The sequence below is a fragment of the Rana temporaria genome, chromosome 1, assembly GCF_905171775.1.
Source record: "Rana temporaria chromosome 1, aRanTem1.1, whole genome shotgun sequence".
Lineage (NCBI taxonomy): Eukaryota > Metazoa > Chordata > Amphibia > Anura > Ranidae > Rana > Rana temporaria.
The window spans coordinates 427,462,878-427,593,045 of record NC_053489.1 but is presented as its reverse complement, the minus strand read 5'-3'; the positions used below and the strand labels follow the sequence as shown (position 1 = coordinate 427,593,045).

The following is a 130,168-nucleotide window of genomic DNA, read 5'->3' as shown; positions in this document are numbered from 1 at the left end:
TGAGAGCCGTCTTAACGTACACTACTGAAGTCGCTCCGACTTCAGAAAAGGTTCCTGTACATTCCATTGAAGTGAATGAGAGCCGTCTTAATGTAGACTACTGAAGTCGCTCCGACTTCAGAAAAGGTTCCTGTACATTCCATTGAAGTGAATGAGAGCCGTCTTAATGTACACTACTGAAGCCGCTCCGACTTCAGAAAAGGTTCCTGTACATTCCATTGAAGTGAATGAGAGCCGTCTTAATGTACACTACTGAAGTCGCTCCGACTCCAGAAAAGGTTCCTGTACTACTTCAAGGCGACTTCTAGGCAACTTGTACCCATTGATTTCAATGGAAGTTGCCTCCAAAGTCGGATCACTGTCTTAACTGAAGCAACTTTACAGGAAGAGAAAATACTTTTGTCAGGCAAACCCCTCCCTCCCACAGAGCCGATTATTGTTTGATTGGCCACTGGCAAAGTCGCCTGTCCTAGAGGCAACTTGAAGTCGCCTTGTAAGTCGCGCTGAAGTTATCTCGCAAAGTCGTGCTGGAAGTCATGTTGCCCCTGTGTGAACCGGCACTTACTGTACTGTAATCAACAATACTATCCTATTCAAATATTACATAGAGTAAATAACGCAGATTGAAAACAAAATAACAGAAAATCAAACTACCAACATGCAAATATTACACCATTTTCGCTAACATAACTCAAAAATCATTACACATAGTTAACCTAATATCAACATAATAATAAAACGACATAAAAAATCTGGATCATAAACAAGATTAAATCCTCAAATCCAGCCCTGTGTCGCTCTGTGGTGCATCGTGATTGTAAGAATCAATCACTGAAGTTACTGCTCAGACAGACCTGCATATTGGTGAGTGGGTGGGAGGTGTTGTCCAGGACTGAACAGACCTTGGACAACATTCTCCTCTCCAACACTGTTGTTAAGACTCCAACTCCAATCCAACAACATCACTGGCCGCATACAAGAGAGCCACCACAGACTCATAAAACATCTTCAGCATTGTTCGGCAAATGTTAAAAGATAAGTTAAATGTCAAAAAATAGAGGTGGCTCTCGCCCTTCCTATAGAACACTTCAGTGTTATTGCTACAGTCCAGCTTATTACTATGTGCAACTTTAGATACTTGTAATTCTCTACTACATCCACTCAGACGAAGTCAGGGGTCATTGGTGCCTTCCTCCTCTAATCCACAACCAGCTCCTTTCTCCTTGTCACATTTAAATACTGATGATTAACTTCATACCATGTGACAAAGTTCTCCACCACAGTCCTATACTTAGTCTCTTCCCCATCCCTGACACATCCCACTACCGAAATGTCATCAGAAAACTTCTAAAGATGGCAAGACAGTGTCTGGTAGCTGAAATCAGTGGTTTAGACAGTAGAGGATAGAGAACTGTCCCCTGTGGAACACCAATATTGGGTACCACCCTATCAGACACACAGTCTTGCAAATGCACATACTGTGGCCGTCCAGTCAGGGAGTCTACAATTACACAAGGAAAACATCAACCTGTATCGCTGCTAGCTTCTTGCCCAGGAAAACCGGCCTGATTGTATTAAAGCAGAAATGTAACACTCCCATTGGTTGTGCTCTCAACCAAAATGTCAAACCATCCAATGGCTGGTGTCATAACTAATCACATGTGCAGCATCATGGCAGTTGTAGATTAAACAGAGACAAAGATGGCAGCTTCCTTGGCTGAAAACGATAGGCGGGTTTACTTCCACTTCAAAAGCACTAGAGAAGTAAAAAAAAAACATGAAAACATGACACGCTGGTTTATCCAGATGTGCATACACGCGATTTAGCATGAAGATGACAGCACCCTCAACTCCCAGTCTCAGCTGGTAGGCAACCTGCAATGGTTGATTAACTTCATTTAAATACTGATGATTAGCTTCACACCATGTGACAATGTTCTCCACCACAGTCCTATACTTAGTCTCTTCCCCATCCCTGATACATCCCACTACTGCAAAGTCATCAGAAAACTCCTAAAGATGGCAAGACTATGTCTGGTAGCTGAAGTCAGTGGTCTTAATGTTTACTTACCATGGGCTGTAACTGACCTTTCTCCAAGGTCTTCATGATGTGGGAGGTCAAAGCCTTCCTGGTGTGGAGAAAGCCTCTTGAGGGGGAGGGGGCGAGCAGGCAAGTCAGGACACTCTCTACTTTGCAGATAGAGAAAGGAGCTGTGTGTTAGTGGGCATCCTGACACTCCTGCTCGCCCCCTCCCCCCTCAAGAGGCTTTCTCCACACCAGGAAGAAAGCCTTGCATTACGGTGGTGAGTTACATTTAAAAGCAAAATTTAAGGATGAGGTAAGTGAAGGAGGACTGCACTAAGATAAAGGAAGCTATTTAGGGGAAAAAATGTTCCTTTACAACCCCTTTAACTTTGCAAGGCCCTGTTTACTTAAATACAGCGTATGATCCAGTTTTTTATTCCTGATCTCCCTATCTCAACTCTATATGCTGCTGTTACCAACAGGAGTTGATTCTTAGACCACAGATTGAATGATGCTATCCCCCAGCGTATCCATATAACCCCACCCACTCTTTCAAGGCTTTGGTTAACAAGCAGTAAGGAGGTTACAGAGGAAAGTGGGAGGGACCTGTGTCCTGTACTGTACTCAAAGACATATCAAAGTCAAATTTCCTATTATCTGAATCAAACAGGACAGGCAAGACACAGGAATTCATTCTAGGACCACAAGGTGTCTCCCAATAAGTTGAGGGGTGGGGGGAAAAAATAGCAGCAATAGACCCACAGGAAAAAATATAAAATAAAGGTCAATGGAGCTAAACAGCAGTGGTTGAAATATCCACCTGGCAAAATACGGTTTTGAAAACTTGAACAGAAAATCAGGTGGTGGAACTGATGTCAGGAATAATGTCAGAATTAGACCCAGATGCCCTAAATCGTACAAAGTCAATGGAGGAGCCTGGGAACAAGTTTTTATATCAGCTGAAAGGGAAAAGTGTGAATACCAACCTTGGGTCAAATAGTTCAAAGTTTTAGGAGTCTTATAGTAAATGTCTCCAAGGCACCGTGGCATATGAATGTTCAGGGTTTGATTAAGGGTCTAAGAAAATAGCACCACCAAATATGGTAATTTTTTCAGCAATGAAAGGACTATATCGATGTGTAAATAAATAGAGAATATAACCCATCACTTTGCATTTGCAAAAGACCACCTGGAAAAATAGGATTTTTTGTACTCACCATAAAATCCTTTTCTCTAATGCCGCGTACACACGATCATTTTTCGGCATGAAAAAAACGTTGTTTTTAAAAAATGTCATTTAAAATGATCGTGTGTGCTTCACATAATTTTTCGGGTTCTGAAAAACGACAAAAAAAATTCAAACATGCTGCATTTTTTAACGACGTTTTAAACAATGTCGTTTTTCGGGTTGTAAAAAATGATCGTGTGTGGGCTAAAACAACGTTAAAAACCCGCGCATGCTCAGAAGCAAGTTATGAGACGGGATCGCTCGTTCTGGTAAAACTACCATTCGTAATGGAGTAAGCACATTCATCACGCTGTAACAGACAGAAAAGCGTGAATCGTCTTTTACTAACAGGAATTCAGATAAAGCAGCCCAAAGGGTGGCGTTATCCACATGGAACTTCCCCTTTATAGTGCCGTCGTACGTGTTGTACGTCACCGCGCTTTGCTAGAGCATTTTTTAAAAACGACCGTGTGTGGGCAACGTCGTTTTAATGATGAAGTTGGAAAAACGTTGTTTTTTCTACATGCCGAAAAACGTTGTTTTTTTTTCATGCCAAAAGATTATCGTGTGTACGCGGCATGAGTCCATGGATGGACACAGCTCCTTAAATCTTGACAAGTGGGTTATGGAGAGGACTAGGCAGAAACATGTTAGATAATTAAATACATGTTACATTAACAGAGTTGAACAGCCCCGCCCAGGGGGCGGTCCCTCCAGACATAACCCTCCTCACTGCAGCATGAAGCCTCAGTTCGTAACAAGCCGTACAAACCTAAAAAGGAGGGGTGGGTGCTGTGTCTCCGTCCATGGACTCAGAGAAAGGGATTTTATGGTGAGTACAAAAAATCCTATTTTCTCCTATCGTCCATGGACGGACACAGCTCCTTAAATCTTCACAAGTGGGACGCAGTGTCAAAAACCAGGGGTGGGAAATATATCAGTAAAACCAATTTTAACTTCACCCCAAAACAAGCAGAGCTCCTCAACGGAGGAGGTGCAACTTTAAACAGCCGCCGGCAAAAACTAGCGGCTGAAAAAAGCATCAGAAGATGCACTCACAGCAACCATGAAAATTCTGGAAAAAGCGTGAACGGACGAGCAAGTCGCTGCCTCGCACACCTGTGAGATCTGTGAGACCGACGCATTATGTCGGAAAAACCCCAGGAAGCACCAATTGCCCTGGTCGAAAGTGCCGTGACCGGAAAGGGGGGCCCGCCCCTTAAGAGCATAGGCATGTATGACGGCCTGCCTGATCCACCGAGAAATGGTGGTCGACGAGACCGCCAGACCCTTTTGTGGACCAGACACCGACACAAAAGAGAGTCAGAACTCCGAAACGGAGCCGTAGCAGGCTGGTACACCTGCAAAACGCGTACCACGCCTAAGTATTAAAGGCAACCTCCGTAGGATGCGCCGGCCGAAGATAGAAGAACAATGTCCTTATTACGGCGAAAGGCCGAAACCACCTTCGGAAGAAGGGGAGGTCGCGGGCGCACCATCACCTAATCCTTATGGAGGATCAAGCATGGCGGCTTGCAAGACAAGACCGCCAACTCAGAAACCCCTCTAACAGAGGTAAAGGCCACTAAAAGGACCACCTTCTGAGATAAGAGAAAATCTCTCTGATGTTTCCAAAAGGAGGGTTCCTGAAGAACCGAGAGCACCAAAACTCAAAACTCATGGGGGAAGAGATAGGCCAAGAGGAGAAAGTATATGACAAATCCCCTGCACGCAAAAAGGGACCCACCAGGGAACGGGCCGCAAAAAGGCCACTGAAAGAACACAGCCAAGGTTGAAATCTGCCCCCAGACGGTGCTTTAAGCAATTTTTAGATCCACTCCAAGCTGTAAAAACAGCAGGACCCTGGACACCGAGTACGTCCCTCCATCCCTTCGCACCAAGAGATGTAGGCCAGCCAGGTGCGACGGTAGATCCTCCGGAAGAAGACTAACGTGCCGTCAGCATTGTTGAGATGACCGAGTCAGACAGACCCCGGTCACATAAAGTCTGGCTTCCAATAGTCATGTTGAGCAAGTCAGTGACTGTACAACAGGAGAAAATATGGAACCTCAAAACAGAGGGACCTCCCACTCTGGCAACTGCCAGGGTACCTCCGCTACCAGGCATCCGATATCGGCGTACCAAGGACGCCAAGGTCAATCTGGAGCGATTAGAATCATCGGGATCTCCTCAACCTCCACTCTGTAGAACAGCCAAGGAAGCAACTACAATGGAGGAATGGCAAAAAGTCGCTTATACAGACCCCACAGGGCCACCAGCGTGACTTACGCGTCTGTACCAGATCACTAGATCTGGCCACTTACTTCGACACCCTTGCGGTGGAGACGAGCGGCCAGGAGATCCATGCCCTATGAGGCTCACCTCCTGCAAGGGAGCTGAAAAACCCCAAGCACAAAGACCAGTCGCAATGGTCCAGCATCCGGCGACTCCAGTTGTCCACCTGCCAGTATACCTGATTGTAGACCGAAGCCACGGCCGTGGCGTTGTCCGGCTGAAACCAGATCGACCACGAGAAGCATAGCCTGATCGCCTAAAATAGTAGGACAATGAACGGTATTCCCAGGCGGTCTCCCACCCAGGCACTAGCCAGGCCCGACCCTGGGTAGCTACCGAGATCAGACGAGAGCGGGCACATTCAGAGAGGTGTGGCCGTAGGTCCACGCAAGTCCAGCGACCCCCCAAGTTTGTGAACCCCCCCAGGTTCACAACCCATGAGCTGGCATCCTTCGTAAACACCGACCACTGGAAGGAAGAAACAACTTCCTGGATCGAAGAGTCGGGGATCTCTGTCACCAACTCAGAGAGATTCTGACTAGGTGGTGCACCGGTATCTGATGATTTCAGAGACGAGATTTTTACCACCTGGACAGTATTTCCCCTGGAAAACCCGAGTGTGGAACTGGGCATACAGTACCGCCTTGAAGGAGGCTACCCACAGGCCCCGGACCAGCAGGCGCCCGGAGAGAAGTCCGATTGCGTGATGCCAATACCTTCACCGCAGACTAAAGGGTCTGCAATTTCTCCAGGGGAAGAAGGACCTTCGCCACCGAGGAGTCCGGATCAACCCTAGATACTCCAATGCTGAGTCGGAACCTAGCATGCCCAGGATTTTAACCCTGGGTCGCACACATGGAGGGCAGGCTTGCTGCCACTGAGCTACACCTTCTGGCCTAAACAATTAACACCCACACAAATTTGGAGGGTCTGAACACATCTACTAGGTCTAAGACAGAAGCTGCTCTCAGAAGAAAGTCGTCCAAGTAGCCAATTAGGCAAAGCCTCGCTGTCCTAACAAAGTTAGGATAAGTGCGAGCTCCTAGCTGAAAACCCATGGTGCTGACACCAGATCAAAAGGGAGGGCCACAGGCTGACAGAGACCCTCTCTCATCACGAAGCACAGAAAAAAACACTGTGACATGCGCAAAACGGGACATGCATGTATACCGTCCCTGATGTCTGAGGACGCCAGGACGTCCCCCGGATGGAGCGCAGTTACCACCGAACGAATGGATTCCGAGCGGAACTACCCGACGTTCACAAAGGTATTTAGGGCCTGAGGCCCATAGAAAACCCCAAACCTCTTGTCCTGCAGGAAAGGTAAAATTACCCCGCAGCTTAGCAAGTCCCACACTGCCCAAGGCAGACCGACGGGCCGGGAGAGGAAGACATGGGGAAAAAACTTTGTTTTGTGGATAGGAAGAAACCCTATCTAGTACTCTGAAGAGACCACCTCGCAGACCCACTGGTCGGAAAGAAGTGAGGTTTCACCGAATTGTGAACCTGCAAGCCAGGGAGGGAAGGCTACATACATTGGCAGGATTTGGGTGCTGGCGTGATCGACTTACGCACCCAGGGACGGGTTAGTCCCCCAGCTGGGCCTTTGACGGACTGGGAGGGTTGCCCCTAAATAATACACACACATAGGCCCGGATTCTTAAAGCACTTACGCCGACGTATCTACTGATGCGCCGCGTAAGCGCACGGATGAGCCGTCGTATCCCTGCACCTGATTCTTAATACAAGATACGCCTGAAATTTGGCTTCATCCGACCGACGTAAGTTTCCTAGGCCGTCGGAGCCTGGGCGCATATTTACGCTGGCCGCAAGGGGCGTTTCCATTGATTTACGCGTCGAATATGCAAATGACCGAGATACGCCGATTCACGAACGTACTTGCGCCTGTCGCAGTAGTATACGCCGTTTACGTAAGGCGTACGTCCGGCGTAAAGTTATTCCACCTATAGGAGCCGCATCCCATGCAAAGGTATGGACGACAGAACAGCCGTCGAATTTTACATTGTTTAAGTAAGTCGTACGTGAATGGGGCTGGGCGTAGGTTACGTTTACGTCGTAGGCATTGAGCTGTCATATCTTAGGGAGTATGTTCGACGTGATTCTGAGCATGCGCGCGCATGCGCCGTTCGTTCGGACCATCATTTGCATGGGGTCACGGTTCATTTAAATGAATCACTCCCACCATCCACTTACTTTGAATTAGGCGGGCTTATGCCAAAAGATTTACACTACGCTGGCGCAACGTAGGGAGCGAGTGCTTTGTGAATACTCAGCTTGCCTCTCTGGGATACGTCGGCGTAGCGCATATGATACGTCGGCGTAGCGCATATGAGATGCGCTACGCCGGAACAAAGATGCTCCGATCTACCTGAATCCGGGCCATAGTGTGTATGTATATTATGTAGGTGTATGCACACAGGCCTTTGGAGGAACCCACGCAGACACAGGGAGCGACAATGCAAGCTCCAGGCAGATTGGCGTCAGTGTCCGGATTCAAACCAATGACTCTCTTTCTGCCAAGTAATGGAGTTAACCACTACACCACCGTGTGCATAAAACCATTCTGAAACAAAAGCCCTGGATAACAATGGCGCAGCATTCAATGAAGCATCACAGACCTATATGAGGCCCTGGACCAGCTGGTCCGCTAGCCTAATAACTTTCGGGAGAGAGTCGGTGCTCCTCCACTGTCTGGTGCAAAATGCTCACTCCGTGAGTTGAATACAGCACTAGGGGTCAGGACTACTCCAAGATGGCCGTCGAGCGTTCAGAACACGGCCACAAGAAAATGGCCGACCGCAATGTAAGCTGTGCCATAGCGTGGCTATGACAAAATGGCAGCCAATGGGGGTTTTCAATGTAATTGAAAAACCTCCCAAAAAATGGCGCCAGCGCCGACTGAGACCCCCAGAGTAGTGGCCACAATAGGCCGCAAGTCAGACCCTAGCATGGTAAACAAGGAACGGGTCAGTACTTCGGTCATACAAGCGGGGGTTCCTGCAATAGGGACAGTGGTCAACTATACATGACACCCGGAGGTTCCACTACAGGAGAAGAAGCCCACCTTTTGAAAAGGCTCTCCTCAAAGGGGCACTGAACCGCCCGGTGGTGAGGGACTACAAAAGCCCTCAGCAGCTGTTCTTATTCAGCCTCTTAGAAATTATCAAAGAAGGGCACCGCAGGAACAAACCTACGCAGAGTGGAGCTTAAGAGAGTCCCTTGCAGCAGTGAGAAGCGCATAAATGCCTTATGCCATAAATGCCTTATCCTGCTTTTTTTTTTTACTACCCAGGTACCTGGTCCATGGCTCCATAACAAAGCATTCCCCAGGGGATAACGGGGGAAGAGGGCACTCTTTTACCGCCCGTCCACAGTCCACCACCTCCCTGGCACAAACATGTCCAGGACTAACAATAAAACCTCTGTGGTTGAAAATCTATAAATAGGGGGGGCGTGGTCGACCGAAGCTGAAGATAGCAGCCTAGCTTCACAGCTCGTCAGCCCAGAGAGAACATCACTGCTACAACGGCCCTCATAGCAACTACATCCACCGCCATCCTTGCTCCTGAGCTACCCAGGAACTCAGAGACTATGTCGAGGAAGAGGCTGACTGAATACAAGCCTCAGAAACTGACGGAGTTCTCCTTCAAACCGCTGCAGGACTCTAACGATGATATCCCGGATGCTATTTCGGACGGATCAGGCAGCCAGACCCCCCCCTATGCCCTCCGGTCACCCCCTGGACAGAGACCCCCTCACCAGCTAAAATGCGGCTGGACGCGCCGCCGATTCGGCCGGACACGCCACTAATTGAGGCCCCGGCTTTTCTGTCCAACCAGGCCTTGCACTCCTCAATGGCCTCTTTCCCCACCTCAGGTCAGCCTGTGCTGGACTCCACACTAAAGGATATGCTCCTGTCCTTGAAATCCTCCCTGATGACTGACCTCTCCTCTCTTTTCACCAAGATTACCTCAGACATCCACACTCTGGGGGACAGAGTCTCCCACATAGAAGGCAGTATGACAGAATGTACCTCGACTGTGAATGGCATTATTGACATGTATGATGCTGTCAGGAAGGAACAATCATGGATGCGCGCCAAACTCGCGGATTTAGAAGGCAGATCTCACAGGAACAACGTTAAACTTAGAGGGATTCCTCAATCCATAATTCCTGCAGATCTCCCTAAGTACGCCAAAGAGCTCATTCACCTCATACTCCCAGAGGCACCTCCCCGCGACATAATAATTGATCGGATCCATAGGATCGCAAAACCATCCTATCTTGCTGCCACGGTACCCAGAGATGTGTTGATGCGAGTACACTTCTTCCACATCAAGGAAAGGCTCATGTATGGAGTTAAAGCTAAAACACCTTTACCAGCTCTGTATACGGGACTCCAACTGTTTCCAGACCTCTCAAAATACACCCTCCAAATGCGGAGGCAATAGAGCCCAGTCACCAAGGGTCTCCAAAACCACAACATTCAATACAAGTGGAGATATCCAGCTTCGCTGCTCATCACCAACAACGGAAAGTCTCACGTGGTCAATGACCTTAACAAGGGTATCCACCTCCTACGCACCTGGGGTATACTGTCTGAACCCCCCAATCCACTCCCGCCTCGCGATGATCGCAACTCATTTCGCCAGAATCTGAACCTGCACCCAGACAACGTGGACATGTCATGAACCTCTGCGCGACAACGGGCCACCTACTTCGACCCTTCTCCCACGGGTCCTGACTGAAAGTTTCCTCAGTTATTTCAGCTCCTGTTGTGTTGGACTGTTCTGCCCCCTAACAGAGGTCGCGGTTGAATTCAACTCCACCTCCTTTGTTGTGCTACCTTCAGACGTTGGCATCACACAGATTCTATCACTCAGTTATCTACTCAAGATTTTCTCCTCCCCAAGTGATATTTTTAATTTATTTTTTATTGTATTTTTTGTTATGGTGTGATTTTATTGCTCCGCAAATTTTCTCACATACTGTCACGATATCGATTTATATCCTGCTGTAACATATTGTTCTATCCGCAGCTCTAGCTTCAATTCTATAACTGAGTCCTGGTTCTTCTCTGGTCCCCCCTATCCGTCCTTCCACCTCGTGTCACCAACCGCAGGTTCACCTAACTGTAAGTGTTTGCCTCTTGTACATCTGCACTGATCACTCAAGATGCCACTCAACCTCCTTTCGCTAAATGTCACTCGGCCAAACGGTACTCACTTTGGAAATCCATTAAGGCTCTTCACGGTGATATTGTCTTTACTCAGGAGACGCACCTCCTTCAATCTGACACGCATCTCTGCAAAAACTCTCCTTTTCCCCATATCTACCATGCCCCCCACTCCGCTAAATCCAGAGGAGTCATGATAACGATCCACAACTCCATTGACTTCCAGCCCCTTGATGTGATCTCAGATCCTGAAGGCCGCTATATCTTTTTAATTTGTACCATCGACAAAACGACGTTCACCCTTGTCAACATATATGCCCCCAATACCCACCAGAGTAAGTTTTTTCACAAGGTCTTAAGGTCACTCAAGCCTCTACAAAAAGGTCATAGGTGGAGACTCCCCGCTGAAAAAAATGATTTTGTCGCACAACTTGTTTGACATCTGGAGATGCCACCGACTTCACCTTTTTTCCCCCTAGACACAACTCGTCATGGTCAGACCATGCCCCAATCTCGATCACCATCGAAAACTCCAATCGCCCCCATAACACTTTTATGTGGAGAGCGAATAATTATATATTACACCATGACGATTATGCAATAGAGATTGCTCACCACATCAAAGATTTCTTTGCACTCAACATAGGGTCAGTGTCTGACCCAGGGGTATTGTGGAGAGCCCACAAGGCTTATATGAGGGGTGTGCTAATGAAAATAGGCTCTATTCATAAAAAGAAGAGGACGCAGCGCATTGATGAATTAACATCTCACATAACATCCTTAGAATCACAAAATAAGACTAGCCCCCACCCCTCACTGCTAGACCAACTCATGTCCCTTAGGCGAGAGCTCCGAACACTACTCCTTCATTCCTACGAATATCTTCAAAGGAAAGTGAAGGCTACTGCATACTCCATGTCCAATAAGGCTGGAAAGAGACTTGTACAACGTATAAAGAGTAGACGTACCAAAACTAATATCTCACAACTTTTTCACCCGCATACCAATAAGTCCCTGACGAATCCCCAAGACATAGCTAACGCATTTAGTGACTACTATAAAGATCTGTACAACTTGAATCAAGATCCCCATACCCCACAACCTACGCAAGAAGACATTAACCGTTTTCTCCAAAACATCCGACTGCCCACACTGTGCAGTGAACATATCTCGTCCCTCAACGCTCCGTTGACAGCCCAGGAAATTATGCTGACCATTAGATCACTCCCTTCTGGCAAAGCCCCTGGACCAGATGGTCTTTTGGGAGAATACTACAAATACTTTTCTGCCCACTTGATTCCACACATAACGAGATGTTCAGCAGTGCTGCCTCCTCTTCCCAATTTGCACCTGAAGCTTTAAACGCCCTTGTAGTGACGATACCGAAACCAGGGAAGGAGCCGACCATGCCTCAAAACTTCCGCCCAATTTCGCTACTGAATCTAGATTTGAAAATATACGCCAAAACCATACAGTAGCAAACAGACAAAAAGAGGTCATGCCCACCCTCATTCATAGAGACCAAAAAGGTTTCACCATAGACAGACAAGCATCGGATGCCACTAGAAGATTATTAAATCTGATTCACCATGCAGAAACGACTGGAATGCCTTCTCTGCTCCTTTCTTTGGATGCAGAGAAGGCGTTCGACAGAGTACACTGGTCTTATCTCAGATCGGTGCTCCAACGATTCAGCTTCCATGGATTCAATCTTAACGCCATTATGGCACTGTATTCCACCCCTTCAGCCCAAGTGTTCACAGCAGATATGATCTCCCGATCATTCCCCATCACCAATGGTACACGACAAGGTTGCCCCCTATCCCCTCTTATCTTCAACCTAATCATGGAACCCCTCGCAACACATATCAGAACCAATCCCTCCATCTCCGGTATGCAAATTGGCCTCACCTCCCATAAAATCAGTCTCTTTGCGGAAGATGTAATCCTAATTCTTACGGACCCGGCTTCTTCCCTGGTAGAAGTGCAGAAACTACTCACCTGGTTTAGCACTGTATCTTATTATAAAGTGAATACGACCAAATCGTTTATACTCGACATTAACCTGGACGCTACTACTAAGAACCTGTTGCAAATGCAACACCAGTTCACTTGGGCAGACAATGACATATCTTACCTGGGCATTAAGCTGACCCGCACGACTAAACATCTCTTTTCTGCCAACTTTCAGCCCCTCCTTAACAAAATTAGTTCGGACTCTCAACACATCACACAACACAAACTATCCTGGTCGGGTAGGCTAGCAGCCTTTAAAATGCTTTGCCTACCACAAATACTGTATTATTTCAGAACGCTACCTATAATAGTTCCCACGTCCTTTTTCAGATCCCTATAAACACTTCTCAACCAACATCTCTGGAAAGGTAAACGACCTCGGTGTGCCCACTCAAAACGTATCAAGCACAAACTAGCTGGAGGCGTAGGGTCCATAGACTTCGAGGACTATTACCTCGCAGCTATTCTTACCCAACTCCCCGAATGGTTCCGTGAGCGCCCTGTTACCCCATGGGGACAAATAGAACACCTCTCCCTCGCACGCCCCTCACTTAGGCACTGGATTATGAGTATTCCATTAGGAGCGACGATTCCGTCCGCTCTCTCACCTTCCATGAAAGCCACCGCCAGAGCATGGGACAAACTGATCACACATACTACCGGTAGCACCTCTCCCCCGCTAGACCAAATACCCCTAGAATCTCTACACTATATCTCGCCGGACTTGCCCTTGACCAACTGGATCCTCAAGGGAATCCGATTCTTACACCAAATAGTTTGCAGTGATGCGCCAAACCCTTTTCCCAGCTTCAGAAGGAGTTCGATCTCCCTTCCACAGAATTCTTTACCTATGTAAGACTCTGCCACTGCATGAAGACAATGGGCCAGATTCATGTAGATCGGCGCATCTTTATGCCAGGGTAGCGCATCTCTGATGCGCTACGCCAACGTAACTTCGAGAGGCAAGCACCGTATTCTCAGAGTAAATGCTCCCAACGTTGCGCCGGCGTAACTTAAATTCGTAGGCGTAAGCCAGCATACTTCAAAGTGGGAAGGAAGTGGGCGTGATCCATTTAAATGAAGCGTGACCCCATGCAAATGAAGGGCCAAACGAATGACGCATGTGACGTGATCGCATGTCCCGCGTCCCTCTGCGCATGCTCACAACTACGCCCGGCGTATCCCCTGAGATAAGCCGTCCCACCGTTTACGCCCAGGGCATAAATGCGCCCAGACATGCGCCCGTCGAGTGCAAAAGTACACCAGCAGCTTTGGTTGGTTTGGTGTTGTTACTTTTGCTTCCATATTTCAGAGCCATGTCTGCACCAGTGCCTAGGCCTAAGGACAGGAGGAAGTTAAACTTCACACGAGAGGAGAAGGCTCTTATTATTGATGCCATGTCAAGGCACAACAAGTACCTCCATGGTTCTGAGAGTGGCACGACCAGCAAGGTCCGTAAGGATGAGATACTGGCTTAGATTGCAACACAATTCAATGCCCTTGGCCATGAGGATCGGTCCCCAAAGGACATAGGCAAAAAAATAAACGACCTGCGGCGTCTCGTGAAAGAGAAGGTGGCCAAGATGAGGAGGCACAGCAGGGGCACCGGAGGTGGCCCAGCCCTGAATATCATGCTGACTACTGATGAGCAGGTCATTGCCAGGTGCCTGCATAGGGAGCAGGTGGAGGGCCTGGAGGGCTTCGATTCAGTTGATCAGCCCTTGAGGACAGGTAAGTGTGTTTTATCTCCTATCTGGTGTGTATCATGTGTGGGGGTGGAAGGGAACATGTGACAAGTGTGTGGGTCCACCAACATGTGAATGTTTTGTGTCATCCACAGATGTGCTGGAGGGAGCTGGGCCATCCTCGGCTGCTGGGCGACCCACGCCATCCCCTGAGGACAGTGTCCACACCTCTCCTTTAGAGGAAGTAGAGGAGCACGGGGACCTGGAGAAAGGAATATACCTTGGGGACGAGACCACCATCCCAGGACCCTCCCATACCTCCACCTCCATACGGGATAGCCCCCCAAGGGCCTCCTCCATCAGGGGAAGCCCCTCCTCCTCCTCCATCAGGGAAGTACCCTCAAGGGCATCCCCATACAGACGGCCCCAAGCCTCTCTTGCACCCAGGAAGGCTACGAGGAAGACGAGGGGTGATCCAGAGGCCTTAGAATTGACTTTGTCGAGGGACCAGGCCAGGCAGACCCGCCATGTTGGTTCTGTAGCATGTGAAATGCGCCGTGTGGCAGACAGCCTGGCCTCCTTGGGCCAGACCCAGGCTGCCTGCACACTGGCAGTCAAGCTGGCCCTCACCCAGCAGGCTGCTCAGACTACCGCCATCACGGAAAGCATGCAGGAGGTCAGTGCAAACAGCACAGCAATAGTGACCTGCCTGGCGGAGCTGGAGGACACAACTTCAGGCCTTGTGGCAGAGGTCAGGAGCCTGGCAGTGGCCATACAGCTGCCATTGAGGCGGTGGGGAATCAGACTAATGCGGTCCTCACACGCATAGCCCTGGCTTTGGAGGGCAGCCAGCCAGCCAGGGAGTGACCGGGGGATGATCCTCCTCCCGTTGACCCACCCCCCGCGGCTCCACCCAGGCAACAGAGGATCAGGAGCCTTGGCACTAGGCGTAGCCCACGTCAGGGCAAATGAGTGCCAGTTATATTATTTGATTATTATACTCAGGTTATGAGTGTTATTTGATTATTATACTCAGGTTATGAGTGTTATTATTTTGTAGTGTATGCACACGATCAGTAGTGCTGCTACAGTGTGACTGGTGTGTGAATGTGGGGGGGTGACACTCCTGCCAATAAGGGGTGTCACCCTCAGTCGTTGGGGAGAATTTATCCCCACGACCGTGTGAATGTGGTATGAATGGTCAGCAACATAATTGGAGCTTTGCCGTGGCGTTGCTGCTCCCAAGTCCTGCATTGTGGACTTGGGCTAATCCAATGTGATGAGGATGTGGGGTGTGTGTGCTAGGGACCACAGTGGTGTGCATGCGTGCATTCTCCTTGTGCCATGATGAATGTGTGTGTTTAACGTGCAAAGATGCCTACTGTGAGGCATCTCCTGACTGCTGTTCCCTCAGCAGACGGGGTACCCTCGGTTAGGGGGGGACTGTGTGGCTCGGGGGTCAGGTCATCACGCATGTCAATCTCCAGGCCCTTTCTCATGACGTAGTTGTGCAGAATGCAACATGCACCGATGCTCTGGCACACAAAGTTTGGGGAATACAACAGGGTCCCCCCGGACTTATCCAGGCATCGGAAACGGGACTTCAGGAGGCCAAAGGTGCGTTCCACCACTGCACGGGTACGTGCGTGTGCTTCATTGTATCTCTCTCTCCTGTGGTTTGGGGATTCCGGAATGGAGTCATGAGATGGGGCCCAAGTGCATATGCAGAGTCACCTGGAAGGGAAAAGACAGGAGGATGTTAGTCGTGCATGTGCCCCTCGTGATGTCTGCATCATGGGATCGGACAGTCATGCCTGACACCCATGTCACTCACCAACCAGCCAGCTGTTCCCGTACACGTTCTGTTCAAATTCTGTTGGGATGGTGCTTTGACGGTATATGTAGCTGTCGTGGCTGGCCCCTGGGTGTTTGGCATGGACGTGCCATAAGAGGCTATGGGCTATCACCTGTACGTTGATGGAATGCCAGTGCGTCCGATTGCGGTATATGTGCTCTGTGGCACGGGGGGGCTGGGGTGCCACACGTGTGCAATCAATGGCCCCCACGGTGCGAGATGAATGGGAGCGACAGATGCGCCCAGCCTAAATATGCGCCCAAGTTACGTCGGTCGGATGAAGCCTATTTTCTGGCGGGTACGGCGCAAAGATATGTGGGTACGGATAAGTGGGAGGCCCGCGCCTTCGGGCGGGGCACCGCCGGTGAAATACCACTAAGATATGTGGGTACGGCGCAAAGATATGCCGGCGCACATTTACGTCGGCGTAAGTCTTTGAGAATCTGACCCAATACCTCTGCCTGTATACACTATCCCTCCAAAGACTTGGAAGTTTTTCACAGACCCAGACGCCCGTACTAGGGGCATCTCCCACTTCTATAATCTACTACATATGAAAACCCAATTTTCCAAACGATTTAGCTCGTTACAATGGAAAAATGCACTTCAGTCTGTTTATTTCTCCACGAAGTGCTCTGCACTTTGGGAGCTTACCCAAAAAATCTCCTTATGGTGATATCTGACGCCGGATAGATTGGAATCCTATGTCCCCCCAAACCTCCAATCTATGTTGGAGATGCAAATCTCTTAAAGGAGACATGATCCACACATTCTGGGCTTGCCCCTCTATCCAAACATATTGGGAAAACGCATTTGATCTCACATCCACCGTTACCAAACACTCAGTGCCCCCCCACTCAAGAACTTGCATTACTCAACCTGACTATTGAGGACGTACCTTCTCCCCTTAGATATATTACTACACACATATTACTGTCCGCTAGACTCTGTTTAACGAGACTTTGGAGATCAGAGAAGACCCCGACCATTGACCAAATCATTGACCTTGTGGACCTACACTTCAGCTACGAAACTATAACAGCGACCAGCGCTGGCCAAATCACGAAATGCTGATTAGCTTGGAGTCCCTGGGTACACTGCTCTAGAGCTGCGATGACTGTGAGACGTATTGTACACTAGACGACAACACTCAGACCCTTCTTGACTGAACAATGTGACCACCGTCTAACCGAAGTGTGTGAGAACCTTTAAATCTCCGTTGCACACCTTAAGGGGTTTATCCCCTTCATGTACCCATGTTGACGGTCCCTTCCTGGGCCACAAATAGAGCCCACTTGGGGTGGCCAGGAAGGAGTGGAGACCACAGTGCTTATATGTTCAAGATATAGGGCCATATTCTCATAGAAGTTACGATGGAGTATCTCAGGATACTCCATCGTATCTCCCTTTTTTGGCCCGTGTATCTATGCGACTGATTCTTAGAATCATTTTCGCATTGATACACTTAAGATCCGCCATCTGTAAGTCACTTACACTGGCGGATCTTAAATGTAATGACGCCGGCCGCCGCTAGATGGCATTTACGTGAAGGACTCATTTGCGTATGCAAATGATCCTTCTACGCCGATTCCCGAACGAGTTTGCGTCGCTAACGTCGTTTGCGTAAGCGGAAACTTACTCCTGCTATATGAGGAGTAAGTTTCCGCAAGTCCCACGTAGGCCATGTTACGGATGGCGTCGGGTCCGCGTCGTGTTTTTTCGTCGGGTACGTCGTTTCCGTAAGTCGTTCTTGAATACGACTTTACGTCAATGACGCACACGTCGGCGTCATTGACGTTTTCCGCCGAGAACTGGAGCATGCGCACTGGGCTTTTTGAAGCCCGGCGCATGCGCAGTTCATTAGAATCGGGGGCGCGCTTAATTTGAATACAAGCCGCCCCCTTGGAGATCCGCCAGGCTACGCCGGGGCATTTACACTCTGCCGTCCCAACTTACGGAGCAAGTGTTTGGGGAATACAACACTTGCTCCTGTAAGTTGGGACAGCGGAGTGTAAGTGCCTTAAGCGCAGCCCGCGGATTTTTAGAGAGAATATGGGCCATAGTGATTATCTTTAATTCGTTAATGTAGTTATGTTTCCCTCACTATGGGGTGTTAATCCATGACGTCGTTGCGCGACGTACAATGTTCATATTGAAAGGAAAATCTATAAATAAACAATAAAAAAAAACCTCTGTGGGAATCCCAGGTTCTAACACCTGCTGCCACCACCGGCATGTTGGGGAAGGACCCAGATACTGACTCCAAATATTAATAATATTTACATAGTGTGTATGTATAATATGCACACCTGTCCTTACAAATAAACAAAAGCTCCTAGAGCCCTAGTCAGGGCCTCTCACCCACTTTCTGCGCTGATCAGGGGTACCCAGGAGACTCACCTCAGTGTGTGAGAGGAAAAGAACCGTGAGGTAACTGTGCGGCATCTGCAGGGACCTGTGTGCCAAATGGAGGCAAAATGCAACGTTTAAACAGGAAAAGATCCTAGTCTAAACTGTTACATGATGCTAAGCTTTACAAAGTGTATGCCCCTAGCTAGCACTAGGTTTTTTTTTATTTTTCACATCTGCGTAGATTCCTATTACTTCTTTATTTTATACAGGTTTATAAGGCAGTTGCCTTCAAACTGAACTGATCCCACAGACCACTTCTGTATTTGGTGGTTGCTGACTATTCCATTTGCCCCATAGGAGAATTTCTTAGTGTGTGAAGGGTCTGTTGAACTATGGTTTTGGGTCTGAGCACTCTGAGTTCCCCAATGGATTTTCAGGATGGGATTATGTGTTTTGGTTTTTCTTTTATTATTTTTCTCTGTATTCTGCAGTGGTCCACCTTGGATGCCTCAATTAGCCTTTGCACTGCATGATAGCTGGGTGACCAATGCTTCAGTCATTGTAGTTTACGTACTGAATGATGCTTGCCTCGCTCCGGGTCAGACAGGTGACTATTCCCCTAGTGGTTATACTCGAATATCTCTGACATGGCCCCCATAAGATTCATCTCCTGGAATGTTCGGGGACTCAATGACAGGGTCAAGCAATCCCTAGTTATGATCTACCTTTAAAAAATACAATCCTCAGGTTTGTATATACCACCACCTGCTACAGTATACATCTTAAAGTATCTGACTCCTCTCCTGTCTGTGTACCCTACTCATAATTTCATTATTGCTGGGGATTTTAATATTGTTCCAAACCCATCCCTAGATAAGCTGTCTCCGGGTGCTAATACAGACTCTCCCCTGTACAGTTGGGCGTCTCTCTACTGTCTGACAGATGTTAGGCGGTGGAGATACCCAGCAGATCGGGCCTATACCTGTCACTTCACTTCCTATCGCACAATGTCCAGGATAGATTTGTTCCATGTTAGTGGTGGGCCAATTCCCATTTGCGTGTGGTCACTATACTTCCAAGGGGCATATCGGATCATACGCTTGTGCTCTGCTGCCTGTAAAATCAGACGCCCCCAATGGAGAGACTGTGGCGGCTATCTTGCTGCTGGATCACTGAAACGATAAAAATTGAGATCTCCAAGTGTATTTCTGAATTTTGGTTTACAAATGCTGGAAATTTCCCCCTAAACAATATGTGGGATGCCTTTAAAGTGTGTATCAAGGGAAGCTACCAGTCCTCTATCTCCCAAACCTGCCACAATGCTACAATTATCACGAGGAGGCCGAGGCCAAGGCGCAAACTCTATAATCGCAATATGTCTTAGCTAAAAACCTGATTACCTATTTGGATATGCAAGCTGCCTACCGGGAAGTAATGCTTCTATGGGTGGCAAAGGCAAAAGAGCAGCATCTGGCGCAAACACAGCACATCTTTAAACAGGGGGGAAAAAAACTGACAGCTTCTGGTTTGGCTATCTAGGGAGCAACAGCCAATAGCCACCGTTGCTTGTATACAGGATGCCAATGTTCTACCTGTGAAGAGCAGCACAGTGGTGTAGTGGTTAGCACTTTCACCTAGCAGAAAAAGGGTTGCTGGTTTGAATCCAGACCAAAACACCATCTGCCTGAAGTTTGCATGTTCTCCCTGTGCCTGTGTGGGTTTCCTCCGGGTACTCTGGTTTCCTCTCACACTCCAAAGACATGCTGGTAGGTTAATTGGATCCTATCTAAATGTGGCTTTGGTATATGTATGATTGTGTGTTAGGAACCATAGGTTGTAAGCTCCTTGATGGCAGGGACTAATGTTAATGTACAATGTATATGTAAAGCACTGCGTAAATTGACGGCGCTATATAAGTACCTGAAATAATAATAGATCCGTTGGCTATTAATGCCTGCTTTGCCTCATGCTCTGGTGCCCTATACTCCTCCAAGGTGGATTACTTGGGTGATGACTTGGATTCCTTTCCCACTCTTACTGATGATGCCTGTAACCGTCTAGATAGCTCAATTGCTTTTGAGGAGGTACAGCAGGCTCTCTGTGAATTACAGGCGGGGAATACTCCAGGAGTGGATGGCCTGCCCTCTGAATTTTATAAAAAATATGGGGAACAGTTATTACCTAGATTACACAAGATGATAGTTAAGACTCTAAAAAAAGAAATTCTTCTGGCCTCTACGGCAGAAGCAATCATAATTGTAGTCCCTAAACAGGGTAAGGACCCAGAACTTTGTGCCTCCTACTGCCCCATATCTCTGTTCATTGCTGATGCCAAGATTCTTACCAAAGTTCATGGAACTGTTCCCAGCCTTGTCCTTAGTTTTCTCACTCACCTTTGGATGTTTCCATTTCCCCAGCTGCATTAACTATATTATGAAATAAATAGAAAATATAGCAGGGAAAATGCATGAAAGGCAAAAGCTTTGATGTTTAATTCCTGCCAGACACAAAAAGCAACAAGGTGAAAATCTCTGCCACCTACTTAAAAGTGAAATGTCTGTTTTGGGTGGGCCTGATCTTTTATTTAACATTTGCTATATCTGAAAAGAAAGATTCGAATGTTAATGCGCATGCCCACAACATATGGAGATCAAACATGGCCTCATACCTGATGGGTTGGGCTTGGATGAGAGACGTGCTGGAGCTAAAGCCGTTTTTTGGGAAGAAAATGTTGCAGTTACTAGGGCAACTGGAAGGCACTGTCTTGGAGTTTTCACGGGTTTAAGGCTGTTATCGTACTCATATATGTAGATCTGCAGAAAAAATGCAAACCGATTTCATGAAACCTTGGACTCTTTAATATTGTGATAAAAAAAACGGCTTATTTCCACCTCTATCTTTAAACAACAGTGAATGATCTGTCCATCTTTATCAGAATTAAGTTCATGCAACCTTCCTTAAAGTCATAGTAAACGCAATTTTATTTTAAATAACAAATATGTTATACTTACCTGCTCTGTGCAGTGGTTTTGCACAGAGCAGCCCCAATCCTTCTCTTCTTGCGTAGCCCACGGGCACTCCTGTCCCCTCCCTCCCGCCCCTAGAAAAAACAGCTTGCACCCAGAGATGTATCTTGGCCTAGGCCGACACTTTGCGGGGGGCGGCCGCGTTTCACGCCCCCCCCCCCCCCCCGCACGAAAAAAACCCCAAATGTCTTTCCGAATACAGAGGCAGCCACCCGCAGAGATTGCTGCGGAGCTGCCACCTCCCACGGGTGGCTGCCGTTCTGTATGTGTCAATGTCATTGCCGCATACTGTGGGGAGCACTGCCAGTGCCGCCCCCCCATAGATCTGGTGCACGGCGTGCACGTTGTGTGGTTGGTGGATGCTCCCGCCTCCCAGCCTCCGCGCGGCATCCTAGCATCTGGTTGGGACGGGAGGAGGAGGAGCACGAGAGAGAGAGAGAGGGGAGAAGAATGTGGACGATGTGACCAAGCAGCACTCAAAGCTTCACCAACAGGTACAAATCGACGAGTGCTCAGAGAGCTGTGACTGTCTGATGTCTAACCCCCCCCCCCCCCGCTTATTATCAGCATGATGTCTGTCTGCTGCCTAACCGCCCCCCCCCCCCTTATTAATTTATTTTTACATGTGAACAGCTTGTATAACCCATCAACCCATTATTAGCACCGAAACGCAAAGCCTGCATCCGAAAAAGAAAGTCTGGCTGGTTCAACAACCAGCTGTCGCTTCTGAAGCAAGAGCGCAGAAGGGCGGAAGCCGCCTGGAAAAGAAGCCCTGCAGAAGATAACCTCATCATCTACATGGCAATAACAACACGATATCATAAAGAAATCTTCAAAGCCAAGAAACATCATTTTTCAATGGCGATTAACAGCGCCCTAAACCGCCCCCGCGAACTATTCAAGATGGTCACCCAGACCATGAATCCAGGATGTCTTGAAGTCCCCAACTCAGACACCCAAGAGTTCTGTAATGAACTATCGGATTTCTTCATCAACAAAATTGAAAGAATCCGGGAAAGCATCTTGCAAAACAATACCCCCCTCAACCCCACCGTCAATCAACCACAAAACACCCACAGAAACGCTCTACAATCAACAAAGTTCACTCTGGAACCGATCTCCATCGATACCACAAAAAATATCATTGGTGCTTTGCGGAACAGCACATCGCCCAATGATATCATCCCCACCAAACTGCTGAAGGAATGTGCCGACATCCTGGCACCACCCATCACACAGCTTATAAACCAGTCATTTAAGGAAGGCAAAGTGCCATCCCTGTTGAAAGAGGGCACAATCCAGCCCATCTTGAAAAAACCTAACCTGGATCCCAAGGACCCAACTCACCGCCATCCCATAACAGGCCTAAATGTTCTCTCCAAGATAATGGAGAAAGTAGTGGTACAACAGCTGCAACAGCATCTAGATACCCACAATCTACTGGATCCATTACAATCAGGCTTCCGTCCCGGACACGGGACAGAAACGGCCTTACTCAAAATATGGGACGATGACCTCGAGGCCGCAGACGAAGGAGAATCTTTTCTCCTGGTTCTGCTGGACCTAAGCGCAGCCTTTGACACGGTAGACCACAAACTGTTACTGATGCGACTAGCCAAGGTAGCAGAAGTCGCAGAAGGTGATTTACCATGGTTTTCTTCCTTTCTTGAAAACCGATCACAAACAGTTAAATTGGGTTCTTTCACGTCGGAAAAGCGCACGGTGTCATGTGGAGTCCCCCAAGGATCCCCCCGGTCACCGGTGCTTTTCAACATCTATCTTCGCCCTCTCTTTGATATTATCAGTAGCCAAGAACTACTCTATCACTCTTATGCAGAGGATACGCAACTGTATTTTCGCATCTGCAACAAAAAGGATCATCATCCAAATCTAGAGACATGCCTCTCTTTGATAGAAAACTGGATGACTAAGGCCCCATACTCACGAGCAAACATGTCTGCTGAAACTGGCCCGCAGGCCAGTTTCAGCAGACATGTTTGGTCGTGTGTGGGCGCGAGCGGGCCGAATTCCAGCAAACATTTGCCCGCCGGGCCTTTTCCCAGCGGACAAATATTCCTGGACTTGTTTTAAAACAGTCCGCTGGAATCCTGCCCGCTCGGACATGTACGGTCGTCAGTACAGACCTACCGTACATGTCCAGGCGCCCGCCGTCCCTCGCATGCGTCGAATGACTTCGACGCATGCGTGGAAGCATTTTAAAGGCGGGCCGCCCACGTCGCCGCGTCATTGTCGCGGCGACACCGCGTCATCGACGCGGCGACACCGCGGACACGCCCCGCGTATTGTTTACGCGCGGACTTCTGTACGATGGTGTGTACAACCATCGTACAGAAGCCCTCTGGCAGACATGTATGGTGAAAACGGTCCGACGGACCGCTTTCACCATACATGTTTGGTCGTGAGTACCCGGCCTAAGAGTTATCTTAAACTCAACAGTTCAAAAACAGAACTCCTTATGTTTTCACGCCAGCCGAAAGAGTCAACTGGCAACAACCTGGACACCGCCAAATCATCACCCCTAGCTCCAAAGTCAAAAGTCTCGGGGTCATCTTCGACACCTACATGACAATGGACGCACAAATAGGGTCAGTAGTCAGCGGAGCGCACCATCTGTTGCGCCTACTACGCAGACTTATTCCATTTATCCCCAAAGAAGACGTAGCAGTCGTGGTGGGAACAATCGTGAATTCCAGACTGGACTATGCTAACGCCCTGTACCTCGGACTCCCAAAGTACCAAATCTCCCGTCTGCAAGTCGTTCAGAATACGGCCGCCAGACTGGTGACTGGGAAAAAAAAATGGGAATCAATCTCACCTTCGTTGAGAACCCTTCACTGGCTGCCAGTAAAAGACAGAATTGCATTTAAAGCACTCTGCCTAACACATAAGTGCATCCATGGGAAGGCTCCGCAATATCTTTGCGACAAGATAGAACCTCACAATTCGAATCGCGTTCTGCGATCTACCGACCAAAATCTGGTCAGGGTACCAAAAACCAAATACAAGTCCAAAGGAGAAAGAAGGTTTGCTTTTCAGGGTCCTAGACTATGGAACGCTTTACCAACCAGCATTCGGTTGGAGGAAAACCACCTGACTTTCAGAAGACAGATCAAAACTCTGCTCTTTTGATGTCATGAGACACGAACAACTAGCGCCCAGAAGCGATTCAGTTCGCATGCGCCGCGCTTTATAAATTTTTCATTCATTCAACCCCCCCTTATTAACTTTTTTTACATACAGCATGAGGTCTGTCTGCTGCCTAACCTTTTTACATGTGAATACATACAGGCTAGTGTGTGGCAGCTCTGTTTTGCTGGGACTTGTAGTGCACTGTGTGGGGGCTGAAATATGGCAGCTCCGTTTTGCTGGGACTTGTAGTGCACTGTGTGGGGGCTGAAATATGGCAGCTCCGTTTTGCTGGGACTTGTAGTGCACTGTGTGGGGGCTGAAATATGGCAGCTCCGTTTTGCTGGGACTTGTAGTGCACTGTGTGGGGGCTGAAATATGGCAGCTCCGTTTTGCTGGGACTTGTAGTGCACTGTGTGGGGGCTGAAATATGGCAGCTCCGTTTTGCTGGGACCTGTAGTGCACTGTGTGGGGGCTGAAATATGGCAGCTCCGTTTTGCTGGGACTTGTAGTGCACTGTGTGGGGGCTGAAATATGGCAGCTCCGTTTTTCTGGGACTTGTAGTGCACTGTGTGGGGGCTGAAATATGGCAGCTCTGATTTGCTGGGACTTGTAGTGCACTGTGTGGGGGTTGAAATATGGCAGCTCTGTTTTGCTGGGACTTGTAGTGCACTGTGTGGGGGCTGAAATATGGCAGCTCCGTTTTGCTGGGACTTGTAGTGCACTGTGTGGGGGCTGAAATATGGCAGCTCCGTTTTGCTGGGACTTGTAGTGGCCGACGAGACCGCCAGATCCTTCTTAGAACCAATCACCGACACGAACAGTGAATCCGACCTCCGAAACCGAGCCGTAGCAGACAGGTACACCCGTAGGGCTCGAACCATATCCAAGAAATGCAACGCGGCCTCTTTTGGGTTCGCTGGTCGAGGACACAAGGATGGAAGGACAATGTCCTCATTGATGTGAAAGGCCGAAACAACCTTAGGAAGGAATGACGGCTGCGGCCGCAGCACCACCTTATCCATGTGGATGACCAAGTAAGGGGCCTTGCAAGACAAGGCCGCTAATTCAGAAACCCATCTGACCGATGTAATTGCCACCAGAAAAACCACCTTCTGGGAAAAAATCAATAAAGGGATTTCCCTAATATCCTCAAACAGAGACTGTTGAAGCGCAGAGAGGACCAAATTCAAGTCCCATGGAGGCAGTGGAGGATGCACAGGAGGGGCCACATGTCAAACCCCCTGCACAAACGTACGCACCAGAGAGTGCGCCGCCAAGGGTCGCTGAAAGAAAACAGCCAAGGCCGAAATCTGCCCCTTAATCGTACTTAAGGTGAGAGCCTGATCCACTCCACGCTGTAAGAACAGCAGAATCCGGGACATCACGTATGCACGGGGGTGCCAATTAATCTCCTCACACATAGAGATGTAAGCCTTCCACGTACGATGGTAAATCTTCCGTAAAGTAGACTTTACGCGGGCCCGCAGCATGGTAGAGATCACCGAGTCCGACAGGTCTCGATCCCTCAGCACCTGGCTTTCAATAGCCACGCCGTTAAAGCCAACGGGCCAAATTCAGAAAGAAGTTACGCTGGCGCTGGCGTATCTATTGATACGCTGCGTAACTTCTAGGATGCTCCGGCGTATCTTTTTTCTGTATTCAGAAAACAAGATACGCCGGAATTTTGCTAAGATCCGACTGGTGCAAGTCTCTTACGCCGTCGTATCTTAGTTGCATATTTACGCTGGCCGCTAGGTGGTACTTCCGTCGATTTACGCAAGGAATATGCAAATTAGGTAGATACGCTGATTCAGAACTGATGTTCACCCGGCGCATTTTTTTACGTCGTTTACGTTAGGCTTTTTCCGGCGTAAAGTTACCCCTGCTATATGAGGCGTATCCTATGTTAAGTATGGACGTCGGCCAGCGACGAATTTTCCGTCGATTACATCGTTTGCGTAAGTCGTTCGCGAATAGGGCTGTGCGTAATTTACGTTCACTTCGAAAGCATTGGCTTTTTGCGGGTTAATTTGGAGCATGCGCACTGGGTTACGTTCACGGACGGCGCATGCGCCGTTAGTCAAAAACGTCAATTACGTGGGGTCAGCCTTCATTACCATACAACACGCCCACTACATGGATAATTTGAATTCCGCGGGCTTACGCCGGACCACATACGCTACGCCGCCTTAACTTAGGGCGTAGGTTCTTTCTGAATACAGAACCTGCCTCACTAAGTTACGGCGGCGTAGCGTATCTGAGATATGCTACGCCCGCAAAAATTTACGCCAGGCTATTTGAATCCGGCCCAACGATTGTAAAGCAGGATGAAAGATAGGACCCTGCGACAGAAGATCCTCTCGCAGAGGCAGGTACCAAGGAACGTCTGCCACCAGACGCACCAGATCTGCGTACCAGGGACGGCGAGGCCAATCCGGAGCGATTAGGATTGTCGGTATTCCCTCGGCTTCCACTCTGCGCAGCAGACGAGGAAGAAGCTTCAGAGGAGGAAAGGCGTAGATTAGGCGATAGTGACCCCACAGCGCCATCAACGCGTCTGACGCTTCCGCCCACGGGTCTCTTGACCTGGCCACGAACCGTGATACCTTCCGATAGAGACGTGATGCCAGAAGATCCACGTCTGGAGTGCCCCATTTCAGACACAGGCTCTGAAACACATCCGGGTGTAGTGACCATTCTCCTTGGTCTAGCGTTTGGTGACTTAGGTAGTCGGCCTGCCAATTCTGTACCCCCGGAATGTACACGGTCGAAAGAGCCGGAAAGTTATTTTCGGCCCACTGGAGGATGTGAGCGACTTCCGCCGCTGCAGCCAAGCTCTGGGTGCCCCCTTGATGATTGACATACACCACAGCCGTGTCGTTGTCCGACTGGATCCTGACCGGGCGGCCCTGCAGTCTCAGAGACCACTTGGAGAGGCACAGCCTGATCGCCCGGAGTTTCAGGACATTGATTGGCAGGCGGGACTCTTCCAGAGTCCAGCGCCCCTGGGCTGACTGGACACCCCAGACACCCCCCCAGCCGGAGAAACTGGCATCCATTGTGACCACTGTCCAATGGTACGGCAGGAATGATTTCCCGGCCCGAAGTACCGGAGATGTCAGCCACCACACTAGGGAGGACCTGACCAGGCGACTCACCCGGACTTGGTAATCCAGAGACGAAGGGAGCTTGTCCCAAGGCGACAGAATTTCTCTCTGTAACACTCGAGTGGGGAATTGAGCATACGGAACCGCCTCGAAGGAGGCCACCATCAGACCCAGAACTTGCATGCAAAAGCGAAGCGACGACCACTTCTGAGTCGCCAACCGCTGCACCACAGATTGCAGAGTCTGTAGTTTCTCCGTGGGAAGGAAAACTCTCGCCTCCGAGGAATCCAGGACCAACCCCAGGTATTTCAGACGCTGAGACGGTACCAACACTGACTTCTGAACATTTAGCAGCCAACCGAATTCCCGGAGGGTCTGGCAGGTGATAGACACATCCACCTCCAACTCTGAAGAAGCTCTCGTCCAGGTATCCCACAATAGTAATCCCGCGCTGCCTCAGCAGGGCCAGAATCGGAGCGAGCGCCTTGATGAAAACCCTTGGCGCCGAAGCCAGGCCGAAAGGGAGGGCCACAAATTGAAAGTGGTCCTACCCGACCGCAAAGCGCAGAAATCTCTGGTGCTTTGCGCATATGGGTATATGCAGGTACGTGTCCTTGATATCCAAGGACGCCAAAAAATCCCCCTGATGGAGTGCCGCCACTACAGAGCGAACCGACTCCATCCTGAACTTTTGCACTTTGACAAAACAGTTGAGGGCCTTGAGATCCAGGATTGGACGGACCCCTTCCTTCTTGGGGACTACAAACAGATTGGAGTAAAACCCCTGAAACCGTTCCAGTAAAGGAACCGGCACGATCACCCCCCTGACCAGCAGATCCTGAACAGCCCCAAACAGGGCCGGCCGACGACCCGGAGGAAGCTGGAGGTTGGAAGGAAAAAATCTGTTTGGCGGACAAGAGAGAAACTCTTATCTTGTACCCCGAGGAAACTGCTTTGCAAACCCACCGGTCGAAAAGAACAGACCTCCAGCGACCTGAGAATTCGGCCCCCCATCCGAGAGATGGGCGGGGGCAGACCTTCATGTGGAAGCAGGCTTTTCCGCAGGCTTGTTGGGCTTGTGGAACCAGGGGCGCTTCTGCCCTTCAGCGGGGCTCCTTCCCTTTACCAGATTGTGGGAGCAGAGTGCTCTTACCTCTCCGTGGCATCTTTTACGATGTCATTCAGAGACGCCCCAAAAAGCCGTTCACCCTTAAAGGGCAAATCCACCAAGGCCTTCTTTGAAGACTGGTCCGCAGACCAACACTTCAGCTAGACAAGGCGGCACAACACCACCGCGTAGGCCGAGGCCCTGGAGAGCAAGGGAAGCATATCCAGTGCCGACTCACAGACAAATATTAGGCCCTGCACCAACAGGTCGGCCAGCGCCACACAGTCCGAAAGTGCACCATGTTCCTCCAACTCCTGAAGCAACAACTTTGCCCGTTCGGTAAGTGTCTGACACTAGAGCCCCGGCCAAGACCCGTCTCACCGCCGACCCCACCACTGTGAACATGGAGCGGGCCACAGCCTCAAGGCAAGACCCACAGACCACCCTCCCGGCCGCAGCAGAGAACAGAGGACTCATTACCCAACTAGGCTGTACTGCTGCTGTCTGCCCCAGAGCGCTGTCCATGCTGTGCTGTCCCTTAGGAAGTGTGCTGGAGCCGTTTGCGCCGTTATTCTGGCCACTAGAGGCAAAAAACCCATCCAAAATGGCCGCCGACATGCAAAAAGAGCATGTGGGCTACAAGAAAATGGCCAACGAACTCTAAAAATGGCGGCCGCGATGCACAGTAAAAACACACACACACAGTGAAAAACACACAGCAGGCCCCCCTGCACAAATGGCAGTAAAACAGCACCCCCGATAGCAGACACAGCCCCAGCCACAGGATGGAGCCCCCAGGCGGACCCCCCACCTCACGGCCAACCAGAAGTGCACTTACTTGTGCTCTCCTGAGACCCAGAATCTAGATGACACACTGGTATACTGTAGATATGTTGGCATTAAAATGTGATGTAAATGTGTAAATGATATTTAAATAATACATATACACACATAACTATAAACAATAGGGCAATGCCTGTCATTCTAAAATCTCTCTTGCTCTCTCTCTCTCTCTCGATATATACTGTATACACTATAAAATACACCACCCCCCCCCCCCCCTCAGGAGAAGATTGCCACTTTCCCCATCTAGGAAGCTTTCTTCCTACTTCCGTGGTGTGGATCACAGTATCTTCCACCATGCATCCCCCTCCTCCAAGGCGTCCAATAGGATCGCCAGACCTTTCAGCCAATCGGGAAATGGGTTTTAGAACTGCGCTTCCTGATTGGAAGGCGATTCAGTGTTATAAAAGTGAATTTACAGTTGCTTTTCCATCACACCTGGGTCGGCTCTGCGCCACAAGTCCACCCTATTTTGAAGCCTATGTAATTAATGCGCCCGGCATCCTGAAAAGGGCCAGACGCATAAATAGGGGGTGAGATGTCATTTTACCTGTCTCCTCGCCTCCTCTGCTCTTGGCTGACATCAGCGGTGGTTGACCAGCACCTTCCCCTGCAACTATCAGATCAGGACAGGAGACCGGCAGGGGCTTTTAGAGGCAGAAAAACCCCTACTGCCAGGAGCAGCAGAGTTTTGGCAGAAAAAAACTCTTGACGTTTGCAAATGCGTCTTAACGCGCATTAATGCTAGGTGTGTTTAGCACTTGAGCTTTTATTCATTTCAATAGCCAGCATAAATTATTATTCTGGCCAATGAAATAATTAATGCCCAAGTGCTTGATGCCTGTAAACGTGCCTTACACTTTTACAAGCGTCAGGATTTTTTCTGCCAAAACGCTGCTGCCAGGAAAAAAGGCTTCTAGGAAATTTTGCAAAACACTGTGTGCATGAGGTCTTAGATGTGGTGGCTGCATCAGTTTTCTTTTCTCTGGCTTTTTTTTACCCTTTGTTTTCACCTGGTGACATCGCCAGTAACAAATCTCCTGTATTAGTGAAACACAATTCTGGAGGAATGATCACAGGAGGCACAGGAGACAGCAGCACTTTCAGTCTGGGGGGAGAGTAGTGTTAAATGAATTAGCAGATTTACATACACTAACAAATTGAAGCCAAACATCAGCCCACAATTTATAATCAGTTAGAGCAAATTATTTTATTTTTTTCCTTTTGGGATAAAGTGTTTGCATGAGTAAATAAAAGCTGATCGTTTTAATCACCCCTGCCAGTGTTAACTAGTTTGTCTCATCCATGTAAACTGATACATTCTGCTGGAACGCTTGTGTTTGTAAAAAACAACAGAGGTGCTGGATGGATCACCAGATGAAAATAGAAGAAAGCAAGCCTAAAAAAGGAAACTAATGCAGCCATTACATCTAAGAATTGTTAAACACCAATATAATAAATGTTTGCTTTTAGGGTTCTACTTTAAGAGGCCATACATGGTTCAAAATCCAACTGGTTCAGCAGGGAACGGCCAAATTTGAATCCATGTATGGTCACCCTGATTGTATAGAAGTTGAAATACTGCTCATTTCCAAAAATAGTGTTGCTGTATCAGATAAATCATAAATTCATGAAAGAGTGCATAAATCGTAATATTATCAAATTAGAGTCCAGTGAAAAATCCAAACTCAAACTCAGGTAGTCCACTGTGAATACAAATGCTTTACTCCAAATGTGCACCGTCCACCTTATATAAAAAAAGCCGCTTACATTTAGACCCCACATCTCAAAAGCTCTAACAGCACTTTAGAATAATGGATCCGCCTGGATGGATGGCTTAATATTTTTGGAAACAGATGTTGAATATTTGATGTGTGAATATCAGCGAGTGCTGCAGTTACAATTACAGTAATTTATATATATTTTATTTTTTTAAATAGTTGTTGCATTTATATCTGCTATTGCACCCATCTACTAGAGCTTTACGATTCTGGATAAAATGAGAATCACAATTTTTTTGCTTAGAATAAAGATCATGATTCTCTCACGATTCTAAAGAACTTTTTTTTTTATTTACAACCCCTAAAAAATGGGTTCTCAAACAAGATGGCAATAAAATAATACTCTTTGAGTCAATCAAATTTGAAGAAACGTAATGAAAAAATAATATAATGTGTAAAGAAAAAAAAAAAAATGCCATTAGGTTATATTAGGATCTGTAAAATGAGCCCTAAAGTTCTGGCTGCAGCTGCCCCAAAAAAGGATTGGAAGACCTCCAAATGTATGTAAAAATGAAGGTATGAAAAGTGCCACCAACTACAGTAAGGCCCCATTCACACTGGGGCGGGAGGTGCGGTGGCGGAAAAGCTATTTTTAGCGGCGCTTTACCGTTGGCATTCGGCCGCTAGCGGTGTGCTTTTACCCCCCGCTAGTGGCCGAAAAAGGGTTAATACTGCCCGCAATGCGCCACTGAAGAGGTGCATTGCCTGCGGTATAGCCGTAGTGCACCATTGCTTTCAATAGGAAGGAGCGGTGGAGGAGCGGTAAACACACCGCTCCTTCACCACTCTGAAAATGCGGCTAGCAGGACTTTTGGAGCGGTCCTGCTAGCACACAGCTCCAGTGTGAAAGCCCCTGGGTCTTTCACACTGGAGAGACAGCAGCCGCTGTTTCAGGTCGTTTTGCAGGCACTATTTTTAGCGCAATAGCGCCTGCAAACCGCTCCAGTGTCAAAGGGGTCTTAGTGCCATTATAATTTAAACAGTAAACATAGGGATGTATAAAAAATTGCACTCACATTTATTTGAAGAGTTAAAACCACTGGGGTAGATTCAGCAAGCAATTACACCTGCGTATCCATAGATACGCAGCGTAATTGCTAAGTAGCGCCGGCGTATCAACTTTCTGTATTCAGAAAGCTCGATACACCGACTGTAGCCTAAGATACGACTGGCATAAGGCTCTTATGCCGTCGTATCTTAGGGTGCAATCTGACGCTGGCCGCTAGGTGGCGTTCCCGTAGTGGTCAGCGTAGAGCAGTGTTTCTCAACTCCAGTCCTCGGGGCGCACCAACAGGTCATGTTTTCAGGATTTCCCTCAGATCAAACTGCTGTGGTAATTACTAAGGCAGTGAAACTGATAAAATCACCTGTGCACAATAATGGAAAGCCTGAAAACATGACCTGTTGGTGCGCCCCGAGGACTGGAGTTGAGAAACACTGGCGTAGAGTATGCAAATTGCATACTCACGCCGATTCACAAATGTACGCGCGCCCGGCGTTTGAGTTTTACGTCGTTTGCGTACGTCGCTTCCGTCGTAAGGCTGCTCCTGCTATTAGGAGGCGCAGCCAATGGTAAGTATAGACGTCGTTCCCGCGTCGCGATTTTCGAAATTTGCGTTGTTTGTGTAAGTGGATCGTGAATGGCGCTGGACGCCATTTACGTTCACGTCTAAGCAAATGACGTCCTTGCGACGTCATTTACAGCAATGCACGTCGGAAAATTTTCCCGACGGAGCATGCGCAGTACTTTCGGCGTGGAAACGCGCCTAATTTAAATGATCCACGCCCCCTACGGGATCATTTAAATTACGCGCGCTTACGCCGGCCCCTTTTACGAAACGCCGCCGCAAATTACGGAGCAAATGCTTCGTGAATGAAGCGTAGCTCCAGTAATTTACGGAGGCGTAGCGTAAAAACGGAACGCTGCGCCGCCGTAGCAGTGTGCGCACCAACCTAAATCTACCCCATTGTCTTTTTAAAAAAGGGGCAGTCCTTGATGCCCCGAAACTTATAGCTATGCCTCCACGCCATCCACGTTCTCCTTTTGGAACTTGTAAGCACCACGAGTCCCGGCTCATTCCCAGACATCAGCTCCGCTATCCCAGCCTGTTGATAGGAGATCCATCCTCTTGTCACATCCCGCCAGCTGATCACCACGGATCCTTCCACCTCCGCCTCATGGGGGACCTGCCACCATTCAAAACCTCCACCAGCTGTGTCACTTTAGCCTGCTGACTGGACACCTCTCCAGCTGAGCATCACTGGCCCCCACTGCCTCATGGCAGACCTGCCGCAATCCACAGCACCTCCATCAGCAGTGTTATCCCAGTCTGCCGACTGGACATCTATCCCTAAAGCTGATCATTACCAACCCCTGCTGTCTCTGCCTTGCGGCTGACCTGCCGTAGTTTACAGAACCTTCACCAGTAGACGGGCAACCCCACTCTAACAGCTCCCACAGCCTAATTCTAGAGACCCAGCTACGATTCTGCCGAGCTCTGCATGTTTTTTTATTAGGATACTGTATACATGGTTTTAACTCTTCAAATACATGTGAGTGCAATTTTTTATACGTCTCTATGTTTAATTCCCATACCTACCTTTCTACATACATTTTGAGGTCTTCCAATACTTTTTTGGGGCAGCTGCAGCCAGAACTTTAGTGCTCATTTTACGGACCCAGGTTCATTGACAGACATTAATAAAAAAGTCGCACTCACATTTATTTGAAGAGTTAAAATAGGGTTGTCCCGATACCACTTTTTTTAGTACAAGTACCGATACTTTTTTCAAAGTACCGTATTTATCGGGGTATTGCACGCTCCGGCGTATAACGCGCACCCCTAATGTAGACCCGTTTTTCCTGTAAAAAAAAGATTTTAATACTTACAGTTTTGGTGTCTTGCCCGGCGTCCTTGTCCAGTCCGGAATCCGTCTGCAGTCTCGGTGGTGTCCTCCCGGCTTCTCCCGCGCTGTCTCCGAGTCGAATCCCCACTGCCCGCACTCCTCTCCATTCATAAACTGAAGCATCGTAATCACAGGTTATGATGCTCAGTTATGTAAATGGACAGAGTCAGTGATCACTGACTCTGTTCATTCTGAAAAGGTAGGAGCCGGGTTTAGCGGCTCCTACCTCCGCTCTCCATCCTGACAAATTGAGGGGGGAAGACCAGCACGGAGGGGGGAAGACCAGCATGGAGGGGGGAAGACCAGCACGAAGGGGGTAAGACCAGCACGGAGGGGGTAAGACCAGCACGGAGGGGGTAAGACCAGCACGGAGGGGGTAAGACCAGCACGGAGGGGGGGGGGAAGACCAGCACGGAGAGGGGGGGAGACCAGCACGGAGGGGGGGGGAGACCAGCACGGAGGGGGGAAGACCAGCACGGAGGGGGGGCAGACATCACGGAGCACGGGAGAGACAGCACGGAGCACGGAGGGGGTAAGACAGCACAGAGCATGGAGGGGGGAAGACAGCACGGAGCACAAAGGGGGGGAAGACAGCACGGAGGGGGGGGAAAAGGCATTAAGCACAGAGAGGGGAAGTCAGCGGTGATCGGTGCGGCTTTGGGGGGAGTTACAAGCACCAATCAACCGCTGTATAACTTTAACCAAAACAGCTGAAAAGGGGGCAGATCAGTGCTTGTAACTCCCCTGCCGCACGATCACCCCTGACTGCCCAGGTATCGGGTGAAGCATCGGAGCATTTCCCCGAGTACAAGTACTCTGGGAAATGCTCAGTATCGGTACTAGTATGGGTACCGATACCGATACTAGTATGGGTATCGGGACATCCCTTGTCTTTTTGACAGAGGCGGTCCTTGTTGCCCCGAAATGCGTAGTCACGCCCTCCACATTCTGCTCTTGGAACTTGTATACACTGCATCCTCTGTACCCCAGCTCGAGTCCCGGACATCAGCTCAGCAATCCCAGCCTGCTGACAGGAGATCCATCCTCTTGCTACATCCCACCAGCTAATCACCATGGACCCCTGCCACCCCCGCCTCGTGACGGATCTGCCACCATTTACAGCACTTCCATCAGCCATGTCACTTCAGTCTGCTGACCGGACAGCCACCTCTTCAGCTGAACATCACTGACCTGCCGCCACTCACAGCTCCTCCATCAGCAGTGTTATCCCAGCTTACCAACTGGACATCCATCCCTCCAGCTGAGCATCACCAACCCCTGCTGTTTCTGCCTTGCATCTGACCTGCTGGCAGTTTACAGTATCTTCACCAGCAGACAGCCAACACCTCTCTAGCAGCTCCCACAACCTGAATCTAAGAGACCAAGCTGTTATTCTGCCGAGCTCTGCAAGTTTTTTTGCATTAGGATACACATGGTTTTAACTCTTTAAATAAATACGTTTAATTTTTTTTTATACATCCCTGTGTTACTCGTTAAATTATAACGGCACCTAGATGGTGGTGATTCCAATACCTTCCTTTTTACAAGTCTTCCAATCCTTTTTTAGGGCAGCTGCAGCCAGAACTTTACTGCTCATTTTAATAAACCTAATAAAACTTAATGATAATATTTTTATGTCTTTACACATTATATTATTTTTCATTTCTTTAAATTTTATTGAAGCAAAGGCCCAGATTCTCGTACATCGGCGCATCCTTCTGCGGGCGTAGCGCATCCAATATGCGCTACGCCGTCATAACTTAGAGAGATAAGCTCCGTATTCCCGAATCACAGGCGTTCATTTTTGCGCCGCGTAGTGCAAATTCGTGGGCGTAAGTGAAAGTAGGAAGGAAGTGGGCGTGATACATTTAAATGAACCGTGACCTTATGTAAATGAATGTCTGAACGGACGGCGCATGCGCCGTCACATGATCGGGTATCCCCCACCCCTATGCGCATGCGCACAATGAGATTGGTGAGTTGCTAAGACCAATTGATTACGCCCAGTGCATAAATACGCCCAGACATGCGCCCATCGCGTGCAAAAGTACACCTGTTAGTTTAGTCTTGGTGAGCTTACTTTTGCTGTGCTTTGGGAAATGTCTGCTGAGCGTTCAAGGAGCAGGAAAAAAAAATTCTCGCCAGAGGAGAGGGCTATCATTCTCGCTGGCATGGAGAGGCACTATGACCGCCTCCATGGGTCCCGCAGCAAAACGACAAGCAAGGGGAGAAGGGACGAGATCCTGCAGAGGATCACTGATCAAGTGAATGCTGTGGGCAATGAGGCAAGGCTGCCCAAAGACATAGCCAAAAAGATTAATGATCTAAGGCGGAGGGTCAAGGACAAGATGGCCCTCATGGCGAGGCATGCCAGGGGCACTGGTGGGGGACCTGCCTCAAGGGTCCATCTGACACCAGATGAGGAGGTAGTTTCCCGGTGCCTTACCAGGGTGCAAGTTGAGGGAATGCCGGGCTATGATTCTGTTCATCCGCCCTTGAGGACAGGTAAGTGTGTTTTATCTTCTTTCTGGTGTGTAGCATGTGAGGGGGGAAGGGAATATGTGACAAGTGTGTGGGTCCACCAACATGTGAATGTTTTGTGTCATCCACAGATGTCCAGGATGTAGCTGGGCCGTCTCGTGCCCCTGCCCGTCCCACGCCATCCCCTGATGCTGATGTCCCTGCCCGTCCCACACCATCCCCTGATGCCCCTGCCGGTCCCACACCATCCCCTGATGCTGATGCCCCTGCCCGTCCCACAACATCCCCTGATGATGATGCCCCTGCCCGTCCCACACCCTCTTCTTCTGATGAAGATGCCCCTGACCCCCAGGGAAGGCAAGCGGCATTGGTGGAGGAGAGTGGTGCCCACACCTCCATTGAGGAGGTTCTTCAGGATGCGGAGCATTTGGGGGAGGAGGTGTCCCTGTCCCTTTTCCTGGAGGATTTCTCCACCTTGGCTGGTCCATCCCGGACCTCAAGCCCAAGATCCACCATATCCTCGGACTCCATCTCCAACCCACCCCCTCCATCTAATCCCTCCCCCTATGCCAGGCCTGAAGCCTCTCGTGGACCCAGGAAGGCACCGAAGAGAAGCAGGGGGGTACCCGAATTCCTGCCTGTGACCCTGACCACTGCGCAGGAAAACCAGACCCGCCTTATGGGAGCGATGGCCCAGGACATCACTCGAGTGGCTGACAGCCTTGGGGAGAGGGGACATGTCACCAATGTGATTCAGGACGTTGCAGGCAACACCACTGCAATTATAACCTGTTTGCAGGATCTCCAAAACACCACAGCAAGCCTTGTGGAAGAGGTGCAGAACCTAAATGAGTCCGTCCAGGGCCACACAGCTGCCATTGTTGGTGTACAAACTGAGACCAATAACCTCCTGAGGAGGATAGCGGCGGCATTAGAGGGCAGGTCTCCAGCCCCGGTGGATGCTCCTCTGCCTGATGCAACCCCCCCCCCCCAACCAGGCAGTTGAGGAGCCGGGGCCGTGGCAGCAGGCAGGCCAATTAGTTTTATTTATTTTTCTTCTTATTGCTCTGGTAAAGAGTTTTTTTATTTATTTTTGGAATCTTTTTTTCAAAAAGCACACGGTGAGGTGTGCAGAATAGCGTGACTGGTGTGTGAATAGGGGGGGTGACACTCCTGCCAGCAAAGGGGTGTGACCCTCTGCCGTGTGAAAGGTGTATGAATGTACAGTGACATAATTGGAGCATTGGCGCGGCGTTACTGCTCCCTAAAACCATGTGGTTTACTTGGGTCTAATCCAATTCGATGTGCATGTGGGGTGTGTGTGCTAGGGACCACAGTGGTGTGCATGCGTGCATTCTCATTGTGCCATGTTTAATGTGTGTTTTTAACGTTCAACGAGGCATCTCCTGATTGCTGATCCCTCAGCAGACGGGGTACCCTCAGGCAGGGGGGGAATGTCTGGTTCAGGGGTCAGGTCATCACGTAGCTCAATCTGCAGGCCCCTTCTCACTGCGAAGTTGTGCAGAATGCAACATGCCCCGATGATCTGGCACACAAAGTTTGGGGCATACAACAGGGTACCCCCAGACTTATCCAGGCATCGGAAACGGGACTTCAGGAGGCCAAATGTGCGTTCCACCACTCCACGGGTACTTATGTGTGCAGCATTGTATCTTTCTTCTCCTGGGGTTTGGGGGTTCCAGAATGGGGTCATAAGATGGGGTCCCAGTGCATATGCAGAGTCACCTGGAAGGGAAAAGACAAGAGGAAGTTAGTCATGCATGTGCCCCTCGTGATGTCTGCATCATGGGGGGGGACAGTCATACCTGACACCCATGTCACTCACCAACCAGCCAGCTGTCCCCATACACGTTCTGTTCAAATTCCATTGGGATGTCGCTTTGGCGGTATATATAGCTGTCATGGCTGGATCCTGGGTGTTTGGCACGGACGTGCCATATGAGGCCATGGGCATCCACTATCACCTGGACATTGATTGAATGCCAATGCTTCCTATTTCGGTATATGTGCTCTGTCTCATGGGGGGGCTGTAGTGCCACATGGGTGCAATCAATGGCCCCCACGGTGCGTGGGAATCCTGCAATTCTGACAAAATCTGCCCTTGCCTTATTCCGCTGGACCTCCTGGGTGGGTCTGATGATTTGGTTGGACATGCGTCTCAGGATTGCGGGGACAACCTGGTGCACACATCTGCTCATGCTGGTTTGTGACATCCCAGCCACACCTCCACTTGTGCGCTGAAAAGAGCCAGTGGCCAGGAAATGGAGTATTGCCAGGACCTTGATCAGTGGTTGCACTGCACGTGAGCGTTGTGTTGGGCTGGTGAGGTCATCCTGCAGGATTGTGGTTAATTCCTGGATGGCTTGAGTGTTGAATCTGAAGAGGCGATACACCTCTGCTTCCCCAATGGCAAAGACGTCTAATGCCGTTCGGTAAAAACGCTCCCGTTCCCTCCTCCTTCTCCTTCTAAGCGCCTGGGTGCACACTAGTTGTGCTATGACCATGCCTGCCCCTGGCATGTTGGCATACAGAAGTCTTGTCCTGAAAGTGTGATTGCTCAGCTCGTCCGTAAGGGTGCTGCTAAAGCTGCTCTCCAGCTGACCTGCACACGTCTGGTGCAAAGTTGCCCCTGCTTTTATGAGGGGCAAGTTTAGACCAGACGTACAGCTTATGCGCACCGCGCGTAGCCTGCGTCGGGCGGTTATACGTTCGGGAATCGCCGTATATCCCTCATTTGCATATTTGATTAGGAAATCAATGGGAGCGCTGGGTGTTTTTGGCGTAAATGTGCGCCTACGCTACGCCGGCGTACAAACGTTGCGCCGATCGGAACAAGACTAATTTCTGGCGTACCTGGTTCTGTGGGTGCGGCACATCGATACGACGGCGCATATGTCCACTTACGCCGCGCATATCAAGATGCGCCGGCGTAACGCCTTTGAGAATCTGGGCCAAAGAGTATTAGGTCTTCTTTTGTTGCCATATTGTTTGATAACCTATTGTTCAGGGGTTGTAAATCTTTAAAATAAAAAAGTTCTTCAGAATCGTGATCTTTATTCCAAGAAACAAAAATTATGATTTAACAAAAATATTGCTTTATAACTATGCCGCTAAATCAGTGGTCTCCAAACTGCGGTCCAAGAATTGGATGAGGACCTTTGCTTGCCTTTATCTGGCCCTTGGGACACTATTGATATGATCCATTATTGACCACTGATATGAAGCACTATTCTTCCACTGACACCAAAAATAAGGCGTAATTTCTCCACCAACACCAAAGTAGGGACATTGGGCCAGATTCACAGCCGAGATACGACAAAGTATCTCAGATACGACGGAGTATCTCAGATACGACGGAGTATCTCAGATACGACGGAGTATCTTTCAGAGTGTCTATGCGACTGATTCATAGAATCAGTTACGCATAGATAGCCCTTAGATCCGACAGGTGTAATTGTTTTACACTGTCGGATCTTAGGATGCAATACCGCGGCCGCCGCTGGGGGGACTTTGCGTCGTAAACCAGCGTCGGGTATGCAAATTAGTAGTTACGGCGATCCACAGCGTTTTTTCGCGTTCGCTACGTCGCTGCTAGTCTAGTTTCCCGTCGCAAAGTTAGTCGTCGTTTTAGGTGCCCTAACTTTACACAGCACGCGTATGTGCTGTATAAAGTATGGCCGTCATTCCCGCGTCGAAATTTAAAACATTTTCCTTCTTGCGTAAGACGTACGGGAATACGGAAGTACGCTACGCACGTAGCCGTTCGAAAAAATTACGTCACTTCGCGCAAAGCACGGCGGGAAATTCAAAAGGGAGCATGCGCAGTAGGTCCGGCGCGGGAGCGCGCCTAATTTAAATGGCACACGCCCCTTTGAATTACGCGGGCTTACGCCGGAGGCCGCCGGCGTAGGTTTTCATTGCAAGTGCTTTGTGAATCAGGCACTTGCGATGAAAACTTGCGGCGGTGTAACGTATCTACGATAAGTTACGCCGCCGCGATTCTACGTGAATCTGGGCCATTATTCTTATCATTGACACGATCGATGATGAGGCACTATTCATTTTCATTGATAAAATGTTCTACTCCCACAGGCTACAGCCCCCCCCCCCCCTCTAATTTCTAAAAAGCAGTTAACTGGCCCTTTTGTTTAGAAAATTTGCACTGCCATATATTATTCTTAGCAAAAGAAAGAAAAGTCAAGTTAGTGTGATAATATTTAGATAATTAATAGAAAACAAACAATAGGTTAAAAGAAGCATACCAAGGAATTTTTGACCTGCTCATCAAATGGATCATTCCACATTGGTGGGTGTTTTGATACATGACTGTCGAAATTTGGTGTCGGATCCAGTGCCGTTTTCTTTGAAGAAATGCTGGCAACTTTTCTAACTTTGCCAAACAGCACCTATTTTAAATAAGAAAATATTTAGAGTACCAGGAAAAAATGCATTAGCAACAATCAGAAGACAAATTTGATGCTATACATATCCTATTTGGACTTCATTCTTAAAGAGGCATCATCATCCTCATGCTTAAGAAGAACATGTAGAGGACAAAAGACTAGTTATCAATATTCCCTGTAGCTTATATTACCAGACACTATGTGAAAGGTTCTGATAAAACTCATTCTTAAACCAGGGAAGGATCCCAAGCTGTGTGATTCTTACTGACCAATTAAACTCATTAACCACTTGCCGACCGGCAATGACAATCTTCCTCTGCTTCTGTAACTGTAAACAGAAGCAGAGGAAGTGATGTCACTCTCCTCGTGTCTGTCTTTTTGTCCAGCGCCGAGGAGAGAAGACATCTTACAGTGAGTTGCACCCAACAGACCACTGACACCAGTACACGTAGGCACACAAATCACCCCCCAGTCACCCTCCGATTGCAGTGTTAATTTTTTTACTGATCACTGCATTTGGTGCCATTTGTGATTGTAAAAAGTTTAAGGGCAGTTAGTGGTAGGCCCCTATAGGCCTAGGGTACCCCCCCCCCAACCCCTAATAGAGGTTTAACCCCTTGATTGCCCCCAGTTAACCCTTTCACCCTTTGTCGCCAGTGTCACTAAGCAATATTTTTTCTGATCGCCGTATTAGTGTTAGTTACTTAGGTTCACCGTCAGGTTTTTATAGCGTCCGGTACCCCATATACTACCGAATAAAGGTTTTAACCCCCTGAATGCCCCCTAGTTAACCCTTTCACCCCCTGTCACCAGTGATCACCGGATAAGTGTCACTGGTGACGCTAGTTAGCCAGTTAGCTATTTAGGTTCACTGTCAGGTTTTTATAGCATAAGGTACCCCCATATATTACATGATAAGGGTTTTAACCCCCTGATTGACCCTTTCACCCCTGTTACCATCGATCACTGTAGAAGTGTTACGAGTGACACTGATTAGTTAGTTAGTTTTTTATAGCATCAGGGCACCCGCCGTTTATTACCCAATAAAGGTTTAAGCTCCTGATTGCCCAGCGTGTGATAATAATTAAGTTTTAGGGTCTGCGTCGCCCCAGGCAGCGTCAGATTAGTGCCAGTAACCAGAGTGCACATAGAATGTTAGCAGGAAGGTTTTTGCCTTAAAGGGGTTGTAAAGGAAAAATAGGATTTTTGTACTCACCGTAAAATCCATTTCTATGCGTTCATAGACGGACACAGCCTTCTTTGACATTAGGGTTATGCTTCTTCCTACCAGGAGATTTAGGCAGAATTCTACAGCACCTAAGGTGTTAAAACCTTTCCTTCATGCCGCTCCTCCCAGGGGGCGTGGCTCCCCAGGCATAACCCACACCCTGCTCTAGCAGCCTCAGTTCGTAACAAGCAGTACAAACAAAGGAGGGGTGGGTGCTGTGTCCGTCTATGAACGCAGAGAAATGGATTTTACGGTGAGTACAAAAATCCTATTTTCTCTTTCGTTCATAGACGGACACAGCCTTCTTTGACATTAGGGACTTCCCCAAGCAGTGTCAAATTTTTTTCGAGGAGTGGGAAAAAAAGGATTTTTGTACTCACCGTAAAATCCATTTCTCTGAGTTCATAGACGGACACAGCATCCTTTGACCTTAGGGTTATGTTCTTCCTACCAGGAGATTTTAGGCAGAATTCTTACAGCACTTAAGGTGTTAAAACTTTCCTTCATGCCGCTCCTCCCAGGGGGCGTGGCTCCCCCAGGCATAACCCACACCCTGCTCCAGCAGCTTCAGTTCGTAACAAGCAGTACAAACCAAGGAGGGGTGGGTGCTGTGTCCGTCTATGAACTCAGAGAAATGGATTTTACGGTGAGTACAAAAATCCTTTTTTCTCTTTCGTTCATAGACGGACACAGCATCCTTTGACCTTAGGGACGTCCCCAAGCAGTGTCAAAAAACGAGGGGTGGGAAAAATAACACAGCAAACAACAGGTTACACCCCAAACAAAACCGGAGTTACTCAACGGAGGAACTCCAACCTTAAACTGCCGCCTGTAACACCCTGCGGCCGAATGAGGCATCAGAAGATGCACTCACATCCACCTTATAAAACTTTGAAAAAGTGTGGACCGACGACCAGGTCGCAGCCTTACACACCTGTAACACAGAGGCTTGGTGTCGGAAAGCCCAGGAGGCTCCAATTGCCCTGGTCGAATGCGCCGTGACCCGAAAGGGAGGCGCCCGCCCCTTCAGGGCGTAGGCCTGAAGCACAACCTGTCGGATCCACCTGGAAATGGTGGCCGACGAGACTGCCAGGCCCTTACTGGGACCGGACACAGACACGAACAGCGAGTCCGACTTCCGGAACGGAGCTGTCGCCGACAAGTAAACTCGAAAGGCCCGAACCACATCTAGAGAATGTAAAACGGCTTCCTTCGGGTTCTTCGGCTGAGGACATAATGATGGAACAACAATGTCCTCGTTAATGTGAAAGGCCGAAACGACCTTCGGAAGAAAAGAAGGTCGCGGGCGCAGCACCGCCTTATCCTGATGGATGACCAAGTAGGGGGCCTTGCAAGACAAGGCCGCCAGTTCAGACACTCGTCTGATAGAGGTAATAGCTACCAGAAAGACCACCTTCTGCGACAAAGTCAGCAAGGGGATCTCCCGAATGTCCTCAAAGGGGGCACGCTGAAGCGCCGAGAGGACCAAGTTCAAGTCCCAAGAAGGTAGCGGAGGGCGCACCGGGGGGGCCACATGCCGGACCCCCTGCACAAACGTGCGAACCAAAGAGTGCGCTGCCACGGGACGATGAAAATAAACAGCCAGAGCAGAAATCTGACTCTTGATCGTGCTCAAGGCAAGAGCCTGGTCCACTCCCCGCTGTAGGAACAGCAGGATCCGGGACACCACGTAAGTACGGGGGTGCCACTTCATCTCCTCACACATAGAGATGTATGCTTTCCATGTACGATGATAAATTTTTCGAGAAGTGGACTTCCGTGCACGCATCATGGTAGAGATTACCGGGCCCGACAGGCCCCGGTCCTTCAGTACCTGGTTCTCAACAGCCACGCCGTTAAAGCCAGTGACCGTAAAGCAGGATGGAAGATCGGGCCCTGAGACAGGAGATCTTCCCTTAGAGGCAGGCGCCAGGGGGCGTCTGCCACCAGACGTACCAGGTCCGCGTACCAAGAGCGACGCGGCCAATCTGGGGCGATCAGGATCGTTGGAATCCCTTCGGCTTCCACCCTGCGCAGCAGGCGGGGTAGGAGCCTTAGAGGAGGGAAGGCGTAAATCAGGTGATATTGACCCCAGGGAGCCACTAACGCGTCTGACGCGTCTGCCCACGGGTCCCTTGACCTGGCCACAAACCGTGGTACCTTCCGATTGAGACGGGACGCCAGAAGGTCCACGTCTGGAGTGCCCCATTTTTGGCACAGGATCTGAAAAACCTCCGGGTGGAGAGACCACTCCCCTTGATCCAGAGTCGTGCGACTTAGGAAGTCGGCTTGCCAATTCAGAACTCCCGGAATGTATACCGCTGACAGGGCCGGAACGGACCTTTCGGCCCACCGAAGTATGTGAGCGACCTCCGTCGCCGCGGCCGAGCTCCTTGTGCCGCCCTGATGATTGACGTACGCCACGGCCGTGGCGTTGTCGGACTGGATCCTGACAGGACGGCCCTGCAGCTCCAGGGACCACCTGACAAGGCACAGCTTGATCGCTTGGAGCTCCAGGATATTGATCGGCAGGCGGGACTCCTCCTGAGTCCAGCGCCCCTGGGCTGACTGGGTGCCCCAGACGCCCCCCCAGCCGAAGAGGCTGGCATCCGTCGTGACCACTGTCCAGCGGCACGGAAGAAAAGACTTCCCGGACCGAAGCACCGGAGACGTCAGCCACCATGCCAGGGAAGACTTGGCCAGATGGCTCAACCGAATCTGGCGATCCAGAGAAGATGGGACCCTGTCCCATCGTGACAGAATCTCCTTCTGTAGTACCCTGGTGTGGAATTGGGCATACGGAACCGCCTCGAAGGAGGCCACCATCAGACCCAGAACCCGCATGCAGAAGCGAAGAGACGACCACTTCTGGGTCGACAACTGTCTCACTGCAGATTGCAGGGTCCGCAGTTTTTCCGATGGGAGGAACACTTTTGCCTCCCCCGAATCCAAAACCAGCCCCAGGTGTTCCAGCCTCTGGGACGGAACCAACACTGATTTTTTGAGATTCAGAAGCCAGCCAAACTCCTGCAGAGTCCGACACGTGATGGACACGTCCTCCTCTAACTCTGAGCTTGAAGAAGCTCTCAGGAGAAGGTCGTCCAGGTATCCCACGATAGCGATCCCTCGCTGCCTTAGCAAGGCCAGGATCGGGGCGAGCACCTTGGTGAACACCCGTGGTGCCGACGCCAGCCCGAACGGGAGGGCCACGAATTGATAGTGGTCCTCCCCGATCGCAAAACGCAGATACCTTTGGTGGCTTGTGCAAACGGGGACATGCAGGTATGCGTCCATGATGTCCAAGGACGCCATGAAGTCCCCCTGGTGGAGGGCCGCTATGATAGAACGGACCGACTCCATCCTGAATCGCTGCACCTTGACAAAGGAGTTGAGGGCCTTTAGGTCCAGGACAGGGCGAACCCCTCCCTTCTTGGGAACCACGAACAGATTGGAGTAGAACCCCCGAAACCGTTCCAGCGAGGGAACCGGCACAACCACCCCTCTGTCCAGAAGATCCTGGACAGCCCCGGACAGGGCTAGCCGCCGATCCTGAGGAAGCTGGAGGTTGGATGGAAAAAATCTGTTTGGGGGACAAGAGAGGAACTCTATCTTGTACCCCGAGGCGACCACCTCGCAAACCCAACGGTCGGTCAGAAGAGAGTTCCACCGATCCGCGAAGTCGTGAAGCCGTCCCCCCACCCGAGACCCGGGCGGGGGCAGACCTTCATGCGGAAGCAGGCTTGTCCGCAGGCTTGTTTGGTTTGTTAAACCAGGGGCGCTTACGCCCGGCAGCAGGGGCTTTTGCCCCTTGCGGACCTTTTCCAGCCGCGCTGGGCGCACGAAAAAACCGCTTAGGGGTAGTAAAAGTAGGACCTTGCTTGCGGCGAGGTTCCTTACCCTTCCCCGACTGAGGGAGCAAGGTGCTCTTACCTCCAGTGGCATCCTTAATGATGTCATCCAGGGATGCCCCAAAGAGCCGTCCGCCCTTAAAGGGCAAATCCACCAAGGCCTTTTTCGAGGACTGGTCAGCCGACCAGCACTTCAGCCATATAAGGCGGCGCAGAACCACTGCGTAGACAGAAGCCCTGGAAAGCAAAGGAATCGAATCCATAGCCGCCTCACAGAGAAACTTCTGACCCTGAATCAACTGCTCAGCCAGGTCCCTAGAGGACTCGGAAGCACCCTGGACCTCCAGATCCTGCAGCAGGAGCTTCGCCCTTTCAGTTAGCGTCTGAGCAACCAGGGCGCCGGCCAGAGCCGGCCTTACCGCCGAACCCACCACCGAGAACAGGGAGCGGGCCACGGCCTCCACTCTCCTATCAGCGGGGTCCTTGAAAGCAGGAGCCCCCTCCACAGGCAACGTAGTAGCCTTACTCAGTCTGGACACAGGGAGGGTCCACCGACGGAGGAGTGACCCACTTTTTTAAAAAGTCCTCCTCCAGGGGGTAACGGGTAGCAAAGCTTTTAGGAACAGTAAAAGCCTTTTGCGGTGTATCCCATTCCTTATACAACAAATTGTCCAAATAAGGAACACAAGGGAATACCTTAGCGGTACGCGGTGGTTTGCGGAATCCAAAAGGGACTGACACCGCTGGTGTCTCCGCCACATCCTCTAAATGAAGAGTCTCACGCACCGCAGTAATAAGAGCTCCAACAAAATCCTTGTCAGCAGACTCCGCAGCAGAGTCATCCTCGCTGTCCATGTGGGTTAAGCCCGCATCCTCTGACATGACAGAACCAGAAGCAGCAACAGCGTTATCAGATTCTGCGTCAGAGATATCCCCAGAAACAGCCTCTGGGGGGGGGCGCTTTTTACCCCCCAACCGAGCACTGGCAGCTTCAAACCTGGTGAGAAAAGACTCCAGGACAGCCGACACCGATTCAACAGATGTGGCAGGGGAAGGGGAGCTAAGGGTTAATTCCGGCATTGTGAGGAATGAGGGGCCTGATTCAGGCTCCATATTGCAGCTGCCGTGTCACCCCCACTGCCAATGGCAGGAAAAAAGTCCCCCACAGGTCACCTCCCGGCCGCTAGAGCACAGTCTGGGGCCCCCTGAGACTCACCACCCCCCTGGTACAGCGCGGTCTGTGAAGGACAAGTGTGTGCTGAGGAGAAGCTGCAGCGCTGCGTCTGTCCCCTCAGATGATTTGCGGTCTTTTTTCCCCGCCGAAACGGCCACTAGAGGCCGAACTAGTGCTGAAAACGGCGCCGGCCACAAGAAAATGGCCGCCGAATAATACAAGCGCGGCTCCGGCAAAATGGCCGCCGTTGCGCAGTTTTAAAAAGACAGTGTACCCAAAAATGACAGTACACCAAAACAGCACACAGCACACACAAAAATGCCCAGAATGTCCACCACAGTCCCCTGCAGTGACACAGAACAGCCCCAGCCATACCCGAGTGAAAAAAATATGAGCCCCAGGGAAAAAACCCCCTGCACAGCCGTCACCCAAAGGGGGAAGGAGGGAGAGGAATAAGGGAGAGAGGAAAGCAGGGGAAAACCCTCAGTCGACCTCCCAAGGGAAAACATTCCAGCCAGACCACTTACCTGAGTAAGGGGCCACTACTTACCTGTCCTGCGACTACCCGGCTGGAGGTATCCCAGACAGAACCAACGTCCGCGAACGGCATGGCTGTCAGCCAGACACACTGTGACAAGGCCATAGAGACCGGTCATATGTGTGCCCTAGAACCGAAGTTCCCCGGCCGCCCCTGGAGCAATGGGGCCTGTCGTGGACGTCCCAAAGCGGAGCTGAGGGCCGGCACACGCTCGAAGGCCGAACCTGGGGGGACTACAAGGGTCGAGGACCCAGCCTGTCACCCAGTCGGCTGTTGATAGAAGAATCGCAGGATTCAAAATAAAAATAAAATAAAAAAGCGAGAAAAAACTCGCAAAATGCAAAAAAATTTGCAAGAAAAAACTCCAGAGTCCAGGACTCCAGAGAGAGCCTGACTCTCCTGACGGTTAGGCAGAAACAAACTGAAGCTGCTGGAGCAGGGTGTGGGTTATGCCTGGGGGAGCCACGCCCCCTGGGAGGAGCGGCATGAAGGAAAGTTTTAACACCTTAAGTGCTGTAAGAATTCTGCCTAAAATCTCCTGGTAGGAAGAACATAACCCTAAGGTCAAAGGATGCTGTGTCCGTCTATGAACGAAAGAGAAAATAACACAGCAAACCAGGTTACACCCCAAACAAAACCAGAGTTACTCAACGGAGGAACTCCAACCTTAAACTGCCGCCTGTAACACCCTGCGGCCGAAGGAGGCATCAGAAGATGCACTCACATCCACCTTATAAAACTTTGAAAAAGTGTGAACCGACGACCAGGTCGCTGCCTTACACACCTGTAACACAGAGGCTTGATGTCGGAAAGCCCAAGAGGCCCCCGATCGCCCTGGTCGAATGCGCCGTGACCCGAAAAGGAGGCGCCCGCCCCTTCAGGGCATAGGCCTGAAGCACAACCTGTCGGATCCACCTGGAAATGGTGGCCGATGAGACAGCCAGGCCCTTACTGGGACCGGACACTGACACGAACAGTGAGTCCGACTTCCGGAACGGAGCCGTCGCCGACAAGTAAACTCGAAGGGCCCGAACCACATCCAGAGAATGCAAAGTGGCCTCCTTCGGGTTCTTCGGCTGAGGACACAAGGATGGAAGAACAATGTCCTCGTTAATGTGAAAGGGCGAAACGACCTTCGGAAGAAAAGAGGGCTGCGGGCGCAGCACCGCCTTATCCTGATGGATGACCAAGTAGGGGGCCTTGCAGGACAAGGCCGCCAATTCAGACACCCGTCTGATAGAGGTAATAGCTACCAGAAAGACCACCTTCTGCGACAGAGTCAGCAAAGGGATCTCCCGAATGTCCTCAAAGGGGGCACGCTGAAGCGCCGAGAGGACCAAATTCAAGTCCCATGAAGGCAGTGGAGGGCGCACCGGAGGGGCCACATGACGGACCCCCTGCACAAACGTGCGAATCAAGGAGTGCGCCGCCAAGGGACGCTGAAAATAAACAGCCAGAGCAGAAATCTGACTCTTGATCGTGCTCAAGGCAAGAGCCTGGTCCACTCCCCGCTGCAGGAACAGCAGGATCGGGGACACCACGTATGTACGGGGGTGCCACTTCATCTCCTCACACACAGAGATGTATGCTTTCCATGTACGATGGTAAATCTTCCGAGAAGTGAACTTCCGTGCACGCAGCATGGTAGAGATCACCGGGCCAGACAGGCCCCGGTCCTTCAGTACCTGGATCTCAACAGCCACGCCGTTAAAGCCAGTGACCGTAAAGCAGGATGGAAGATCGGACCCTGAGACAGGAGATCTTCTCTCAGGGGTAGACGCCAGGGGGCGTCTGCCACCAGACGTACCAGGTCCGCGTACCAAGAGCGACGCGGCCAGTCCGGGGCGATCATGATTGTCGGAATCCCTTCGGCTTCCACCCTGCGCAGCAGGCGAGGGAGGAGCTTTAGAGGAGGGAAGGCGTAAATCAGGCGATAGTGACCCCAAGGAGCCACCAACGCGTCTGGCGCGTCCGCCCACGGGCCTTTTGACCTGGCCATGAACCGTGGCACCTTCCGATTGAGACGGGACGCCAGAAGGTCCACGTCTTGAGTGCCCCATTTCTGGCACAGGTTCTGAAACACCTCCGGGTGGAGAGACCACTCCCCTGGATCCAGAGTCGTGCGACTTAGGAAGTCGGCTTGCCAATTCTGAACTCCCGGAATGTACACGGCCGACAGGGCCGGAACGGACCTTTCGGCCCACCGAAGTATGTGTGCGACCTCCGTCGCTGCAGCCGAGCTCCTTGTGCCGCCCTGATGATTGACGTACGCCACGGCTGTGGCGTTGTCGGACTGGATCCTGCAGCTCCAGGAACCACCTGGCAAGGCACAGCTTGATTGCTCGGAGCTCCAGAATATTGATCGGAAGGCGGGACTCCTCCCGAGTCCAGCGCCCCTGGGCAGACTGGGTGCCCCAAACGCCCCCCCAGCCGAAGAGGCTGGCATCCGTCGTGACCACTGTCCAGTAGCACAGAAGAAAGGACTTCCCAGACCGAAGCACCGGAGACGTCAGCCACCACGCCAGGGAAGACTTGGCCAGATGGCTCAACCGAACCTGGTGATCCAGAGAAGATGGGATCTTGTCCCAACGTGACAGAATCTCTTTCTACAGAAAGAGATTCTGTCACCCTGGTGTGGAATTGGGCATACGGAACCGCCTCGAAGGAGGCTACCATCAGGCCCAGAACTCTCATGCAGAAGCGAAGGGATGACCACTTTCGGGTCGACAACTGTCTTACCGCAGACTGCAGGGTCTGTAGTCTGTCCGTCGGGAGGAACACTCTCGCCTCCACCGAGTCCAAGACCAGACCCAGGTGTTCCAGGCGCTGGGACGGAACCAACACTGACTTTCTGAGATTCAGAAGCCAGCCAAACTCTTGGAGAGTCTGACACGTGATAGACACGTCCTCCACTAACTCTGAGCCTGAGGAAGCTCTCAGGAGAAGGTCGTCCAGATATCCCACTATAGCGATCCCTCGCTGCCTCCGCAAGGCCAGGATCGGGGCGAGCACCTTGGTGAAAACCCGCGGTGCCGAAGCCAGACCGAACGGGAGGGCCACAAATTGAAAGTGGTCCTCTCTGATCGCAAAGCGCAGATACCTTTGGTGTCTTGTGCAAATGGGAACATGCAGGTATGCGTCCATGATGTCCAAGGACGCCATGAAGTCCCCCTGGTGGAGGGCCGCTACGATCGATCGGACCGACTCCATCCTGAATCTTTGCACCTTGACAAAGGAGTTGAGGGCCTTTAGGTCCAGGATAGGGCGAACCCCTCCCTTCTTGGGGACCACGAACAGATTGGAGTAAAACCCCTGAAACCATTCCGGCGAGGGAACCGGCACAATCACCCCCTGTCCAGAAGACCCTGGACAGCCTCGGACAGGGCTAGCCGACGATCCGGAGGAAGCTGGAGGTTGGAGGGAAAAAATCAGTTTGGGGGACAAGAGAGAAACTCTATCTTGTACCCCGAGGCAACCACCTCGCAAACCCAACGGTCGGATAGAAGAGACTCCACCGATCAGCAAATTCGTCCCCCCACCCGAGACCCGGGCGGGGGCAGACCTTCATGCGGAAGCAGGCTTGTCCGCAGGCTTGTTGGGCTTGTGGAACCAGGTGCGCTCCTGCCCTGCAGCGGGGGCTTTAGCACCTTGCGGACCCTTTCCCGCTGTGCTGGGCGCACGAAAAAAATGCTTAGGGGTAGTAAAGGTAGGGCCTTGCTTGCGGCGAGGTTCCTTACCCTTCCCAGACTGTGGGAGCAACGTGCTCTTACCACCCGTGGCATCCTTTATGATGTCATCCAGGGACGCCCCAAAAAGCCGTTCGCCCTTAAATGGCAAATCCACCAAAGCCTTTTTAGAGGACAGGTCAGCCGACCAGCATTTCAGCCACACAAGTCGGCGCAGAACCACTGCGTAGATGGAGGCCCTGGAAAGCAAAGGAATCGTATCCATGGCCGCCTCGCTGTAACGTCTCACGAACAATTTTGCACTAAATACAATTGTGCTTCTTTCCCAGTTAACTCTCATCCGTTACTTCCTTCCCAAACCTTCTTCCTGAAGAGTCTCTCACTTGAAGTTCAACTATAGTTACTTCCTTCTTTCTAATTAGCCTGTGACTTCCTGTTAAGCTGCTGGGCGGCCTATTTAAACTCCTATCACTAACCAGGAAGTGTTCCTTTATTTTGGCTGACACAACGCCTCTGTCGGTTGGGTATCCAGACGCACCTGCTTTGAACTTCAGCTTCCTGACCTGGACGAGGAGTCTTCACTGCCTGCTTCACCAGCCTTACCCGTCTGGACCCTTGGAGCCTGACCTTATGCCTGCATCATTCACTTCAGTATCGCAAGTACCCTGATGTTATTTTGCATTGCTATCCTATGAACTGCCCTGCCTGCTAATTATGTATGCTAACTATACCAGGAATTGCTGCAGCCATAGTCTCTCTATGTTTGGTACTTCTAATAAGGATCCTGCCATGATTTCTACATTCTAAGTCACCAAGTATAGACGGAAGTCTTGCATGCCTACGTACCTCTTTCTCAAATGTTATTTTGTGCACATATACTACCTATTACTTTGAGGACTTTGCCGTTAAGGTTATTTACATGCCACGCATGCTCGGCTACTTCTGCATTTAACTAGTATCAGTTCTACCGGGACTTTATACTTATTTGTTTGAGTTTTCACTGGCGCCTATGAAGGAATATGCGCCATGTTTCTTGACTGAGACTGTGATGGTAGGATTCCAAACTCTCTGCACACAAGAGAGTGAAACCTGGGTCCGAAACTGAGTAGTCTCCGCAGTTGAGATCCTAACTCTCAAATACTATCCGGCGTAACGTTACACTCGCAGAGAAATGTCTGACCCTGAACCAATTGTTCAGCCAGGTCACTAGAGGACTCGGAAGCGCCTTGGTCTTCCAGCTCCTGCAGCAGGAGCTTCGCCCTTTCAGTCAGGGTCTGTGCCACCAGGGTCCCGGCCAGAGCCGGCCTCACCACCGAACCCACTACCGTGAATAGGGAGCGGGCGACGGCCTCCACTCTCCTATCAGCAGGGTCCTTGAATGCAGGAGCCCCTTCCACAGGCAACGTAGTAGCCTTGCTCAGTCTGGACACGGGAGGGTCCACTAACGGAGGAGAGACCCACTTTTTCAAGAAGTCCTCCTCAAGGGGGTAACAGGTTGCAAAGTTTTTAGGAACAGTAAAAACCTTTTGCGGTGTATTCCATTCCTTGTATAACATATTGTCCAAATAAGGAACACAAGGGAACACTTTGGCGGTACGTGGCGGTTTGCGGAACCCAAAAGGGACCGACACTGCTGGCGTCTCTGCCACATCCTCAATATTTAGAGTCTCACGCACCGCAGAAATAAGAGCTCCAACAAAATTCCTTGTCAGCAGCCGACTCTGCAGCAGAGTCATCCTCACTGTCCATGTGGGTTAAGCCTGCATCCTCTGACATTACAGAACCAGAAGCAGCAATAGCATTGTCAGATACTGTGTCAGAGACATCCCCAGAAGCAGGCTCAGGGAGGGGGCGCTTTTTACCCCCCATCCGGGCACTAGCTGCTTCAAACCTGGTGAGAAAGAACTCCAGGACAGCCGACATTGCCTCAACAGATGTGACAGGGGAAGGGGCGTTAAGGGTTAACTCAGGCATTGTTAGGAATGAGGGACCTGATTCAGGCTCCATAATGCCAGCGCCGTGTCACCCCCACTGCCAAAGCAGGAAAAACCCCCACTGGTCACCTCCTGGCCGCTAAATACAGAGTATGGGGGCCCCTGGGACTCACCACCCTCCCGGTGTAGCGCGGTCTGTGAAGGACCTGAAGTGCTGAGAAGCCTGCAGCGCTGCGTCTGTGTCCCCTCAGTCAGATTTGCGGTCTTTTTCCACCGCCTAAACCGTCACACGAGGCCAAGCAAAAAGGCAAAATGGCCACCGAATGCTGAAAAAACAGCATGTGACCACAAGAAAATGGCCGCCGAGCTATATAAGTCACGGCTCCGGCAAAATGGCTGCCATGACGCAGATTTAAAAAGACAGTGACCCAGCAACTGTCATACAAAAAAATTACCTCACAGCACACTGCAAAGGCCCAGAAGTGAACACCACAGCCCCCTGCAGTGACACACACAGCCCCTGCTACACCACGGGCCAGTGACATGAGCCCCAGAAAAAAAAAACCCTCACAGCCGTCACCCAAAAGGGAAGGAGGGAGAGGAATAAGGGAGAGAGGAAAACAGGGAAAAAACCCTCAGTCGACCTCCCAAGGGAAACATTCCAGCCAGACCACTTACCTGAGTAAGGGGCCACTACTTACCCATCCTGCGACTACCCGGCTGGAGGTATCCCAGACAGAACCAACGTCCGTGAACGGCATGGCTGTCGGCCAGACACACTGTGACAAAGCCATAAAAGACCGGTCATATGTGTGCCCTAGAACCAAAGTTCCCCGGCCGCCCCTGGAGCAACAGGGCCTGTCGTGGACGTCCCAAAGCTGAGCTAAGGGCCGGCACACGCTCGAAGGCCGAACATGGGGGGACTACAAGGGTCGAGGACCCAGCCTGTCACCCAGTCGGCTGTTGATAGAAGAATCACAGGAATCAAAAAATGCAGGAACAAAAATAATAAAAGCAAGAAAAATCGCAAGAAAAAAACTCCAGAGTACAGGACTCCAGAGAAAGCCTGACTCTCCTGTTGTTAGGCAGAAAAAGACTGAGGCTGCTAGAGCAGAGTGTGGGTTATGCCTGGGGAGCCACGCCCCCTGGGAGGAGCGGCATGAAGGAAAGGTTTTAACACCTTAGGTGCTGTAGAATTCTGCCTAAATCTCCTGGTAGGAAGAAGCATAACCCTAATGTCAAAGAAGGCTGTGTCCGTCTATGAACGAAAGAGAAACATTTTTTTTCATAATAAACATCCTTTACCTGCAGACATTCCTCTTTTCACTTTCTAATTGTTCGTTTTTGCTCAGAAGTTGCTCTATTTCCTCTGTTATGTTCACTTCCTGCTTGTCTGATTGTAACTCCGTGAAGGGAGGCTTTACTACGGTGGTCAGTGAAGTGCTTGCCCCCTCCTGGGAACTACATCTGTGCGGCAGGACGCTCTCTACGTGTTAGAGACTTCAAGGAGGTGTGAATTACTGGGCGTGCCGCAATGCATACTGGGAAATGTAGTTCTTACATGAACGAGTGCCGCAAACCAGGAAGTGAATGAGAGAACAGAAACTAGAATGCCGGAGGTGATATAGATGAAGGAATTTAATAGGTATTTACTCGTTTTTTAACAGAATCATTACACTATTCTGTGTCTACCTTGCAGACATTAATTTTAGCCCAAAAATGTTTTTCCTTTACAACTCCTTTAATTGTGCACAGAGCGATGAGAAATCCAAAGTAGATATTAAAGGACTTGAAGCTGTATGTGAGGCCCCAGAGAGGATGACCCTATAATAATAAGGGTCCCAATTTCCTGGTTGTAGGTGTCAGTCTCTTCTAAGAGAGACGGAAAAAATCTTTGTAAGCATAATGCCGTGTACACATGATTGAAATTACGACAACAAATGTTCGATGGGAAGTTTTAAATATCCAATAAATTTCGTTCCACTTCATGATTGTGTCCCACTTGTTGCTGATTCTTAAAAAAAAATTACAGTTTTATATCTTTATGTTTGAAGCCTGAAATGTGGCAAAAGGTCGCAAAGTTCAAGGGGGCCGATTACTTTCGCAAGGCACTGTGTATATATATATATATATACACAGTGGGGTAGATTCAGGTAGGACTTACGCCGACGTATCTCGATATGCGCCGCGTAAGTCAAAATCTGCGCCGCCGTAACTATGAGCGGTACCCACAAAAATAGATACGCCTGAAATTAGGCTTCTTCCGACTAACGTAACTTGTCTCAGCCGGCGTATTTTATGAGCATTTTTACGCTGGGCGCATCTTGCGCTCCCATTGTTTTCCTATGCAAATGAGGGAGATACGCCAATTCACAAACATGCGCATGTCAGGCGCAGTCTGCACGCAGTGCGCGCAAGTTGTACGCCCAGCGCAAACTTGATCCTCCTAAAAGCAGGGGCAACTTAGCAACAGACGTCCACGGGTCAGCTGGAGAGCAGCTACAGCAGCAGCGTTACGGACGAGCTGAGCAACCTGAGCACCCACACTTGCAGGACAACACATCTGTATGCCAACATGCCAGGGGCAGCCATGGTCCTAGCAATACTATTGTGTGAACCAACTCGTAGGAGGGCACAGGAGAGGATATACCGAACGCGCATGAACATCTTTGACATGGGTGATTCGGAGGTCTTTCGCATTTTCAGATTCAGCCCTGAAGCCATCCAGGAAATAGCCACAACCCTGCATGATGACATCACCAGCAAGACACATCGTGCACATGCAGTGCAGCCACTGGTCAAGGTACTGGCTACACTCCATTTCCTTGCCACTGGCTCTTTTCAGCGTACAAGTGGAGTCGTGGCTGGGATGTCACAATCCACCATTAGCAGATGTGTGCACCAGGTTGTCCCCGCAATCCTCAGACGCATGTCCCACCACATCATCAAACCCACCCATGAGCACCTGCGGGTGAAGGCAATGGCGGATTTCTATAAAATTGCAGGATTCCCACGCACCGTGGGGGCCATTGATTGCACACATGTGGCACTACGGCCCCCCCGTGACATAGAGCACATATACTGCAATCGGAAGCACTGGCATTCCATCAACGTACAGGTGATAGCCGATGCCCATTGAATCATATGGCAAGTCCGTGCCAAACACCCAGGGTTCACTCACGACAGCTTCATATACCGTCAAAGCCCCATCTCCACAGAATTTGAACAGAACGTGTACAGGGACAGCTGGCTGGTTGGTGAGTGACATGGGAGTCAGGCATGACTGTCCGCCCCCATGATGCACACATCACGAGGGGCACATGCACAACTAACATCCTCCTGTCTTTTCCCTTCCAGGTGACGCGCCATATGCACTTGGACCCCCATCTCATGACTCCATTCCGGAATCCCCAAACCCCAGGAGAGCAAAGATACAATGATGCACACACACGTACCCGTGGAGTGGTGGAACGCACCTTTGGCCTCCTGAAGTCCCGTTTCCGATGCCTGGATAAGTCCGGGGGGACCCTGTTGTATTCCCCAAACTTTGTGTGCCAGATCATCGGTGCATGTTGCATTCTGCACAACTTCGCCATGAGAAAGGGCCTGGAGATTGACATACGTGATGACTTGACCCCCGAACCACACAGTCCCCCCCATAACCCAGGCTACCCGGTCTACTGAGGGAGAAGCAGTCAGGAGTTGTCTCGTGGAACGTATCTTTACACGTTAAACACACACATTCATCATGGCACAAGGAGAATGCACACATGCACACCAATGTGGTCCCTAGCACACACACCCCACATCCTCATCAAATTGGATTAGACCAAAGTACACTGCACGGTACTTGGGAGCAGCAACGCCACGCCAAGGCTCCAATTATGTCGCTATACATTCATACACCATTCACACGGCAGAGGGTGACACCCCTTTGCCGGCAGGAGTGACACCCCCCCCCCCATTCACACACCAGTCACACTGTAGTTTACACTCCTCACCGTGTGTATGAACTACAACGCAAACAATAAAACTCATACTTAAACAAAAATAAATAAATACTGCTCATACTTTGAGCATAGTCAAATCCAAAAATTCAGCTCATACTCTGAGCATAAAGAAAAATCATAATCCAGCTCATACTCTGAGCATTAAGAAAAAAAAAAAAAAAAAAAAAACGAGCAGAAGTGTCCCAAGAATTGAGCATTCATCTGCTCTTCCGTTTGCCCAGGCTGGTGCAACGGGTGCCACGGCTCTGGCTCCTCAGTTGGCGGGAGGGAGCCTGGGGTGGGGAGGGGGGGGAGTAGCATCATCCCCTGCTTGGTCACTCCTGGCAGGTGGTGCCTGCCTGCCCTCCATAGCTTTGGCAAGGTGGGTGAGCACAGAGTTGGTCTGTGCCAGCATCCGAAGCTGGCGTGTTGTGTTCTGATGCTGGTGCCGCCGGGTTTGTCTCCCCTCCTCACGCACAGCAGCAGTGTTGGCCTCTACAGCCCCTGCCAACCTGCTCACCTCCGCTGTGAGCACTGCTGTGGCGGAATGCTGCTCCACCATGCGCAGGTGACCATCGCCACACTGTTGGAGCTGACTTCCTGCAGGCTCTCAGTATTTTTGCTGCCCTGATCAGCCTACAGGGTGAGGGCCTGCTGTAATGTGGCTGCGCATGCAGCCTGGGACTTGGCCGAGGAGGCCAGGCTGTCCGCCATTTGTTAAAGGTCACCCACCATAGCCCCGATATGGCGGGTCTGCCGGCCCTGCTCCTCCTGCAGCCCTTCTCGGAGGCCTCCAGGTACACCCCTCGTCTTTCGAAGAGCCTTCCTGGGAGAATAAGATGCTGGGGCCCATCCAGATGGGGAAGACGGGGAGGGGCTTGCCCTGGAGGGGGTTGACCTGATGGTCGGGGAGGTGGTAGGGAGTCCAGAGATGCTGGTATCCTCCTCAAGGTATATGGAGTCCTCCTGGTGGAGGTCAATGGACTCCTCCACAATAACCTCGATAGATGACCTATGGGCACTCCCCTCCACCAACATGCCCAGGATTTCAAGGGAGGCCGACTGAACCACATGATGTTCTGGGGATGTGGTGGGTCGCACTGCAGCCGACGACGGCCCAGCTTCATCCTCAACATCTGCGGATGACACAAAAAAACACATGTTGGTGGACCCACACACACTTGACACATGTTCCTTTCCACCCTCTCCCATGCTACACACCAGATAGGAGATAAAACACACTTACCTGACCCCAAGTCCCGAACAGTGGAGTCCCATCCTGGAATGCCCTACACCTGCTCCTGCGACAGACACTGAGCAATAATCTCCTCCACCGGTGTCAACCACAATGCACACGCTGGTCCTCCCCCCTTGCCACTGGCATGCTTTCAAATCAGGACCAATTTGTCCCGGACTCGACGCCGCATGTCGTTCAATTTTTTTTGTATATCATCCCAACTCCGGGTCTCATTGCCAATGGCATCAATATCCAGGGTGATACTTTCAAAAATTGCCCTCCTCTGTGCCTTGCTTGTATTTTTGTGCTGGGCACCATGCAGGGCGGCGTCGTATTTGGTCAGTGCCGCCAACATACCCTCCATCTCCGCTGTATTAAAATTATGCTTTTTCTCCTTCTGAGGAGATGCCATCTCACGCTCAAACAAAATTACCTTGGGGAAAAAAGCAGGATGTAATTTTGCGCCGGACAGGCGCATGTCTGGGCGTATTTATGCGCTCGGCGTAAGCCGGTGGGCAGGCGTATCCCAAGAAGTAGGACCGGCGTAGTTGTGAGCATGCGCACAGGGAAGCGATCGTACGTCCACGGGACTGCGCATACTCCGTCGATGATACACCGGGCGTAATCCACTGCTCAACGTTCAGCCCATCATTTGCATAAGGGAACACCCACTTACACTTACGCCGGCTTGTGCCTTCAAATTTCCGGTACGCCGGCGCACAGTTACACGCAAATGCTTGCTGAATACTATGCTAACCTCACACGATTACGCATATGAGATACGCTACGCCGGAATAAGGATGCAAACATCTACCTGAATCTACCCCAGTATCTCACAAAAGTGAGTACACCCTTTACATTTTTGGGAATATTTTATTATATCTTTTCATGTAACTACACTGCAGAAATTACACTTTGCTACAATGTAAAGATGGCTTAGGCTATAAGAAGATTGCTCAGACCCTGAGACCCCATTCACATCTAGGCGTTTTTACGCCTGTAGCGCTACGCCTCTGCCGCCAGAGGGCTGGAAATACATGTCCCTCTATGGAGATGGTTCACATCTCCACGCCGAACGCCGGACGCCTGTCGCCTGCGGCGTGAAAAAAGGTCCCGGACCTTTTTTTCAGGCGTCTTCGAGCATTCGGCTAGGAGATGGCAATCATCTCCATAGAGGGGGTCATCTTGGGACACATCTAGGCGGACAATACCCGCGTTTTGTCGCCGCAAATCGCGGTACAAAACGCCGCTATTTTTACCGCGATTTGCGGCGACAAAACGCCGCGATTTCGTCCGTCTAGATGTGAATGCAGCCTGAAACTGAGCTGCAGCATGGTGGCCAAGACCATACATCGGTTTAACAGGACAGGTTCCACTCAGAACACTCAAAAGTTGAGTGCAAATGCTCAGCGTCATATCAAGAGGTGTCTTTGGGAAATAGACGTATGACTGCTGCCAGCATTGCTGCAGAGGTTGAAGGTGTGGGGGGTGGGGGGGGGGAGTCAGCCTGTCAGTACTCAGACCATACACCGCACGCTGAATCAAATTGGTCTGCATGGCTGTCATCCCAGAAGGAAGCCTCTTCTAAAGATGATACACAAGAAAGCCCACAAACAGTTTGCTGAAGACAAGCAGACTAAGGACATTGATTACTGGTACTGTGTCCTGTGGTCTGATAAAACCAAGATAAACTTATTTGGTTCAGATGGTGTCAAGTTTGTCTTGCCTAGAGCCAAACATGGTGGTGGGAGTGTCATGGTCTGGGGCTGCATGAGTGCTGCCGGCACTGGGGAACTACAGTTCATTGAGGAAACCATGAATGCCAAGATGTACTGTGATATACTGAATCAGAGCATGATCCCCTTCCTTCCGCAGGGTAGTATTTCAACATTATAACGACCCCAAAACATAACTCTAAGGCCCCGTACACACGACCAAACATGTATGCTGCGGGCCAGTTTCAGCATACATGTTCGGTCGCGTGTAGGCGCGAGCGGGCCGAATTCCAGCAAACATTTGCCCGCCGGGCCTTTTCCCAGCAGACAAATATTCCTGGACGTGTTTTAAAACCGTCCGCTGGAATCCTGCCCGCTCGGACATGTATGGTCGTCAGTACAGACCTACCGTACATGTCCGAGCGCCCGCCGTCCCTCGCATGCGTCGAATGACTTCGACGCATGCGTGGAAGCCTTTAAATGGCAGGCCCGCCCACGTCGCCGCATCATCGCGGCGACGACGCGGACACGCCCCGCGTAATGTTTACGCGCGGACTTCTGTACGATGGTTAGTACAACCATCGTACAGAAGCCCTCTGGCAGGCATGTACGGTGAAAACGGTGCGACGGACCGGTTTCACCGTACATGTTTGCTCGTTAGTACCCGGCCTAAGACAACCACTGCCTTACTAAAGAAGCTGAGGGTAAAGGTGATGGACTGGTCAAGCATGTCTCCAGACCTAAACCCTATTGAGTATCTGCGGGGCATCCTCAAACAGAAGGTGGAGGAGTGCAAGGTCTCTAACATCCACCAGCCCTGTGATGTTGTCATGGAGGAGTGGAAGAGGACTCCAGTAGCAGCCTGTGAAGCTCTGGTGAACTCTATGCCCAAGAGGGTTAAGGCAGTGCTGGAAAATAATGGTCGCCACACAAAATGTTAACACTTTGGGCCCAATTTGGACATTTTCACTTAGGGGTGTACTCACTTTTGTTGCCAGCGTTTTGGACAGTAATGGCTGTGTTAAGTTATTTTGAGGGGACAGCAAATTTACACTGCTTTACAAGTGGTACACTCACTACTTTACATTGTGTTGTCACATAAAGAGATATAATAAAATATTTACAAAAATGTGGGGGTGTACTCAATTCTACGTGGCAGATATACTCCACCAATAACTGACAGGAGCGTTTGTCACAATATATATATATACAGTTGTGTTCAAAATTATTCAACCCCCCAATGCTGTAAAGGGTTTTAGGGAATTTAGTGTACATTTGTAATTGTATTCAGAATGAAATCCTACAAGGACTTCTTAAAGAACCATATGCAACTAAATGACATCAATTGGTTTTGTAATACAGTAGTAAATGTTTATTTTGTGAATTCTTCATTTACACAATTATTCAACCCCTTAAAGACTACCACTCTGATGAACAGAGGTTCATTGAAGTGTTTTCAATCAGGTATTGAAAACACCTGTGGATGTCAGGGAGCAGCAATAAAGCCTAATAAGCACCAATCAGGCAGCTTTAAAATGACTGTGATACTCAGCTCCTTCTAGACATTTACTGGTGTGGTTACAAACATGGTGAAGTCAAGAGAATGGTCCGGGAAGACAAGAGAAGAGGTGATTACTCTTCACAGGAAGGGCAATGGCTATAAGAAGATTGCAAAGATGTTAAACATACCAAGAGACACCATAGGAAGCATCATTCGCAAATTCAAGCCAAAGGGCACTGTTGAAACGCTACCTGGTCGTGGCAGAAAGAAGATGCTGACTTAGACTGCTGAGCGCTACCTGAAGCGTAGAGTGGAGAAAACTCCCCTTGTGACTGCTGAGGAACTGACAAAAGATTTGTCAGATGTGGGTACTGAAGTTTCTGCTCACACAATACGGCGCACACTGCGTAATGAAGGCCTCCATGCCAGAACTCCCAGGCGCACCCCCTTGCTGTCTCCAAAGAATAAGAAGAGTTGACTGCAGTATGCAAAAATCATGTGGACAAACCACAGAAGTTTTGGGATTGTGTTCTGTGGACTGATGAAACAAAATTAGAAGTGTTTGGGCCCATGGATCAACGCTATGTTTGGAGGAGGAAGAACAAGGCCTATGATGAAAAGAACACCTTGCCTACTGTGAAGCATGGCGGGGGGTCAATCATGCTTTGGGGCTGTTTTGCTTCAGCAGGTACAGGGAAGCTTCAGCGTGTGCAAGGTACCGTGAATTCTCTTCAGTACCAGGAGATAGTGGATAACAATGTGATGCAGTCCGTCACAAACCTGAGGCTTGGGAGACGTTGGACCTTTCAACAGGACAATGATCCCAAGCATACCTCCAAGTCCACTAGAGCATGGTTGCAGATTAAAGGCTGGAACATTTTGGAGTGGCCATCGCAGTCACCAGACTTAAATCCGATTGAGAACCTCTGGTGGGACTTAAAGAAAGCAGTTGCAGTGCGCAAGCCTAAGAATGTGACTGAACTGGAGGCTTTTGCCCATGACGAATGGACGAAGATACCAGTAGATCGCTGCAAGACACTTGTGTCAAGCTATGCTTCAAGTTTAAAAGCTGTTATAACTGTAAAAGGATGTTGTACTAAGTACTAAGATTGAATGTCAATTGGGGGTTGAATAAAACTGATAATGATGTGAGCACAGAAAAGACATTTGTGGTTATTTCATTATAAATATTATGTTATATTTGTCTGACCTACACGTGCCTCTTTGATTTAATTGTAAGCAGGATGACAGGATGATCAAAATCAATGTCACACTGGCCAAAACAATCAATTTCAGTGGGGGTTGAATAATTTTGAATACAACTGTATGTATATATATATATATATATATATATATATATATATATATATATATATATATATATATATATATATATATATATATATATATATATATATATATCTTAGTCAGTTCTTGAACAATCGACTGATATTATGCTAAAAGTGTTTCACTGAATTAACAACGGCTACAATCATTGGCAGATTCTAAATTCTACCAACAGCAGCCTTTTAATACCAAATGAAAGGTAAACTTTAAGGCTGAACTTCAGCTTCTGATATACTTTACATAGTTCATTTGGGCCAAGCTGACAAACAAACTATGTCCCTCAATAATATGTGAGGCTGCTGGTTGTGACATCATCAGCCTGCCTCCCTGACTCAGCCAATCAGAGGAAGCAATGTATTCATTGCTAGAATACATCACTTCCTCTGAATGGCTAAGCACCGATCAGATAGACTACACTGAAAAACGCTATTGCAAAAACGCTAAAAAACTTTGAAAGGCTCCCTGCAAAGCTACTGGTGTTTTTTTATAGCTTTTTTTAGCTTCAGTGTGCATAGAGCCTTAGGATCAGATTTACTAAAGTGTGAAGTGAACGTGGGCCTGAAGTATAAAATGAGGTGGAGTAAATCTCATAGCAAGCCTAGTAGGATAGCTTTATAGAAGAAGATCTAATGTGATGGATAACCTCAAATTCTAGCTAAGGGAGATATTTAATAAAGCTACAAGTTAACTTACAGACTAAGAGCAGCATTGTACTTACTTTAAAAACGACCACCACATTTGATGTCAATTTCTTTTGTTGAGTAGAATTCAGTGCAACATCAACATGACGAAACAAGTACGTTCCCATGTGAGGAGAACCAAGCACTTTTGTAGCCAAATTACCAACTGGTAATCCATGGTAAGATATGGTTGCTGCAGATTCATATGGTACAAACAGGAAGCAATACTTTTCTTCCAGCTCTCTAATGTTCCTACCAAGTTCTTTCATTTCATTTCTAAAAAATTAATTAAAAAAACAGTCATCAGTAATCAGTAAAACTTTAAATAAATTTTGCACTGTGACCAAATATCTAAGGCCCTATTAGCTTTGATCACCTAATACCCAGGTACACAGTTACAGTGCCTAGAAAAAGTATTCCTACTCATTGAAATTCTCCACATTTTGTCATGTTACAACCAAAAAACGTAAATGTATTTTTGGGGATTTTATGTGATAGACCAACACAAAGTGGCACATAATTGTGAAGTGAAAGGAAAATGATCAATAGTTTTCATATTTTTTTTACAAATAAATACAGTGGGCTAGATTCAGATAGAATGGTCTATCTATCCGCCCGGCGTAACGTATCTCAGATAAGTTACGCCGCCGTAATTTAGGGCGCAAGTTCTGTATTCAGAAACAACTTGCGCCCTTAGTTACGGCGGCGCAACGTATGTGCGTCTGCGTAAGCCCGCCTAATTCAAATGTGGATGATGTGGGCGTGTGTTATATGCATATTAACTGTGACCCCGTGTATTTGACATTTTTTACGAATGGCACATGCGCTGTTTGTGAAAAATTCCGCCGCAAATCGTCATTGCTTTCGACGTGAACGTAAATTACGTCCAGCCCTATTCGCGAACGACTAACGCAAACAACGTAAAATTTTCAAAACTCAACGCGGGAACGACGGCCATACTTAACATAGGATACGCCTCATATAGCAGGGGTAACTATACGCCGAAAAAAGCCTAACGTAAACGACGTAAAAAAATGCGCCGGCCGGACATACGTTTCTGAATCGGCGTATCTAGTTCATTTGCATATTCCTCGCTTAACTATACGGAAGCGCCACCTAGCGGATCTTAGGGAAATCTATGCGTAACTGATTCTATGAATCAGGCGCATAGATACGACCGGCCGGACTCAGAGATACGACGGCGTATCTGGAGATACGCCGTTGTATCTTGTCTCTGAATCTACCCCAGTATGTGAAAAGTGTGGCATGGATTTGTGTTTAGCCCCCTTGAACCAATACTTTGAAGAACCACCTTTCACTGCAATTACAGCTGTGAGTCTTTTTGGGGCTGTCTCTACCAGCTTTGCACATCTAGAGAGCGACATTTTTGCCCATTTTTCTTTGCAAAATAACTCAAGCTCTGTCAGATTGGACGGAGAGCGTCTGTGAACAGCAATTTTCAAGTCTTGCCACAGATTCTAAATAGGATATAGGTCTGGATATCGACTGGGCCATTCTAACGGATGAAGATGCTTTGATTCAAACCATTCCATTGTATCTCTGTCTGTATGTTTAGGGCCCTTGTCCTGCTGGAAAGTGAACCTCCACCCCAGTCTCAAGTCTTTTGCAGACTATAACAGGTTTTCTTCCAAGATTGCCCTGTATTTGGCTCCATCCATCTTCTCATCAACTCTGGCCAGCTTCCATGTCCCTGCTGAAGAAAAGCATCCCCACAGAATGATGCTGCCACCACCAGATTTCACGGGGGTGATGGTCTGTTCAGGGGGATGTGCAGTGTTCATTTTCTGCCACACATAGCGTTTTGCTTTTAGGCCAAAAAGTTAAATTTTGGTCTCATCTGACCAGAGCATCTTCTTTCACATGTTTGCTGTGTCCCCCACATGGCTTCTCGCAAACTGCAAACGGGACTTTTTATGGCTTTCTTTCAACAATGGTTTTTCGTCTTGCCACTCTTCTATAAAGGCCAGATTTGTAGAGTGCACTAATAGTTGTCCTGTGGACAGATTCTCCTACCTGAGCTGTGGATCTCTGGATCTTCTCCAGAGTGACCATGGGCCTCTTGGCTGTTTCTCCACTTATTGCTCTCCTTGCCTGGCCTGTCTCAGTTTAGGTGGAAGGCCATGTTTTGGTAGGATTGATGGATTGAATAGTGCTCTGTGAGATGTTCAAAGCTTGGGATGTGTTTTTATAGCCTAACCCTGCTTTAAACTTCTCAGCAACTTTAACCCTGACCTGTCTGGTGTATTCCTTGGCTTTCATGAAGCTGTTTGTTTACTAAGATTCTCTAACAAACCCATGAGGGCTTCACAGAACAGCTGTATTTCTACTGAGATTAAATTACACACGTGGACTCCATTTACGAATTAGGTGACTTCTGAAGGCAATTGGTTCCACTGGATTTTAGTTAGGGGTATCAGAGTAAAGGGGGCTGAATACAAATACACGCCACACTTTTCAGATATTTATTTGTAAAAAATGTGGAAAACCATTTATCATTTTCTTTCCACTTTACAAGTGTGCCACTTTTTGTTGGTCTATCACATAAAATACCAATAAAATACATTTATGTTTTTGGTTACAACATAACAAAATGTGAACAATTTCAAGGGGTATGAATATTTTTTCAAGGCACTGTAAACACCCTTTATGCTATCAATAAATAGATAAACACTACAGGGGGTCCTAGTAAAAAATAAGTGTTCTTCCACTCAAAAGGATTTACTTAACCCCTCCTTTCCTAGTTTAACTACTTTCACATGATCTGAGAAAAAAAGGCCCTTCCTGGTTGTGCTGGCGAGTATTTAACCACTTAAAGACCGTCCGGTCTTTAAGTGGTTAAATACTCGCCAGCACAACCAGGAAGGGCCTTTTTTTCTCAGATCAATATGCTGCCTAAAGACCCAATGTGTTTTTACAATTTGGCACTGCGCTGCTTTAACTGGTAATTGCGCGGTCATGCAATGTTGTACCGAAACAAAATTTGCGTCCTTTTCTTCCCACAAATAGAGCTTTCTTTTGATGGTATTTGATTGCCTCTGCAATTTTTATTTTTTGCAATATAAACGGAAAAAGACCGAAAATTTTGAAAAAAAAAAGATTTTTGTTAGAACAAAAAGTAAAAAATATCGAATAAACTAAATTTTAGTCAAACATTTAGGCCAAAATGTATTCAGCCACATGTCTTTAGTAAAAAAAAATCTCAATAAGCGTATATTTATTGGTTTTCGCAAACATTATAGCGTTTACAAACTAGGGTACATTTTCTGGAATTTACACAGCTTTTATTTTATGACTGCCTATCTCATTTCTTGAGGCGCTAAAATGGCAAGGCAGTACAAAACCCCCCAAATGACCCCATTTTGGAAAGTAGACACCCTAAGGAAACTGCCGAGAGGCATGTTGAGTCCATTGAATATTTTTTTTTTTGTTCCCAAGTGATTGAATAATGACAAAAAAAAACACAAACATTTACAAAAAGTTGTCACTAAATGATATATTGCTCACACATGGTTATATGTGGAATTGCACCCCAAAATACATTCTGCTGCTTCTCCTGAGTACGGGGATACCACATGTTTGGGACTTTTTGGGAGCCTAGCCGCGTACGGAGCCCCAAAATCCAAGCACCGCCTTCAGCATTTCTAAGGGCGCAAATTTTTGATTTCACTCCTCACTACCTATCACAGTTTCGAAGGCCATAAAATGCCAAAATAGCACAAAACCCCCCCAAATGACCCCATTTTGGAAAGTAGACACCCCAAGCTATTTGCTGAGAGGGATGTCGAGTCCATGGAATATTTTATATTTTGACACAAGTTGCGGGAATATGACAAACTGATTTTCTTATGCACAAAGTTGTCACTAAATGATATATTGCTCACACATGCCATAGTTATATGTGGAATTGCACCCCAAAATACATTCTGCTGCTTCTCCTGAGTACGGGGATACCACATGTGTGGGACTTTTTGTGAGCCTAGCCGCATACGGGGCCCCGAAAACAAGATTTCTAAGGGCATACATTTTTGATTTCACTCCTCACTACCTATCACAGTTTCGAAGGTCATAAAATGCCAAAATAGCACAAAACCGGTCTGTAGTTGCCGGGTATAAATCTTGGTCCTTTTTTAAAAATTGGTGCTACATTGGCTTTTCTCCAATCAGCTGGTACCATTCCAGTCAGTAGACCGTTCGTAAAAATTTGAAACAATGGTCTGGCAATTACTTGACTGAGTTCCTTAAGGATCCTCGGGTGCAAGCCATCTGGTCCCGGTGACATATTTATGTTGAGTTTTTCATGTCTATTCCTAATTCTATCCTCTGATAGCCATGAGGGTGCTTCCTGTGATGTGTCAGGAGGATAAACCTTGACGTTTTGTTTACTGAATCCCTGTTTCCCTTGTGTAGACTGAGAAGAATACATTCAAAACCCTCGCCATCTCTCCATCCTTTTTTAACCAGATTCCCTTCATCATTCTTTATGGGTCTGATATGATCTGTCCTCCCTCTTTTACTATTAATGTACTTAAAGAATTTCTCTGGATTTTTTTTACTCTCCTCCGCCATGTGCCTTTTGTGTTCTATCTTAGCCGCCCTGATTGCACCCTTACATTTCTTATTGCATTCTTTGTACAGTTGGAATGCTGATGATGACCCTTCAGCCTTTTTTTTTTTTTTTTTTTTTTAAGGCCTTCTCTTATTCTTTTATATGCATTTTTATGTTGGAGTTAAGCCACCCAGGACTTTTATTAGCTCTTTAAAATGTATTACCTATTGGGATGCACTAATACCCTTATTTAATATGCTCCTAAAACACACCCATTTTTACTCAGTGTTCTTTGGGCCAGATTCACAAAGCACTTACGCCGACGTATCTAGAGATGCGCGGCGTAATTCAAAAATGCGCTGCGCGTATCTTTGCGCCGTATCCTCAAAACGAAATACGCCTGAAAACCAGATTTTTCCGTCCGACGCATCTTGAAGCGCAAAATACGCTAGACACACCATTGTTTTTCTATGCTAATATGCAAATGAGGGAGATACGGCGATCCCCAAAAGTATGCTTGTGCGGCGTAGGCTACGCCCTGTGCGCATCTGCTAGTTTCATGGTGTAAAGTTACACCTTATAAAAGCTGCCCTAAGGGTGCATTCACACATCCTACTTGTTCTCACGATTTTCGGTTTTAAATCATCCAAATCTGTATGGCAAAACGTATCCATTCACTTCCATTCATTAATTGAGGTCCCCAAGTGCATCCGATTTGATCCGCATACGATTTGATACGATTTAAAATCGCATCAAAAAACGTGTTTGACCACGTTTTTTGGTCCTGATTTGAAATTGTATTAAAATCGTGTCCGATTTTTTTTTTTATATTGTGGTCAATCCAAATCGTATGTAATCGGATGACTGATCCGATTACATACGATTTTGTCAGATACGATTCCATCCGATTTAATGGTCCGTTTATCGGATGTTAAAATCGTGATGTGAACCTAGCCTTACTTCACACCAGCTGTGTAAATGTCAGCTAAAGCAACACCGTTAGGGAAGAGCTGAGCACACACACTTGCAGGACAACAATCTGTATGCCAACATGCCAGGGGCATCCATGCTCATAGCTATACTAGTGACTTTAGTAACCAAGGCTACCCCCTCTTCTGAGGGAACAGCAGCCAGGAGACGCCTCGCAGAATGCATCTTTGCACAGTAAACACACACATTAATCATGGCACAATGAGAATGCATGCATGCACACCCACTGTGGTCCCTAGCACAGACACATCACATCCTCATCGAATTGGATTAGACCCAAGTACCCCCCACGGTACTAGGGAGCAGCAACGCCCCGCCACGGCTCCAATTATGTCACTGTGCATTCATACACCATTCACATGGAACCTGGGATCACTTCTCCCTGGTCCTGGGAATCCCTACTCCACCAAAACTGAGGGTGACACCCTTTTTCCATCAGGAATGTCACCCCCACATTCATACATCATTCACACACATAAAACTAATCATAATCACAGTATAATAAAAAAACAAACCAAAAAAAAATAAAAGTACATCCAATATTAATGTAATGGCGGCGGCGTGAGCTATGCCTGGGCCGGGCACGGGCATGGCCACGGCCAACCAGGGGAGACTCATGGGGGGGGAAGCAGGGGTAGGAGGAGCCTCCCCTGGTGACTGTCCTCCTGCTGGCCTGCCCTCCAAGGCCACGGCGATCCTGGTCAGACCCACAGTGAGGGCAGCCGTATTGGCCTGGACAGCCTGGGTGTTTGCGTGGACAGCCTGGGTCAGGGCACTCACCTCCAGGGACACGCCTGCTGTGGCGGTCTGCAGGTCACAAATGCAAGTTATGAATGCCACGGAGTTTGTGCCCACATCACTGACCGAGTCCTTAATTGAGCCCAGGCTGTCCTCCATCTGGGCCAAAGTCCGGGTGACCTGACCCAGATGTTGGGTCTGTCGAGCCTGGTCCCTCTGCAGATTGGCCGGCAGGAACTCAGCCACCCCCTGGTCTTATGGGTGGCCTTCCTGCCTGCAGCTGAGGCTTGTGGTCTGGGAGGAGGGGAGAGAGAGACCCTTGGGAGGAGCCCTGTTGGGGGAGGAGTGGGAAGGGCTACCCCTGATGGAGGCCTGACTGCTGCCAGCCTCAGGGGGAGCATCATCCCAAGACAAAAGGATTTCCCTGGCAAGGTCCATCCGATCATCCACAAACTCCCCCCCTCATCCTCCTCCTGAGGTGAGGTGTGGCCACTCCCCTCCCCTGAGGTCTCCTGCCCTTCTTGGGGCTCTTCTGCAGCCTGTTGTCCGGGGGTTGGTGCACACTGGCCTGATGGCCCAGCAATCTCCTGGCCATCTGTGGATGACACAAAACATTCACAGGTTGGAGGATCCACACACATGGCACATATTCCCTTCCCCCACCCACACATGCTACTTACCTGTCCTCACGGCCTCATCAGAGTCAAAGCCAGGCAGGCCAACCACCTGCTGGCTATGGAAGCACCGGGCCACCGCACGCTCCTCCTCAGTCCACCTTAGCGTGCAGGGTGCGGGCCTCCTCCAGTGCCCCTGGCATGGGCAGTTATCTTGGCCAGCTTGTCACAGACCAAACTCCTCAGATCATTGATCTTCTTACAGATCCCACTGGGGGTCCTCGTCTCGCCCCCCCCCCCTCTGCATTGATCTCATCCGTAATCTGTTGGATGATTGCCTTCTTCCTGGCCGGGGGGGTATCCCGGCTCTCAGGGCCATGTAAATATCGCCCAAATCGGGTGATGGCCCTGGCAAGTATTTGCTTTTCTCGCACCGAAAAATTCAACTTTAGTCTCTTTGGTGCCATCTCACCCAACACCAAACACACACAAAAAACAAACAGAACAAACAAACACAAATACACACAGAACAAACAGACACAAAAAGACACAGAACAAACACACCCAAAAATCAAACAGCAAAAACCAAACACCAAAATCAAACAACACAAGCAGACAGCTAATACAAAATCAAAAACAAACAACGAAAAAACAAACACAAAAAACAGTCAGAAAAAACAAACACCTACTACAAGCTCCTACTTCTATAAATCTTTAATCTAACAATACTACACTCACCAACAAACACCAACAAACAACAGAGCAAAAGCAACTTGCTTTAGGAAAGGGAACACAGGGATGTACTTTTGCAATGGAAGGGCATTTGTGTGGGGCTATTTATACACAGGGCGTATCTCACTAAGTAAGCTTGGCCTATTTCCTATCTCACTGATTGCGCCGGGCCAAGTTCTGAGCATGCCCAGTGAGGTGCAGATTCGTGCGCGCATGCGCAGTACGGCCGGCCCTTCATTTGCATGGGGTCACGGCTCATTTCAATGGAGCACGCCCACTTCCTTCCCACTTTCAATTAACCCGCCTTACGCCTCGGAATTTACGTTACGCTGGCGCACATTCTGGCGCAAATACGGATATACGCAGATACGGCACTTACGCCACAAAATTCAGCTGCCGTAACTTAAATGACATGCGTTACACCGATCTAAAAATGTGCCGCTCTACGTGAATCTGGGCCTTTGTTCCTAGGATTTTATCCCATTTAATATCTTCTAGCAAGGAGCGTAGTTTATGGAAAATGGCTCTTTTTGAAATTTAGTGCCTTTGTATTCCCTTGTGTTTCCTGTTTGTGTGATTTATATTGAAACTAATTGACCTGTGACCGCGGTTTCCTAAATTGCACCATATTTCCACATCAGTGATCAGGTCTGTATTTTTAGTAATCAGTAGGTCTAGAAACGCATTGTTTCTTGTTGGTGCATTTACCATCTGACCCATGAAATTGTCTAGCAAGACATTTAGGAAATGGTGAGCCTTAGACAAATGTGTGGTTCCTTCCGCCCAGTCTATATCTGGATAATTTAAATCCCCCATTATAATAACACTTCCCATCCTTGCCGCCATTCCAAGATGTGATAGGGGGTCTGCCTCCCCCTCCTCCATCTGGTTAGGGGGCCTATAGCACAGTCCCAGTATTACATTCCCCTTGGTTTCCTCCCTCTGTAGCTCTACCCATAAGGATTCCACCTCCTCCCTTGCTCCATTAGCGATGTCATCCCTATATTATCAAAAGTATTGGGATGCCTGCCTTAACACGGACGTGAATTTTAAAGGCATCCCGTCTTAGTCTGTAGGGTTCAATATTGAGTTGGCTCACCCTTTGCAGCTATAACAGCTTTAACTCTTATGGGAAGGCTGTCCACAAGGTTTAGGAGTGTGTCTATGGGAATGTTTGACCATTCTTCCAGAAAGGTGTTCTATCGGGTTGAGGTCAGGACTCTGTGCAGGCCAGTCAAGTTCCTCCACCCCAAACTCACTCATCCATGTCTTTATGGACCTTACTTTGAGCACTGGTACTAAGAGGTGATATTCCCCACTCTCTGAGGGGGAATCTTTACTACCTGCGCTGTTTCTATGAAAGGAGGTCAATAGAAATCTCTCCATGGTGTGATAGGATCTTAATCATTCCCTATTCTATCCAAAACGAAGAAAACATTTTGGCTTATATGCATAAACTGGAAAACAAAGGCAGGGACTTGTTTCCCTGTATCTCAGAAGCATTTGACTGTGATGTTTAACTGCAAACATACACCTAACAGCTTGTACGGCCAACCATATATGGCGCAAATGTATTTCCAAAATAAATTCACCAGATTTCCCCATCAACACAGACAGTGCTGATGCAGGAATCCCTCCTGCCAGCCATTGTCTTCTCCCGGGGGGCCATTGTCTTCTCTCGGGGGAGAATATGTCCCCACCGAGTGAAGACAGTGATTATTGCTAGTGGCTATGGCAGCCACTATCAATACTCGCAGGTAAAACTCAACATGCTGGTTGTACCCAAGTTTATTGCTCGATCAACTTGGTACATTCAGCCTGCCCATACACAGTTTGAATCTGAGTTGGCTCGAACTGTGTATGGCCTGTCTTGATCGGGCCATAGGAAGTTGGCAGCTAGTAACCAGGTCTAGTATCCATCAAAAATGGCCATGCTGTAATATGCACATTCAAAGAAAATTAATCTATAATTGATGCAGCTTTCAAATCTGAGTTTTTTTCCTACAAAATAAACAAAAAAACAAATGATAAGATGCATTTTCAGAGTTTCCGGAAGGATAAAGGAAATTAAAAAAGTAATATTTCCAAGCTACATTTTGTATAGTAGGTACCTCTTTTCAGAAAATTTTTGCTCTAAATCATTATTTATGACCAGCTTCATTTCCGAAAATTCCCAGGAAGAATTCAGCTCACAATTCATATTTAGCCTTCCTTTATTCAGAGTATCGAGGATTTCAGTATATTCCCTCTTTTCAGGGGTACACTGAATGATGCACCCTAAGAGTTTGGTAAAAGAAAAAAAAAAGTTAAATCAACATTTTAAAATCTAACAAGCAGGATAACAACATCTACCATTGAAGCCACAAATACTATTGTCCTGAATTTAAAGCTGCATTAAACCCCAAACCAAAATTGTAGTATACTGCAACTTACCTATCATTAGATGTGGTGGCTGCATGTGTTTTCTTATTTTACTTTTAAGGCTTTTTTACTTGGTTTTCACCTGATGATCTGGCCAGGAATGCACCTCCTGTATTAGAGTGCCCCCCCACTCTGAATAAAGGAACACAGGGGCATCATTGACCAGCAGCATTGTCAGTCTGGGGAGGGGTCATTTTAGATGCACTAGCAGATTTCAATTTTTTTAAGGCTGCACAAGCAGTAAAAACAAAATGTATTTTGAGATAAAAAATGTACAGTACATGAATAAAAAAGCTGTTCATTGTAAGCACCCCTGCCACTGGTAATTGGTTTGTCACAACACTTAAATGATAAATTTGCAGGACAGCTTGTTCTGTAGAAAAAACACAGAATTACTGGATGGATCACCAGGTGAAAATAAAAGAAAACTAATGCAGCCATCACATCTAAAAATTGGTAAGCTACGGTATAACTGGATTATTGTACGTACCTGTAAAATCAGTTAATTTGAGTACATCATGGGACACAGAGCAGATTATTAATCATGACAACCTGGCTTATGCACCACCTATAGGTAAGTGGACACTGGCAAAAAAACAATCGGGAAGTTCCCCCATATTACCCCACCTCCTCAGGAACCCTCAGTTTTGTAGCAAGCAAAAAAAAACAACAGAGGGGTAGGACCTCTGTGTCCCGTAGATTTTACAGGCAAGTACAAAAAATCAAATTTTCTTTTTGTACATAACGTTGCACAGAACAGGTAATTAACCCCTGGGTGCCAAGCGCACGCAAAGATGCGGCCTGTCGTGGATGGGCCTTGGCAGTGAGGGGGCACATATTTGACGTGCATTAGCGCCGATAGCGCTGTGCCAAGAGCATGCGCCCTGCATGCTCCCGACACAGTGACCAGTGCCTCATGGAAAGCTGCCGATCGCTTCTTACGATAGGGAGTTTTCTGATCATGTGACCGCTGTAACAGCCAATCACAGTGGTCACAAGCCCCGTCCCACCTCCCAGAATGCCAAACCCCTCAAAGGGCCGGCAGAAGCCCAGTGCAAAGGGTTTATTCATGACTACCTGGGATGCTTCAAGGCAATGCACATGAAGGGAAGGAGAACAGCAACCACCATCAGGCCCAAAGAAACTACTCGGCAGCCCGCAGCGGCCAAAAGCAGTATCCTCAGCAGCCTTCACATCCCCCTGGTAAAACCTTCTAAAAGGTGTGTACCAAGCACCAGGTTGCAGCCTTGCAAACCTGAGCCACTGATGCTTGATAACGCAAAGCTCAACAGGCACCAACACTTCTGGAAGAGTGAGCCATTACTTTAAATGGTAAAACCTTTCCCTTCAAGCCATAGGCTTGAGAAATAAGCTGACAAATCCAACAAGAAATGTTTGAACTACTAGCTGCCTGACCCTTCCTTGAACAATCAGGAAGGACAGGCCATTTTTTGTACTTTCAAGTGGATGTAAATCCGATTTTTGAAATCTGACTTGGGCACATATATCTGTAGTGTTTAGTTATCTCTGTCCAAAGTCCAAAGTCCTGTGTCTTTCTGCTGCTTCATTCTTCTGTTATCAGCATGATAACTTCTGACAAGTTCTGTGACACAGGAGATAAAAGCAGCTGAAAATGTGTGTTAGCTGAAGGTAAATTGGGTATCTGGTGCTCCAGGAGGCAATGCCCTTAGTTTGTAATAATGTACATTTGATTAGTCAGTCTTTAGGTAAAAACAAAGTTTAACCACAGTAAGAGGGTGATTTGAAAAGAGTCAGCCATTCTCAGAGTGTGTCCAACAACTCTGCAAAACATATAAAACAAACAAACTCTCTAAGAGTAGTATTAAAACAGTATAATTTATTGCACAAGATTAAAAACGCTTACAAGATATAAGTGGGAGTCATGCTCATTATAAGTATGTAGTCCTGGCAGTTCTACTGCGTCCCACGGGCTTCTTCGCACGATCCAGGTAGCTAAGAAAGGTTCTGGTGCGATGTTGTACTGAATAGCTGTACATTCAGGAAAACCAGGATGTAGTCAGCTCCATGTTGACTAGCTTGAACCGGAAGCGGAAATTATGTCACCAGCAGGGGGCGGAAAGAAGGGGTTTAGGACTGTCTCTGTGGAATTAAAAGCCTATGCGCTCGGAGCTCACAGCTCCTTCTACTGGCCCAGGAGCCGTGAGCCTTTCTCAGCTACCTGGATCGTGCGAGGAGCCTGTGGGACTTAGAAGAACTGCCAGGACTACATACTTATGATGAGCATGACTCCCACTTATATCTTGTAAGTGTTCTTAATCTTGTGCAATAAATGATACTGTTTTAATACTACACTTAGAGAGGCGGCTAAGCCCCCCCCCCCCCCTGTTCTTGAAAATTTCTGTCAGGGTGGGTTGCTATAAATAGATTTGCAGAGAGCTGGTCTATTTACAGCACAGCTCTGCAAATATCTTCATTCCTCTGCCTATGTGTAGGGGGGGGGGGGTGCCTTTCCTCCAATCAGCTATCACACAGTGTATGCCCAGACTCCCCTCCCATTGCTGGAACACTATGTAGGGAGATTTGTTTCATCTCTCTGTATCATCTGAGGCTGTTCATCTTAACTGGATATATGTGAGGGTTTACATCCACTTTAACTGATAATTGCACGGTCATGCAATGCTGTGCAATGCTGTACAGTGTACACAAATAGAGCTTTCTTTTGGTGGTATTTGATCACCACTGCGTTTTTTTTTTTTTTTTGCGTTACAAACAAAAAAAGGCTGAGAATTTTGAAGAAAAAAAAACAATATTTTTTACTTTGGGCTATAAAACATATCCATTAAAAAAAATTGAAAAAAAAGCAAATTTCTTCATGAATTTTGGCCAATATGTATTCTGCTATATATTTTTGGTAAAAAATAAAAATCCCAATAAGCGTATATTGATTAATTTGGGCCAAAGTTATAAACTATGGGATATATACTGGAAATTGTATTTATTTAGTAATGGTGGCGATCAGCGACTTATAGCTGGACTGCAATGTTGTGGCGGACAATTGGACCAGAGCTAAAAATATGCACGGTTACTGTACTAATGACACTGGCTGGAAACATCTAGGATAATCAAAGTTAAATGTGTGCCTAACCAGTGTTTTTGTGTTCTATGTGAGGTGCTTTTACCAATGGAAGTGATGGATTTGGGAAAGAAAATCTATCACTTTTCCCCGTCACAACAGAGCTCTAACTAGTTTACATAGAAAGAGCCTCATCCTGTGTGTCTTCCCAATGATCGGCGGGTGCCATCCATTAGCCGGCATCCACTGATCGGCTTCTGCTGTGACAAATCACAGCAGGAGAAGAACACGTGTGTGCAACCTCTACCTGGGAGTGCAGAATCATGTATATATACGTGATCCTGCACAGCGCGGCCACGCTGTAGCAGTAAATCTGCTATGCGGTAGTCAGCAAGTGGTTAAATTAAACTATGTTATGGTCAAAGAGTATGTACAAAATCCATAAGTCCAAGTTGATAAATAGTTAAAAACAAAAGGAGGCAGCCATCATCAGAGTGTGTCCAGAACTCTGTAAGACATGTTAGAGAAAGAAGGGGGGGAGGCGCCACCTAAGTGTAGTATTAGAATGTCAGCATCTATTGCACAGGGTATAAAAACACTTACAAGTGAGAAGATAATCACGCTCATCAATACATCATCAGTCATGTGATCTCAGCAATCCTGAGGAAATTGAGGCGCACACTTTACTGAAATATGTAGTTATCACAACCATTTTTCACCTTTAGTCTAAATATATATTACCGTATTTATGGGGGTATTGCACGCTCCGGCCTATAGCGCGCACCCCTAAAGTGGACCTGACATTCCTGTAAAAAAAGATTTTTGTACTTACAGTTTTGGTGTCTTGCGCGGTGTCCATCGGCGGCCTCGTAGGGTCTGGCGTCCGTCTGCGGCTTCGGGTGTTCTCTTCGTCGGGTCCGGTGTCCTCCCCGCTTCCCGCGCCGAGTTTGAATACTGCGCCGGCATATACCGAGCACAGTACACTCGTGTATAGTCGGGCAGGCTCGGCTACTCTCGCGCTCACGTCCTGTACGTCCAGGACGTGAGCGCGAGAGGAGCCGAGCCTGCCCGACTATACACGAGTGTACTGCGCTCGGTATATGCCGGCGCAGTATTCAAACTCGGCGCGGGAAAGCGGGGATCGGCGTATATCGCGTACCCACGATTTCGCCCTGATTTTCAGGGCAAAAAAGTGCACGGTATACGCCGATAAATACGGTAGTTATTTCTTACAGCAGACCCTTACGGTCTCTTAGTACTTTGGATATCGATGGGTCCTATTCCTTTTTTGGGGGTAGTGTTTTTTTTTCATGTATAGTAAGTAGGTAACCATAGTACATAAGTGTATTTTTATGGTAATATACAGCCATGCTATGCAATACTCCATATGAAATAATAACTACTATTACTAGTGGTCTGACTTTATTCCCCCTTTTAATCCCCACCTTCTTTCCCATTTCCCTTCAGCCCCCCACAGAGGCGCATTGCCAGCGGTATAGCCGCGGTGTCCCATTGATTTCAATGGGCAAGAGAGGTGGAGGAGTGGTATACACACTGCTCTTTTACCGCTCCAAAGATGCAGCTAGCAGGACTTTTTTTACCGTCCTGCTAGCGCCACGCTCCAGTGTGAAAGCCCTTGTGCAACCAGGACCGCTAGCAGAACCTGTAGGACAGCTGAGATTACAGGACTGATGATGTATCGATGAGCGTGATTATCTTCTGTCTCTTGTAAGTGTTTTTATACCTTGTTCAATAAATACCGACATTCTACTACTCCCCCCCCCCTTTTCTATCATTAACACTGGGTAGCCTGTAACAAACTCCAATGATTACAGCGAGAAGTAAGGTAGAGAGAAAATGAGAAGATACACGGAACCAGTGAAGAAATGGGGAGAGAAAGAGGGGATGGGACGGCAGGGTGTCTATTAATCTCTTTCTCCCTTTTTTTTTTATATAATCTGTAACGTGAAACTTGTAAAAAATAAAGAATTTATAAAAAAAAAAAAAAAAAAGTCCAATGATTAACTACGCACATCCATAAGCAGTTCCACCCATAATTCTTCAGCCTCTTCACACTATCCATCAACTAATGTCAGTCCTCTTTCACACTCCCTTTGAGATCACTTCTCATAATTCTACCCTATCTCACTTCTACCCTGCCTCCCTGAAACAGAGCATAGCCAGGAATATTAATAGCCCAGTCATGTGAAGAATAAAGACAAGATTCGGCAATACCAACTAAGTCACGGTTCTGCACGGTTTGGTGCACTGCTCTACATGCACCAAAACTTCAAACTCTTTTATTTTGCTTTGCAGACTTCAGCATTGGTGAATAAACACTTTAATTCATCATCACATTTTGCTCTTGTGTTTTGTATATCTTTTTTAGTAGTACAAATAGTACTAACATTTCTAATGGTTGTTTGTAACATTGAAACCTTATGAACTGCTATAACCCTCCCGAACTAGCCCCATTCCACACTCCATTACTGTCTGACCCCTAACTGCCCTGTCTACCCGATTAAATTCTAGTACACCCTCCCCCTCAATTCTAATTCAAGTACTCCTCCAGCCTTCTCATAAACCTCTCCCCAAGCACAGCAGCCCCCCTTCCTTTTAGGTGCAAACCATCTTTGGCATATAGGTTGCACCCCAATGAAAAGGCAGCCCAGTGCTCTAGAAACCCAAATCCTTGCCTCTTACGCCAGGTCTTTAGCCATGCATTCAGTTCTCTTAGCTCCCCCTGTCTTTCCTGTGTTGCGCATGGCACAGGCAATATTCTGGAGAATATAACATTGAAGGTCCTTCCCTTCACCTTTCAGCCTAGTTCTTTAAATAGATTCTTAAGGATCCTCCATCTTCCATGTATTCTGTCGTTGGTTGCAACGTGAGCCAAGACACCTGGGGCGTGCCCAGCCTCTCCCAATAATATATTAACCCAGTCCAAAACATGCTGAACCCTGGCACCAGGAACACAGAAAACCATTATGTTGATTATTCTATCAGTCCCGATTAAAGAATCCCCTATTACCACCAACTATGTAGGCCTACCTGCACTACCCTCACCACCCCTACTAGATGGGCTCCACCAATTAGGTAGCGTGGGTCTGATACCCATTACCTGATTGGTTGAAAAGCCAGACGCTGCGTTTGGACACCTATCAGGAGGAGGGGAGGAGACGCATGGAGGACACAGCTCGCCGCTCTCTGACCCACTGTAAGGTCCCACAGCTTGCCGTCGTCACCCACTGCCTGACCCGCCACCGAAATAGGGTAAGTGCTGGGCAGACGGCGAGCTGGCACGCAGGGGGGGGGTCACAAACTTTTGAAAGGCACAGTGGCAGCATTTGATGGGCACAGTGGCAGCATTTGATGGGGCACAGTGGTGGCATTGTATGGGGCACAGTGGCAGTATTTTATGGGCATAGTAAGGCTGCATTTCATGGGCACAGTGGCTGCGTTTGATGGCACAGTGGCTGCGTTTGATGGCACAGTGGCTGCATTTGATGTTTTTTTCTCTGAATTTTTCAGTTTGTTTGCTACCCCCAAAAAAATTTGAGCACCAGCCACCACTGGATGGGATCATCATTGTGCCGTTTCTCCTTACTTGTTGAATGGCAGGCAAAATTGTATGATTATGGCAGGGGTGGGGAACCTACGGCCCGCGGGCCGCATGCGGCCCGTGAAATCATTCCATCCGGCCCACCCCGTGCCGCTGAGTGTGGGCAGCACGTAAAACTGATGGCCGCGGGCACCGGGTTTCCCCTAACGAAGATGGCCGACCGGGCTTCAGAGGATTCGGGAGAGTGGAGACTACCCAGCAGGCCATGTGTTTCCCAGAAGGTCATACGGGCTGTATTCAGTAGCTCAGTGTGCAGGAAGGAGGAAGTGTCATTCATATTAGGAAAGCCGGGGTGTGTGCGGCCAGCGAGGGTCGCTGAGCGGGTCCCCGGCATCCCGTGTGCTGGAAGGATGGATGTGCGGGCACAATGCAGAGCTTTGTCATGGAGCTGTACTTCCGGCAGGAAAGGTAAGCTGGGAACCCCCCTCCCTCCCCCATCCCCAGGGACCGGCACTTTCATGGTCATTCCTTCACTATGGAGGAAGAGGACCTGTCCCGTGTCCCCGGTGTACTCCTTCTCTAACACCAAGGTGTGAGGTGGGCCCCGCTCCTGTCATCGCATCCTATGGTGGAGAGAGAGAGATGAGGTTTCTATGGGTGGGGGCCCCTCCTGTATCATGTCCAGTCTCTGTCCCCCACCTCCTGTACCATGTCCACAGTCTCTGTCCCCCACCTCCTGTATCATGTCCAGTCTTTGTCCCCCACCTCCTGTACCATGTCCACAGTCTCTGTCCCCCACCTCCTGTACCATGTCCAGTCTCTGTCCCCTACCTCCTGTACCATGTCCGCATTCTCTGTCCTCCACCTCCTGTACCATGTCCGCAGTCTCTGTCCCCCACCTCCTGTACCATGTCCGCAGTCTCTGTCCTCCCCCTCCTGTACCATGTCCGCAGTCTCTGTCCCCCACCTCCTGTACCATGTCCACAGTCTCTGTCCCCCACCTCCTGTACCATGTCCAGTCTCTGTCCCCCACCTCCTGTACCATGTCCGCAGTCTCTGTCCCCCACCTCCTGTACCATGTCCGCAGTCTCTGTCCTCCACCTCCTGTACCATGTCCGCAGTCTCTGTCCTCCACCTCCTGTACCATGTCCGCAGTCTCTGTCCCCCACCTCCTGTACCATGTCCGCAGTCTCTGTCCCCCACCTCCTGTACCATGTCCGCAGTCTCTGTCCTCCCCCTCCTGTACCATGTCCGCAGTCTATGTCCTCCCCCTCCTGTACCATGTCCGCAGTCTCTGTCCTCCCCCTCCTGTATCATGTCCGCAGTCTCTGTCCTCCCCCTCCTGTACCATGTCCGCAGTCTCTGTCCTCCCCCTCCTGTACCATGTCCGCAGTCTCTGTCCTCCCCCTCCTGTACCATGTCCGCAGTCTCTGTCCTCCCCCTCCTGTACCATGTCCGCAGTCTCTGTCCCCCACCTCCTGTACCATGTCCGCAATTCTCTGTCCCCCACCTCCTGTACCATGTCCGCAAGTCTCTGTCCCCCACCTCCTGTACCATGTCCGCAGTCTCTGTCCTCCCCCTCCTGTACCATGTCCGCAGTCTCTGTCCTCCCCCTCCTGTACCATGTCCGCAGTCTCTGTCATCCTCCTCCTGTACCATGTCCGCAGTCTCTGTCCTCCCTCTCCTGTACCATGTCCGATCATTTTGTACGGCCCCCGAATGATCTTCCAAAAATCCAAATGGCCCTTGGCAGAAAAAAGGTTCCCCACCCCTGGATTATGGGCTTGAGTGGGGCCTCATGTCTAAGTTTTGCCTAAGGCCTGACAAAGTCTAGAGCCGCCTCTGCTTCCAGGCATCTGGGCTTTTGTCTGTCCATTCCCAGGCATGAGCAATTCCTATTGGCCGACACCCTGGACATGCAGCTCCAGGAGCAGGGCAGCTGGCTGCCGACCGCGCTGTCAACTAGCTCTGGGAAGGCATCTGTTGACGTCCTCCCAGAACCCCACGCTCTGTGATCATGGTAAAGGGCAAATCACAGAGGCTCTTTACCATGTGAGCAGCTGTGAACAATCACAGCTGATCACATTGTAAACAGACTTGCCGTTTATCGGCGGTACTTTCCTCACATGCTGTCACAGCGCATGGGAAAGGGGAGCCAGTAACTGCCAAGTCTGACAAGCACTATTACACTGATAATCCATGTCCTGATTATCAGTGCAGCTTATGAGTGCTCATCAATGCTGCCTATTGGTGTCCATAATCGCAGCCTATCAATTCCCAACAGTGCCTCCTCATCAGTGACTCCTCATCAATGCCCATAGGTGCTACCTCATCAGTGCCCATCAGGGCTGCCTATCAATGCCCAACAGTGCTGCCTATCAATGCCCAACAGTGCCCATTAGTGTAGCCTCCTCAGTGCCACTTCATCTCATCTTTAAAATGGAATGACACAGGGAAAAAGTATTGAACACGCTAGCCGAAATTTATTTAACACTTCATACAAAATCCTTTGTTGGTAATGATAGCTTCAAGACGCCTCCTGTATGGAGAAACTAGTCGGATGCATTTTTCATGTATGATTTTGGCCCATTCTTCCACACAAACAGTCTTCAAATCTTGAAGGATTCAAATCAGGTGATTGGCTAGGTCATTCTAGCAGCTTTATTTTCTTTCTTTGAAATCAATTGAGAGTTTCCTTGGCTTTGTGTTTAGGACCATTATCTTGCTGAAATGTTCACCATTGTTTCATCTTCATCATCCTGGTAGATGACGACAGATTTTTTATCAAGAATGTCATAGTACATTTTTCTATATATCCTTCTTTCAAAGATATAAAGTTACCAGTACCGTATGCTGAAAAACAGCCCCACACCATGATGTTTCCACCTCTAAACTTCACTGTTGGTATGGTGTTTTTGGGGTGATGTGAAGTGCCATTTGACCTCCAAACATGTTTGGTCTTATCTGACCAGACTAGATTCTCCCATTATTTCATAGGCTTGTCTAAATGTTGTGCAACAAACTTTAAACAAGCTTTAACATGCTTTTTCTTCAGCAATGGAGTCTTGCGTTGTGAGTGTGCATACAGGCCATGGCGGTTGAATGCATTACTTATTGTTTTCTTTGAAACAATTGTACCTGCTAATTCCATGTCTTTCTGGAGGCTCTCCACAAGTGGTCCTTGGCTCTTGGAGAACTCTTGATAATTCATTTCATTTCTCTGTCAGAAATCTTGCGAGGAGCACCTGGTCGTGGCCGGTTTATGGTGAAATTATGTTTTCTTGATCATAAATGACGGGACACAGAGCCTTAATTATTTAATGGGTTATGTAGTCACCACAGGTGATTGGACACTGGCAAACCCAATTAAAATTGAGTTCCTCCCCTATATAACCCCTCCCAAATGGATAGTACCTCAGTTTTTTCGCCAGTGTTTAAGGCTCCATTCACACCTAGGCAGACAAATTCGCTGCGTTTTGTCGCCACAAATCGCGGTACAAATAGCGGCGTTTTTTACCGCGATTTGCGGCGACAAAACGCCGGTATTGTCCGCCTAGATGTGCCCCAGATTGACCCCCCATCTCCTAGCCGAAAGCCACCTGAAAAAAAGGTCCTGGACCTTTTTTCAGGCGGCAGGCGTCCGGCGTCCAGCGTGGAGATGTGAACCATCTCCATAGAGGGACATGTGTTTTCATCCCTCTGGCGGCAGCGGCGTAGCACTACAGGCGTTAAAACGCCTAGATGTGAATGGGGGCTAAGGTGGTTGGTCAGGTTCAACATGTGCTAAGAAGAAAAATGCTCTTTTGATGGTCTGGCTGCGGAGACCTAGGAGCTATAACCGGGTCCATACCTCGGCCGATATCAAAAGCCTAAGATGGGTGGTACCCGGGCCTTGTGTAATGAAGAAACAAGGTTTGCCTGTAATGTCTCTCTGCGGAGGTCTGGGCCCTGGGATCCAGACTTTGGTGTACTAATACATCTGTGTCGCATGAAAAGTTTTTGGCAGAGTCTTCTACAGGTCCAGGTATGAGGTTTTCTTTAATGAAACCCTTGATAAACCTGAAGGTTGGCACAAATTGCCCGCCGTGATGGGTGAAAGCTGGAACTACTTTTAGTAGCTTTTCCTGCTTGGTGGATAAGGTAAGAAGAGGATAATTTATTTTGTATTCTCTTCTGTGAGTAGGATGTGCATACCTGGTGTATTCTTACATAAGCCATCCAGGAACAAGCTCAGTGAAGTCGGTCAAATTTAAAACACCACTCACCTCCTTCCGCTGCAGGCTCTGCCAGAAAACGCATACAGGGGTCCACAATGATAACCTCAGTAATCTCTCCCCCCTTCCCTCGTTCTCTTGGGCGCCGCCATGACAGTGGCGCGCACACGGGGAGCGCGCTTTTAGCTTTCTTAGTGAGACATGGATAGGGGGAGGGCCGTGGTTGCTAGTGCCCGTGCGCAAACGCGGAACACTTGTGTGCAGGCGCCAAGAGGCTGGTTTAAAAAGCCCAGCATACCAGAAGCCTTCTGTAAAGTGGTATGGACACAGAGCTGTGGGCTGTAAGCATCCCTGTGGATTGAACCAGGCAAACCTAAGACTCATACTCGGCATCAGGTTGTGCAGTAAGCTGATATTTTGTGTATTGTAATACTATAGCACAACAGTGATTGCATTTATTTTTGTGGATAGTACTTTTGCTTTGCAGTAAGGACTATGTCCCCGTGAAGAGGTTCAAGGGCTAGTAAAAAAGGCACCAGAAAATCCCTACGTACGGCGAAGGAATCTGAGCTTGCATGCAGTTTACCATCCCCGTCTGTCAGCCTGATAGCAGCCTCACAGGATTAGCCCCGTCTGGTTTTGCAGCTTCTCCTATGGCAGCTTCTGTATACGTCACTGAGGACGCTTTAAAAGATGCTTTGGATGGCTTAGAAGGAAGGATTGATACTATTATCGCAACCTTCTTGAAAGATAGCAGAAAACGGGGTAGATCCCCTTCATCTGCTCTGGCTCTCTCATCAGATGAGCCTTCTGAGGGTGAAAAATCCCTCTCTGGAGATGAGGATCATGTACAGTCTGAGGAAAAAATTAAGCAGATGATTAACCTCCTCCCTACAGAGGAGATTGAAGTATATAAGGACCTTCCTAAGGCCTTGTGTTTTGCGATTGATGCGATTATGGACTCTGTTCAGCTACATCCCGCTTGAATATCCTGCAGGTACACATGTGCAGGTCCCTTTGGTTAAAACATTGGAAGGCCGAGGTTTCTTGCAAGAAATACTTGGCAGTGTTCCCCTTTGGGGGAGGACGCCTGTTTGGGGATGACTTGGATAAATACATCCAAAAGATTACCGGAGGCAAGTCTACTCTGTTGCCGGTTAAGAAGAAGAGTAAACGTCCTTCATTTAAGCGTTCTCTTTCTCCAGCTCCTGGAACCTCATTCTCCAGGCAGTGGCGACGGCCTCCCCAGTCTAACACTAGGGGAAAGACCCAGAACCAAGCCCAAGGGCAGAAAAGGACTTGGGGTTCAAAGTCTAAGCAGACCCCCAAAACTTCCCTATGAAGGGATGCCCCCGCTTGGCTGAGTGGGGGGGGAAGGCTGCTGCAATTTTCAAACGCCTAGTGGAACGCCGTTTTCTGAGATCAAGAGTTGCCAAAGATCCAGAAAAAATTCCAGTTGGCCTTGGAACACCTGTTGTCCCAAGGGGTAATTTTGCAGTTAGCCCCAGAGGATCAGGGATCAGGATTTGTTTCAAACCTTTTTACGGTTCCAAAACCAAACGGGGATGTCAGACCTATCCTAGATCTGAAAAGCCTGAATCAGTTTCTGAACATTCGCTCCTTCCGCATGGAGTCTGTCCGTTCAGTTGTTTCCACCCTTCAGGGAGGAGAATTCCTGGCATCAATAGACATCAGAGATGCATATCTACATGTGCCAATATTCCCCGCTCACCAAAGGTTTCTAAGGTTTGCGGTGGATCAGCGCCACTTTCAGTTTGTGGCCCTTCCTTTCGGGCTAGCTACAGCACCTCAAGTGTTCACAAAAATACTGGCCCCGGCCCTAGCAAGGCTAAGGGCACGAGGCATAGCAGTAACAGCCTACCTGGACGATCTGTTAATCATAGATCAGTCCGCCACAGTGGAATATTTAGAGTACCTAGGCTAGGTCCTCAATCTGGAAAAATCTTCCTTGCTGCCTCAAAAAAGGCTGGAGTATTTGTGCATGATTATAGACACGTTGCCATCAGGGCCGCTGTCTGCTGACTTTTTTATTTTATTTTTAGTGTAGGAAGTTGGCAGCGGCGGCCGCTGATTGGCGGTTACCGGCCCACGCTGCATGCTGGGGTTTGTAGGCAGAGGCGGGGCGCACAGCTCGTTTGGGCCACGGATGAATGGAGCTTTCTTGTGCTATGCTAGGAGATGGAACTGAGCCGGGAGTGCTCCGCTGGTGGGCATTGATGAGGTGGCAGTGAATGACATTAGGCTGTACTGGTGGGCACTGATGAGGTGATACCCTGGTTGGCACTGATGAGGTGGCTCTGATGTGATACACTGGTTGGCACTGATGTGATGGACAGGTGTAATACTTTGGTTTGCACTGATGTTATACCCTGGTGGGCACTGGTGAGATGCGCTGGTGAGCAATGATGGGATGCACTGGTGGGCATTGATGAGGTGGCACTGATGGGCACTAATGAGGTGGCACTGGTGGGCTGCACTGGTGGGCACTGAGGTGGCACTGATAGGCTCCACTGGTGGGTAATGATGAGGTTGCACTGGTGGGCACTAATGGATACTGATAGGCTGCACTGATGGGCTGCACCAGTGGGCACTGACAGGCTGCACTGATGGACACTGACAGGCTGAACTGGTAGGTACCAATGAGGTGACACTGATAGGCTGCACCCCACCTCTCCACCCTAGATTTTCTGAGATGAAGGGGGAAAAAAAATCGGCCCAAAATATCGGCAACACATATCGGCCGCCCTGATTTCCAAATATCGGCATCGGCCAGAGAAAAACCCATATTGGTCGACCTCTAATTACTTCCCAAGCCAAAGGCAAAAGCCATAGGAGACTTGGTCTGAGTGATAAAGGCAAAAAGAAGGCCTTCCATCCGTCTATGCATGAGATTATTGGGAAAGATGGTAGCCTCATTCGAGGGTGTCCCTTACGCCCAGTTTCACTCAAGACCGTTACAGGGCAGAATTCTGTCAGCTTGGAACAAAGATGTTCAGGCCCTGGATTTTCCTATGATCTTATCTCCAAAGGTTCACCACAGTCTCAATTGGTGGTTGCTCCCCCAAAATCTGTCAAAAGGAAAATCCGGTTACCTGGAAAGTGGTGATCACAGACCCAGCCTTTTTGGCTGGGGGGCAATTATAGAAGAAGCATCTGCCCAGGGGAAGTGGTCTGGGGCTGAAAACCTCCTGCCCATCAACATTCTGGAGATTCGGGCAATTAATTTGGCCCTCAAAGTTTGGTCTTACAGACTGCAAGGTTGGCCTGTTCGGATTCAGTCCAACAGTGCTACAGTTATGGCCTATATCAATCACCAAGGAGGCACCAGAAGTCTGGATGCCCAAAAAGAAGTGAATCACATCCTGGCCTGGTCAGAAAGGCATATTCCTCGCCTATCTGCGGTCTTCATTCCAGGGGTAGAAAATTGTCAGGCAGATTTTTTTAAGCCGCCAGCAGCTGATTTCAGGAGAATGGTCTCTACACACCGACATGTTTCAGATCATATGTCAGAAATGGGGTACCCCAGATGTGGACCTGTTGGCTTCCAGGTTCAACGCAAAGCTGGACAGCTTTGTGTCTAGAACAAGAGATCCCTGTGCTCAAGGGTCAGATGCCCTGACAATCTAATGGGATCATTATTCCCTGATTTATGTGTTACCTCCAGTTCCGCTTCTCTCACGAGTCAAGAGGGAAGCAAAGTCTGTGATTTTGGTTGCCCCGGCTTGGCCCAGGAGACCCTGGTACGCAGAAATCTTATGGATGGCAGTAGGAAGACCTTGGGTTCTCCCACTACGCTCAGACCTACTGTCGCAGGGTCCAATATTCCATCCTGCCTTACAAAGTCTAAATTTGACAGTTTGGCTGTTGAGACCCACATTCTGAGGAAACGTGGGCTCTCGGGGCCAGTCCTATCAATTCCTGTTAATGCTAGGAAGCCAGCCTCCAGGCTCATCTATTACAAAATCTGGAAGGCATATGTTTCCTGGTGTAAACCCAGAAGATGGCATCCAAGTATGCCATTAATAGGATTCTTGCCTTTCTTCAGTTGGGCTTAAAATGAAGTTGGCTTTGAGCACTATCAAGGGCCAAATCTCGGTATTCTTTCAAAAAACGCTTGCCTCTCATTCCCTAGTCATGGCCTTTGTTCAGGGTGCACTGCGTTTGAATCCGCCGGTTAAGTCTCCCGTGTGCCTATGGGATTTGAATTTGGTATTATCTGTTTTACAGAAACTACCTTTCGAACCTTTACACCAGGTTTCTCTAAGTCTGTTGACACAGAAACATTTTTTTTCTTGTAGCCATATCCTCAACAAGGAGGGTATCGGAATTGGCGGCTCTTTCGTGTATAGTCCTACCGTCTTTTTTCCAGATCCGCAGTCTACGGAGGAAGAGAGTCTAAACTCTCTAGGTTTTAAGAGCGGTAAAAAGTTTATCTGCAAGCTACGGCTCAGATAGGAAGACTGATTGTCTGTTTATTCTACCACAAGGCCCAAGGAAGGGCCAGGCAGCATCAAAATCCACTATTGCGAGTAGGGGGGCGTGGCTTGTGCGCAAGAGGAATGGCAGCTTAAGCCCGGAGCTCTCTCTAGCCGGACGGATACTACCAGCAAACGGGCAGGTTCCCCCGAGCCATCGCGAACCTCATCGACACCGGAGGACCAGTGGCCCTCGCTGACACAATGTCCCGCAAAAGGAAGAACGATCGGTACCTCCAGAAGCTCACAGCCCTGCCGTTCCAGCCCGAACGACGGTGTGGCAAGCAAGATGGCGCCGCCAGAGCCGCAGCGCGGACATCCACAGCCTACACAGACCTTCTAGCAGCGATCCGGGGGATATGGAAGGGGGATCGTTCTCTCCCCCCCTCGCTGGAGGACCACTGTCTCCAGGCATGCAGAGCCCTGCTAAAGCGCGGATGCTCTTGGATCCTGAAAACCAGACCGGAAACCGTGAGTACTGCATTGCACAATGCAAACGCCATTTCATCTCTGCAATCCTCCGTAGCGGCCTTCCCCACGTCTGGCCAACCTGTCCTTGACACCACGATGAAGGACATGCTACTGCAGTCCTCATTAATGTCCAATCTGTCCTCCCTAATTCACAAGTTTACCACCGATATGCAGCATATGGAGGACAGGGCACAGTACATGGAGGACAAAATGGAGGAATACACAGACACAGTGAATGATCTAGTAGATGGTTATATGGCCCAAAAGGAGGATACTGACTGGATCAAATCAAAACTAGCAGACCTCAAGGACCATTCTTGTCGCAATAACATCAAAATTCGAGCTATACCAGAGACAGTCCTCCCTGCTGACCTCCACAAGTATGCTACCGCTTTGTTCTCCACCCTTCTGCCCGAGCTTTCCCCCATTGAGCTCACAATTGACCGCATACACAGAATCCCTAAACCGCGCCATTTAGAGGAAGCGGTCCCGAGAGATGTACTCCGGCGCATACACTTCTACCAAGCCAAAGAGCAAATCTTATCCAGAGCTCGAGCACTCACTAATCTCCCTGCACCTTATGCAGACATCCAAATGTACGCTCATCTATCCCAGTACACGTTGCAGTTAAGGAGGCAACTAAAAACTGTGACCAAGGCCTTGAACAATCACAAGATTACCTACAAATGGTGACACCCAGACACAATCTTGGTTACACATAATGGCATTCCCCATACCATTTCTACCATTGAGGGAGGGATGAAGCTCCTACACTCATGGGGCATTATCCCGGAGCTCCCGCATACCCAATCTGTCCCCTCTGGGAAGCCTACTTCGTCTCAATCGGGATCCTGTCGCCGTGGGCAATACGCAGCAAATATGAACTGACCATGCCTGCCCGCATACAAGCTTAGCTACCAACCCAGGTCCGATCTGGCTAACTGCACTTCTAAATCTGAACTTTCCCCCAAGTTTAGTCAGCAGCTTGATACCGTTGTGTTCTGCTAAAGAGTTTTGGTTAATTGTTTCCTTTTTCTTTCTTTTTATTTTTTGTTCCATAGTTTTCACTTATGTGTCTAATCCTGCTGCACATTCATCGTTAGAACTCTGCATTCCAGTCAACGCTTGTCGAGTACCCTGTCATCCTGATACGCAACTTCCGGAGATTGATACCCTCATGTGACCAACCTCGCCTGAAACCACGAACACATTCTAGAGATACTTCTGAAAATCGTCTTCCAACCGTAAGTTGCAAAATCACATCCTAGTCACAAAACTCACACAACATGTCGTTCAATATACTGTCCTTAAACGCAAAAGGGTTAAACCACCCCGCCAAACGTTCATCCTTGTGGAAATCGGCTCTCTCGCTTAAATGCAACGTGCTTTGTGTTCAAGAGACACACTTAGCCCAGGACTTGCATCCCCGATGTCAACATGTCCAATTTCCCCATATATTCAAGTCATGCTACTCGAAGAAACAGAATGGTGTGCTAATTGCCATCCGAAACACAGTCTCTTTTCAACTTCAGAATTGCATGTCGGAAACCTGAAGGCCGATACATTATTTTGATTTGCTTGATCAACAATACCCAATACACTTTGGTATCCTTGTATGCACCGAATCAACAGCAAATGGCATTCCTTAAAGGTGTTTTGAAAATAGCGAAAAAGGCTCCAACAGGGGAATCTACTGTTGTGTGGAGATTTTAATCTGGTTCCAGATTGTGACCTGGACTCAACAACGGGCACTAAGAGACCCGCCTCTCCTTTGAAAAATTTCATTTTTTCTAATGACCTTTTTGATGTTTGGAGGTGTTGTCACGCGAGTGAACGAGACTATACTTTCCTATCACCGCATCACAACACCTACTCACGTATAGACCTATTCATTTCTGATAAGTCCTGGCTCCAAATGGTATTGGCCTCGGCGATACACACCACCACCTGGTCGGACCACACCCCTATAAGCATAACTTTCGACATCAAAACTCCACAACCCAACTCGTACCTTTGGAGGGTTAATAATTCTCTGCTTTGCGACCCCTCCACCGCCAAAGTCATCCAACAACACCTAGAAGAATTTTTCTCCCTGAATTCCCACTCAGTGTCTGACCCGTGGTCGTGTGGAGTGCCCACTAGGCCGTCATCAGGGGTGTTTTTATCCAACTAGGGGCCAGACGTAGGTCAAAAATATAGACCAACTCACGGCTGAGATAGAGCTCACTGAATCTCAAAACAAATCTCATCCCTCTCATATACTACAAACTAAAATCTTTAATTTACCCCATGAATTACGTTCACTCCTACTGGAATCATTTGAAAGAGCTTGCGATAAGGTTAGAGCTACCACCTATACCACAAGTAACAAAGCGGGTAAAATGAGGGCATTGAGAATTAAAGGCCATAGACTCAAATCCAAAATTCCATACCTCTACCACCCCCACACGAAAGAAAAATTGCTTAAGCCCAATGAGATTGCCAACGCATTCAGTACATATTACATGGATCTATATAATATTAAGAAATATAGCAACACTACCCAGCCATCCCAAGAGGACATCTCCAAATTTCTAGCACAAGTCAATCTCACTTCATTTTCACCTACACAGCTTGCATCCCTCAACGCCCCCTTCACCATCCCCAAAATAGAGAGAATGATTAACGCTCTCCCAAACTCCAAATCTCTGGGACCTGACGGGTTCAATGGAGAATACTACAAAAAATTCCAACAAATCCTCAATCCCACCCTTTGCGAAGTGTTTAATCTTGCCGTAAACTCCTCGTCCTTCCCCCCGGACATGCTAAATGCGACTGTAGTCACCCTTTCTAAGCCTGGTAAAGACCCAACTTCAAACCAAAACTTTCGCCCTATCTCACTACTCAATGTAGATGTAAAAATATATGCCAAGCTGATAGCCAATAGATTGAACGACATTCTCCCAACCCTTAACCACGTAGACCAATCAGACTTCACAAAAGGCCACCAAGCCTCTGATGCTACAAGACGGATGATCAATCTCATCCACCAGTCAGAGGTCTCCGGTTCCCCCTCTGTACTCCTGTCCCTAGATGCTGAAAAAGCGTTTGACAGGGTACATTGGGGGTACCTCTCCTTAGCGCTTCACAAATTTGGGTTCACTGGACAAATACATAAAGCAATCATGGCCCTATACTCTGCCCCTTCGGCCCAAGTCTTTTCAGCAGAGTCCTTATCTTTCCCATTCAACATCTCTAATGGTACCAGACAGGGCTACCCCCTTTCCCCTCTAATATTTAATTTGGTAATGGAACCCCAAGCACAGACCATACGCTCGAACGCATGTATAACAGGCATCCCATTAGGAGACCGAGAACACAAAATCAGCTTGTTTGCTGACTACGTGATACTCATGATGACCAACCCCACCACGTCCCTCCCAGCTGTTCAGGAGACACTAGCCTGGTTCAGTAGAATATCCTACTACAAACTAAACAAGTCTAAATCCCATATTCTAAACCTAGGAGTTAACACTCCGACAACCATGCTGCTTCAACAACAATTCCCATATGCATGGGCTGACCAAACTATTACATATCTTGGAGTCCAGCTGACCAAATCTACTAGAATGCTATTCCACCATAATTACATCCCTTTCCGCAACAAACTTCAGGAGGATCTGCGCAGGCTGGCGTCTCAGGAGCTGTCATGGACGGGCCGCCTAGCGGCTTTTAAAATGCTCCACCTTCCTCAACTCCTATATCTCTTCAGAACTTTGCCAATTAACATTCCTGCCCATTACTTTAAATCACTTCAAACCATTCTATCTTCCTTCACCTGGCAAGGCAAAAAAAAACAAGATGCGCAGACGCCACTCTCATCAAAAAACCACAGAGTCGGTGGTTCTGGTTACGTGGATTTCCAAAGTTACTATATGGCCTCTGAACTCACGCAGTCCTGGGAATGGTTCTTACCATTCCCACGCACCACATGGGGCCAGATGAAAGCTGTCCTCATACCAGGCAATGACTCTCCAACCCTCCCGCCATTAAAACCCACTCGTCTATTCCCCCTACAATGTCAGCCACAGTCCGGGTATGGAATAAATTTGTTCATCTCAGTCGCGATTACCCTAATAAAACCAAGCTGAAAGTCCCAATCCTAGTCTTACAAAATAGCATTGATCTAATTTCTTACACAAAGTGGCGACAGAAAGGCATAATGTACATAAATGATCTCTTTATCAATAATAAGCTCAAGACCTTCCCTGACCTGCAAAAAGAATAATCGGTTGCCTAACTCTGACCTACTACTACTACTACTACCTACTGAGTACTTCCCCTCCCTGGGAATGTTACATAACCCCTCCGCAACCCTCAGGCCTCGTACACACGACCGAACATGTCCGCTGAAACTGGTTCGCGGACCAGTTTCCGCGGACATGTTCGGTCGTGTGTAGGGCCGACCGGACAATTTTCCGGCCTAGCGGACAGGTTTCCAGCGGACAAAAGTTTCTTAGCATGCTATCCAGCATCCCGACCGGAAGTGATGTTATGCGCTCCACACACTGACAGAACCAGGAAGTAAGCTACAGGAAGGTGTCCAAAGCGGTCTTCAGGTATCCTGACAACAGTGAGAGTGGCATTAACACCCACATCAATTATACATTTTGCCTGACTATTTCATACATCTGGTACGCATGTTTTTATAAGGGGGCTTATATTTATGTTTTTGGTATCATTAAAATCATCAAAACAATATTGCGCTATGTGGATTTTTCCTTCCCTTACATAACTGCCAATACCTGGAGAGTGGAAAAATTATACGGTGATCAAGGAGATAGATTTGTATGCAGTTTCAATCCACCATCTGACAGTGACGAGTTACACTGAAACGCTGTTTTAAAGTAACCATCTGGTGAGTGCTTTCCCCGAAGGGGACCCCATATCCCCCCACGTGGTGAATTCCCTATTGGTGATTGGAGCACATACTGTTGATACTTCTGATCTGGTCATCCCACACAGCTTACACATCAAACCAGGGGTTTGCAGCGCTGCTGCAGTACTATCTACTAGCTCTGTACGGGCTTGTTTTATTTTTCTGCTTTTACATATGGACTTTTTTATTGAAGCAGCTGCTTTTTATTGTTTATAGTGTGTTTTATTGTAACAGATTTTTATCTTTGGGACTTTGAGACACATCCTAAGCGCAGGGTTGTACTATAATTAGAGGGGCTGGTAAATAGTACTTTTATACATGCTAAGAAACATGTCCGCTGGAAAGCTGTCCGTCGGACATGTCCGCTGGTCAGTACGACTCATCGGACATGTCCGCTGGCCCGAGAACCCGCGCATGGCGTCGAAGTGATTCGACGCATGCGTGGAAGCATTGAACTTCCGGGTTTGCGCACGTCGCCGCGTCATCGTCGCCGTCACGTCACCGCGTCTTCTGTCCGCGGGGAATTTGGTCTGATGGTGTGTACACACATCTGACCAAATGATCCCAACAGACATGTCCGATGAAAATGGTCCGCGTTTCATCGGACATGTCTGCTCGTCTGTACGAGGCCTCAGAGGTATATTGCTCTTCTATAACGTCATTCAGCAAAAGAACACTTTCGTTAAATCAACCCCTCTGCTTAAATGGGAATCAGAACTGGGAGGCACATATACTGCAACTCAATGGGCCAAAGCCTGCAATTCCACATACAAGGTCACCAGCTGTGCCACCCTTTGGGAACTATCTATCAAAATATCGCAACGGTGGTACTTGACCCCTGATAGAGTATCTAAATTTGGGAAGAGTCTAAGCGATAGGTGTTGGAGACAATGTGGAGAAAAAGGGGGTCTGCTCCATACCTTATGGAGCTGCCCAGTATTAACAGATTTCTGGGAATCAATTTTCCAATTGTTATCCGACATTTCTCTTTTAGCAATCACCCCCCAGCCCGGTTGGCTCTCCTCTCCCTTGACTTGGATCAGTGCCCGGCCCAGGTGAATCACACCATCTTACATGTATTACTCTCTGACAGATTGTGTATTACTAGGAAATGGAAGAACACTTTACCTCCCACTATAGGGGAGGTAATACAAACAACCCACACGCACTCAGGGATAAGAACAGGGACCGTTTCGCCCGAAAGTGGCGCCAATGGTTGGCATGGTACAATAGAAATTCTATGACTCCTCTATCTATACCCTAGGCTTCAATACCTACTCACTGGTACCAGGGTTCTCCCTCACTTTCATAAGATTACCATTTGTATAATGTTTTTTTGAACCCAGTTGGGGGTGCCCGGGGCTGGAGACGGCCCCTCCTTCTGGCGGATGACAAATATAAGAGACCACACGCTTACTGAAGATTATTAGCGTAAACTCTGTATTGTTTCCTTTTATTGTAATTTGCATGGTGTTGTTCTTCCGCCATCAGATAGTCTTGTCTTCTCTTCATCTCTTTTTTGTTTGACCACTGCTTGTATGAGCATTTATTGATTGTAATGAAAAAAAAACAATAAAAACCTAAGCTTTCTAATTACTGATAAATTTCAGCTGATGTCTTGGCTTTCCATGCCTTTTTGCACCTCCCTTTCTTCATGTGTTCAATACTTTTTCCCTGTGTCATTTCATTTTATTTTCACATAACCTTATTTCTAAACGTATTTGTTTTGATTTCTTTCTATATATGAATTGCATGGACTGGTACCACCATGTGGTGAAAATTTCATGTCAATAGCACCTTTAGAAATATATTTACCTAGAAAAATGGTGACGTGTTCAATACTTATTTTTACCCAATATAATAGGATTTTTGTACTCACCGTAAAATCCATTTCTCTGAGATCATAGACGGACACAGCCTTCTTTGACATTAGGGTTATGCTTCTTCCTACCAGGAGAGTTTAGGCAGAATTTAACAGCACTTAAAGTGTTAAAACCTTTCCTTCGTGCCGCTCCTCCTAGGGGGCGTGGCTCCCCCAGGCATAACCCACACCCTGCTCTAGGAGCCTCAGTCTTTTTCTGCCTAACGACAGGAGAGTCAGGCACTCTCTGGAGTTCCTGTACTCTGGAGTTTTTTTCTGGCGATTTTTCTCGCTTTTATTTTTTTGTTCCTGCGATTCTTCTATCAACAGCCGACTGGGTGACAGGCTGGGTCCTCGACTCTTGTAGTCCCCCCATGTTCGGCCATCAAGCATGTGCCGGCCCTTAGCTCAGCTTTGGGACGTCCACGACAGGCCCCGTTGCTCCAGGGGCGGCCGGGGAACTTCAGTTCTAGAGCTCACATATGACCGGTCTCTATGGCTGTGTCACAGTGTGTCTGGCCGACAGCCATGCCGTTTACGGACGTTGGTTCTGTCTGGGATACCTCCAGCCGGGTAGTCGCAGGACGGGTAAGTAGTGGCCCCTTACTCAGGTAAGTGGTCTGGCTGGAATGTTTCCCTGGGGAGGTCGACTGAGGGTCCGCCCTGCTTTCCTCTCTCCCCTTCCTCTCCCTCCTTCCCCTGACTGGGTGGTGGCTGTGAAGGGGGGCCTCCTGGGTTTTCTTTATTACCACCGGGGCCCGTGTGTTGTTGGGGGACCGTGTTGTTACTCTGGGGGGTGCTGCTGTGTTGTATGAGGTGATTTTTACCTCAGACGGCGGCCATCTTGAAAATCTCTTGGTCTCTTGTGACAGTTTTAGTGCTGTGAAACGCTGTGATTCTTCCCTGAGGTGACAGACACAGCACAGCCTCTGGTCTGTGGGACAGTTTTAGTGCTGTGAAACGCTGCGTTTCTTCCCTGAGGTGACAGACACATCACAGCCAGCACATCAGAGCACACCTCATGTTTTCAGCTCTCTCTGCAGCTGGGTGGGGTGGTGAGTACCAGGGGCCCCCATGCTCTGCATTAGCTGCAAGGAGGTGACCAGTGGGGATTTTTTGTCCTGCCTTGCAGGGTGGGTGACTCAGCACTGGCGCTATGGAACCTGAGCCAGGTCTCCCTCTCCACTAGGCCTGAGTTAACCCTTAATGCCACTTCCCCTGCCACATCTGTTATGTTGGCTGTCCTGGGTTTCTTGCCAGGTTTGAAGCGGCTAGTGCCCGGATGGGGGGTTAAAAAGCGCCCCCTTCCTGAGCCTGCTTCTGGGGATGTCTCTGACATGGAATCTGGTTCTGGTATGTCAGAGGCTGCGGGCTTGACCCACATGGTTAGTGAGGATGTCTATGCTGCAGTGTCAGTTGCTGGCAAGATTTTGTTGGAGCTCTTGTTTCTGCGGTGCGTGGGACTATAAAAATTGAGGTTGTGGCGGTGAGACACCACAGTGTCGGTAACCTTTGCAACCTGTTACCCCCTTGAGGGGGACTTTAAAAAAAAAAAAAAAAAGTGTGTCTCTCCTCCGCCAGTGGACCCCCTATGTCCAGACTAAGCAGGGCCGCCACATTGCCTGTGGAAGGGGCTCCTGTGTTTCAGGATCCCGCTGATAGGAGAGTGGAGGCCGTGGCCTGCTAAAATGGCCAGAAATGAGTCCAGATCTAAATCCCATGAACACCTGTGGAGAGATCTTGCAATTACTGTTGGGAAAAGGCGTCCTTCCAATAAGAGAGACCTGGAGCAGTTTGCAAAGGAAGAGTGGTCCAAAATTCCTGGTGAGAGGCGTAAGAAGCTTATTGATGATTATAGGAAGCGACTGATTTCAGTTATTTTTCCAAAGGGTGTGCAACCAAATATTAAGTTAAGGGTGCCAAGAATTTTGACCAGCCCATTTTTGGAGTTTTTTCCTCCCTTTTTTTGTTTTGTTCCAATACACACAAAGAGAATAAACATGTGTACAGCAAAACATGTGTTACTGCAATACTTTTCTGTGAGAAATACTTGATTTTCTGGAAAAATTCTTGGGGTGCCAACAATTTCGAGCATGACTGTATATATATTCCCAAGCATGAGGGGCCTCGGCTGGTCAATGGGCAGATCATCCCTATACTTCGGCGCATATTTTTTTTAAACTTTTTTCTTGGTAGAGATTTCTTCATCCACATCGATGTGAATGGAGTAATATGTTAGGTCAATTTTTTTCATTTAGCCCGTAGACTGCATGAAAAAAATTAACATTATATACATGCTCAACCCAGGACCAGCAACGTACTGCTACATCGCTGGACTTTATGTGATTATACCGGGATAATGCCTGCAGGTGCAGGCATCATACTGTGATTATTTTTTTCAGCCAGCAGGCAGCTTTCAAGTAAAAACAATCCTAGTGGCCAATTAGCCGCTAGATTGCTGTTACAAGCAGTGGAAGGGGACACATGGTTTCTCGGGCTCTACCATCCCACCAGAGAACCTGGGAATGCTGCCGGCGGTTCTGCCAGCTGACTATAAAGCCGATTGAAGACTGGAATGGCTCCAATCATCTCTATGGTCTAATGCCGCATACACACCATCACTTTATGTGATGAAAAAAAACAACGTTTTTAAAAACGTCAATTTAAATGACCTTGTGTGGGGGAAAACGTTGTTTTATGTCTTGTGAAAAACGACAAAAAAAATTGAAGCATGCTTCAATTTTTGGTGTCGTTTTGCAAAACGTCATTTTTTGTGTTACTAAAAATCACCGTGTGTAGCAAAAACGAGGTTTAAAACGACGTTTTTAAACCCGCGCATGCTCAGAAGCTAGTTTCGAAGCGAGCTTCAATGGAAAAAAGTGCTGAACGTAATCGCGCTTTGCTAAAGCATTTTGAAAAAATTATGGCGTGTAGGCAACGTCGTTTTTGAAAATTTAAGTTTCTCAAACGTCAAAAAAATGACGTTTTTTTTCATCACATAAAGTGATGGTGTGTACACGGCATTAGAGAACAGGAGCTACGAGCATTTTATCACTTTGGTTTCACCGGCTATAAACAGCACCATTTTAAATTGGGAAAGCATCTGCTCACACCGATCTTGGTGTGATGAGATGCTTTAAGGTTAGAGGAAAAATGTCTAATAGACCCCAGATTTCTCAGAAAATAGTACCTGTCACTGACTATTGTTATCACAGGGGATATTTACATTTCCTGCGATAACAATAAAAGTGATCAAAAAAATTAATAAATGCAAGGGTATGTCGGTATGTAAACATGATTGCACCATGCATGTGATGTATCACTGTGAACATCATATAGGGCAGTAATTCTAGCACTAGACCTCATCTGTAAATCTAAAGTGGTAACCTGTAAAGACATTTAAAGCGATAATAAAAATGTACGTACTATGTGGCCGATGCACAGGCATGCACAATTTTAAAGCATGTCATGTTGGGTATCTATTACTCTGCATAAGATTATATATTATATTTTACCAACCAATTGGGCACTATATTGTGTTTGTTGGCATTAAAATTCAAATAAGTGTATTTTTTCCCCTATACTGTGTGACTTTGAAAATTGCAACACCCATCATTTTATTCTCTAGGGCCTCCACTGTAAAAAAAAAATATATGTTTGCGGGTTCAAAGTAATTTTCTAGTAATTTTTAATGTAAACAAAAAGTATCAGAAAAGGCTTGGTTTTCAAGTGATTAGAAGAGTGGGTGATGTGTGGCATACGTCTCTAATGTTGGGCATAAAATACCAGGACAGTTTAACGGCTTCCCTACCCGCACATTGTCAAATAACATCCGCTGTAGGGATCTCTGATCCTGGGCGGGCCTCATATGATGTCCTGGGCTTCCCGGCCATCTAGGGGGCAAGCGCACACACGCTCGCCGCATAACTCGGGAGCCAATGCGCGTGCCTGGAGGCCACGATGTCTGCCGGGCATCCCGATTGCCTGTTAACAGAGCAGGTCCCCGCCCCCTACAGTTAGAATCACAACCGAGGACACACACCTTCCCTGCCAGTGACATTTATACAGTAATCAGTGCATTTTTATAGCACTGATCGCTGGTATAAATGTGAATGGTTCCAAAATAGTGTCAAAAGTGGCCGATATGTCCGCCGCAATGTCACAGTCACAATAAAAATCGCAGATCGTGGCCATTACTAGTAAAAAAAACAAATGCCATAAATCTATCCCCTATTTTGTAGAAGCTATAACGTTTGCACAAACCAATCAATATACGCTCAATTGCGATTTTTTTTTTTTACCAAAAATATATAGAATATATATTGGCCTGTCAACATGGGGACAAGGTGCTTTGGGGGTGACTCCGAAGCACCCCCATGTTGAGGGCATGTGGCCGGGTACGGTTCAGGAGGGGGGGGCGCTCTCTCGTCCCACCTCTTTTCTTGCGGCCTGCCAAGTTCCATGCTCGCATAAGGGTCTGATATGGATTTTTGGGGGGAATCCTACGCCATTTATTTATTTTTGACGCAGGGTTCCCGTTAAAATCCATACCAGACCTGAAGGGCCTGGTATTGAATTTAGGGGGACCCCCACGTAATTATTTTTTTACATTTTGGTTCGGGGTTCCCCTTATTATTCATTCCAGACCCAAAGGGCCTGGTAATGGACTGGGGGGGGGGGGGAATGGATTGAGGGGGACCCCTACGCCATTTTTTTTTAATTGTTGCAGGGTTCACCTTAATATCCATACCAGAACTGAAGGGTATAGTATGGAATCTCATTGAAAACCCATGCAGTTTTTTCAATGAGTTTTATCTATATTGCCGGGACCCGACAATTCATTATAGCCGCGAGCAGTTTTAAATTACCTTTTTTCCTTTAGAAATGTAATTTTGCTGCAGGGACTGTTCAAAACACAGGAAAATGCGCCACTTTACAGGCATACTATAGACACCCCCCAGGTATGAAATTTAATTTTTATATTGTTTCACTTTAAGCATTATTTAAATCACTGCTCCCGAAAAAACTGCCATTTTTTTATTTTTTTTTGCATTAATACATGTCCCCTGGGGCAGGACCCAGGTCCCCAAATACTTTTTATGACAATAACTTGCATATAAGCCTTTAAAATTAGCACTTTTGATTTTTCATATTCGTGTCCTATAGACTTTAACGGTGTTCGTGTGTTCGGACAAATTTTTTGCCTGTTCGCAAGTTCAGGTGCGAACCGATCCGGTGGGGTGTTCAGCTCATCCTTAGTGATTAGCATGCATACAGGCCATGATGGTTAGATGCATTACTTATTGTTTTCTTTGGAACAATTGTACCTGTTAATTCCAGGTCTTTCTGAAGCTCTCCACAAGTGTATTTGGCTCCAAGTGTCAGGGAACCAACCGTGGAAGAGCTGTCAGACGTGCTCTTCACGGACCAGCAAGCGCAGTGCGCATGCGCACGCAAACGGGCAACAACTCTGCAAATCCTGTATTCTTCACTGCGCACGCGTGTGCGCCAGTACGCACGCAATGCGGGCGGGACTCCTGGCGTCAGTGCCCTATTTAAAGACTTGCTGCAGCAGTTACCAACTGCTGCATGATCGTTAGCCCTTGTGTGTTCCTGAGCCCTTGTTCCTGTTTACCTGTTGACGACCCGGCTTGCCTGACCTGACTTCTCCAGTGTATGACCCCGGCTTGTCTTTCGGATTACCCTTATCCTGTTCCTGCCTGATTGTTCCAGTGTATGACCTCGGCTTGCCTTCTGACCTACTCCAACTACATCCAGCTTCCCGTGCATGACTTCCGGCTTGGCTCCTGACTCCGCCCCTGGGTTTCCCTGCGTACCTACCTCATCTGTACTTCCGTGGTACCCCTGCCTAACTACGTATCCTGGTGGATAGCTGAGCTTCTACACCTTCTCAGCAAGTCGCAGCTGGCAACCCCTGCATCTCCGGGCACAGCACCCCCTGTCTCACCTCCAGGGGGCGTTCTGCACTCAGTCGCAAGGGAAGCCCTCTCAGCACTTCGGCCTCTGGTAAGGTACGTGACAGTATCATGCAGCCAGAAGTTTCAGAGGCCGACAGAGGTGCTTTGCCGCTTGGAACTTTGTGCCAGCAGATCGCAGCCCTTACGCAAACAGTGACGTGCCTACAGGACCGCTACTCCCAGCTTGAAAGCGACCCTCCGAATCAAACGATGTTCCCTCCTCCGGAGCCCCGTGTACCCACTCCTGAACGTTTCTCAGGTGACCGAAAGAAATTCCGAGCGTTCAAAGTCTCCTGCATCCTGTACCTGACCCTGCAGCCAAGAACTTTTGCCTTAGAAACTGTTAAAGTGGGGTTCGTTATCACTCTGCTGTCTGGGGGACCCCAATCCTGGGCCCATCAGTTATTGGAACGAAAAGACCCCGCCATCAACACTTTGGACTCCTTCTTTAAAGCTATGGCCACCTTATACGATGATCCTCTACGTCCGGCCACCGCGGAGGCAGCTCTCCATGCTCTACGACAAGGACAGCGCCCTGTAGAGGACTATACGGTGGACTTCCGTAACTGGGCTGCAGACACGGGATGGAACGAGGCCGCCCTCAGGCATCAATTCCGCCTGGGCTTGTCTGAACTTACTAAGGACGAACTGGCACGAGTAGAGGCTCCTGCCACCCTGGAGGGGCTCATTCAACTCGCCATTCAACTTGACAGGTGCCTGCGGGAGCGTCTGTCTGAACGTGCCTGCCGGCCCTCTCACTGTCAGTCTACGGCTCCAGACGCTCACGCGCCCTTCTCTTCAGCCACGTTCAATTGGAGGCCTATACAGGTTGGCATGGTTCGCCCTGCCCTGACCCCCAACGAAAGACTTCATCGCCGGCAGGCAAACCTTTGTTTTTACTGCGGAGAGGCCGGACATCTTCGTTCAAGTGTCTGTCCAATCCGACCCCGTAGATCTTCTCCCCGCAACCTGCTGCATCTCCGAATTCCGAACCCCTCCTCAACTCACCTGGTTCTCCATGTCGCATTACAGTTGGCAAGTGGGGAGGTCAGATTCCCAGCAATCATCGATTCCGGGGCTTGTAGTTGCTTTTTGGACATTTCCATTGCTAAAGACTACCAAATTCCTCTGCGGAACAAGACACATAAACTTGAGATTAATTTAGCTGATGGATCTCCACCTTGTTCAGGGCCTGTTACCCAAGAGACTTACCCTATATTTACCTCAACTGATTCTGGTCATCAAGAGTTCCTCTGCCTTGATGTTATCTGTTCACCGATGTTTCCTGTGATCCTGGGACTCCCTTGGCTACGGGCACATAGCCCACAGATAGACTGGAGCACAGGGAGTATCTCCTTCAAATCAAGTTACTGCCGTCAGCACTGTATGAGGCCCGAGCCTATAGTTCATCCCAGTTGTCTCACCGTCCAGCCAGTCTCCACTTCTAACCCAGATGTTCCGTCAGTCTATCATGATTTTCTAGATGTCTTCGACAAAAAGAAGGCCGATACGTTACCACCCCATCGTCCTTACGACTGCCCTATTGAGTTGTTGCCTGGTGCAGAAATCCCCTTTGGGCGAATATTCCCACTTTCAGAGACTGAGCTCGAGACCTTGCATCAATATATTGACGAAAACCTAGAAAAGAAGTTCATCCGCCTATCTTCCTCTCCAGCCGGTGCCGGGATATTCTTTGTGGAGAAAAAAGATCACACCCTCAGGCCCTGTGTGGATTACAGGGAACTCAATAAAATCACCATCAAGAATCGCTACCCTCTACCTCTCATCCCCGAACTGTTTCAAAGATTCCGTACTGCACGAGTCTTTACAAAACTAGATCTTCGAGGTGCCTACAACCTTGTGCGCATCCGGGAAGGGGACGAATGGAAGACTGCCTTTAGAACCCGTTTTGGACACTTCGAATATCTCGTTATGCCTTTCGGCCTATGTAATGCCCCGGCGACGTTTCAACATTTCGTGAACAACATCTTTAGAGAGTTCCTAGATTACTTTGTTATTGTTTACTTAGATGACATTCTTATTTTTTCTGCTACCTTGGAATTACACAGAACCCATGTCCGGAAGGTACTAGCCACATTAAGGTTGCACGGGCTCTACGCAAAAGCGGAAAAGTGCGAATTTGAAAAATCTTCCATACAGTTCCTGGGTCTAATCATTTCCACGTCCGGAGTCTCCATGGATCCTCAGAAAGTGTCCGCTATTTTGGAATGGTCAGCCCCTACTGATAAGAAGGGCATCCAAAGGTTCATCGGGTTTGCAAACTTCTATAGGAGGTTTATTAAAGACTTTTCTGGCATCATTGCCCCCATTACCCAGCAGACCCGCCAGCATACCCGTTTTCAGTGGACCCAGGAGGCCCAGGAGGCTTTTAGTAAACTAAAAACTCTGTTCACCTCAGCTCCCATCTTACGACACCCGGATCCAACGCTACCTTATGTCCTCGAGGTCGACGCATCAGAAGTTGCCGTAGGGGCCGTCCTGTCTCAACGACAGGGCCCTAAAGCTTTGTTACACCCAATAGCCTTTTTCTCCCGAAAATTGAGCCAGCCGGAAAAGAACTATGACGTGGGGGCCCGGGAGTTACTGGCAATAAAGACTGCTTTAGAGGAGTGGCGGTATCTCCTGGAAGGTGCTGCTCATCCCGTCATGGTATTCACAGACCATAAGAATCTCGAGTACCTCAGATCTGCCAAGAGATTAAGACCACGGCAAGCCAGATGGGCTTTATTCTTTTCAAGATTTAATTTTCATTTTACCTATCGCCCGGGGTCCAAGAATGGTAAAGCAGATGCCCTTTCACGCATGTTCCCAGAAACTCCAGAGACTGTCGTTCCTAGCACCATCCTGTCCCCCCAGAATTTTTTGTTGATTCAGCCCGACCTAAAGTCAGCTCTGAAACAAGCCTCTGCTCAATGTCCTGAATCCGAGAGTTCTGCATTCAGAAAACAAGAAGGGCTCCTGTGGCACGGAAATAAGATTTTTGTACCTGAGGGAGCCAGACTTCAGCTTCTCAAGACCCTTCATGAACACCAGCTTGCGGGTCATTTTGGGGTCCATAAGACTTCTGAGTTGATTCAGCGATCCTATTGGTGGCCGGACCCGAGGAAGGATTGCAAGGACTTTGTAAGTTCCTGTACAGTTTGTGCCAGAAGTAAAGGAAGCCGCACGCAAGCCTGGGGTCTGTTAAGACCGCTACCTGTCCCTGACCATCCATGGAAAGCGATTTCTATGGATTTCATAGTGGAATTGCCCAACTCTGAAGGGTTTACCACGATCCTGGTGGTGGTCGACCGGCTAACGAAGATGGCCCATTTTTTGCCGTTATTAGGGACCCCCTCTGCCATGGACACGGCACATACATTTATCAAGGAGATTGTGAGATTGCATGGCCTGCCCAGTAGTATTGTATCCGACAGAGGGGTGCAATTTACCTCAAGATTTTGGAAGGCTCTCTGTAAAGCCTTGAACATCGAAATCTGCTTGTCATCCGCTTATCATCCACAAAGTAATGGCCAAACAGAGAGAACCAATCAAACACTAGAGCAATATCTCCGCTGTTTTTCCACCACCTCTCAGGACAATTGGGTAGCCCTACTTCCATGTGCCGAATTTGCATACAATAATTCGGTACACTCCACCACTAACCAGTCTCCATTTTGGGCAAATTACGGCTTTCATCCGTCCTTTTTGCCCAATACCGTTCCTGAAGCAACGGTGCCTGCCGTACAAGACAGATTAACCTTTCTCCAAGACAATTTACAGATTCTTCAAGAAACTATGCAAAGATCCCAGGAGGACTATAAAAAAATACTATGACAGAAGGAGGAAGGAGAGTCCGACTCTGGAATTAGGAGACAAGGTTTGGCTCTCCACCTTGAACTTTAAACTGTCCTGCCCATCCCGGAAACTGGGTCCTAGGTTCATTGGTCCTTTCGAAATTAAGAAAAAAATTAATCCTGTGGCCTTCGAATTATCCCTGCCAAATACCTACAAGATTCATCCAGTCTTTCACGTCTCACTTCTCAAACCAACCGTTACCGGTTCCTTTCCTGGAAGAGAAGATCCACCTCCGCCTCCAGTTACAGTGGGTGAGGACACAGAATTCGAAGTGGAAGCCATTTTGGATAGTCGAAAGAGAGGTAGACAAATTCAATATTTAGTAAAATGGAAGGGCTACTCTCTCGAGGAAAGCTCTTGGGAACCTGCAAAGGATATTCATGCCCCTAAACTGTTGGCTGAATTCTTCAGGAAGTATCCAGAGAAGCAAGTACGTCTGGGCATCCGCAGGCTGCCCCTGAACGGGGGGCACTGTCAGGGAACCAACCGTGGAAGAGCTGTCAGACGTGCTCTTCACGGACCAGCAAGCGCAGTGCGCATGCGCGCGCAAAGCGCATGCGCGCGCAAACGGGCAACAACTCTGCAAATCCTGTATTCTTCACTGCGCACGCGTGTGCGCCAGTACGCACGCAATGCGGGCGGGACTCCTGGCGTCAGTGCCCTATTTAAAGACTTGCTGCAGCAGTTACCAACTGCTGCATGATCGTTAGCCCTTGTGTGTTCCTGAGCCCTTGTTCCTGTGTTTCTGTTTACCTGTTGACGACCCGGCTTGCCTGACCTGACTTCTCCAGTGTATGACCCCGGCTTGACTTTCGGATTACCCTTATCCTGTTCCTGCCTGATTGTTCCAGTGTATGACCTCGGCTTGCCTTCTGACCTACTCCAACTACATCCAGCTTCCCGTGCATGACTTCCGGCTTGGCTCCTGACTCCGCCCCTGGGTTTCCCTGCGTACCTACCTCATCTGTACTTCCGTGGTACCCCTGCCTAACTACGTATCCTGGTGGATAGCTGAGCTTCTACACCTTCTCAGCAAGTCGCAGCTGGCAACCCCTGCATCTCCGGGCACAGCACCCCCTGTCTCACCTCCAGGGGGCGTTCTGCACTCAGTCGCAAGGGAAGCCCTCTCAGCACTTCGGCCTCTGGTAAGGTACGTGACACTAAGACAACTCTTCTGATAAATCTTTTCACTCCTCTGTCAGAAATCTTGTGAGGAGCACCTGGTCATGGCCAGTTTATGGTGAAATTATGTTCTTTCCACTTCCAGATTCTTGCCCCAGCAGTGCTCACTGGAACATTCAGAAGTTTAAAAATCCTTCTGTAACCAATGCCATCAGTGGCCCGGAATCAAGAAGCAATTGCGCCTGTGTAACCATAGGTTACACAGCGCAATTGCTTACTTGCCCCGGCGTTACGAATGCTCCTGATTCAGGAACATCGTAACGCCGACTGCAGCCTAAAATCTGCGTGGCATAAGGCTCTTATGCCACGCATATCTTAGGCTGCATTCTTGCGATGGCCGCTAGGGGGCGCTCCCATTGTGCTCAGTGTATAGTATGCAAATTGCATACTAACACCGATTCACAATGCTGCGCGAGCCCTGCGTACGCAATTTACGTCGTTTACGTACGGCGTGTTTAGCGTAAGGCTGCCCCTTCTAATAGCAGGGGCAGCCAATGCTAAAGTATACCCGTCGTTCCTGCGTCGCCGCGACGTTCGAATTTTACGTAATTCGCGTAAGTGATTCGTGAATGGCGCTGGACGCCATTCACGTTCACTTTGAAGCAAATGACGTCCTTGCGACGTCATTTGCCGCAATGCACGTCTGGAAAGTTTCCCGACGGAGCATGCGCTCTACGCTCGGCGCGCCTAATTTAAATGATTCCCGCCCCCTACGGGATCATTTATATTAGGCGCCCTTACGCAGGGCAAGTTTACACAGCGCACACGCAATTTACGGAGCTACTGCTCCGTGAATCGCGGGTAGCGCAGGATATTTGCGGGGGCGCAGGGCAAAAACGCTGCCCTGCGCCTCCGTAACTAAGGGGCAAATCTACCTGAAACCGGGCCAGTATGTTTTGCAACAATAAGGTTGCAATGGTTCATATACCATAGTTTGTAGACTTATTGGGATTTTTTTTACCAAAGACATATAGCAGAATACATCTGGCCTAAATTTATGACAAAATTTGAGTTTATTGGATATGTTTTATAACATATTTTATGTTTTAAAATGTCAGTCTTTTTTCATTTAGATCGCCAAATATAAAAACAGTGGCGATCAAATACCACCAAAAGGAAACTCTATTTGTGTGAAAAAAGGGATACAAGTTTTGTTTGGGTGCAGCGTTGCATGATGCGCAATTACCAGTAAAAGTAGTGCAGTGACGAATAGCAAAAAATGCCCATGTCAGGAAGGGGGTAAGAGCTTCCGGAGGTCAACTGGTTAATGTAAACAGGCCCAAAGGTCAGACATCATTCAACAAAGGAACAATTCAGGTTAGTGTCTCCTTATACCCTCCCCCCACATAAGAAAATCAAACAAACATGAAAACAAACCTTTCTCTGCATCTCTCTTAATCTTAGGGATTGTAAACTTATGTAGAAGTTTGTTATCCAGGATCCCTGCTAAAGACTTTACTGATTCGTCCATTTTGGCCACTGTAGACTACGAATTTGTTGAAATTATGCCTGAAATACACAAAATAAAATGCATAAATTCTGCAGCAAACACTCACACAGGTTTTGATGATTTTGATTGCCAGTATACAACACTGTATATATAAAATGCTTTATTGTTAAAGCGGTAGTTCACCCTCACTGACTTGATTTTACCATCGAGACAGGCATTGTAGCGCGAGCTACAGTATGCCTGTCCCGATTTTTTTAACCCCGGACTCACCTTGTAATCGGACATCGTAGATTTCGGCTCCCGCGGGGAATGGGCGTGCCTATGGAGAGGGAGGATGATTGACGGCCGGCCCTGGCACGTCACTCTCCCCGAAGACAGCCGGAGTAGGTCTCGGCTCTTCACGGCGCATGCGCAGGCGCCGTGAAGAGCCAAGCCTATTTCGGCTATTTCCGGAGAAGCGTGACGCGCCAGAGCCGGCCGTCAATCATCCTCCGTCTCCATAGGCACGCCCATTCCCCGGTATCTTCGATCTACGAGTACAAGGTGAGTACGGGGGTAAAAAAATCGGGACAGGCATACTGTAGCTCGCGCTACAATGCCTGACTTTATGGTAAAAGAAAAAAAAAAAAATTTTTTTGCGTTGATAGGGTGAACCCCCGCTTTAAAGGGGTTGTAAAGGTAAAAAAGAATTCCCCTAAATAGCTTCCTTTACCTTTGTGCAGTCCTCCTTCACTTACCTCATCCTTCGATTTAGCTTTTAAATGTCCTTATTTCTTCTGAGAAATCCTCACTTCCTGTTCTTCTGTCTGTAACTACACACCGTAATGCAAGGCTTTCTCCCTGGCGTGAAGAAGGCCTCTTGAGGGGGGAGGGGGTGAGCAGGAAAGTCAGGACACTCTACTTTGCAGATAGAGAGAGAAAGGAGCTGTGTGTTAGTGGGCGTCCTGACACTCCTGCTCTCCCCCTCAAGAGGCTTTCTCCACACCAGGGAGAAAGCCTCGCATTACTGTGTGTAGTTACAGACAGAAAAACAGGAAATGAGGATTTCTCAGAAGAAATAAGGACATTTAAAAGCAAAATCGAAGGATGAGGTAAGTGAAGGAGGGCTGCACTAAGGTAAAGGAAGCTATTTAGGGAAAAAAAAATACCTTTACCACCCCTTTAACCCCTTAACGCCCGCCGCACGACTATTTATGTCCGCAAAATGGCACGGACAGGCGTACATATACGTCCTTGCCTTCTAGCGGGTGGGGGGTCCGATCGGGACCCCCTCCGCTGCGTGCTGCGGGCGGATTCCCTCGGGGAGCGATCCGGGAAGACGGCACGGCTATTCGTTTATAGCCGCTCCGTCGCGATCGCGCCGCTCCGTCGCGATCGCTCCCCCGAGCTGAAGAACGGGGAGAGCCGTATGTAAACACGGCTTCTCCGTGCTTCACTGTGGCGGCGTATCGATCGAGTGATCCTTTTTATAAGGGAGACTCGATCGATGACGTCAGTCCTACAGCCACACCCCCCTACAGTTGTAAACACACACTAGGTGAACCCTAACTCCTACAGCGCCCCCTGTGGTTAACTCCCAAACTGCAACTGTCATTTTCACAATAAACAATGCAATTTAAATGCATTTTTTGCTGTGAAAATGACAATGGTCCCAAAAATGTGTCAAAATTGTCCGAAGTGTCCGCCATAATGTCGCAGTCATGAAAAAAATCGATGATCGCCGCCAATAGTAGTAAAAAAATTTTTTTTATAAAAATGCAATAAAACTATCCGCTACAAATTTTGCGCAAACCAATCGATGAACGCTTATTTCGATTTTTTTTTACCAAAAATAGGTAGAAGAATACGTATCGGCCTAAACTGAGGAAAAAAATTTTTATATATGTTTTTGGGGGATATTTATTATAGCAAAAAGTAAAAAATATTGAATTTTTTTCAAAATTGTCGCTCTATTTTTGTTTATAGCGCAAAAAAAAATAATAACCGCAGAGGTGATCAAATACCACCAAAAGAAAGCTCTATTTGTGGGGGAAAAAGGACACCAATTTTGTTTGGGAGCCACGTCGCACGACCGCGCAATTGTCTGTTAAAGCGACGCAGTGCCGAATCGCAAAACCTGGCCTGGGCATTTAGCTGCAAAATGGTCCGGGGCTTAAGTGGTTAACAATAAAGCAATTTATATATACAGTGTTGTATACTTGCAATTATAGATTTAAAGTGGAACTATGGGCAAAATACAAAATAACATACAGTATATGATGCAGAACCTCAAAACATTATGGAACAAATGCATTAAAGCTGTTGTATACCCCCCCCCCCCCCCCAAAAAAAAAACTGCAAGACAAAGTCATAATGAGCTGGTATCATTATGAATTACTTACCTTATTCGTCCACAGGAAATGAGGATTTCTCAGAAGAAATAAGGACATTTAAAAGCAAAATCGAAGGATGAGGTAAGTGAAGGAGGGCTGCACTAAGGTAAAGGAAGCTATTTAGGGAAAAAAAAATACCTTTACCACCCCTTTAACCCCTTAACGCCCGCCGCACGACTATTTATGTCCGCAAAATGGCACGGACAGGCGTACATATACGTCCTTGCCTTCTAGCGGGTGGGGGGTCCGATCGGGACCCCCTCCGCTGCGTGCTGCGGGCGGATTCCCTCGGGGAGCGATCCGGGAAGACGGCACGGCTATTCGTTTATAGCCGCTCCGTCGCGATCGCGCCGCTCCGTCGCGATCGCTCCCCCGAGCTGAAGAACGGGGAGAGCCGTATGTAAACACGGCTTCTCCGTGCTTCACTGTGGCGGCGTATCGATCGAGTGATCCTTTTTATAAGGGAGACTCGATCGATGACGTCAGTCCTACAGCCACACCCCCCTACAGTTGTAAACACACACTAGGTGAACCCTAACTCCTACAGCGCCCCCTGTGGTTAACTCCCAAACTGCAACTGTCATTTTCACAATAAACAATGCAATTTAAATGCATTTTTTGCTGTGAAAATGACAATGGTCCCAAAAATGTGTCAAAATTGTCCGAAGTGTCCGCCATAATGTCGCAGTCATGAAAAAAATCGATGATCGCCGCCAATAGTAGTAAAAAAATTTTTTTTATAAAAATGCAATAAAACTATCCGCTACAAATTTTGCGCAAACCAATCGATGAACGCTTATTTCGATTTTTTTTTACCAAAAATAGGTAGAAGAATACGTATCGGCCTAAACTGAGGAAAAAAATTTTTATATATGTTTTTGGGGGATATTTATTATAGCAAAAAGTAAAAAATATTGAATTTTTTTCAAAATTGTCGCTCTATTTTTGTTTATAGCGCAAAAAAAAATAATAACCGCAGAGGTGATCAAATACCACCAAAAGAAAGCTCTATTTGTGGGGGAAAAAGGACACCAATTTTGTTTGGGAGCCACGTCGCACGACCGCGCAATTGTCTGTTAAAGCGACGCAGTGCCGAATCGCAAAACCTGGCCTGGGCATTTAGCTGCAAAATGGTCCGGGGCTTAAGTGGTTAACAATAAAGCAATTTATATATACAGTGTTGTATACTTGCAATTATAGATTTAAAGTGGAACTATGGGCAAAATACAAAATAACATACAGTATATGATGCAGAACCTCAAAACATTATGGAACAAATGCATTAAAGCTGTTGTATACCCCCCCCCCCCCAAAAAAAAAACTGCAAGACAAAGTCATAATGAGCTGGTATCATTATGAATTACTTACCTTAGATCGAAGCCACCGCAGCGACCCTCGTTCCTCTCCTTCGCCGCCGCTATGATACCCGGAGTGACTTCCGGGTATCGCCGCTCTGGCGCTGTGACTGGCAGGAGCGGCGATGATGTTACTCCCGCGCATGCACACGGAACCAGCACGATCCCCGCACATGCGCGCATTTCTGGCACTTTCCCATTGAAGACCCAGCACACTAAGTGTGCCTGCGCCGTTGTCTAAGGTGCCCCATTTTCTGCAAATATCTCCATAACCATGTAGGTTAAGGAATATATTGCAAGCACCTACAGGTAAGCCTTAACCACTTCGTTACTGGCCCATAGTCAAATGACGTCCTGTTTTTAAAGATGGATATCTCAGTAACGGCAGCAGCCGCTGCCACAACTGAGGTATCCATCTTTAGTGCCGACGGTCCTGTACACGATAACGGCAATCTCCGCAGCGAATTCGCCGCGAGATCGCCGTTATCGGTGGCGGGAGAGGGGCCCCTCCCGCCGCTGTCCCGCGCCCTCTGCCGCTTACCGGAGCCGTCGGTAGCGGCGGAGGGGATCGCGACCATCCGGCAGCTGAGCGGGGACGAGACTGAAGGAAAAATCTCCTTCGCCCGTCCCCCATAGCTCTGCTGGGCGGAAGCGACGTCAAAACGTCAGTCCCGCCCAGCCTCTTAAAGAGACATTTTTTTTTTTTGTCATTTGAAAAAATGACATTTCCAAATTTTTTTTTTTTTTTTGCATTTAAGCCCAAATATGAGATCTGAGGTCTTTTTGACCCCAGATCTCATATTTAAGAGGACCTGTCATGCTTTTTTCTATTACAAGGGATGTTTACATTCCTTGTAATAGGAATAAAAGTGATAATTTTTTTATTTTTTTTTATTTCAGTGTTAAAAATTGTAAAATAATTAAAAATAAATGCGAAAAGCAAAAAAAAATTTTTTTAAAGCGCCCCGTCCCGACGAGCTCGCGCGTAGAAGCGAACGTATACGCGAGTAGCGCCGACATATGAAAACGGTATTCAAACCACACAAGTGAGGTATCGCCGCGATCGTTAGAGCGAGAGCAATAATTTTAGCCTTAGGCCTACTCTGTAACTCAAAAAATGCAGCCTGTAGAATTTTTTAAACGTCGCCTATCAAGATTTTTAAGGGTAAAAGTTTGACGCCATGCCACGAGCGGGCGCAATTTTTAAGCGTGACATGTTGGGTATCATTTTACTCGACGTAACATTATCTTTCACAATATATAAAAAAATTGGGCCAAATTTATTGTTGTGTTATTTTTTAATTTAAAAAAGTGAATTTTTTCCAAAAAAAGTGCGCTTGTAAGACCGCTGCGCAAATACGGTGTGACAAAAAGTATTGCAATGACTGCCATTTTATTCTCTAGGGTGTTAGAAAAAAAATATATATATAATGTTTGGGGGTTTTAAGTAATATTCTAGCAAAAAAAACTGTTTTAGTCTCGTAAACACTGAATCTGAAAAACAGGCTCGGTAACGAAGTGGTTAATGTAGGCTTACCTGTAGGTGCAAGTAGTATCAGAGGGTACCTCTTTAAGATAAAAAGCCTTCCATATGTAGCGTCCTCCCCAGCACCCCCTAATACTTGAGCCCCATGTCTATCCAGTGATGTCCAAGAGTTCCTCGGCCGTCCGAGACTCTGCCTCCTGATTGGCTGAGACAGCAGCAGCACCATTGGCTCCCACTGCTGTCAAAGTCAACCAATCAGGAGAGAGAGGGGGCAGGGCCTGGCTGGGCCGGGCCATAGCTCTGTGTCTGCATGGACACAGGGAGCTGTGATTTGGCTTGGGTGCCCCCATAGCAAAGTACTTGCTATAGGGGCATTTGACAGGAGGGAGGGGCCAGGAGCACAAAAGAGGCACCCGAGAAGAACCACTGCACAGAGCAGGAAAGTATAACATGTTTGTTATTTTTATTGAACAAAAATGATACTTTACAATCCCTTTAATACAACAAATAGTCAAATAAACTTATCTACACCCCAATGCACATCTATAGTGAGCTGCAACACACCGGCTTTAAAACCCACCACAATACAGATGTTTTAAAAATGAGCACAGGATTTTTGAACGCTGATGCCGCGTACACACGACCGTTTTTCATGACGTGAAAAATTCCATTTTTTTTTAAATGTCATTAAAAACGATGGTGTGTAGGCTCCAGAGCATTTTTCTCGACATGAAAAATGGCCAAAAGATTGCTCTAAATTGTTTGTTTTGTTTTTCACATCGTGAAAAATGGTCGTGTGTGGGCTTTAACGACGGGGGAAAAAACGTGCATGCTCAGAAGCAAGTTATGAGACGGAGCACTTGTTCTGGTAAAACTAGCATTTGTAATGGAGATAACACATTCGTTACGCTGTAACAGACTGAAAAGCACGAAGACTGAAAAGCGCGAATCGTCTCTCACCAAACTTTTACTAACACTAAATCAGCAAAAGCAGCCCAAAGGGTGGCGCCATCTGAATGGAACTTCCCCTTTATAGTGCCGTCGTAAGTGTTGTACGTCACCGCCCTTTGCTCTAGCATTTTTTTTTCACGATCATGTGTATGCAAGGCAGACTTGACAAGAATCACATCGAGAAAAACGCCGGTTTTTCTAGGACATTAAAAACGGTCGTGTGTACACGGCATTACAGTTCATTTATTTAGACACCCTTGATGTCATTCTATGACGAAACAAGGAGGGAGGAGTCGGTGACGAGACACTACTGTATCATGGGACGCGGCAGCCATATTGCTGGTGGAGAATGTTGAATGCTTATGCAAACACAAACAAGTTTTTATCTTGGAGCATGTGAGTTCATCTCTTGTTTTATCTACAATAAACGTTGGTTGTTGTACTGCACCATGAGGTGTTTCTCCTTTTTATCTACATGGGATAAAACATTTGTGGTGACCAATTTCTGGAGCGTTTGATAAAGAAAATTGCTACCTGGGGCAGGTATATCCATATTGCGGCTGGCTGTCCCAAGATCAGGATGTGTGGACACTGATGGGCTTTCTGTATTATTTACCTGCTTATGTAGCCCTTGTAATGAGAATCCACTAAGGAGGGCAAGCGGCTGGTGTGATTGGGTGCCGGAGATGGTTTCCTCTATGTTTCACCTTCTGCTAAGCACCTTATGAACTGTTTTGAACACCGCCTTCTGGATTCATTTCTTGTGGACAAGCGCTACACCTCACTTACATAACCTTTTATTGTAATTTCTACAATATTGTGCTAGCTGCTGTTTGTATGATTAGTTTTATTGCTATTTTGAACTGTGAATAGAAGCACAGCAGATAATTATTTATCATTCATTTAAAGTGATACCAAAGTCAAATTTTTATTTTTTTTGTTAAAAATAACAAACATGTTATACTTACCTGCTTTGTGCAGTGGTTTTGCACAGAGCAGCCCAGATCCTCTACTTCTCAGGTCCCTCTTCAGTGCTCCTGGCCCCTCCCTCCTGTTGAGTGCCCCCACAGCAAGCAGCTTGCTATGGGGGCCCCCCAACCCAAGCCACGGCTGCCTGTGTCCATTCAGACACAGAGCCATGTTCCGCCCCCTTTCTCTCCTTATTAGCTGACTAGCTTTGATTGACAGCAGCGGAAGCCAGGCAGCTGAGACACTCATACAACATTTCTTAATCTAGATGGGGCTCAGGTAAGAATTAAGGGGGGCTGCTGCACACAGAGTTTTTTTTCTTAATGCACAGAATGTAATAAGATAAAAAAAACTTCTGCATTTACAATCACTTTAAAATGGCACAATGCATTTCAATACACAGGAATGAGCCTTGTGTGAAGGACCTCCAAAAAACCCAAACTGTCTAGCCACAGAGGCAGTTAGAGGGGTTGCGACAATGGTAAAACTGAATATTCACTTTGGTAAGTAAACAGTATCTATTCCTACAATCCCAATTTCTAAAAAGCCTTTCATACAAATCTTTACCTATTTCTCTGCCTATCGAATAACTGCTATGCATATTCTTTACAGATGCTCACTGCTCTTGTATGTATTTTTGTACTTCTTGCCAATTCGAGTTTAAACTGTATTGAGACTTATTTTTTCAATAAACCGTTTGTAAACAAAAATAAAAAGTTGGGACGCTGAGTAAAATCTAAATAAAAACAATTTAAACTAGGTTCACACATGTCCGGTGTGTATTTCCCCTCCATTTTTACTGCAAATTTCCAAAGCAGCTGTTCAGCGGTTCAGCTGTGATTTCCAGATATGGTTTAGATGTGAATTTTTGGAGCCAGTAGCCACTGGCGTCTTTAACAATTGCTGGTTGTTAAAGCGGGAGTTCACCCATAAATTTTTTTTTCAAAGAATCCCCTTAGAGTGATGCTCGTTTTGTCTAGGGGAATCGGCTAGTTGTTTTAAAATATGAGCTGTACTTACCGTTTTCGAGATGCATCTTCTCCGTCGCTTCCGGGTATAGGTCTTCGGGAGCGGGCGTTCCTTCTTGATTGACAGTCTTCCGAGAGGCTTCCGACGGTCGCATCCATCGCGTCACTAGTAGCCGAAAGAAGCCGAACGTCGGTGCGGCTCTATACTGCGCCTGCGCACCGACGTTCGGCTTCTTTCGGAAAATCGTGACGCGATGGATGCGACCGTCGGAAGCCTCTCGGAAGACTGTCAATCAAAATAGGAACGCCCAGTCCCGCAGCCCATACCCGGAAGCGGCGGAGAAGATGCATCTCGTAAACGGTAAGTACAGCTCATATTTTAAATCAACTAGCCGATTCCCCTAGACAAAATGAGCATGAAGCTAAGGGAAAAAATTGTTATGTACGGGTGAACCCCTGCTTTAAGGAGCAGGGAGCAGGCCCTGAAGCCGGCCGCCATGTCCTTAACCACTTAAGACCCGGACCAAAATGCAGGTAAAGGACCTGGCCAGTTTTTGCGATTCAGCACTGCGTCGATTTAACAGACAATTGCGCGGTCGTGCGACGTGGCTCCCAAACAAAATTGGCGTCCTTTTTTTCCCATAAATAGAGCTTTCTTTTGGTGGTATTTGATCACCTCTGCGGTTTTTATTTTTTGCGCTATAAACAAAAATAGAGCGACAATTTTGAAAAAAAAACAATATTTTTTACTTTTTGCTATGATAAATATCCCCCAAAAATATCTAAAAAAAAAAAAAATTTCCTCAGTTTAGGCCGATACGTATTCGTCTACATATTTTTGGTAAAAAAAATCAAAAAAAATCGCAATAAGCGTTTATAGATTGGTTTGTGCAAAATGTATAGTGTTTACAAAATAGGGGAAAGTTTTATTGCATTTTTATTAATATTTTTTTTTTTTTACTACTAATGGCGGCGATCAGCGATTTTGTTCGTGACTGCGACATTATGGCGGACACATCGGACAATTTTGACACATTTTTACCACTAGGGGGCGCTGAAGGAGTTAAGTGTGACCTCATATGTGTTTCTAACTGTAGGGGGGCGGGGCTGGATGTGTGACATCATTGATCGTGCTTCCCTATATCAGGGAACACACGATCAATTTCAGCGCCACAGTGAAGAACGGGGAAGCTGTGTTTACACACAGCTCTCCTCGTTCTTCAGCTCCCGGGACCGATCGCGGGACTCCAGCGGCGATCGGGTCCGCGGATCCCGCGGACCTGGGCACTTAAAGAGGACGTACAGGTACATGCTTGTGCCCAGCCGTGCCACTCTGCCGACGTATGTGTGCAGGAGGCGGTCCTTAAGTGGTTAAAGAATATCTAAAGGTAATTTTATTTTTAAACAAACATCGTTACATAGTAGGTAAGGTTGAAAAAAGACACAAGTCCATCAAGTCCAACCTATGTGTGTGATTATATGTCAGTATTACATTATATATATCCCTGTATGTTGTGGTCGTTCAGGTGCTTATCTAATAGTTTTTTTTAAACTATCGATGCTCCCCGCTGAGACCACCACCTGTGGAAGGGAAATCCACATCCTTGCCGCTCTTACAGTAAAGAACCCTCTACGTAGTTTAAGGTCAAACCTCTTTTCTTCTCATTGAAATGAGTGACGACGTGTCTTGTTAAACTCCCTTCCGCGAAAAAGTTTTATCCCTATTGTACGGTATTTATAAATTGAAATCATATCTCCTTCTCAAGCGTCTCTTCTCCGGAGAGAAAAAGTTCAGTGCTTGCAACCTCTCTTCATAACTAATATCCTCCAGTCCCTTTATTAGCTTTTTTGCCCTTCTTTGTACTCGCTTCATTTCTAGTACATCCTTCCTGAGGACTGGTGCCCAGAACTGGACAGCATACTCTAGGTGCGGCCGGACCAAAGTCTTGTAGAGCAGGAGAATTATTGTTTTATCTCTCCCCTTTTTAATGCATGCCAATATTCTATTTGCTTTGTTAGCAGTAGCTTGGCATTGTATGCCATTGCTGAGCCTATCATCTACTAGGACCCCCAGGTCCTTTTCCATCCTAGATTTCCCCAGATGTTCTCCCCCCAGTGTATAGATTGCATTCATATTTTTGCCACCTAAATGCATTATTTTACATTTTTCTACATTAAACCTCATTTGCCATGTAGTTGCCCACCCCATTAATTTGTTCAGATCTTTTTGCAAGGTTTTCACATCCTGCAGAGAAGTTATTGCCCTGCTTAACTTAGTATCGTCTGCAAATACTGATTGAGCAGTTAACTACGTTTTGTCAAACGGTTCGGCCCAAGCATAAGTTCGGGCCAAAAGTGCGGAGATCGGGGCATATTCGAAAGCCGAGGAACCCCGTTAAATTCTATGGGGCACAACATGAAAAACCAAAAGTGCTAATTTTTGAGTGCTTATATGCAAGTTATTGCCATAAAAAGTGTTTGGGGACCTGGGTATCAAATCAAGGCAAAAAAAAAAAAAAGTTTTAAAACTGCAGATTTTTCGGGAGCAGTGATTTTAACCACTTATACATGGGCAGAATGGCTCCTGTGGGCAAAGCAACGTACCTGTACGTTGCTTTAAAAAACCCGCCGTGCGGGCTCCTGCGTGTAAACAAGGCATTTCCCTGTTCTGCCTAGTGACATGACACTGATCTACTGTTCCCTGTTATCGGGAGAAGTAATCACTGTGTCACTGGTAGCCAAGCCCCCACACAATTAGAATCACTCCCTAGGACACACTGAACCCCTTCCTCGTCCCTACTGGTTAACCCCTTCACTGCCGGTGTCATTTACACAGTAATCATTGCATTTTTATAGCACTGATCGCTGTATAAATGAGAATGGTCCCAAAATAGTGTCAAAAGTGTCCGCCATAATGTCGCAGTCACGATAAAATACCACCAAAATACCACTGCTCTATTTGTGGGCAAAAAAAATACGTCAATTTTGTTTGGGTACCACGTTGCACGTCAATTGTCAGTTAAAGTGACGCAGTGCCAAACCGCAAAAAGTGCTCTGGTCAGGAAAGGGGTTAATTCTTCCTGGGCTGAAGTGGTTAATAATGCCTAAAGTGAAACAATAAAAATTTAAATTAGAAACATTACCACAGCAAAATTACATTTCTAAAAGAAAAAAAAGTCATTTAAAACTGATCGTGACTTTAATGAATTGTCGGGTCTCGGCAATATACATAAAACTAATTGAAAAAAACGGCATCCCCCCCCCCCCCCGGTCCATTACCAGGCCCTTTGGGTCTGGTATGAATATTAAGGGGAACCCCGAACCAAAAATGTGTGTGGGGGTCCCCCCAAAATCCATACCAGGCCCTTCAGGTCTGGTATGCATATAAAGGGGAACCTTGCGCCAAATAAAAAAAAAAAGTGCAGGTGTCCCCCCAAAATCCATACCAGACCCTTATCCGAGCACGCAACCTGGCAGGTCGCAGGAAAAGAGGGGGGACGAGAGAGCGCCCCTCCTGAACCGTACCAGGCCACATGCCCTCAATATGGGGAGGGTACTTTGGAGTCCAAAGCACCTTGTCCCTATGTTGATGGGGACAAAGGCCTCATCCCCACAACCCTTGCCCAGTGGTTGTAGGGGTCTACGGGCAGGGGGCTTATCGGAATCTGGAAGCCCCCTTTAACAAGGGGACCCCCAGATCCCAGAAACAGAAATTGTAAAAATGGTACAAATAGTAAACGTAGTCAAAACATAGCCAGGGTACGGTAGCCAAAGCAGGTAGTCAGAACGAGCCAGTAAATCAGGAAGCCAGAGCGTAGTTGGAGGCAGCAGAAAGGATAGGGAACCAGAAGGGACATCAATCAGGCAAGTCTTCAACAGGAACACAGTAGAGTCTCCAGATATGTTTGACCAAGGCGAAGAAATGAACCAGGCAGTTTAAATAGCCAGAAATGGCTGGCTGTAGGCTGGACTGACAAGCAGGAAATAATCACCAGGTGAGCCGCTGTGGAATGATGAGTGCTGAGCAACCTAAGCACTGAAAAAAAGGGCTGAGAGTCCAGCCCTGACAGTACCCCATCCTCAACGACCCCTCCCCCTCGAAGGGCCACCAGGTTTGAGGGTAAAAAACGTCTGCGGATAGCACGGAGGAGGACAGGAGCATGTACATCCAAGGATGAGACCCAAGCGCATTCCTCTGGACTGTACACTTTCCAATGAATCAGGTACTGTATGCGCCCACGGAACCTACGGGAGTCAATGATCGATTGTATCTCATACTCCTCATGGTTCTCGACCTGAACCGGATGAGGACATGGTACTGAGGTGGTGATACGGTTGCACACCAAAGGTTTTAATAAGGAGACATAAAAAACATTTGAAATATGTATGTTAGAAGGAAGGTCTATGTCACAGTCAGGCATTGGGCTTAAAGGCCAATTGCAATAGCAGTTGAAGACAGGTGTACAGACAGTCACTTCTGGCAGATGACACGGGCTCACCTGAGGTGCGGAGTCTAATCGCTAACCGGTGTTCACCAGAGCTCCTTATGGTGGAGATGGATTTTGCTGTGTGTTAGCACCAGGTCGCGGTCCTCAGGATCGCCCCACCAGGAGGGGAGCAAGCCAAGGTCCAGTAGCAGATAAGCAGACAAGGATGAAACTGCATCATGGTCAGTAAACAAGCCAAGGGATCAATCACGAGTGGCTGCAGGTTGGGATAAAACAGAAGAGTAGTCAAAGAACAGGCCAAGGGTCAAACACAGGGGGGTTGCAGATTAGGATCAGGCAGATGAGTAGTCCAGGGACAGGCCGAGGGTCAAACAGAGGTAGTTGCAGATTGGGATCAGGCAGTTGAGTAGTCCAGGAACAGGCTGAGGGTCAAACACAGGTGGTTGCAGGTACAAATGGCAGCAGAGCAGACAAATAGCAAGGCACTGGCTGGGAAGGCACAATAACCTGGCAATGGGGAAGTGCTGAGACAAGGCTTTTATAGGAAGTTCATGGGAGGAGCAAGGGGTTCAAGGTTCAACAACAATCAAGACACAATGCAGAGTATTCCAATGGATCAGGTAGGTTTGTCCAGAAGATCAGACAGGGAGCTGTCCAGCATCACAGATAGCTCAATAGGAAGAGTTAATGCCAGACACAGAAAAGGTCCCAGGTTCAAGCCCAGGTCCTGACAGTACTGCCCTCCTCTCAGGACGTCCTCCGGACGACCTAGGGCTTGGCAGGAAACCTCTGGTGAAATGCTCTTACTAATCTAGGGGAGTGAACCTTATTTTTGCTTTAGAAGTTCCTGCCGGGGAGATTCTCCTCGCTTGTAAAGCTTTTTCAAATACCTCCTGATTACGGACTATGGTGCCATTTGAGGCATATGTACAGTCAGGTGGTAGAACTTCCTTGGCAGGACAGGAAGTATTGATGGTATTAGGAACAGGTGTTTTCTCAGGAGGTAGCGAAGGGGTCTCTGGTGCAGGAGTTGGTTCTTTGGCAGGACAGGGTGATGTTGCTGCATTTACCACTGTAGAGCGTGGAATGACTACTGGAACTGGTCTGTTGTCGGGAGGTTGCATAGTTGCCTCTAGACCAGATGGAAGGGGTTTCACAGGGGTATTGGTTGCGTGTTCAAGAGGCACACTGGCATCGTTGACCACCGTAGTCTGGGAACCTACTTGTGTCATTGAACATGGACAGGTCTTACAGCAACCTTGGCAGTTCACAGGCCGAACAGCAGGGATAGCAGGATGAGTCCCAATACTACACACTTGAAGAACCTTTGGCCTAGGTGGACGAGTTGGGCAGAGAGAGATTAAGTGCCCTCTTTCTTCACAATAGAAACAAAGGCCACAGCCTCTCCTCCGCTCTCTTTCAGCTTTAGACAGCATGGTCTGGATGACCCCGATCTCTATAGGTTCCACATCTTCCAGAGTAGGTGTGTGTATATCCACAGGAACGCCAACACTTTGTGGTGTTAGGGCTTCACGGCTTGGCACATACTGGGATGGCTCGGAGTCGTATCTGTACAGGGTATTCCTGTCCCTGGGTCCCCTTAGGCCACATGAGCTAGGAGCAGACTTGGGAACCCTGGTTTTCTTGGCAACTGCATATTGAGAGTCCAGGGCTAACATAAATGCTTCCCAGCTGTCCAAGACTGGACTCCTTTCCTGTAATACCTGATGAGCCTATGATTTGATTGGTCCAGTGAGCAGGTTGATAGTAGCGCGAACCTTTATATAATCAGTGGCATAGGTCCTAGGCTTAGGAGCAAACAACAGCTCGCAATCCATCTTAAAGCACAAGAATGATGCACAGCTACCATCAAACCTCTTTGGCATCACCACAAATGGCTCAGGACATGCTAGTTCCAGGGCTGGGCGTACTGTACCTTTCAGTAACAGAGCTTCTTGCTGCAGCTCCAAAATTTGCTGCCTGAGAGGAGCCACAGCCTTTGCTATAGCGGCCTCTATGTTTTAGGCCAGGTTATTCTGTCACGGTCAGGCGTCGGGCTTGAAGGCCAATTGCAATAGTAGTTGAAGACAGGTGTACAGACAGTCACTTCTGGCAGATGACACAGGCTCACCTGAGGTGCGGAGTCTAAGCGCTAACCGGTGTTCACCAGAGCTCCTGATGGTGGAGATGGATTTTGCTGCGTGTTAGCATCAGGTCGCGGTCCTCAGGATCGCCCCACCAGGAGGTGAGCAAGCCGAGGTCCAGTATCAGATAAGCAGACAAGGATGAAACAGCAGCGTGGTCAGTAAACAAGCCAATGGATCAATCATGAGTGGCTGCAGGTTGGGATCAAACAGAAGAGTAGTCAAAGAAAAGGCCGAGGGTCAAACATGGGAGGTTGCAGATTGGGATCAGGCAGATGAGTAGTCCAGGGACAGGCCGAGGGTCAAACACGGGTGGTTGCAGATTGGGATCAGGTAGTTAAGTAGTCCAGGAACAGGCTGAGGGTCAAACACAGGTGGTTGCAGGTACGAATGGCAGCAGAGCAGACAAATAGCAAGGCACTGGCTGGGAAGGCACAATAACCTGGCAATGGGGAAGTGCTGAGACAAGGCTTTTATAGGAAGTTCATGGGAGGAGCAAGGGGTTCAAGGTTCAACAACCATCAAGACACAAGGCAGAGTATTCCAATGGATCAGGTAGGTTTGTCCAGCAGATCAGACAGGGCGCTGTCCACCATCCCAGATAGCTCAATGGGAAGAGTTAATGCCAGTCACAGAAGAGGTCCCAGGTTCAAGCCCAGGTCCTGACAGTCTAATGCGCAAGCCACTGGGTTGATCCTACGCAGAATACAGGAAGGCCCAATAACCCATGGTGCCAATTTTATTGACAGAACACAGAGTCGGAAGTTACGAGATGACAGACAGACCCTCTCCCCAACCTGGTAGGAGGGCCCAGGTAGGCGTCTGCTGTCAGCATGGAGTCTGTACCGCTCACTGGCACGAGTCAGGCAACATCAGGCAATTCACCATAAACAGAGACAATCTGGAAGCAGTATTGACGGCACTATTGTGAGCAAACTTCGCCCAAGGTAGGAGGTCTGACCAGTTGTAATGGTAGTCAGAAATCTAGCAACGTAGAAACTGCTCCAAGGCTTGGTTGACTAGTTCTGCGGCCCCATTGGACTGCAGGTGATACACAGAGGAGAAGGAAAGCTGAATTCGTAACTGTGGACAAAAGGCTTGCAAAAACCTGGAGACAAACTGACTATGCCTGTCCGAGATGATAACCCTTGGGTAGCCTATGTAACTGAAAGAGCGCCCAAGCAAAAATGCATGCCAGTTCTTGTGGATGTGGGAAACTTCTCCAATGGAATACAATGAGACATTTTCAAGAACTAGTCAACCACCATAAAAATAGCTGTGTTGTCCTAGGAATTGGGTAACGCCACAATAGGATAGGTGGGTCCAAGGCCTCTTTTCATTGGGTATGGGTTGTAGAAGGCCCAAGGTGTCGTGGTGTCTTACACTGAGCACACACGGAACAAGCGGCTATGAAGGCGGTCACATCAGTGCGGAGACTAGGCCACCAGAAATGTCGAAAAATAGCCCAAATTAGTTGATTCTTCCCTGGGTGGCCAGCTGCCCTGGGAGAATGGTAAGTCTGGAACAAAGTAGTGCAGTGAAGCAGAGGAAAACTGTTGCGACAATGCATCAGACCTTACATTCTAAGTAATGGGTAAGAATAAGACTGTAATGTAATTTAAGCTTGACAGAAAAACAGCTAATTTCGCCCTTCTGGGAGATAAGCGGTTTGCTTCAGACAAGAATGTGAGATTCTTATGGTCAGTCAAAATGAGGACGGGCACAGTGGTACCTTTTGAGGAAATGCCTTCATTCTTTCAGAGCTAAAATGATAGCTAGCAATTCTCTGTCCCAAATCTCGTAATTGCACTCTGCGGGAGACAATTTCTTAGAAAAGTATCCACAAGAATGCATAGCACTCTCAAAAGGTAGGACGTTGAGACAGAAGCATCAACAGATGCATCAACCTGAAGGATGAAACGGCAGATCAGGATGTTCCAGCATGGGAGCTGAAACAAAGGCAGCCTTGAGAGACTCAAAGGCTTTAATGGAATCCGGAAACCAATTTTGTGGGTTACCGTCCTTTCTGGTCATATCAGTCAGGGGTTTGACCAGAGAAGTTCCGAATACTTTTCCGATAATAACTGGCAAAGCCAAGAAAATGTTGTAGCGAATGTAGACCTACAGGCCGAAGCCGCTGAAGAACTATAAATAGTTTCTCTGGGTCCATTGAAAAAACGGCAGTAGAAATTACATAGCCCAGAAATGTAACTCGCAGTTCTCCAACTTACAATACAGGTTATTATCGCTGTTGCACACGGGAGACATCTGTGTGGTGGCTCTCTAAGATTTAGAATATATGAGGATATCGTTGAGATAAACCACCACACACTGCTGCAACATATCTCGTAGGACATCATTGATAAATTCCTGAAAAACTGCAGGAGCGTTGCAAAGATCAAACAGCATAGTTAATATCCTGTCCTTAGTTAATAGTTATCCTTAGTTAATATCCTGTCCTGGTATTAAATGCAGTTTTCCATTGGTCGCCCTCCTTGACCTTCACAAGATTGTATGCCCCTCTCAGTTCGAGCTGGCGTGAAAACCGTTGCTCCCATGAGGCGGTCAGAAAATTCCGTAATCAACTGAATCAGATACGCATTCTTAATCATAAAGTGATCACCAGGTGAGGCGCTGTGGAACGATGAGCGCTGGCAATTAACCGACAGCTTAACAACCTGAGCACTGAAAAGGGAGGGCTGAGAGCCCAGCCCTGACACTCCCATCGTCTGCCAGTTCTTAAATAGCTAAGGGGTAAGGCCACATGGCACAAGGGGGCTGGGTCACCCAGTTACATCTTCGGGTGGCGCTACCCCTTAGTTATTTAAGAACTGTCCTGTCAGACAGCGAAGCTGTCAGATGGCAGGAGCCAAAGATGGGTGCAGACCTTGGAAGTGCACTTGTAAGTGCACTTGGAAATGCAGTCGCTGTAGATCTGAGGGGAAGATCTGAAATGAGGGGGAAGCTTTTCTGATTTCTATCATCCAATAATGTGCAAGCAAAAATGCTGTTTTTTATTTTCCTTTGCAAGTCCTTCTCAGACCTACAGTGACTGCACTTCCGAGTGCACAAGTAGTGCACAGTGAATTTGCCTTTAGTAAATAAAACCCTATATGTGGTCCCCTGCTTGTGGCTCTGTGGGGTGAGCGCTTTTTTCCCCCAGACAGTATCAAGCAAGCCTAGTGACTGTCCCCAGTGGTGAGAAGTGGTACTGTGAGGTGTCCCCATTGGGACAATGGAGGTGGTTGACTATGTGTGAAGGCTCCCGTTGACACAAACACGCATGCTGCTGCTTTCCTCTGGTAGCTTTGATGTCAGTGAGTGCATTTTAGTTCTGTTGCTCATGGGTGGTGGAGGGAATTTCTATTAGGTGGTGAAATAAACTTTCTATTTTGGATTTTTGGACTCTTTTACTTTGGACTTTATTCACACTGATTTATTTATTTTTTATCATTTTTAAATAAAGGGGATTCTTTTTGTACATTATAAATGTGTTGATAGCACATACTTTAAGCTTGTAATATTCTATATTTCGAGGTGATTCATTATTTTCTTTGTTGGTTTGTTTGGGTACTGTATACTTTTACTGATTGCAAGCTACCCATTTCTTTTCTTTCACGCTGACCTCCTTTTATGTTTTCACAGACAGTTACAAAACACCTTCATTACAATTAATTTTCTGTATAAGATTCAGAATTGCATTATTCGTCACAAAGAAACCTAACAGATTTCAGAGACTACTGACAAATGAAAGTGTCACATGCTATAATACAATTTAACCACTAGAGTGCAGTACAGGATTTCTTACAATATTTTTTTTCCTTGCCAGTAAGGCTATATTTGTGTGTGAGGTGTGAAAATGTATTTTGTAATGAGTTAGTCAAATACACATTTGATATTTGACTACTGCACCAATTTGCTGCTAGCAAACAACAGTGAGTATTTACCAACTCGCCACCTATTTAAATAGTCTTTTGCTTAAAATTAGAAAGGGGTAAAAATGTGTGTATATATATATATATATATATATATATATATATATATATATATATATATGTGTGTGTGTGGAATTAGTAAAAGGCACCCACCCCATAAACCAGTGGATGCAAAACTGATGGATTAAAGATGATGTTAAAAAACAAACTTACATACTCTCCTCCATATCCCGCTGCACAATAGCTCTAAGCCTGAGAACTGAGCGATCACATGAACGCTGATTGCTCAGTTCTCGGTCACTTGAAAGCGCAGAACAGTGCTCTCAGCTCTGCCCCTCCAGCACTCAATGGAGTGCCGGGAGAAGCTGGCTTCGGCTCTTAGCTGTCAGACAGCTGAGTAGATCCCGACAATATGGTCAAGATCCTTCCAAAGCCTGGAGTGGCTCTGTGATGTCAGCTGATAGTGGGCTATAACTTAAAGTGGAGTTCCACCCATAAATATAACATTACATCAGTAGTTTTAAAAAAATGTCATTAGTCCTTTAAGAATTTTTTTTTTTTTTTTTTTAGATGCCTTCAAAGTGTTGTTGCTAGGCAGAATAGTTAATATTCCCTCTTCCTGCACCTAGGTGCTTAAGCTTCCTAACCTACACCGCACAGACTCCTGGGAATGTAGTGGGTGTAACTTTCCAGGAGTCTGTGCACTCCCCAGTCTCGAAGAATCATGTGACTTGGACAGTACAAACCTGATCTGAAACCTATTACACTGCTTGTGCAGCACTGAGCATGTGCGAGATCTGCAAGGCTGAAATCCAGGAAGTCATACAGTCTGGCTTCATGATGCCCACACTTAAGATGGCCCCAGTCAATTTCTATTTTATAAAGTGTCTAAATGCTGTAACAACCTAACAAAACAGACCTTAGTTTACAGACTAACTTTACTAGAATACATTAAGCTTGTGTATTACAGGGGTATTTATATTTAAAAAGTGAAATTGTGGCCGGAACTCCGCTTTAAGGAAGTGTGCTCCTCAGGAGAAGAGACCCAGAAGAGAAAAATTAGGGCTCATGCACACAGGACGTTTTTGTAGCTGCTATTAGTGGCGTCTGACTTTTTTTGTTTTGTTTTACTGCCTCTAACCGCCCTTCCATTTAGCCTATGTGTCCATGCACATATAAACTTTCAGAGGTGTTTTGAGGCATAAGCGCTTGGGGGCAGTAGAAAAAAAAACGTCAGCCTGTGCTGGATTCAGTGCGAGGAATAGTGTCCCATCATTGGTGTCAGTGGGAGGAATAGTGCCTCATCGTTGGTATCAATGTGAGAAATAGTTCGCCATCGCTGGTGTCAGTGGGAGGAATAGTGCCCCACTGTTGCTGACAGTGGGTGTAACAATGCCCCGAGGGCAAGATAAAAGCAAGCAAAAAGGTGTGCTCTGTCCCCAGGTCACAGGTTGGAGACCACTGGGTTAGAGGGTCTGTTAGTGTTTTAACCACTTAAGGACCAGCCCATGTACATATACGTCCACAATATGGCACGTACAGGCACATGGGCGTATAGGTACGTCCTCGCCTATTAGCGGGTGGGGGGTCCGATCGGGACCCCCCCCGCTACATGCGGAGGTCGGGTCCGCTCGGGGAGCGATCCGGGACCACGGCGCGGCTATTTGTTTATAGCCGCTCCGTCGCGATCGCTCCCCGGAGCTGAAGAACGAGGAGAGCCGTGTGTAAACACGGCTTCCCCGTCCTTCACTATAGCGGCGCATCGATCGCGTCATTCCCTTTATAGGGAAGACACGATCGATGACGTCATTCCTACAGCCACACCCCCAAACAGTTGTAAACACATACTAGGTGCACCCTAACTCCTACAGCGCCACCTGTGGTTAACTCCCAAACTGCAACTGTCATTTTCACAATAAAGAATGCAATTTAAATGCATTTTTTGCTGTGAAAATGACAATGGTCCCAAAAATGTGTCAAAATTGTCCGAAGTGTCCGCCATAATGTCGCAGTCACGAAAAAAATTGCTGATCGCCGCCATTAGTAGTAAAAAAAAAAAAAAAAATAAAAATGCA

The 130,168-nt window shown here is 47.9% G+C and overlaps 1 protein-coding gene across 1 annotated transcript; it reads right to left on the bottom strand.

Annotated features, from left to right (window-relative positions):
• Window positions 1-21,234: 21,234 nt before the first annotated feature.
• LOC120931692 (protein TASOR-like) lies at window positions 21,235-109,518 on the bottom strand. Its single transcript, XM_040343376.1, has 6 exons — window positions 109,393-109,518; window positions 74,111-74,276; window positions 64,397-64,634; window positions 41,341-41,484; window positions 21,323-21,467; window positions 21,235-21,254 (listed from the first exon to the last, which is right to left on the bottom strand). The coding sequence occupies exons 1-6, from the start codon at window positions 109,484-109,486 to the stop codon at window positions 21,235-21,237; spliced, it is 807 nt and encodes a 268-aa protein (XP_040199310.1). The 5' UTR covers window positions 109,487-109,518.
• Between the last annotated feature and the right edge of the window lie 20,650 nt (window positions 109,519-130,168).

Coding starts and splice junctions, on each gene's coding strand:
- LOC120931692 (XM_040343376.1), bottom strand. CDS start 109,486: ATGGACGAATCAGTAAAGTCTTTAGCAGGGATCCTGGATAACAAACTT. Junction 64,635..74,110: donor CAAAAATTTTCTGAAAAGAG/GTACCTACTATA, acceptor TTAATTTTTTAG/AAATGAAATGAAAGAACTTG. Junction 41,485..64,396: donor ATGTGGTGGTCGTTTTTAAA/GTAAGTACAATG, acceptor TATTTAAAATAG/GTGCTGTTTGGCAAAGTTAG.